We start from the raw sequence: 144,179 nt of genomic DNA on the forward strand, positions 1-144,179 counted from the left end.
TCACTAGAATGCAGGTTGGTTAGTAATGATTAGCCTACTTGTTTTGTAAACGTTACAAGGTTGAAATTATTGATAAGAACCTAATTAATAACTGTATTACTACAGAACTTTGCTTTATAACTTGGAATCAATAATTAATATTAACTACTGAACATTCACTATTGAGTTAATTATCCATCTACGTTTGCAATTCCTTTATGACAAAATGCACTAAGATAGAGCCAGAAGAACGACACTAGTTAAAGGCTCTTTGAAAGGAGTGTGGTTCGGGTTTTTGTAATTAACCTGATAATGTTGAAAATAAAATTACCCTTTAGCTCACATTTTCATAAGCTTTCTCTAGCCAAAGAAATTTTTTTTAATTTCTGCTAAAACATTTCTGAAGCCTTATTTATACAGGCATCTTACAACCATTGGACTCACATCTGGGTTAAACTTTTTAACTTAGTGGTTTTTCTTGTTTAAATGTGGATCCCTGATGGACTCACTGAGTATTACTTTAGTCTGGCTACAACAATGATGAAAAAAGAACCTGGTTAACAGAACCTGGCATGTCCTTTTATCTCTTTATCAGTATCATCTACTGTCCTCTGACCTAACAAGAAAAAAAAGCAGAAGTTTCTCTAATAAAAAGCAAGTTTCAAGTAGTAACAGGTTGAACTGTATTACATATCAGGAAAGAGCTGCTATTTACTGAGCCTGCCCCATGAAATTCAGGGGAAAAAATGACAGGTAAATGCCTCACATGACTTGTACCTCAAGCCAGTCTTTTCTTACCAGACAATTTTAAGCCTGAGACAGACTATTTTCACAGGAAACATGACCTTTTTTAAAAGGTTTGTTTTCCTTTTTAAAAGACTTGTTTTCTGATCACTGTTTATGATATTAAGGAATTATGACAGCCCTTAGCAAATCCCCTTCTTCAAATTGAGATGTTATTTTAAAATTCTCCTTCAAAACACATCTGCTTCGGTAGTTTAGACCCAAACTCAAACTCAGCAGCACTGCTAATACATTCTCAAGATTTTTTTGAAGATTTTATTTTATATTTTCATGATGTTAGTTGCTACTGAACATGAATATCCTCTATATGACAAGAAAATTAGTACAAAAAATCCCTAAACTACACTGTCAATTTCATAAAAATATTTTTAATCAAAATCTGCAGTGCTAGAGGTAAAGTTGCTTGAAACACACAGAATAAAAGCATTCTTAATTTTTAAAATGACAATTTTTACCTAAACCATGTCACATTTGTGACAAGACACAAACTGCTCTTCTCTTTTTGGCAGCTTACTACTTAATGAAGCATATAAGTATCAATAAAAGGCTTATTAAATGAATTTAAGGTGAACTGTATCATTATTTTGTTATTCAAACATTTAAAAACCTGCATAAATCAGAGAAGTAAGTAATATCTGGTTACTTTATAAGTTCCCACTGAAGTTCTGAAAGTATTTTAATATTGTTTTCTCTGCCACAGTATTTGCAGTCATAAACACATCTTAACTCTTTTTCAGTGGAAAAAGAATATTCCTGTTATGAGACCACATAAGCACATGAAGTCTGAAGATTTTCCTGTGTGCTGAAATTCTCTATTATTCATATTTCACACTGCATTTTGATAAAACCTCTACTAGAGATGTGTGCAGAAACAAAGATAAGAAATGAAGGTGAGTGTTACATATAATCATCAAGTCTAGCAAACTCATGTGAAAAGAGATAACTGTGTTTTGGGAGCCCCTTTTGAGTGTATACATCCCCACCTCAGTCTAGAGAAGGAATAGTTTTAAGAGTTTACTTCAGATGAACTGAAGAACCAAATCAATATGTGCTGTGCCCCGAGACAGGTAGGCTGTGATGTCATCCATTTTCTGTAAGATTTTGGAAATTTGGCCCTGTTTAGATTTTCTTGAAGAATCCACCTAGACTGATATTTTGAAGATTTGCTTTCCTGTAGTGCAATGTAATAAAATGTGTGCAGTCCAGTACAATAAATTTCTTTGTGAATAGTCCAGGAAAACTATTTAATAACTTTAAATTCAGTAATACAGGAATGCAGAAATTTATAAATACTCAAATTCCCTCTGCAGAACAATTCTTGAAGTCGTATTCAGGCAGATTGAAAGTCTAACTTTGGATAAAGTCTTGCTTTATGTTTGGAAAGTGCTTTCCATCACTTTCAGAGAAGCTGAACACTACACATAGCCAAAATATTCTAGATCAGAGAATGTCATATTTTCTAATTGAAAGATTATAAAATAAGCCTCCCAACTCTCTGAATTAGGGGAACAAAATTCCCTGAGACTTTCAATTACCACTGGCAAAAATGGGATAGAAGCGCACACCATCTATCTCAAGACCTCAGAACATCAAATTTCTATACTGACTTTTTCAAATGTGGACCGTAGGGTCAGTACTTTTCATATTAGGACTTCCACATTTTCAGATCTGTATGCGCACTAGAACTTCAAAAGCTCTGTTTTGGCCATGGGCTATTGCTCACATTTTAAAAAGGCTTCTCTTGGGCATTGTATGTGTTGTTAGCCCAACAGTCATGGTATTGATCAAGGATGACCTGCAAAGGATACCTGCTCCAGCAGGTTGTATCATATATATATGTTTAGAAATATCTGAAATACCTGAGAACCTTGCATTTTTAATTTTCCAGACTACTGTCTGTGTAAAAGATAAATGATGTGATGTAATTTGACCCTAGAAACTGAAGTATGTTATGGTACAGAGGTTCTGAGAGAAATAAAAGAAAGTACTATGGTAGATGGCTTACCAGCTTTATTATTTAAAATTTAACCCTTGACATATAATCTTAATTTCAAAGTAACTGCTCAATTCTAAAAAGAATTCAGAATCTAAAAAAATCATCATGACATGCTTTTTACTCATTTACTGGTTTTGACTTGCAGAATTTTCTATTACTAATTAATTGCAATTGGAATAAAATCTTATTACATCAACAAATTAAGTGAAGTCTTCATCAAAACATTATCTTTTGCCTGCAGACGCTAATATCAATCCTATGGGGCTCAAAGATTAGACTGAATGTATCAGCATAAATCTAAAATGATGAAATGCAATATTCTGAGACCTTGCCTACTCCTTTTTATTACATTGGAAATTAACTTCTTTGAAAATGGGAATCTGGATATACTTCTGGATATTTAAGTCAAGAGCCTATTTTAATGAATGAAGCATTGATGTAAATATACAGTCTTGAACACATGCAAGAAGCAGAAAGAGAAATGCTTTATACCATTGACTGCCAAAGCTTGTGCCAAATTACATTTGAGTAAAAACAGTAAAACATTCTAGAAGGGCAGTGGAGATCTATGTGCCTGCAAATCTGCTGTTGGCAACAGTGTCAAGAAACTAGCAGGATCATATAGCTCTGTGCAGTGGAGGATGCTGTGACACAAGACCCAGCAACTAGTACTGCTAGGACTGTTGTCCAGAGCTAGGGCCACTCAGAGAGACCAGGTTTACACAGTCAGATTTAATCCAAAAGAACATATGTCCTGATTTCATGCATTTGGAAAATACAGCCCTGTACAGTTTGCTTTGTTTCAAACAATAAAGATTTTCTTAAAGTGTATTATATTTGATAGGACAGGGAGGGGAGGTACAGTAGAGTTAATGAGTTGACTTGAACAAGAAATTGAGTAGAAGTTTGAGCAATGATCATCTGAAATTATCTAGATTGAGTAGATGGACATGATTTTGGTCCATCTACTTGGAAAAATAAGTAATCAAAGACCTAAAATAAGGTTATTTTTTAAAAAATTCACATTGGGAGAGCTATCTCACTAGATAAATTTTAAGGTGACGTACAATTCAGTAGTAAGATTGAAAGTGGCAAGAAGATGAAAGCGCTCTAAAGCTAAATTATCATTGCCTAATATAAAGCTTAGGAACTCAGACTATCTATCCCTGCTTGTTAAATGCTCTAATTGTTGTTTACTCATTTCGTTGCTTAGCTTGTTTGTTTTTATTGATTTTGCTGTTGAGTATTTTGTTGCATTTTGTGCCTATTGTGGTTGAGGTTTATTGTGCATTTTAATGAAAATGTGTTTATAAGAAGTTATTTTGTATTACTGTGAGGTTTTTTTCTGGTTTGCTTTTTTTTCCCTTTAACAACTTTGCATCTCAAACATACCCTGCTGCCAAACGAACCTCTGTATCACACTTGGCTAAGTGACAGGATTGTACTGATTGATGAATGCACTTCAATGCATCTAAATAATCTACCGGTATAGATATATTATGTAAATGGGAATCAGAACAAGTCCTAGGAACATGAACATTAATGTACGTGGATAGTAAGTGTATCACAGACTCAGGAAAGCACCAAGAATAACTCAAAGTAAACTGTAGACACTGACCCTCTGGAATCTTAAATCCTGCTCTTGAAAAGTACTCAGTGATGATAAAACTCTGCATGAATGCAGAATCTGGCAGACTTTATGTATTTGAAAGACAAAGATTCGGGCAATTTAACCTGAATGTCTTTTTGTCTATCACTTAATACCAAACTCTCCTCTTTGCTTGTTTACATCAAGTATCATCTCTCCTTTCAGTCATATTTAATACGGATTTTTTAAAGCACACAAAAGGTTACTCCTTTCTCTGTATGTGGATTCCAAAAGATTAATTTGAATATGTCTATGAAGACATTGCCTTGAAGATGGATAACATATTTTAAAGTCCTTTGGAAACACCTTGTAACAGATATTTTAAAAATAATTGGGAATCTTATTGCTAACATAAAACAAATATACGTTCTGTGGCAGATCTACATATATATATATATCTGCTGAGAGCTATTTGAAATGTGCAATTATCATCCTAAAGCAGATTGCCAATCCACATACAGCCAAATAACCTGTACCCACAGACATTTAAGCCTATCTGGATAATTAGCCATGACCTCCTTGGGGTTTTCCCCAAAAACTAAGTGTTTACCTGTGATCCCAAAATATTACAGCAGAAATATTAACAACACTAGAAGAGCGGTAATGAATTCCACATTGATCTTGGACAGGGAGAAAATGGAACAACAAAAATAACTTTCAAAAATTTAACATTACTGCTTGCTTACTAAATCAGAAAAAAATCAGTTTTTCCTAAAGTTGCACAGAAAGGTAAATGATTTTAACTCTTGCCTTTTCAACGCTTTCCTTGATATTAAAAGGCACAGAAAGGTTGGTCAACTGTAAAGAAATTGCACTTAACACTTTGGACTGAGAAATCAGAATACCCTACAATTTATTTGTACATATTAGACACAACTGGGAAGTTTCATTTTCCAAGCATGTGTTTAAGGAAAAAAAAAAAACACACACATTATTTTTTCTTAACAATCTTGCCAATTCCTGCATAATTTCTTAGGTTTTTAGAATGTAAAATAATTTTGGGCTTCCCTCAGAAGAAGTATGTTCCAGTGATCAGTTAAGGGATGATGTTTACACAACAGAAGATTATGGCTGCTAGCGGCCAGATGAGAACTAGATATTTGGACCAAACCAGTTGCAGGAAACCTTTACTGACCTTTATAACGTTGCTCTGAAAATACTGAACCAAACCTCTAGTTGGAATAAAAGAATCATAGTAGCTCAGCATTAAAAATCTAGCTGCAGTGATCGCCTTCTTTTCTTCCTCTTGCCCTTTCCCTAGGGGGTCAGGTACAGACCATGAACTCGCCTTTTCAGTGAAATGGTTACTTCAGGATGAGAAAGAATTTTTATCACAGGTTCTTACCTAAATTTTAGTGCTGACTCTTGCATTATTGTACCACTGGATTAATGAAACATGCTTCTGCTAGAACCTGGATGCAGTTCACTAACCCATTTATTAAAACCCACTACATGTTAATTGAATCATCAGTGAGAAGGGTGCATACTGTGTACCAAATTCACTGCTGGCATACTTAGGTACAATATGGTAAAAATCAAAGGCACTTTTTAATATAATGACAATAAATCCAGCCCTTATGATTCACTGTTTTGTTTTGTACACTCTGCAATCATTCTTTAAAAGGTATGCTTTAGAGTACTCTCATTTAAATTCTTGCATTAAATACCCAGTATCAACTAAGCAATATTTAGAAATTCTATATACTTTGTAGCAGATTTTAGTATTGAATTCTAGTTCCAAATTACTTTTGCTTGATTAAATTTTCTTCTGCAGCCTGTCTGTCTCTCCCTGATGTGTCTGACTCAGTAACTGGGAAAGAAGTGTCTTCTATCAATCAATGACAGAAAGTGCTGAATCTGAAAATGCTGACTGAGCACCAAGGAGGACAGGCAAGCTGCTGAGAGCAGTCAAGGGAAGTTAAAAAATTTCAATAGGAGTGTTAAATGCCTTTTAAAAAGTTATTCAAAGACTAATGAGAAAGAAAAAATTACGCTTCTCAAACAAAATTGCAATAAAACATTAACCTGAGATTGGCACTTAAAGAACAAAATAAAAGAATTCTATTACCCCACTGAACTTTCTCCAACAACAATGAATAATAAACCAAGAACACAATTCGTGATTGTCTTCTCAATATTGTATGCCAAAACAATTTTAAATATTCTACAGTGAACTAGACAGAGATTAAGTAAACTTGTTACAACAATTTAAGATTTCTTAAACCAGAACGAACATCTACAGCAGTGCACAACTTCAGTAATGACTTGCCGAGATTATAATCTATTTCCATGAAGAACGGCAGCGCTATCCATCGCTGCGAGACAGGGATTATTATTCACTTCATTGCCTATTAGTTTACGTGTAAAATACGTGCAGAATTCAATTTGTAATAAATATATGCATACCTATAGTAACATGTTTAATTTACTGCAGAACTGTACATCCTGTCATAAAAGTATAGAATTATCATTCTAAGAAAAAACTGTAATTGGTCTATTTAGGAAGGGAAAATCACGTCTGTCAACCTCATTATATTCCTGGTCATGAATGAAGTTTTCACTCTTCATATGCAGAAATTAACTATGCAAAATAACAACTGATGCTAGGAAATGCACATGTGAATATTGAACTTGGTATTTATTTTATAATAATGTTTCCTTTATTTTGAGATCCTTGTTTTCAAGCCATATTTCTGAAAATACTGGCTTCTTAATAAAACGTAGGGAGCTCCCCCATCAAAGAAGGATTTGGCAAGGCCAAAATTGCACAGGTAGTGCCAGAAAAGAGCCATGTAGAAGAATAGGAACTGATTTTCTGCAAAGCCAATTGATTTGATAATTGTAGCCCATATTGGCAGACAAATTCAAGATGTCATTTAGCAGTGCTTTGTCAAGGTTAATGAATATGCTTGTCTCTGGCTAGTAAGAACAGCATCACTATGGATCACAATTAGCTTCTCACAATCATCTGTTGTTTACATCGCACAGAGCAATGTGCCATTTCATAGATACAAAACTACCTATTTTATGTTCTGCCCTATACAAGGGAACTTTTGCATACACATAGCAAATGGGCTGCAACGAGCTCTTAACATGAAAATCCAAAGTTTTTAAACAATACTATTCAGGGACTGAAAGGACCACAGGCCAAAAGCTGGTTAAGAGCTCTGAAGCTGAACTTTCAGCCAAGGCATTATTTCCTTGTGTTAGTTTGTGTCCCATTCAGGATACTTGTAGTTTTTATACTGGGATTTTACAGTTCCAATTAAATCATTTTGCATTGGTGGTAATTTAATTCTGTGACTCTCAATGCCAATCACTAGCTTAAAATTTCAGATCTTATATTTTCATTGAATTAGTTACATTCATTCCATCTACACACTGTTCTGATGGAGTTGCTATCAAGACGGACTTTCAAAAACTGAGAAACATTCTTTAATCATATGTATGCAAGTAAGCAAATATCTTCCTTCCATGTTTAAATTAAGCAAAAAAAACATATTCTTTGAACAAGAATATTCAGCTGCTTGTTAAATTTTTGTTGGCATATTTGCTCCCAATTCTCTAACAAATTAATTTCATTCTCATATACACTTACATGAATAATATTTAAAAACAATAAAATTGCACGTGGGAATCAAAGAATTTAACTCCAGCTTTCTGCTAAGTACTTTCTAGCATCTTATTTTATAATTACGAGGGTTTATGACAATAAAATTAAGATCATAAAGAAACAACCTTGCCAACCAGATCTTTTCTTCTAACTGACACTGTATCACAGACTCTTCCTTCATTACTCATGACTATATGGATTCATTATTGCGCTGTTAAGAGATGTTAGAGATCCATAATATTAAATTTATCAAAATGAGTCATCAGATATGACAAAACACAGAACCTGACTTTTTGTCCATGATCAGAAATTAAACTAAATTGTAGTTTATAACAGGAACTTAGACATTAACGTATTTGTCCTGATATTACCAAAGCTTTTAGTGGCTAAGTAAATAAGTTAAAAAAAAAACCTAAACACAATCTCATGAAATGCGTACACTAAAAATGTGGTAATTCACACTGGCTGGAAGTTCCATCAGATTACTGTTTTACAATTTAATGTAGTAAGTAAGTGAGCAAATACAATTAAAAACAGAGTAATGTGTCTTAAAATGCACTTTATTCATTTGTTTGACAAGTATAATTTTGTTATGATAGTACTTCATAGTATACTTGTAAATGTTCAACACCACATTTGGCAAAAGTAATGTAGTCTAAGTAATGCAATATTTCATTAAAATACAGTTACAGCATCTTCATTTGAAATGTTTCTAGTGTACGGATGTATACAGACTAGTAAGTAATGAATTATGAAGAATTTACTTTAGCAAAATAGTAAGAAATATACAATGCCCATGAAAAGAGTATCAAAACTCACGTCATTTTTACCCACCTGTGGGAGATCTTGTTCACTCACTTTTAAGACTAGATGTCTGTGTGTTCCTCACAATATTCTCAATCTTCCCAGCAGAAATGCTGCTAACATAGCTTCTCTTTGCCACGGTGAAATCATTCCTAAAATGAACACAAACACCTGACTATACCTGCACCTGTAAGCACCAAAAGCAGAAGAATGGCTGAAAAATGCTATTTTGGGGGGTTTTGTATAAAAACTTTTTGAATAGCTGAAGGAGAATAGTAATCTACTAAAGTTTTCTCAGGGGAGGTCTGAAAATGTGACTGCTTCTCCCCTTTCTCTCAAAATTTATCATTTCCAAGTGGAAAAGGATAAAAAACAGGGTGGCAGAAAGCAGGCACATATTGGGAAAAAAATTACATTTTTCTACTTTCAAAATGAAATTTTCAAAGGCTAAATGTTGAAAACTTTTTTTTGTTCCAAATGATGCATTGTCATTTATCCAAACGACAGAATCTTCCTAGTGCAGGGATAAGGGATTTTAAGATGAAAGGAAAAACTAACATTTTTAAATATTTTCCCCTTTTTTTTTTTATGTTTGAAAGGTGGCAAAAAAATATTTCTTTAAAAAGTTATGTCAAAGACATTTGATTAACTTTCCCCAAAATCTTTCCTGGGAAGCAAACCTCAGTTGCACCCACCTGGAAAACTCTCATTGTAGATATTTGTAGCAGTACAATTCCAATAAGTGGCCAAGTAACATAAGCAGTTGGATCACTCAATGAGTAGGCCTTATTAATGTAAATGAAATAAGGTAAATAATAGGAGAGGAAATAATTTGATTTTGAGCACTTGTACTGGCCAGTTACACAGAATACTTTATATTTATATTCCAGTGTAGTCTTACTGAAAAGTGAGAATTGCCACATAATCTGGAGGCAAGAGTGAGAATGTGTGTGTTACACATAGTCTTTATGTAAAAATTAAAGTATTCAGTACCTGCATATTGGCAATAAAAGTACTTGGCTGAGAAAACAGTCAAGATCCTCAGTGAAATAACATCACTACCTCTGGCCAAAATATTCTTCAAATTCAGGTGAGAGCACTTGGGTTCCAGTTCTAGAGTCTGGCGTAGCTTTTGCTCAGTGCCTACCGACATTAGGCAGTTTATACTGAACTGCGGTTTGCAGTTCAGATATTGGCCTGAAACCCAATGCCAGCCACAGGTTTTGCTTTAGTTCAGAAATCCCTTCACTGACTTGTTCAAAGCTCAAATACCCAAAAAAGGTATTTCTTAGTTTGCTGTTTGAACTCTTTTGTCAAAGCATGTAGCTATTAAGTCTAGCTTTGTGCCATTTGAAGATTGTAACCAGGAAAAAACAGCTATTTACATTAACACATTCAGCCATTTTTATGCACGGTTTCTTATGCATGGTTTCATTTTTAACTGCATTGATTGCTATCAGGTCTACTAGATTGACTCCTGCTAGTCCAGTTAAGTCCAAAAAATCACCAAGTAGACTTTTGCAGAGGAACAAAACTATTATCATATTTCAATACTGGTTCACCATATCCAGGGATCCTCAAACTACGGCCCACAGGCCAGATACAGCCCCCCAGGGTCCTCAATCCGGCCCCCGGTATTTACAGACACCCCCCACCCCCACCAGGGTTTTTGGGGGGAAACCAAGCAGCTGCAGATGGCTGCCTGCCACTTCATCCGCATGCCGGCCCCCTGTTTAAAAACTTTGAGGACCCCTGACCATATCCATTGCAAGAAGCAAACTGAAGTTTTAGCATGTACTTTAGAAATTACTAGTGTGATAAGAAAAATTACATTACCTACAGCTATCACATGACTGGTGCAAACTGTGCATCTGATCTAATTCCCAATAATATCAATGTTTCCATTGATGTCACTGACACAAGGTCAATTCCTGCAGGGGAAAGCTCTGTCCTGGAATCAGTTGAAAACACAATGCAGTCAGAATATCACACCCTCCTCTAAGGTACTGGTGACTAAAGGAATTTCTTTAAAATATTTTGCAACAGGTTCATGGTTTGGCTTTTCTCCATATAGCATCTCCCTCCTGTCAGTGCCAATACTTTTGAGACAAGGCAAACTTTGAAAGTGAAGGACTGCAATTACATGTCATTATGGTAACCAGGCAAGACCTACAGCAGCTCTGGGCTGCATTCAGAAAGAAAAGTGCCTAATGTGTGTTTTGTCTTTAGGCCAGGAAGAAATGGGAAGAGGATGCTGATACGGAAAAGCATGAGAAAATGGAGACCTTGGTCAATGAAGGGTTAGCAGCATGGAACACAAACATTTACATTTTCAAATTCTGTAAGTTAGGAGTATTGGCTTTCAAAGAGAAACGTGCTAACTTAAACAAGGAATATGTATCCATCTTTAGCATTTAACTCTTCCCAACAAAATCCATAGTTTATCTAGGCATCATATGCATATTTAGTCAAAGCAAAAGGGCTTTCTAAAGGAGTTATGAGAAGCTTCACCTGTCTAAATGGAAAAACTAATATTTTTCCTAAAATAATTTAAAAAAAAATCCGATTTTCTATTTTGTAAAAGAAACAATTTCCTTTGCATTGCAAAGGACCACTGGAGGCCCCTATTCCCCTTTTCTTCCTTTTAGAAGTATGGTAAGAAGAGAATATGGACAGTTAAAATAATTGAAGGATTATTTTCAAATGTTTGTTCCTATGGGCTTAATTTTTTTCTGGGGGGGAGAGAGGGAAGAAAAAAGAATATGCCCTTTCTTATTTTAAAAATATAGTGTGAAAGACTTTTTTTTTTTAAATCATCTAATTTTTTATCTTAATTTCTAGGAATGGGCAAGCAGTAAAATGAGGAAGAAAGAGCAAAACACCCAAACTAAGGAAATGCATAGGTGTAGTTCTATGGATCTCAATTTCCTCTCAGTTTTGTCTTCTGGGAATCTGGTTCATAGAGTCATACCATTCCTGATCATAGCTCATTTAAGCCCACATTTCTATAAATGCAGGCAAGTATTGCTTCCACTGAGAATTGTTACATCCCATGTAGACTTCTCCTGCCAAACATAACGTTCACTTCTTGTTAACTTGCTGCTTCTTCAGAGATTCCAGCAAGGTCTCCATCTCTCACAAAAAAACCAGACATTAATTCATTCACACAAACATTTGTACAGAAAAAGTCTGCTCTACTGAAACTGAAAAGCATGGTGCGTTTTAGTTGCTCTTATTGTGCAGGTCTGATTGGTAAAGCCATTTTGCCAGCACCTGTCATTCTTGTAAAATTTCAGAACTACTCATAAAAGTAGTAATATATAATATGCTTTTCTATCAAACAGTTCTCCAGAGAGTCAATCAAATATGCAGCAAATCAATAAGAACTTCATTTTCAATTGTCTTATGCATTTTAGCTGTTTGGACAAACAGTAAGACATCTGCAGTCATTCAAAGTGCAGCCACATTATCAAATCCAATCTCTTTTCCAACAGTGAAGAAAATATCCTTAAAGGTGAAATCTTCAGCAGCAGTAAATTTGACACCGTTTTTATATAATCCACTAAACAGCACACCAATCAGAGGCCACAGGGAAACCATTTTGTTAATTTATTTTGCAATCCCCCCTCTCCCCACTCACAAGAGGAGGCATGAAGAACCAGTTTGTAACAATGTTCTCAGTTATTTAAGTAGGGTTTCTGAAAGGTTATTCCACTTACATTAAGTACATGTGAAAATGACATGTAAATCTCTCATGGCTCTCTTCCTACATTTAGACCAAATGGCTGAATGGAAGAGAAAACGAAAAATGCTCATACCTGGTGACCTCTTGTTAGTGCCTGACTTCAGTATAGGGTAGAGGTACTACGTTGCATGTTTATAAGTGGAATGTGTAAATGGACTCTTCTATTCAGGAGGTACAATATAGGGACCAATAATAACCTACAAAAAGTTATTCTACTGGGGGCAGGAGGCGGGCATTAAAATAAATAATATAAGTTACAGTGACATCTAGGAATCAAGCTCTGGAAGAATGCCATTCTCTAGTCAGAAAAACCTAGCCCCAAAATTCTTGCTTGTTAGAATGATGCACATTTTGTTAGGTGATCATGAGTCCCAAGAATTAAGATCAAAGGCCAGCCCAAGAGGTGCAATGGTCCAGGCAGAAAGAAAAGAAGGAAAACATGTTAAGAAAATATTCAGTCACTCCAAAGCCTAAATGCAAACTGCAAGGCACCAGCATTAACCTGCAGCAGGAAATAAAACCTCTGAGCACCAGTCAGGCATTGTAACATAACCAGTGGCTGCTGGGCTGGCATATGGAGCTGTCAATATCCCAAAAGTTCATGAAAATGAAAAAATAAGTGGCTGCAGATAGATGGGTTAATAGTAGTAACTAAACAATGCTGGTTGTCACAAACTATTTTCAAGTTTTTCTTATGAGGTATGACAAATAGGGAATTGGCAAGGAAGTTACAAAGGAGAAGGGAGATTTTTGTTAAAGTAGTGGGAAACACAGGAGAAAAAACAAGTACGTTCAAAAAGTTAGGTTGACAAAAGAGATTAGATTCAAGGACTGCATCAACTCCTATTATCACATAAAACATTAATTTTGGTTTAGAAAGAATCAAATGGATTGTGGTTACAGGCTTCAGTGACAGGCAGGACAGCAAATGTTTCCCAGTCATCAGAAAGAAGTGAGAGACAGGAGTAATTAAGGGCTCCACGCTAGTTTCTCTAGGCTTGAGGCATTGTTAGTTAGAAGGAATTGAGAAAGTGACAGGTGCATTTTTATTTTGGATATAGAGTCACAGCTAGTAAACAAAGGCAATTTTTCAGTACCGATACAGAAAGGATAGTTGAATGTATTCTTGGAGGAAAAAAGTAAACTCAGAAGTGAGATGACCCAGACCAGACCTTTCCAAACTGATGCAAATCGGACATGAAATTGATTTCCACCATCTTTGGGGTCACCAGCATCATCAACAATAACAAACATCAATAAATGACATATATTCAACTATCACAAACATTATTGAAACAATGGCTACCTTCCTTGTCAGCTTAAAAAACCCAAATAGAGACTTCTGGAGTTACTCCATGAACCTCTGTAACTTTCTTAGAAAATCCAAGCCACTTCTTCAAAGTCATCTCAATCATTTAAACACTAAGGTTGTCTCCAAGCTGACCTGAGGATTACACTGATCTGAGAAATAAGCATTTCTCAGTTTGAAGAAGTGTTGACGTTTCATTAGTTTTGTTGTGTGTTCCTTTGCTGGGAGAGAGAAAGAGTGGGTGATAGAAATGTAAGCAATAACAGAATCTGATGAAAGCCTGTATTTCCAGCTCAAAGCCATTCTTTTTTTGAAAATTGACTCCAGCTGATGTATTAGCTGATGTTTGTGTGCTATTCATTTACTTCCAGTCAAAAAATAAAAATATCTTTAACTAATTTTCCTCAGACTAAAGCATTGAAATATCCTTTAAGAACAATATAACTCATTGCTGAGAACAAAAGTTACAACACTTCAAACCATATTCTGCAAACTTGGTTTATCTTGAGGAATATCTTGTCATCTGTGAAATGAATACAGAAAGCTGAAGGGTAAGATATATTTTAGCGAGAACACTCTTTTATTACAATTATTTTCTGATTAAGTCATTCATCTTTCCATTTATATCTAAGAGCCATATAGCAGACAACTCTCAAAAAACTTTTCTGCTATTTTCAGTGTTACAGAAATATAGTATTACTGTCCCCTATTATTCTTCCACAAGCTTCTATGGTAAATGAGAATTAGCTGACATGAAGACACCATAATCCCTCTTCATAAATTATACAGAAATGAGCAAGGCTTTTAATGAGATTTATACCTTTAACATTTTCAGCTTAACTCTAGAGACTATAGACTAAGTTTGTACAGTACATCCTGTGATTTTTTTTTGTTTTATATATATAATATTGTGTACAGAAAGCAATGTCTTGTCAAAATGCTGAAACACAGCTAGCAAAGTGTCATGTAAATTTTTTTCTGTAATTTTTATGTTTCCCAATATCTGATTATTAGTTTAACTATACATAATATATACAATCATCCATTGCCTTAGGTGTTTAAGAGAAGAGGAGGAGAACCTTCATCTGTTCCATGCACCAAAAGCCACTGGAAATTATATAGCTGTTTCACCAGCACATAACGCAAGAGGGAAACAAGGGTTTGTTCCCCTCTCCGCTCCAACACACTACAATGCAATGGTGTTCTGCTGGAACAAGGACTGTGGAGAAAGGTGTAACTTTAAAAATAGTTTGTGTTAGAGGACTTAAGGAGGAGCACCACCAAGATTAGAAGCCATTAACTAGACTTTACCAAACCACAAGGCAGTCAGGTCCTCATAGTGCTCGCAGTCTGCACAGACAAATATTTGGTGGTAACAATGGGTCTGGACCCATTAATTTCTCTAAAAGAAAGGCAGCAAAATACAGGCTTTCACAAAAAGAAATATGTGTTTCAGTCCCACATTCACCAGAGAAGCAAATGGTTGGCACAGCTAGAGTAAAACTATTAGTCTGCACAACTCAGCAAATCTGTGGCGTGTGAACTGCCTTTGCCTCAAATCTTTGGAGAAGGGATTCTTGCTACCAGTAGCTTGGCAGAAGATTGCATGACAAATCCTGTGCTATAAAGAGCTGTGTCCCCTTCTGAGAAGCAGAGGAAATTATAATTTGTGGGTACGTCTACTAGAAGACATATGCTTTTTGGAATAGTAAATCCATGCACCCGACTGAGGTCTTTCATGGCACTCTACTTTGGGTCAGTGTGGGAGGCAGGAAAGGGATGGGAATTTAAAAGAAAAAAATGTTTTTAAACTTGACCCCACAATACTCTGCATGCACACTACTGCCAACATAGCCAAATTAAGTAATTTCAAAAAAGTTTGTATACACTATTATTACAATTCGAAATTTTGTATTACAGTTGCATTTACAGTCCTAAAGAGAATACACCTTCCCTTTTTTCTCCTCCCCAGACTCACTTCTCTGTGACTGCTAAGTTCTCTACTCCGACAAAAAAACAACATATCTGAAGGTATTTGAGTCAAATTCTTACTTCTCAACAATTCCTAATTATTTACTTGTATCAGAAAATTAGGGAAAAATATAGCCAAAGAGCAAGCACATCAGAGACTGCTTCACAATTATTTTCATTCTAAATTACGAAAGAGAAAAACCTATTGGAATAGTTGGTAAATATGATAAAAACAGAACTTCCCATTCTTAATTTAGTATCTATTTGTGGGGTACTGGCTGCATTCTGGGAACTACTATAAACCTCCAGTTTGTAGTTGCTAAATGCCACCAAAGCATCCAAAATTTAAGAACAATTAATGTTAATCTAATATTCTATTAATAAGATAAAGTTGGCTTTTATTTTTAAAATACTTCAGACCATGCCAACTCCTTTAGGATTGTATATAAAAGCAGGGACTGGTATGCTGTTATTGGGCAGATGTTTAACTACATGAAGTAATAAATGATACTTTGAGAATATTTTAAAATGTTCATAATTCCTAACTGAAAGAACCAGACTTAAACAAGATTTGGTAGTGCCTTGTAAAACTATAGTAGCTATTTGCCTACAAGCCCCACAAGACCACAAAATCTGGGATGATCTACACTCGAGAAAGCCCAGAAGACAGACAAGCCAGGACATTTTATAGGGAAAAGACACATAGTTTCCTTCTGCATTTCTTATAACTAATTTCTATGTCCCTGGTCACCATACCACACGTAGTGCAACAAATCTTTTGGCAGCATCATAAATTGATTAAGACCTAATCCATAAATTTTCATAACCAGAAGAGGCCAGGCAGATTTCATTTAGTTGTTACTTTTTTAAGACATTGTTTCTAAGATAACATTTGAAAAGACTTACCCTTTCAGAAATTATATTCCCTGACGAGGTAATGTAAATTATATTTTTGAGTATTTTTTTTAAGAGTCCAAAACCCAGGTACCGAGTTCATATTAAAAGCCCTTCCACTTTATCTAGCCAACACAAGTATCTACATGTAGGAAGTTATAGGCGTATGGCACTGCAAATATCATACTAACCTATTCAATATTTAGAAATTTAATTCCTTTTACTTCTGGCTAAGACACAACTAAAACAACACAGGTAGAAGTATTATTCAGTTTAATTTTTTTTCTGAGGCTGTATTAGGTATTTACTTTATTTAAGATTTGTAATTATGAGGATGAAAGGGGAGGTGTGGGGGGGTTGACTCAGAAGTAGGTTCCCAGTCACTGAAGATACCATTGGAGTACACAAGGTACCTCAGTGAGCACTGACATTAAAGCGTTTGTGCCAACTGGAGTATATAAACAAAGCTGAAAGACAGTATCAGCATTTGAGACAAAGAACATAACATCTAAATTATCTTAAATAATTTAAATTATTTTAAAAAATTGATAGCCTTGTTTGAAGTGCCTTGGTTGCAAATTGAATCATAAAACAGAAGGTGTTAGTAGACAGAAAAAGAATGTATAAAAGCAACTTTTGCTTAATCTAGCTTCTAGAATTTGTAAGTAAATGCAGCTATTTAAACTATGTCTCGTGTTATGTTGAATCTCCTCTTTCATAATAAATCCTGCCCCTCAAGGATATCTATATCCAAAGTACCTATCCCGTAATGTAGACTATAATAGCCCTCTGTGTTAAGAGGAACAGGGACAGAAATAGATACTGTATGACTAAATGCTGATTGACAGTTCCTTCACACGCTCAGCTCTTCTTAAACAAAACTGCAATAAAAAGACTTCATATCATACCACTCAAGAGATAGTAAAATAGTGTAAACAGATGTAACCCTGTGGAAGAAAAAAAATCTACTTTATTATTATCATAACACACTGAAACATTATTTTTCAAATACATTAGCCAGAGATCAAATTATTCACTGTCTAATGAGAAAGGAAGTGTTCCTTCTCAATTACCCATTAAAATGCTGTTCCTAACAAAAAAAAAAAATAGCACATGGAAGACTGTTACAATGTAAATACTTAAAGGAAAATATTTTTATGGCATGTGGGAAAGAAACAAGAGGAAAACAGTACAAAGACAGTGACTGAAATGTCTGCCAGGTACATATCCAAGACAGCTTAAAAGCCCTTATGAAATGAAACCTAGCTTTTGAAGCTGTCAGAGTTTGCCACCTTGATACATTATTGTACAAGTCTGAAGAATTCCTTGACAGAAGAACTTTTATAAAGAGCAGCTGAGACACTAGGAAAAGCATGGGGCCTCTCTCACAAAATAATGGTTTATAATCACACACATGATAAAGAAATGTATCATCTTAGTGACTGACAGACACTCGTAAGTGCACAGGCAAGAAAACTGCAGCCACCACAACAACTGGCTCTCAAGCCTGGCAAAAGACCTATCAACATTTCTGTCAGAAATAAGACCATTTACAATTTGGTACCTCAAATTTCTCTCACCCCTGCCCCATTCGCTTCCTGTATTTCATTGTCTTGTGTTAAAGCCCAAGAAATAAGTACTAGGTAGAAACTTCCAGTCCATTAGAGAGCTTTAAGCAAAGTCTGAAAATATCTTAAAAGATTTAGAAAGCAAAAATCATACTATTTTATTGTTTATTTTGTCATCCATAAGTGACAATATATTCAAGCAGATACTTTTCTTAAGGAGTTAAAGGCCCAAGAACAAATAGAGAAAAACAGATAGGTGGAATAACTGGGAATATTGTATAGATGCTTTTTAAAAGCTCAGGAAGATCTTTGTCAGCAACACCACAAGACAGTCTCTGAGGTACAGATAAATAGAAGGGGAACCTTGAAGTGCAAATAGAATGAAACATGTAAGACTGTTCTGAAAAAAAGGTAAGAAAATAGTTATAAAATCTCCTAGAAATGTGCATGCAATTAAATAATGACTGGACAAATAGGTGAAAGAAAACCTTACTAAGGGCTTTATAAAATAAAAAACAACATACAGCTTAGTAAATCCCTATCTCACAGATTACAGAATGCTATTTAGTAGTAGTATGATTCAACTTCTTGCCATGTTCCATGTTTCTTTGTCTTAAATACTGATGGCTGTTTCATTGGTACAAGAAAGCTTTGGTATGACCAGACACAGCCACTTATGATCAGCAGGAGGACCAGGTAAATAAACCTTTAAAGACACTACCAAAAATCCTACAGATGGATTAAGCCTGGCACATAGTCCCAAGAATAGTTACAACAACAACAAAAAAAAGATAATTTCTGCAGCACTTCTATTTGGTTTTCACTAACATTGTGATTGTCTCTACATTTATGATTAGACCTAAAATTTAAATATTTATATCATGATGCTTGTCTTGAGAAACTAATTTTACCGTTACTGTCGTTACTGCAGTAGAAACTATGTTGACCTCCAGGGAGATGAGAATCAGTAGGTAAAGACTCGGGTCTCCTCATTTCACACTCTGAGCCATGATTTATAAATAAATCTGTGGTAATTAGAAATAATTTACTAGATGTGATAGCTCATGCCTCTAATACCAACTACTTATGAAACTGTGACAAGTGGAATATGATCTCACCTTTTCCTGGTCCACCAGCCTCAGTGGAATTTAAGTTTATGAAAGATTCTGGTTAAGTTGTTTGTACACACAGGGAATAGGCAACCCAGAAAGTCTTTTATGGTTATAATGGTGAAAGTGTAAACATGTCTGGAACAAAGAGAATCTAATTATCAATTTTTGTCAATTGTCATTCACTATTTCCTCCTATTTTTCATTGTGTAATCTTTCAAATGATGCTCTCTTGATCAAAGTCGATAACTTATTTCTGTCATCAGATATGCACCCTAGTGCAGCAAATAAAACAATCTAAAAATGAGGAGAAAAAACCCACAAAATTCAGACCAAAACCACCTGTGCTCTCATTTATGACATTATTCAGGTTTTACCTGAATAGTGTAGATGCAAACAAGATTCCTTTGTACAGTCTAATACCCTGACAATATAATCTCACCTAGCCAATCTTAAGCAGCAGTATATGATGCGCTCCAAGCAATCATAACAGAGCTATCACATATGCAGGTTTTCTGAATACATGATTCAAGTCCTCTGAGAATAACCTTCAGCATTATTATTCAGAATTACTGCTCAACATGCAGGTCCAAACATGAGCTGCAGACCCTTAGACTTCTGAAATGCATGAATCTTATAGAAGTGTTCTCGATTGCGCAGCAAAATTATTCAATTTGGCAAGTACCTAACACAGTGCACGCACAGTTGGTATGATGCTTCTGGAACACATCTAACTGTCCCTGTATTTGCCTACACCTCTTTTAGACTAGGCAAATTAGAATCTAAGTTATTCCTGAGCAATTAAGACTTCAGAAACATTATTACAGCTTACCCTACAACAGTTCCAGGATGGGGTGTCTTCAACATGCATAAGAAAATAGGATTCTAATTCTGATCTCCTCAACATTTAACATTGTTACAGCAAGATAAAAGGCATACTTACAAAGGAAGTTAAGGTATTTTCTTTAAAATAAAGATTAACAGTTGGCTACACGTCTGAAAATCATCTGGCCTCACTTCTGCTTTTCCACTCTAAATACCTGAATGCCTCATTCCGCTAGGAAAAATTTGCTTATTTTGAGCACCATCACTTAACAGACATTGGCATTGAAGGAAACATAAGAATTTATTCCACGTGGAATGAGATCAGATATACAGTGGATGGGATAGGTGATAGGACACTGTTGTCAAGTACCAGAAGTAGCCTAGAGATTAAATTTGGGGTAGAAATGTGCAAGGATTAACACAGGGCCAGTTATAAATGCAAGAAATTCCCTTTACTCCACACTCAATCGATACTCAATCTGGAAGTCACCACAGAGGTTCTTTCCAGAGAGGAAAGAATCTGACCAGGGTAGGTATAAATATTATTTTAGAACAGTAAGATAGCAGGGTACTAATTAACCTTGCAACTGTTATCTCAAATTAATTTCTCTGGAAATCACAAAAAACCAAGCATGTTTGCTGAAGATCAATGCATCAAGAAGAACCTCCAATAAAAATCTAAATCCTAAAATTTCTCCAACCATTCAATTTGGTTATGTAGCTCAGGCACTTTTCAGGAATATAGATATTTTCCTGTCTTGGACAGACTGACCAGATCCCAACAACCTGCACTATACCTGTTGATGCAAAGCACATAACAGCTCACAACAACGAGGAAAATCATCCTGTGGTGGCCCAGAACCAATTTAGCACTTTTCTTTCCAAAGCATTTTCAACTATGAGCATGGTGTTGTAGATTATACTAGGTGACTGCTCTGGAAGATGTCTGGTCTAAGGTCAGCACAAAATCTCCTCCTTCAGTTTCATTTTTCACTTGCCTTGTGTAACAAAAGAAGAGCTAGAGTTAGCATTTTAAGGGACTTTTAAAAACATGGTATTGGAAAGCTTGAAGAAACCATTAGCACTGATTCAGTGCTTCTTAAAACTAATCTTTTATATATATATATATATATTTGTTTTGATAATGGTGCTTTCATCCCCTGCCTTGAAACTAAACAAAACCCCAAAACAAAAAAAAAAAAAAAAGCCCAACGCTGATGAGCAATCTTGCAATAATGAATCACTGTGCACACATGAGGGAAAAACAAATGCAGTTGGGAAACAGATTTTGGTGTCAAGTTTTCCTAAGTGTTGTTATAAATATCAGGAAATTAAAAAATGCTCTTAAAATGCATGAACATTATTTAGGTCTTTAATCTGGAAGGGGCATGATTGATTTTGCAGGGTGGAAACTGCCAACTGTACCAGTGCCTGCAGATGGAAGGGGCCGGCACATAGCTGCCAATTTCACTGAAGATATCTCAACTACTCTCTAAAATGGATTGCAAAAGCTTGTCTTCTGCTTGCTTCTCTGGGCTCATGCTGCACTAGACAGCTTAGGGGGAGAATGGCATCAGTCTTTTCCTGAAACAGCTGAAGTCACAGAACATGGCTATTTTAGGAACACCAAAAAATGAAAAACCTGAACCTCTGAGGGCAATGGGGCCACAAGCTGAACTGGAAATAATAGTCAACTCAAAATTAAAGAGTCTTACTATCTACGTAATGGCCGTTTTGCACCAGAGTTAAAGGAAAACTGACCTTTAAAGTCTGAAGTTCACTCTTACATCCTTATAACTGAACAAAAAATTTGACGAAGGAAGAACATTTCCTGGAAACAAAACTACACTGTGTGAAACGTATTGAAGTCCCTCTTGCACCGTAGAAAACAGCAGAATATGACAAAGTAGTAAACTAATTTTTCAAGTAAGACCATCTTTAAACCCAAATGCTCTTAAATCTCAGCTTGCTCATTTTCATAAATATGTATCAGATTTCAGAACCTGACTCCTGATAAATCATTTTGGATGTACAGCTTTAGACTATCAGAGCTGAGCAGCTCCAAGTCACATGTTAACAGCTTCAAAAACTCTTCATACAGCTATTACATGTACACGTACATACAGCTACATACATGTAGAGACTTGCTTGGGGTTTTGTTGGGTTGGTTTTTTTTAAAATATCAGGCTTGGCTTCTTCTGGTTTTTTTGCTTGGGTGGAAATACACACCTCTCCTCAATTTTTATCTTATCTTTTCTCCCATATTGTAAAATTAATTTCCAATGGCAAAAGGAAATTTAGTAGCATAAAGCCATCTTTTTAAGCCATTTTCTATAGCTTTCTTCTTTCAAGGAGTATCTATTCCCTTTCCTTCTACTCTGCTCTGGAAACTGTGCTTATGCTAGCACCTTCTTAAACTGATTGCTGAGTCCTTTCCTCTGGAATTTAGCACCACTACAGCAGGTTAGTAACAGAGGCTGTCTCAAATATCTTGTGTTAAGGACAGATCTGAAAAGGTATCTGCACTGTGGAGTAAAGCCGTTTTGCTGGCATTGAGAATACTAGAATGGATATAAAGTGTCTTCAGGAAAATTGTCTTTAGGACTGCATCACATTAAAGACATCTAAGTGATATTTTGTCCCACTGGTTCCAGCAGAGGCCAAACATCCCTGCTTTAATTCTACCAGTATAATACACACCTACATATGCAACATGAAAAGAACTCATTCTTCTCCTTTTAAGGATTCTTCCTCTCTACTCTTTTTAAATTGTTATTTGCAGACACTTATGCCACTACAGAAATGAAATTGTTGGCCTGAATTCATTGCTACTACACAAGACAAAGCAAGGTGAAAAATAAACCTTTTGCTTTCTCTTTCTTTTTGAAACACTCTTTTCATGCTGCACTGTAGGCTTGTGAGATATACTCTAACATCATTTGTTACATATTTCATACTGTAGTGCCATGCTTGATTACATCAATCTATACAAAACAGAAACTGGCAGCCAGTCTCCCAATTTCTGCCAACTGTAAAGGTTAACATGTACGTTGGCATAATGTGGGTGTGTAAATAAGGGAATTTGTGTAGTCCTTTATTTAGCAATGTAAGAAAACATATTTCAGGTCGGAGATGAATAGTTTTCCTTCCCTCCAGGTGTCTATTTTCTATTTTGGAAATTTCAAGGAAGGCATTAAACATGCACAAGCACTACTTAGCAACAAAACACTAGGGAACCATACTGTGTGTACTATAACTTCATTTCATAAGACTATCATCACAAACTGCCAGTATTTCATCACTGCCAAGATGTCTTCGGAGAGAGACAGGAGAAGTCAAGGAAGTGGCTCTCAAGACACCCCCAATAAGCTCTCTGCCATCACTCAAGCCTCCCATAAGGCAAGTTCACCATCCCCAAGGATAATTAACAAATTTAATTCTAGACCAACAACCTTTAAGAAAAAAAAAAATTGCCCAGTTGAGAAGGTTTATGTTTTCAGTTTTGCACCTTTAGACGTTCTTATTGTTGAAGAAGCAAAGACATAAACCAGCAACTGCCTTATACAAAAACTGGTTTTCAGTATAAAACAAAGCTAGATATATTTCTGTATTTGTAGACTAAATGCTTTTCTAATCTCATGCAGAAATCCAGATTAAATGAGACTAATTGAACTCATATGAATTTTCCTTTGACAATTTATTCTGGAATTCCAGAAAATAATAAAAAAATTTGGCATGAATAAGCAGTTATTTAACAGTGAAGATAAAAAGGAATGATTGATGTACCTGTTCCCTCTTTTTCACAAGCTTGTTTTGAGTAACAATCTGTGGTGATGACTATTGAACAAAAAAATCTAAATAAACATCCACAAATATTTAAGTCACGCTAACAATAGTACCATATTTGCCAGCCTTCTATGTGTATTTCACTGTCTTCCGTTAATTCTAAACTATAGCAATGCATTCCTTTGCTTAAGTACTAGAAAACAAAAAATTACAAGTCATGAAACACAGATGTTAATCAGGAGATGATAATTTTCAAGGATCCTAGTCTTCTGAATCTCCAGGATAAGATGTAAGAACAGAAGGAAAAATTAATAATGTGCAGCACTTATTACAGGTTGTATGAAGGTGATCATGCCTTTAAGCCGACTGTGTGATGGCCTAAACACTGAAGGAGCACTAATCCAAAATAAAGACAGTGACTATATACACAGCAAAGTACCTGCAACAAATGACAGCTTTTATGCATGATCACCTCTGCTTAAATACAGAACATTAATGCAAAGCTCCCTTTACCAAGACTCGAAAGCCTGAAGAACCAGAAAATACCAAATTGAAGTTTTATAGGAAAGTCTTATCTGTATCTATGACTAACTTATGGAAGCAGAAGTAAGCAAAAATAAGTTTTCTGTTTAATAAGCTATGAATCCATTGACATTATTCCTGTGCCTACTTTGCTGTGCAATGTGTAACAAAGGTTGAAAACTGAAATGTATACATTCTTAAAGAAAATGAGACAATGAGCACAAAAGAAACCTGGTATCATCTTAAAATAGATAACCACTGGCTGCATCTCTCTAACAGAAGTGATACAAGCTACAGATATACCGCTACAAAGTGTATTCAAGCTTGTCATATTTGCAATTGTCTTTTGACAAAAATGTGCGAAATTTGTAAAATACAACTATAGAACATAAGAAATAGAGCAACAGTGGAGGTGAAAGACTTCCATTTGAAAAGGTTAGATGAATACTAATGAAGTATTCTCCAAACTAAATGGCCCGTTGGAGACTTTGAAAGGAAAGTATAAATTATATGGTTTATGTACATTGCTGCAAGAGCACAGATCATTTTTCTTATATTCTGAACTGCAATGCCAAAGAAAAAAGATTCCCTGAGGTGACTAGTAAAAGCAGAAGCTGAGGTTCAACAGGAAGATTGTGGTTAGAAAAAGGAAAAAAAGGCATGTGATGAGATTCCTAGAGCAAATTGCTGAAGACACTTGGAAGTCCAGACTTCAGTATTCCAGTATGCATACATGGGGCCAGAGCAGAAAAACATTTAGATTGAAGGATCTGGTGATAAGAAAACATGAGAAAATGCCACTGTCTGATCAACACTTAATTAATTTCAGTAAATATGAAGCTATTTTAATATGTCAAAATATGAGTATACTGTAATTATTTTTGTTCTTCAGGGGAGACTAATTTCTTGAGCAAAAATTATGCTCATCTTTACATGTATTACTGCAAAATAATGAAAAACTACATCAGAGATTAAGCTAGCACACATGAAAGAAATCCTTAAAAGTATTTAAGAACCATTTAATGTAAAATTTTATTTTCAGTTGTGAATGTAAACAGATCAGCTGAACCTTTTAATGCTAGGAAAACCAGTTAACTAAATGGGATTTGTAAAGATCAGCTCAGAAACTGCAAGTACTGCAACTGTATATTTGCACAGTGCATACCAGAGTGGGCCCTAATATCACCTGCAGCCTCTAAACACTACTCTTAATAGTAATAACAACAACATTCATCTTATTGGATATAGCTGTTCCTATTTTTGTATTCACAGTAAAGCTTTAAAAATTTTCAAGGCACTTTGAGGGGTAGTTTTTCTTAAAAATAAAAAAATCCCAAGTGTTTAACCATAATCACTATTGGGAAAATACATTAGTAATGTGCACTTCAAAGCACTTCTGAAAAGCTACACTCCTAATACCAGGTAAATGATATATGTTTTAGAAACACTTATGAATACCTATTCACTTATTAGACTGGCATGACCTCAAAACAGTATTGGCTAAACAATAGTGCTTCTATCATGGTTTTGTATATGGTCAATCAAGTAAACAATATGCATTTTTTTAAAACGTTTGAATGCGTGCTTACACAGCAGTTTATTCAGCTCCATTATGGACATCCAAGTAAATAAATGTTCTAAAGTCCATAACTATATATTCAGTAAATACAGAGCTGCTAGTTTCTATAGAATAAATAATAAGCACTATAACAATACGACAATCACAGGGGTTTATCCAACAATCTACTTCACCACAAAAAAGATTTCACAACTTCTCACTGGCATTTTTTCCCCCCCATCATTTCTTTCTTTTGTTTTTAAAGAAAGGTGTTAAAGGGGAGAACATTATCTTTCAAGAAGCTGTTACTTTGTGGTAATACACAACCATTATGAGAAATAATAACATGGAAGGAATTTTTTTCTTGGGAGTCCTATTTCAATCTCACCACCTTACATTGGTCACCAGCAGACTTAGATGAGTTCTGCACTTTGGAGCCACAGTTCTACATTGGTGGCATTTGTTACACTGAGTAATCGCTCAGCAAACATTCAGGAAGGGTTTTGTTTCTAACTATGAATACCAGAGGAGAGCAAGTTCTTTAATAATCCAATATATACTTATATGTGGGTGAACACTCGCCTTTTCCAGCCATCCTGAAAGCTCATTACCCTTTGTTCTTCATTCATGTTTTAGTAGTGCCAACCTTAAAGATGAAAAAAGTAACTACTACTGATAATAGAATTGCAAATAGATAAAATGGTTAACATTAGGACCTTATATTTGTTTTGTAAGAAAGCAGGAGCCCTTAAAGGAGCATGAAAAACTGATTTTGGCTACAGAAAGACATCTGCCAAAGTGGCAAAATAATCAAAGTTGATTTTTCACAGGCCTTGAAGTGAAGGCCCTCTGTGGATAGAAGGGAGCATAAAAGGAGAGCGCCTAATCAGGAAAGCTTCTCTAGCAGAAGCCCAAGACTCAGCAATCTAGGTCCTCTTGTGTGCACCAGGATACCCCATAGATGTTTAAGGCAGAATTTAAATAGTCCAAATAGACAAAGTAAGACTTTTGCTTTTAAGATGAGCCTTCCACCTGGACTACTAAAATGATGATTTTCCAGCCTCCAAGGCAGACTAGATTTGGAACTACACAAAAATGTCTTAACCTCTCAGAGACAGCAGAGGCTTCTGTATTCCAAGCAGCCTGTAAATTTGCAGCAGTCTGATGTATGTTTGTGACACCCTAGTAAGTATTGAAATTAAATTAAAAATAATGAACTACTTAAAGTCTATTCATGGATATCCCTGGCAGGATCTACGTGGGCTTGGGAGAAAGGAAAATTTGCTAAATTAATAATTCACTTAGGAACAGCTTGTTCAGTGTATGTCCTATTTAAATGTTTTCAAATGTATATTTTTTTTACCAGCTCTACTCTTTTTTTGCCTTCAGCCAGCCATTGAAGTAACTTTCTCAGGGGGTCCAACAAAAGAGCTAAATGAATACAGAAATGACACCCTTGATTTCAGGAAGGCTATGTACTCACCAGTGTACAAAAGCCTGAGCCTAATGACTTCAGTTAGATTTCAGGGATGCTAAGGTAGGAAGGTGTCCTGGTTTCAGCCAGGATAGAGCTAATTTTCTTCTTAGTAGCTGGTTCAGTGCTGTGTTTTGGATTTGATGTGAGAACAATGTTGAAAACATGCCGATATTTTTGCTTGTTGCTGGGTGATGTTTATACTAAGTCAAGGACTTCTCGGTTTCTCAAACCCCACAGCGAGAATACTGGAGGGGCACGGAAAATTGGGAGGGGACACAGCCAGGACAGCTGACCCAAACTAGCCAAAGGGATATTCCATACCATTTGACATAATGTTCAGTATACAAACTGGGGGAAGAAGGAAGGGGGGAAATGTTCTGACTGATGGTGTTTGTCTTCCCAAGTAACTGCTATGTGTGATGGAGCCCGGCTCTCCTGGGGATGGCTGAGCACCTGCCCACCAGTGGGAAGCGGTGAATGAATTCCTCATTTTGCTTTGCTTGCCTGCATGGCTTTTGCTTTACCTATAAGCTGTCTTTATCTCAGCCCATGAGTTGTCTCACATTTACACCCTTCTAATTCAATTCCCCGGTCCCACTGTGCAGGGCGTGAGCAAGCAGCTGCATGGGGCTTGGTCACTGGCTGGGGTTGAACCACGCCAAAAGGATAATAAACCTAGTTGGTTTGTATTACATCAGCATTTTTGTTCATCAATTGCATACTGTTTATTCCTGATGTGCTGTTGGGAAATACAGCACAAAAACTTCTTTCTTGACACTAGATTTTTTAGTATAATCCACACTATAAATAAGGGAGAAGGATATTGAAGAGTGGTTGAAACAATAGGACTATATTCTAGGAAGTTTTCAGACAAAAATAATGCATTAAATCAGTTCATGAATTTATCTTTGATACAGCAAGAAATTTATCTTTGTCTTTTTAATTACTAGATTAATTTTCCCATTTAATTTATTTTGGGTGATCTTATCAATGTATATAAATACCTGACAGAAAGGCACAAAAAAAGACAGAGCAAGGCTCTTTTCAATGGTGCCCTGTAACAAGACAAGAGGCAATGAGGACAAACCAAAGCACAGGAGGGTCCCTCTGAAGATTAGGGAATGCTTTTTTACTGTGAGGATGACAGCACTGGCACAGGTTGCCCAGGAAAGTTTTGGAGTCTTCCTCCTTGGAGACATTTAAAAACCACTGGGACATGGTCCTGGGCAACCAGCTCTCAGTGGCCCTGCTTGAACAGGGCAGTTGGACAAGATGACCTCCAGAGGTCCCTTCCAACCTACACCATTCTGTGATTCTGTAAAAGCTACTTATTCCAACTGATTTGTTTTAAATTGTTCAGTCCTGTCTCAAAGTCATGCAATTTCCACAGAAAATGGTGTCCTGTAACTTTTGATGAATAATGAATGTTTCCATCCACAAAAAAATAAAATAGGCTCAGTTCTTATTTTTCAGTATGTTCTAAAGAGCTAAACTTAATAGCACAGAATTCCCCACTCCTCAAAAAACCTACTGAAGTTACTTTTCTACTGTTTTTTCAAATGCTGAAACTTACATTTGGATTTTTGTAACTATATCAGACAATGAAGGATTGAGATCTACTAGACAACCCTGAAGGTAGATTTTTCATCCTAGATTTAATCCAATAGGAACATTAGTAGTATTTCATTCAGATTAGTGAAAAGTTTTACAATACAAAAATGAAGCAGGAAAAGTTAGTTTTAAACGTAATCATTCCTATACGAATAAAACCAAATTATGTTCTGTTTCCAAATAAGATGGCACATATTTGCCTTTTACAGAATTTAAATAGGTGCTTAATTTTAAATAATTGCTCATGTGCTTTGCCTTACTGGTGTTTTCATAAGTCTTTTGGTTCAATGAAACCACTGAGTTGTGGGTTTTTTTTAAAAAAAAGTAGTTGCATTATCTAATACCATACATGAGAAGTAACATTATAGCTATGTTTTGGCCCATTGCAAAACTGGAGGTGTAATCACTACATCCGGCACTATGTGTTGTATAAGAGAAGATACTACTCCATTAACCTTGTCCAGTGAGCTGGCAGGCACACATTTCTTCTACTTTGCTTTAAGGATTATGCAATTAAAAAAATTAGAGATTAAAAATGAACACATAACTTTTTTTTTGCAACTTCAAACCAATACATTACCTACACCATGATGAAAATTTACAGACAAGGTTCTGATTTCACTATGCAGAGAAATAGAGGAGTTGATTTATAGCAATGATTTCATTACTTGTCTTGCTGGAACTGGCTATGACTACCTTTGACATGAGTTTATCATCCAGCAGAAAAACAGGTCCCCTTCGTAGTAATGATGTAGTTAAAGGAGCCTCCTCAAATGTTTTGTCTCTTTCCCACTACAAAAAAGCAAGGTTTTCTTCAAAGAATAAACCACAGCCAGCAACTTACTTCCTGATAATAACATCCCTCTAGGTCTATCAGAAGGGAACAGACCCTCTTATCCTTCCACAGCTGTTTCTCATCTCTCCTTATACAAAGACACTAGTAAAATGTTAATCAGATACAGCTTAAGCACCCTTTGAGTCATCTGTGCTACATACAGGAAATAATGAGCAAGCTACTGAAAATTAACTAGTCAAGTTTGAAGAAAGTACATTGCTTTTAAAAAACTCCCTTCACTTTTATTAGTTAAAATTGTTGATAAGTATAATACAGGTACTTTTGAAATTAACAAGATCAATTGCTTATACAATTGGCCAAAGAGCAGGCTGGCCTTTGTATTGAATACTAGATTTTGTACTTTTTCAGCCATGTTTAGTAAAAAGGATGTCCAAAGGGAATTTGCTTTAGCATTTAAAGTAATTTGTGCAGATTTTTTTTATTTTACCGTTAGGGTTTGAAAACACTGCTGTCGTCAGATGAACTAAAGTCTGCTTTCACCCCCCCACACATTTAAAACTAGAAATCTAGAAATTGTCTTTTAAGAACTGTAAGAGGCTATACTTGATATATTTAATAACCTTTTAAAATGTTTTCATATAATCTATCTCAAAAGTTTATTCACCAGTTTTTCCACCAGCTTTTTTTTTTTCACCTGTGTTCTTGTCATATGGTAGCTTATTAGTGGTTCAGGAACCATATTTCAAGACTAGTGAGAATACTTCCATTGCAGTCATATTCAAGTTTTTATTAAGTTGTTTGTTTTTTTTTTAATAAATATTTTTTCAACTCCTGAAGTGCTTATTCAAATGGAATTTTAACCAAAGCCACGTGCGGTATCTACTGGTTCAAAAAATACATAAAGTAAAAAACAGAAGAGGAATTACTAGGTGAACATAATGTTGAGGCATGTCATCTATTACTGAAGATACTGAACTATTATCAGCACTAAGCTATGCTATTACAGCTTTAATAGGTGGCTGCAAAGCCACAGTAGAGGAACAAATGCAGAGACCTGAAAGTTCAAAAGATCAATAGATAAGCAGCATGTTACATGATAGTTGAAATGGGATCCTCTAAGAAATTAATCTCGTGCCATAATAAGCAAGTAACCCTATGTGATTTGAGACCAACTTTAAGATTAGACTCAAGACATACAATCTTCAAAATGCTGGTAAACAGCAAATAAAAGTACCTTTCTCAGATTTTGCTGTTGATTTGAGAGATATCTTGCAAAATAACTCCTCTTCCTCCACAGACTTCCTCCCACTGTTAGAGGAAGACAAAGTAAATACAAGAAGTATTTGCTGTTGTGGCATAGAATGTTGCCTGCTCTGGATATCTATCTGTCTTCCCTCAGCTTTTAGTGAGCAGCCAAAAATAAATAAATTTAGAAAATCCTATCTTTTTTTAGAAGTATCCACCAGTACGATACAGGTGCATCACAAACAATTTATGCAGGACTGTAATTTTATCTATTAAATCAATCTCATACAAGAGGCTGGGGAAAAAAAAAAGTCTTAATTTATGCTTTTCAGATGTAATTTATCACACACTTTCTTTTTGTACATTTCTTTAGTATTTCCAGTATTCCACATCTTGCCAAGTTTCCAAGCTGCTCTGGTCAAATTTCAGGTGTCCAAAAAGCAGAGCAAGAGGTCATTGGGCATGCATAATTTTATACTGTTTTGAAGACATGGTAGACCTGATGCACCTCTGATGCAGATTCACTGCACACATCACTGATCCATTTTTGTGTCATAAATCCAGTACACGTTGGACTCACCATACATACAAACACATTCTCTCTGACTTCCCAGAAAAGAGAAATACTGCTTTTGAACAGTGACTATGATGGCTAGGAGAAACTAGGGTCATAACGTGTAATATACAAGCATGTAGATAAGAGTGCCAAACTAAAAGCTAGAAAAGAATCTTCAGAAGTCAATACCTCAGAATATCAAGCTATTAAAGGCAAAGTTAACTGAAACTGATTTTTGGTTTTACTAATCTGAAAATGTGCTCACAGTCAGAATATTCAGCTAAGTAGTCAAAACTTCCCAACCAGCAGCAAAGCAATTTAGAAATAAAAGGAAACTCATTCTGTTAAAAAAAATGATTTTGTCTTTAAAATGTACACCACAATTGAACTTATTTTTCCATTTCAGAATACGAAGAGGTTTTAAGTATTTAAAAGTTGTAAGACAGTTTTGTGCATATCTAGATTTTCATATATTCTTCCTTCCAAACCCTTCCCAAAATCTCCTTGTTTCAACGTTATTGTTTATTTCCTTTCCATTGTCTTAACTATATAGACAGATATTCCTCCTTGCTCCCTTTTTCTATCTTCCCCAAGTGAGGAAGGGCTGTTGGAAAGAAAGGCAAGAAGGGAAAGCTATTAATAGCAGCTGACTTTGCCCTAGTCTTGGCCTTTACATAGATCAGTGCGACATATGGCCTCAGATAAGAGCAATACATTTGAGCAGGAGCTTACTGAGGAGGACACACTAAAGCACTACCTCTAGGTTATACTAGTGAGTGGCCTTGATGCACCCGAGTGCATCCCTGGATTTGTGCTTTGGTCCTTAAAGCATGAGAGCCTTGCATCTTTCAAATTCTTTAAGCCATGCTTGCCAGAACTATAACAGCAAGAGACTTTGGGAGGACAGACGCACAGAAGGGAAGTCCATTCAATTTAGAATCTGCTTGTTGAAATTAGGACAAAACTGGCAAAGATTCACTTGGAAGAAAGGAACAGATCATAGTTGCATTCATCCACTAAGTTGTATATTATCCCACAAAATACAACATGGGAGTCTGTTAGACATGTAAGAGGTAATTCATGACACATTGAATAAGATCCGACTCATGCAAGTAGGCAAAAAACAGGTGTTAAGGTACACCTGCTCTCCTCTTTCCCAGATGTTTGATAGCTACCCCTCTACTGCAATGCCTGTCAATCACACAGTCAGCAAAAAGGAACATATGCTCCTCACTCACCAACTCCTAATCACAGCCTGGCATCTCAATGCAAGGCCAGTCTCAAAAGGTGTTTAAATTAAGGTGCTGGATAGTAAACTGGAGCAGCTGGGACACAGCCACATATTCTCTTTTGTCTTCTATTACAAAGGAGATAACCTTGGATAGAGGGATGAGATAGCCACAGCAAAAAGGTACAGGAAGACAGCAAATATCATCTGCTAGACACCTTAGACCTCCTTTAGGATATTTTTTTCAAAGTGGTTCACAAACTCTTCAGACTTTTAGAACATACTTTTCATTGATGGGAAGATGACTCCTATGCAAGAGCGCAACTACATACAGAATTGCCAAACAGAGTGCTAGCATTCTGAAACCTGCAGACTTCACTATTGTTATCTCTCGGCTGCTGCATTTGGTCTGATCTGTCCACATGCCCTTTTCTTCCATCTGTAGCTTCCACAATAAAGAGCTACAGGAAGCCCTTACATTTAGTGTGAGGAATCATGCAGATATCACCTTTCATCTAGGAATTTACACATAAGGAGATGTATTCTGTATTGTCCCTCAAATAAAGTTCTCACAACTTTTGAATGAGACAGACAGAACCACAAACAAAACCTCAGTGTTTACCAAACACAACCTGGCACTCTCCTACAAAGTACTGCTAGCTCTAAAGACAATTCATTACTAGAACAGCTATAAACAAAATCAAATATCATGTATTTCCCTCTCTTTCTTTCTTTCCTGACAAATTTACTTCTACAATACAAAGAAGCTAAATGAAATCTATTTTTTCCTTTCTATAATGCTGAATCGATTGGACACTGGTAAAATTTCAGCTTCCCGAAGGGTGAAACCATACTAATTTGCATGCTGATTAGTCTGACAGGGCTACATTGACAGTGTATGTATATATTAACACACAAACTCCTGGCATTTCTATTAATTCAATGTGTAACAATATATATTTAGCTGAGACTCAAATTTCGTGTTTATAACTTGACAAATTAGTTCAGTGCTGCTGTGGAGATAGAATCAAACTGCTGTGTTTACACTATGTTGCCCCTTCAACTATGACTATATAAAAACAGCATTTACTAAAGGAAATGGAAATTCACTTTGGTCACAAATGCTCTCCTCAAGTAAAAGTTCTGGAATTTAAGAAGCACTTAGTTGCTGCATTAGGCCATTTAGGATGTTTCAGCATCTCAATTGACTGTAATACCAATCTGCTCAAGTGCCCTGTTAATGACCTTCCATCTCACAGCAAGCTCAGGAATTCAGTGTTTATACTTTTCAGTTTTTTTTAACTATACCATGAACAGACTGAAGGATAGATCCTTCTTTCTTTCTCTACTGTGGCAGAAGGGTGTAAACTTAACATTATTTCAAACAAAAAAATCTAACCCTCATGCCTCTTAATGAAAATTATCATTGTGAATGTTAGAAAAATGGAACCCCTTAAAATTAGGGTGCTAAACATTAAGAACTGTAGACTTAAGTGTTCTCTCTAAACCAACAAAAATATTTGTATACACTAACTCCCATGTTGCAGCATGAAGCGTTCCTAGTTTTGTGTTATGGTTCTAAATTAATACCTGCAACACAGTAATACGAATCCGGACTGAGAAACACCACTACTGTTTCCCAAAACACTCTCCAGAATTTTAAGATAAGTAGTGAGCAATGTAATAAAAACTTGGAGCTCTTCAGCTGATGACACTGAGATAACTTCACTGCAGCCAAACATTTCAGTCATCTTCACAAACTTAATATGTGATCCAGAATATCTGCTTTGTTAACAAACATGAATATTTAATCATCTACCCTTTCATGTCTTCACTTCATCAGCTAGACAAAGAGCACGAGAAAACTTCCTTCAGTGATGTCATTAACACTTGTCTGCATTGTTTACATTCTATTGTGGCAGTCTCTAGTAAAAATCTGAGTTACAGTATTCTGCAAAATTCTAAAGCCAAATTCCGTTTTTTAAATCTTTCTTCACAAGACTCAAAAGAAAACTACTTACAAGTTTTGCACTCTGTTTCCACCAAAAACCAACACGATCCCATGAGATTTCACATCTATATATATTTTCTAAATTATCATGAAAATACAAACTGGAAAGAAAAAAATCTTGTAACACTCTCAAAAGGTTCTAAAAGCTGAACACTAATTATGGAAAGCAATACAGAATTTAGAAGGTAATTGCTCCCCCTCTCCCCCTAGTAGAAATTTGAGAATGTAAAACACTTGGCTTGCTTTTAGAATTTTGGTTTTGTATATCCAGGAGAGTAATCAATGGCTCTGAAAAACACAAATTCTTTTAGAATATCCTTTCTTAAAACCCTCGGTGGACTATAGGAACGGTACCTGTTCTAGGATAACAGCTGCCAGACACTACCTCACAAGCAAGTATGGACATCTTAGGGCCTTTACTATGCAGCAACATGACAATCAGACACGTGTAAGCATACAATTAGAAACCAAAATTGTAGCTGTTAAATGGACTTGGTTCAGTTTAATTTTCATATAATTCATAGCAGACATCCCTTCAGCCAATACGTCTAGTTAAATACCTGGTCCCTTAATGCTAGATAGCAAATACCACTGCTGAAGTTAGTGGGATTTACACGGCTACAGTCAGTCTGTAGACTCCTGTTACTACAGTCTGACTGGAATATGAATTATCATGTCTGTGTATTAATTCTATCAGGAAGAACATAGAACATATACAAAGATTTAGTTAATACTAACATTTAAACCACTCTAGTTAAATAAGTTTTCATTTTTTTAAATGCTATTTTCAGCAAAATAATATTAATTTTTTTTAAATGTTTAATGCAAATGTCTTTAAATGTACTGTGGAGAAAAGTATCTATCAAACACTAATACCTCTTATTTCCCAATAAGGTCGTCAAGCCCCTGATCCTTATTTTTAGCTCATTAACAGACTCCTTAGGAATATTATTCTACAGATTTTCTCATGTTATGTTTATTTCTATCTTGTGGAAACATGTTTCCAAAGTGTAGTAAATTGTTAAATTCTGTGCCTCCAACCACGACCAATCAGAAGGCCTCAAGGCAAGGCAAGAAAATAAGCCATCTGCATTTAAGACACCTAAGTACTGATTTTACAAAGGGAAACTTCATTTCAACAAACACAAAGCACCTGATCAGATACCAGTCAAGCCTGGCTTTAGTATTATGGCCGCACCTACAAATAAGGGGTTCCATTTCAGGCACAGCATACAATGAACAAAACAGACTTACAAACCAGTTGTAACGGCAGCATTTAGCAAACCCGATCAAAAGTAGAAATCTCCATAGAAAAAAATGTTCAAGTAAGTAAAAATCTGTGGACATTTCTGGGAGTACTTCACAAAGGAAACCATTTTCTCAGCAGAGCAGAAGTTAAACCAGCTTTACAACAGCCTAGGAAGTAAGCCACGTACTCTCCAGCACCATCTACTGACATCAGGTATTTTCCTATTTACAGAAATGGCACTCAAAGGTGTATCCAACCGAATCTCCTAAATAGCTCTGAAGCAACAGACAGAACTGACAGATTTGCTTGTACAATTTCTTGGCACGGAGAGCTCACACCTGTAACACATAATCAAGCCTACTGTGCTGCAACAACAAAACCAGTGTCTTATGCAAACCATTGCACTGCTAGATTCATCAGCTAAACAGCTCTTCTAGAAGGAACCATGACTTGTGGGGATTTGTTTTAGTAATCTGCCCCACCAGGTTTTTATGCTTTGAGAAAGAACATGCTGGAGGGGGAGACATTCTAATGGACTGTTTCTAATTTTTTAAGAGAAACTCAAGCAATTGATTGCTTATTTAAAATTTAGATTTTCACTTAAAATACAACTAAAGCTGCAGTAGTAATATAAACGGGTTTTGTTATTAAATTATTAAAACAGAAAAAATGGCATAAAGTCAAACTTGGTCAAATATCAGTTTTTAGGTATACTCAGGGTTGCATTTTTACTAAGTGTTTTATAAGAGCAGAAATTTCATTTAACACTACTTTGAATGGAATAACCATTCTCAGGCTTTTGAACCTCAAGTATGATTAGGTTCTTCTAGTGCCTCACAGCCCTGAATGAAAACTGTCTTAACCAAAAGGCTAAGAAACATTTAGTTGAAACATTAGGAAATTGTGATACAACGCTGTCTTCAGATTTGTCCTGGCACATCTCATTTGTCCTATTCAGTAAATAGTAAGAGACTGATCTCAAAGCTAGTTCACAAGCCTAGATGTTCCCTTACTTGCAAGCCAAACTATGGAGAAAGAAGGGATGGTGGAACTCAGAAATAGATTCAAGCCTGCTGCTTCTCCAGATTTGCAGCTGAGATACAGCTGAGAAAACACCCAGACCTAGGATCACTGTTGCTGAGAAATTCTACACATTTTTTCATTACAAATCAGGAAACAAACATTTTGGCATTTCCCATAGAATAACAATTCTTTCAGTTTAAAATAAATTAAAATGTTTGTGATCAGTTTTTCTGTAAAACAGAAGTTTGCTTTCTCAGCTCCCTAACTCTGCAGAGACAGACCAAAAATCCTTATTACCTCATTTTAAAACATCAGCCTTAGTATTTCAAGACTCCTCTGGAAGAGCAGCGTTTTCTTAGGTTGAATACATCTCCAGGCTTCCAGGGTCCAAAGCACCGAGCCTCATACAGCTGCACAACACACTACCGTTCGTGGACTTAGCTCCACAGCAGAGAGCACGAAGCACAAAGCCTTTAAACCTGAAACAGTCAAATGGATATTATTTCCCCAGATCCTCAAAGCCTTGGTTTAAGCATCTTCTGCTGCTTCTGTTAGCTGGTTTGTGTGGGTGGTTTGGGGTTTAGTTCTTAATGCTCACTGAAAGAGGCCCACACTGTATTCTCCTTCCTTTTCCCCCATTGCTGAATCGGACCTCAGGAAAGCAGCAGACTCGTGGAGCTAAGGGGAACTGGGACAGATAAGCAGGGCGGAGGTTGTCCATCGGCTTGGAAAGCCACCACAGTAGTCTGCCTTCATTTGTAAACCAAAGAATTGTGTTATAGTTTGGAAGTTTTAGGGTTGCACATGATGCTGTGTGGAAGCATTTCTGGTCTGTAGGAAATGAAGTTCTTTTAAGGATATTCACTGGCATCTCTTACAAGACTGTCAATCTTACATTCGCTCCCCGTGTCATCATTCCATTATTCAACGTTGTTTCGACATGATACTCATTTATAATTTCATGCAATACTTGTGTTTCCATAACATTTACAAAACTATCATCCACTCATAAAAGAATCTTCACACAGAAAAACTCATCATGCAAGTAACTAAATTTCTGACCTCTTTCTCTTTGTAGACTATTCAGAGCATAACTAACCTTAAATCCTATTAAATTCACCGAGTAAGCTCATATTTGCTGAACAGAAAAAATTACTAACACTTGCTGGAAGTTAAGCAAGTGGTTGATTGTTTGACTGAATTGACACCTCTATATCAGCTTTTCATGCTCAGTTTAAGTGACTAATTCATTGTCAAACAATTCTAGTACTGCCATTCAAGTATGAAGGCTGGCATTCTTCACTGGTTTTCTATATACAAAACAATTAAGTATACAAAACAATTAAGTTTATACATATAAGTGGCTACTTGAAGTAATTTTTTTCATAGAAAAGAGTTATTTCTCCTTCAAGCAAACAAATAAAAAACTGAGTTGAGAATGCAAATATAAGTTGACACCTCACTATTTTACAGAATTATAGTAGAAAATGTAATTACTAGTGAACTTCAGCGTGATTTTTGCAAGTAATTGACAAGTTGCTGCAATTTGTAGGACAAAAGAAACATTCTATGAGTGGAAGTATTTACAAGTCTTACCGCATATAAAGCATTTATGATGTCTACACCAAATTACAATCATGTCCTCTTTCAAAAAGAAATATGTGCAAGTAATATATATACTGGAAGCTACCTGGCTTTAGAACAACAAACACTTGCTACACAGTAAACTAAAACTATAATACATACGGTATCCACATGACATAAAAGTACCCTACAAGATAATCTTAATTAGCCAAATATTTTTCCCAATTATGCCCCATCAGAATAAAAATAGAACCATAGAAGAAAATCTATATATGAGCATAATGAACACACACTATCTGGCTTTTTATATACAATAATGCCAAATTTTCTGGAAAAAAGCCACTGAAGTAAATGTTTTTCATTAATGTATCAATTATTCAGCTACAAATATTGAAAAAATATTTGCTTGCCACCGTCACTTCCCTCCTCAACATGTTGAAATGCCTTTTGAAATATTTGTTACTTTGAATATGATTTTTTTATATGATCAGTTTTTAAGGACAACTCCAGGCAAGGTATCCAGAAAACGATCAGCCAAAGCGTAAGTTTATTCTGTTTCAAACAAGAAGTCTTTTTTAAATTTTCAAGTTGCCAGACTGAAGAAATCACTCATTTATAAGTATTTGAAGAATTGCAAAACATTAACACCACAGTTAGTATGACCTGCTATTCAAAAAGACAGACCAAAGATGCTCCCCAGCAACTTGCAATTAAACTACCAGGAGGGTCTCTGCAGCAATTGCTGTCTGACCTTTCAGGCTTCAGCAACTGTCCCCTGGGGAACAGTCAAAACTCACTGGACTTCAGTCTCTGTAGGGCACCCATTACATCCACAGACAAAATTTGACTGGATAGACTGTACAGGGAACTTTTTTTTTTCCCTTTCATGCTGTGCACCATAGCAATTATGCTGAAATGGGAGCATCTCGCTGCAGTGAGACAAAGCTCCAGGTGACTCACTCGTTGATAGCCTGAACCAGAATAAAAGTGAGAAAAGGCATTGAAGTGGTCTGATTCACTATGTTGCCTCAAGTACTTAAACTAGGGCAATTAGGACCTAGACTGAAAAATAGACATGGAAAGGGGCTTTTTTTCCCCCCACGGTCATATAAATTAAGAAACAGGTTGTAGGATGCTTGAGGTCCTGAATCCATTTGAAACAGGGGTAATCTGGCTTCTAGGTCCAACTTCATCATGTGCTTTCGAAAAAGGGCACAGCTTCATCAGAAGAGATTCCTCACACTCATACTCCTCCCTCCAAATCTTTTCCCCTGCACATCCAAGTTCTCCTTTAAAAGTGGGAAGCATAATTAAGTAGCCCACTCTATTCGGAGCAGCCAGGGTGAAACACACCAGGCCTGGTGGGGCAGGCTACCCAAGCCATCAGGCCACAGAGGTGTCCTGAATACACACCAAACTTTCCTTTGGGAAGTCACGTAGGCAGGTATTTACTGGACCTGAAATAAGAACCCAAGTCTGCATCACTTTCTAGAGCTACAGCTAGTACCCACTTAGGGGAATTTTATCAGACATTTATCACTTCAGAAACTATATCATTAGTGTGCTACAAAACAAAAGGGAAAGCATCTCTTCCTGTAGTGGAATCAAGCATTTCATTTCCGTAATACTGCAAATGTACCAAAGCATACATTCTGGAAGTCTTAATAAACAAAGTTAGCTTTTCCAAAACACTTTTTTGTGTGTGTGTGAAAGGAAATGTTAATCACATCATTCATTGATTAAAATGTACTTGAATTTGAATTTTGAATGATAACCTGAAAATCAATATTTTGCAAAGTTTGAATATGAACTCCAAAAAAGCATATAGGTATCCACCAAGATCTATTTATTTTTTTAACCAGTATTTTTATATGCCACATTCTTACTGCCCTATTTTTTGCTTTCTTCTCCACAGTAGCTTTATTCTTTCCTAAATTCCAGTATATTTTCACCTAGGATTTCCCTGGTGATTCACAGATAATATATACAAACACTTTACTACCATGAAAATAGCAATGCCACTTTTTCTTTGCTTTTTTTATCATTTAAGAAATTAGCTTTATTATTATGTGGCAAGTATATCACTTTTATGAGAGTAGTATAAAAGGTAAAAAAAAGGTGCTGAAATAAATGACCAAACATCATACCTGTCCAAGAAATGTTAATAGATTGTAGTTTTGAATAAAAAAGGGTTTTGATCAAGCGTGCTAGGTGCACATTTTAAACCATTTGATACATTTTAATTGTCAAGTCTTTGCTGAAACACAGGAAAGCACTATGCTCTCCAGCAACTTCTTTCACTGTCTATATGTCACAGAAGTTTGGGGAGGACCTAAAGTTTCTACATCTTGTATAGGTAGAATCTTTCTAGTTTTATTGTGAGCTGCATTGGTAAGGTTCACCCACTGTTTCCTCTCCCCACTGATGAAAAGCACACACCACCTTTGCAGGTTTCAGAAACTGCTACCTGTATTATAAAATAAGTACATCCTTTACTGCCATTGGAGCAGACCACTTCTCATTTTTGTTTCTGTTGCAGAGACTGGTAACATATCCAGAAACATAAGCCTAGCAGAAAGTAGAAGGACTGAACCTTCAAGTCATTTAAGTACTTTTGAAAGTTGCAAATATGCCTTTTGGGGGAGAGATATGAAATCTTTTCACTAGTCACCCACATTTTCAAACTCCATTTTGATAGCCGTAGTACAACTCCTTTTGTAATTGTCTTGTGTTGACAGCTAAACATTTCCAACACCCCATCAATTAAATTTCAAGATAAAAGATGATAAATCATACGCAGGTCAAGAAGCATGCAAAAAGTAGCTTCCAAACCAAGTCTTACTATGCAGAGTCTAAAATTGCTTTCCTAGGTTCCAAGTGTTACTTGTGTTACACTGATAGCTAGCCAAAGCACAGATGTTTGTTCTTTTAAATTTGTATTTTATCATCATGCTCAGTCTCAGTAAATTTGAAAAGCTCTTGCCATGTATTTCCCTGTGTGTCATACATACACTCATTTTTCACCATGTTACTACTGGAAGACCCCTGTGGCTCAGAATCATTACATCAACCTAAGCCTAAACCAAACTTCATTGTAAAAGAACCAGTTGAATTCAAACCAACTCACTGCAAAAATAATCAATTTATTGGGCTCTGCAAATGCACTGGATACAGGGAAATTAAATATGCGAATTTAAATCTGTACAGATTGTGCATGCCAGAGTGGCAACCAAGTGAACAACTTTAGCTCTGCTTTTATTTTCTGCATACCTGTTCTCATTATGGGTCTTAACTGAACCCAATGCAAATTAATCTATCCCCAGAACATTCACCTTCAATACATCTGTCTCAAGATTAGCAGGAATATTGCCACAAGAATCCTCTAACACCCTCTTGGGGTGTGCTTGGCCTGCTCATTTACTTCAGTGTTTGTTATCAAGGCTATCCTCACTAGCCAGAGTGGTAAGTCCATCTTACAGCAGAGTTATTAGGAGTTTTACCTTTCCAGAATCCCAAGAAAATAACAAATCTAAAGTTAGCACACAATACTTCTATCTTCTAGGGTCAGCATGCTCACAGGTCTGAAAAAAGATCGCTAGTTGCTTCAGGTCAACAGTTAAATCTCACTCACCCATTCTGTAGTGGACTGCAAGCCTGCAAGAGCAGGATTGGATGCTGTGCTGTCAGGATCTTTTTTTACAGAGAAGCTGAGCTTCTCTTAAAGAAGTCAATCATGGACAGTGTGGAAAACTACTCTGTCCCGTAGTAACTTATCTAGGGAAGGATCTGTGTATTGTAATCCATAGCCTTACTACAAATCATCTGAAATCTTATCCACCATTAGAATCACTCATAACAAGTGTTTTATAAACAATTGGCACAGATAAAAAGAAATTCAAGACCACGTTTACTCCATGTGCTATATACACCTGATGCTTTAAGTCGGTCCATTATTACATGATTAGGATGAGTGGCTGAATGTAGATCTGCCAGTCTGTCAAAGAAACAGAACTTGGGAGGCTATATAGCAGAAGATCAGAGGACAAAAAAGTCCTCTGGGAAAAGAAGTTAGGTGCTTTTAGAAGCAAAAGATGTATCTGAGAAAAACTAATACGTAAAGTTTTGTGGATTTATCCCTGGCTTTGTGAGACAAGGTGTGAGCCAGTTGTAACAAGGTGGTTTTCCACAGTTAACAAAAAACAAGCCCACACTGCCTTTGGCATAACCCCCAACAGAACTTGGCCCCACTTGGACCTTTGAATGCAAGCATGAGGCTTTTCTTCATTTATAGTCAAAGAATTCAGTCATAGATGCCTTGACTGAAGAGCAGCCTGTAATCAGATGCTTTAAGTTAGAAAGATAACTCCCTGCTACTGTGCTCTATTTCTACAACCACTTCAACACAGGTGAGACATATGGTTTCACTGGTCACACCTATTTGCAGCTTTTGTTCCTGCTGAAACTCACTGAGGTTTGGGACTCTGGTCACTGGATTTCTTGTAGGTACATATGCATGTGTATACACACATACTTGCAGTAGTAAGCTCAGCTTTACAGATCAATCATACTTCTCTTAAGTGAGCTATTACTACCACACAACTGCCGGCTGGTAATGGAACTGGTCTTACCCACAACAACAGCTTTCATTCCTGCTGCTTGACCTCCTCCTACTAGCTTTCAGTCACAAAAATGAGAGTTTTTCTCACTTGAAACCCCTCAACCTGGCTGGAGAACAATCCAAGTCATAATCAGTTGCCAGAAACCTACACATTAACCGTTCCCTTGAGCCCATAGGCCTGCATGCTTTGCTTTCTTCTTGCTCTGGGGTTCAGCTGCTCCTGATAATTAGCCAACAGAACCACAGAGTGCCGCCTAACAAAGCCGTTCAGGCCAACTGACACACTAAGAGGAAGCCCAGCCACACATTCCCACTACTTCCCTACCATCATCTGACCCCTCCCCAAGTAGGTTAGAAAGCCACCTCAACAAACAAAAGAATGCGGTAATCTCCCCTAGAGTAGCTGGTGGCAGGATTAAATAAGCATTAGTGCCAGGAGGAGCACAAAGCCAGGCTGAGGAGGAAGGAAGCAGGAACATCCCTTTCAGCAGGGGTTAGCCTTTTGATTGGCCTCATCTGCATTGTCACACTGCAGTTGGAGGGGTGTGCTTCGGGAGCAACTGAGCAGACTTAACAGCTTTCTGATGCCAAAAGGAGCAGTCCCATTCTCCTCTCCCTCACGTTCCAGTCCTGGCATGTATCTGACCCCTCAGTAAACTGACTCATTAATCCAGCGGAAAGCTATTTGCTGTTTTGCTTGGGTTAGTTTGCTAGTGGTTTAATGAACTGAATTGGCTCAGAGAGAGGTCAGAGAAGCACCAACCAACAAAGCAGACACAGGGAAAATGCACAGCCAGAAGAGAAGGACACAGAGCTGCCCTTTCAGCAACAGCCAGCAGGCAGGTCACCTCAGGCATCCTATCCTACTGCAATCCCAGCCACCCAGCTGGCAGCTGCCCAGCTCTGGTTTTCCAAGGGAAAATAAGCCAAGGAGGATGTGGTTCTACTTACCCAACTGGCAGCTCTTCCTTTTGGGAATAAGAGCATCCTGAAGCACATTTAGCACCTAGTAGTCATAGCAGGCTAAAATTTATCATCCAGCACACCTTAATGGAGATATAGTCAGTTCAGAGTCACCATATCTGCTAAAACATCACAGCTCAGCTCCAACACCAAGCCTTCTGCTTCAAGACCTGCTTCCTTTCTATAGTCCTCCACCCCTTGCAGCAGCAGGCTCAGAAGCCCTCCCTCATTGAGAGCCACAGGAACCAACACTACCCCCATCCACTCCCCCAGAGTGGCCTTCCCTCCCTTTAACACCTCCCACCCCACCACCCTGCTCCCCTCCCACCCTCCACCTGTAGGCACACCTGGCAGCAGATGCCTGATGCCTCAGGAGAAGGGCCATGGTGCTGCTCCACCAAGGAACCTTCCTCACACATAATGTGTAGAAACTTCAAACACACGTTCCCATAGTTCATTGGATGACTTCAGATTTCCAGACTGAAAACTACTTAGTCCAGTTCAGAATTGATGGACAAGGGGGATAGGAAACAAGTACCCTTAGGTGGTCACCTTTATCAGGTTTGAAAATCTGATGATGCTTCCCTATCAGGTATTTTTTTGTATTAAGTATTAAATATTTTCATTGCGGTATGGAGAAACAATCATGACACTGCGAGTCCTCTCTTCCAGTATTTACAGAAGACATATTAAATACTCATTCTAGATTACATTTCCATCATTCAAACAGCTTAAAAATTGTCATTAAAAGAACATTAAAGAAAACAGAAAAAAAGCAATAAATATGCAGATAAGTAAATGTCAAGCCTGTTATAAATCTTTTCTTAAATGCTTTTAATAGAAAACCCTGAAATGACAGAGAATTAATATTGTGGAAAACAGTTCAAAAAATAAAATCTTTCAGTTCTGCAGTAACTGTAGGAACGTATTACGAAGTTAGGCAGCAATCATATGCATAATTAAAGAAGTGATTATATGTATATTTATACCATCAATGCATAATCCTCAATTTGTTTAACATAAAACAGAACATCAAGGAAACGAGAATTTAAATTCCACTTGTTTAATATGGAACATTAAGTACACCCAAAATTGCTTGTAATTTTAAAGTGTATAACTTCAACAAAATTTCAGGGTGGAAAATATTTGGGAGGAAGTAATGAATGAAAAGAAAAGGAAAATATTAATATTATGCTTAATGAACAGAAACTTCATTTGTAATAATTAAGAAGTGGTATGCTCCCGTTTCAAACACTTAAAAAGAAGGTAATGCCAAGTAACAAGACATCTCTTCCTTTTATACAAACAAGGTAGATGTGAGTTCTTAAGTACTCACACAGAATTTTTGTCTGGCTCTAGCACATCAGGAAACATGCACAATCATCTCCCTTACACCGTGTATGTCTCTAACAACAATCATCTCAGGAACATTTGCTTGTATTCAGGTTAATAACAGGATGTATTCTGTGTTTGTGATGAGAAACTGAGGATTTGTTTACCACACATTCAAGTTGATTAGCACATTTAATGTGATTAGCAAGAAGCCTTCACCTCCTTTGTGCCCTCCCATCCCAAACAGAGAAGTCTGGGAAAACACAGTGGACTCCCTGTGGAAAGGAATGAAAGCCCTGCCTGCTCGAGGAGAGGGGTCTCTGGGAGGTGCTGCTGAGGAGCAGCCAGACCTTCTTGGCAGACCAGAGGAGCCATGGTCAAAGATCTGTAATTCTGGGGAAAGGTGGTCTCTGCTTCCTGCTAAGCACTAAATTTCATGGACCTAAACACAGTGACACCAATTCATTCTTCCTCCAATCTCAGCCAAGAGCTGTGGTAAAGATTATTCCTTCATATTTTTTTTTTCTCACAGTGTAGCGCAAACTCATCTATTTTGATAACACTATTTACAGTGTTTTCTTTTAGTCTCTTTAGAAATGGTACCCAGCTGTCTTGAAGGCAGCCTTTTTTATATTTGATTGGCAGCACTCTCAAGACCAAATATTGAGCTGTTCGAAGAAGGAGTTAAAGAGCTATCATTGTAAATACAATGTTCTGTCTTACCAAGAGTTCTGTGCTTAATTGGATACCGGAAATAGATATTAGCCCATATTATCAGTGTTGTATGGACTTGATAGGATAAGGAGTCAGCTGTCATCAAAATTAAAGGTATTATCAAACTTTCTGCACCCTTAATTCTGTTGCTCAAGGGATTCCAGCTTTCCACTGACCCTTCAGCAATCCTTCTGTGCACAGATACATACTATAAGCTATTAAAGTCATCTGCTCATGAGCAGGGAGGAAATAATGTCGTGTACAGAATGTGTATATTTCCTAGTGAAGGGAAAAATGCAATGATAAGTATTTATCTTTTCATTTCCTTACTTTTCAGAGTTTGTGTTAAAAAAATTACCTATAGTGGTGTTAAATTTACAATACATGAGGGATTGAGAAAACTATGAAATTTTGGTTTATGCAGCATGTTTGGTTTGAAAGTACTGTAACTTAACATTTAACATTATATGTATATTCAATATTATCACATGAATTATTTTACTAATGTTTATTCAAGCCATTATTATTTGTGCCACAATTGCAGAAAAATACATTTAAAAATGTTTGCTAAGACTATCGAAATACCATAATATTTATTATTTATACATATCGAGGAGTTTTAGAACAGCTAATACTACATTACCGCTTTGTATTATCGGAAGAGAGTATTCCTATTAATTGTGTGCTTAGCATTGTATGTTTCTTCTGATTCAGAAGTGTTACTCAAATTAGTCCCTCTGGTTATCATTAGAACTGTGAGAGCCTGAAAACTCAAAGCTGTAGTGCAAGTCAGTATCAGTGACAGCTGCAAAATTGGTAAGTCAATAGAATTAATAGAAGTACTTTTGTGCAAAGAAATGTTATTTTTATGTAAACATGTAAGCAATGTTAACCGAGTTTATAAGTAGAAAAATAGGAAATGCCATTTAGTGATAGGATCTATAGTCTTATAAAGTCAATAAGTCATTAAAAAGAAGTCAAAAGTGTTTTGTCCTCATTTTAAAATATTAATGTTTTAATTATTAAAAAATGTAGAAATAGTGAAATAACTGATGCTTCTGCATTACATGTTTAAAATATTTTCAAAAGAGCTAATGTGGAAATCTTATCAGCGCTCTGTTAATTCATTTATTAAATTGTATTATTGATGCACTCGATGTCCTGTATGTTATCCTATATATCAGATCATTATGGTTTATCCATAAACCACAAGCAGCTCCTAGGTATCTCAAAGTGCACTGTGACGGTATGGACAGAGCAGACAGTGAGACTTCACCTGCAGACTGTATGCCCCTGGAGTGATACTGCATGTTATGATTTACAGATTCTGCTAAGAGTTGAGTTAAAGCTCTGCTGATTCTTTTTGAAGAGGACGCTCACTGCATACCTTTGCTCCTTATATTTTCTTCTTGTTACTGTAGCCTGAAAAAATCTATACAACCACAGTTAAATATTGCTGTGGCTGTTGTGATTTAATCAACTTCTCAAATTTTCCATCATTCAGCCATCTTTCCTCGGAAATGATTTATAATAATTAATAATAATTAAGCATTGTATGATATGAGCTTACCTAGCAAAAATATATGGGACTGTAAAACCAGTTTTCACAGAGAACAACCCTTGAGATGATCTTAGGAACAGGGAACTCAATGTCATGAAATGTTACTAACCCATATGTATTTCTGATGAAGTAGACTGTTACTAGTTCTGATAACTTCTGCAGAGAGGAAAGACATGGTTCTACTTCAGTGCTATTTTAAGGTCTCAAATAAAATTTAAAGATTCTGCCTGTCATCTGCTGGCCCATGTTTTTAGGCTGCATTTCTTTTGAGGAGAAAATGTACAGATTTTTCAAATTAGTAAGTAAATAATTAATTATAATGCATTATAAAATTTTATTTTATTTTGTTGAATAACTATTATTTAATAACATTAATTACACTTTTACAATAATGCTTTTTATATTAGCTATCCTTGTGGTGTATCTTTTAAGGAAAGGGAATCTGAGTAAGAAGAAACCTCATTGTAAGTCTCTTCTATTAAGCCTTTGTTGAGAATTCTTATGTACCAATTATGGAGCATTCAGATTAGCAAAGTATGAACTACCAATGCCTTTACAGCAGTTAGTGAATATTTGTTTGAAATAATAATAAAAAAGAAAAGGATTATATAAAATACTTAAATATATACCAAGATAAAAGTAAAACAAGATTTTTTAATTGTTACAATAGTCTTTTTGGAAAATTAACATGAAGCAACCTGTCCTTTTAATCATACTTATTTTAGAAATATAATTTTGGAAAATCTCAGAATTGACACCTGGATAAATTGTTACCTGATGCTAAAGATGTAAAAGACAATTGATATTCTCAGATTTTTATTCCTAGTAAATGACAGAATTCTTAAAATAATTTAGAAGGAACAAAATGTGTTCAAACTATTGTAAGGTAAAGAAGCAATATTAATTGACATATATTGCAACACTCAATGGAATATAGTGTGAAGAGTTACACTAAGTCTGTGTGAATTTGTTCATCAGTCCTGTCACTTCAGTTTTAAGATGTGTTATCTGGAATGATTTACAGGTACAAGGGACTAAAAAAGAAGACATCACCATTTCACACCAAGGAATGTTCCAATTATACTCTGTTACCTGTATTAGCAATTTATAATTTCAGCTATCTAAAGTATGGGGTCAAGGTTCTGTGTTATTAATTGATATGGAAATGAATGTGGTAACATGCTTTGCAATTTTTTAGGATGTTGTACGTGATAGGACATCAATATTTAGCAACTGTATATATCTGACTAATTTTGAAGATGGAAATGCCTACTCTGAGCACACACAATACTTTTATTTATAGACTCTATACTGTAAACATTTTTCATCAAAATGGTTATATACATCAGACTGGAAGTTTAAAAGATGACAAAATGTCTAGTGAATTGGCAGGCACTGTACTTTCCTGAATATTGCAGTTAGGCCTGTGTTCTATACAGCCATAAATTATTTACCAATGTAGGTTTCATTCAGTTTTGCTTTTGACTACACATATCATTTAAATTCTATAATAAAAGTCAGAATAATATAACTTATTTGGGGAAGTTGTATAAGCATTAAAGACATAAAGACATATCATAGGCCATCACTGAAAAGATTTATTTTCTTATACTAAAGGAAGATGTCACTTCTGTGTTTTCTACATTGAACAATGTAGAAACACTTTAATAAACCAGACCTTTTGAACCATCGAGGTAACTGCTGGGAACCACTGACGACTCCGCCAACTTCTGCTCCTAAGAGGCTTGTATGATCTTACGGGAAGTGTAACACTCAAGCATGGGGTTTTAACAGAGAAGAGCTACCACTGAACTGCTAGAATGTCTTGATCTTGTGAACAGCTTATGTACACATAAACATACATCTAAACTATATGAAGTTTACTTGGTAAATTACTCCTTTAAATGTTTTCTTAAATAATCTACCATCACTCCTCTATGGTTATTGTGCCTCCTTATTACAGTAACTGTATGGATAGAAAGAAGATGTTAGAATACATGTAGACTTTCTTACCTCCACCCAGTGTGATGACAGAGAACGATTCCTTCAGCAGACTTCATACCAGCAAACACCAGGAGGTAAAGAGTCCACAGTCTGAACTGACAGTCCATGTCAGAAGACATTTTCAGAGCACCTCAGTCTAGAAAAATGAGGGCCTGGTGTGTTGCTGGGGCACCCTGCTGCGAGCTAAACACACTCCTACAAAAAATTATACAAACCTGCTAAAAGAATGTGATTTTATGGAAAACAAAACGGATCATTCAATTGCTATTTAGACTGATACATTGCCAACTTTTACTCATTTCCCGTGACAAGTTAAAGAAGCCATTCTCATGTCATAGTACAGGTAAACATTTGTTCAGCAGTAAACTGCAAGGATCTGTTTGAAGGACTGGGCCGCTCCTCAACATGGCGCCCTGCAGAAAGGCATTCTGCTTGCCTTAACCCACCACAGGAAAGTACGCAACATAAGGAAAGTATTTTCCATTTATGAATGGGGGAAAAAAAGTCTGTTTGAAAAATATGGAATGACACAGACATTTCTTGTGTTTCATAGGCCTGTGCTGTGACAACTTTTGCTGAAAGAAAAAAAATAATATAAATCAAATTTAGGAAAAAACTTGACAATACAGCAAATGGACATGCCTTAAATGTCACCTTCCTTTTCTAAGGACCAAATACAGTAAAATATGTATTGTAAATCATTTTCTTTTGGCAAGGAAAAATTTGTTCGATATTCATAAGGCAAAAATTGTCTTTTAACTACCACCAAAGAACTACTGCTCTTTCATTGCTTAGATCCAATAAAACGTGTAAGAACCAAACTCTTTTTGGGTTCCTTCTTAGCTTATTGATATCACAGGAAATTTAGCGCCTGAGCGCTGCATTGGAGTGGCATACGTAGAGCCCTACTTTCACTGCCCTCTGTGTGGTCTCCCAGCATGTTTCCTATTTGTTGTCTATGACACTATGAGGTCTCCAATTACCTTCCTTAACTCATTGTTTGAGGTATATACTCTGATATGATGGTCTAATAATGTACTTTTCAGCCAGCATACCATGCATGACAGTATTCCATTTATTTTTATCTGCTCGTTTGGTCACCATGCTCAGTATTACCTTTCTAGCCCTTTGCCATCTGGGAAACTGCTAGTAAAATGTGTACTGGCCTCACCCTGCAAACAGAGGGAACATTACTATGAAGTCACAGAACCACTCTATGAAACAGTTTCCAAATGAACAGCCATTTATTTATGGACAAATAACATGCTCTGAGGAAAGTAGAGAGGGGTTAGCCCTGTTGAATTCAGAAGTGTATTGTCAGAAATACAGGGCAGTTGCAAGCTGAATTAACTTGCACATAATTTTATTCATACAGCCTTTCTTTAGCATCATAAAGCTGGGGAAAAGCAATTCTCAAAGGTATAATGGAAATGACAGATGACTTAATGTATCTGGAAGCTATAACTGTTATTCAAAGTTTCTTTTCTCATCCCGAGTAAAAGTCTTGTGAAGATCTGTGTCTTGTTTCTAAAAGTTTCCTGTCTTAGCTTCAAAAGAGTCCTGACATGAATAGTTTTTGCATAAAACACTGTTCAACTGAATTAATTCATCCCACTTAATTACTAAATTACCACTAATTCAGTTTAAGACTTGAATGTGACTTCATTAGGGAAAAAGTTGAATATACAGTGTAAAAATTTACAAATGTCTTTTTTACGTTAAGAGTAGTAGACATTCTGTACAACAGAAATTTGTGAACCTTTTGGAGCAACTTGTGTTTCTTGAGGCCCAGTACAACCCATGTCAGCTTTGTGACTGAGGATATTTTGGATATATGAAACAGTTTCAGAGCATTTACTTCACTGATGACTTGTCACCTGAAGATCAAAGACTGTGAACCACCACTCTGCAGAGTTCTATTTATTCAAATGTGATTTCTATTAGTGTAGACTAACCTGCATACATACTTGATAACAAAGGGAACCTGCACTCATCTTTTAGGATCTATGGTCTTGTGTGTATATGTGTTCAAGAGGATAGCCTGTTGTGCTCCTTATGGTGTCAGCTGCAGTAATGCACTGGGTAAGAAAAAGAGCAAACTGTTCTAAGACCTACTATCACATATCTCTGGGGAGAAAAAGAGGGATATTGTTAAGCCTAGGAAACACAAATTTGCAAAAGCAAAGCCACCAGAATATGCTAGGGTAAATGCACAGGCAAAAAGAACAGCGCAGATTAAGAAGCCACAAAGGAAAACGAGACACATCCTGTAGGCAAAATTTCATGGCCCAGGTAGCACCTTCACAGCTGATTGGTGTTTCTCCTCCAAGTGTCTGTGGACACAAAAAGCAAGGTAATAAGCTTGAAAGAATGTGTGGCTTTATATTGGATGTCTAAACTTTGCAGGCTTGGTCTCAAGGGAACTGCTTGTTTGGGGAAAAGTCCTAAGAAGACAGTGCTCTGCCTTACAGTCTGGTCAGATGAATAAAAAGCCTTAAGTTCCTTTGAATGCCCAGCCCTCAGAATTGTCAAAGTCCATTTCAGACGAGCTGCGAGGTATGAGGCATGTTGCAACTGCTTGCTGTCATGCTGTTTCCCAGTCAGTTTTAGAAGTCAGCCAATATGGTGTGCTATCTGAAATGCTATAGTAATTATGTGTTATTTACAGTAACCAGAATTGGCACATGCATGTCTGAAAATGCTGGCTAATAACCAGATTTCTTCAGTGTGCACTGTAGGTCACTTGTGAACACTCAGGGGAGTACAGATAGAAAAAGTTAACAAGGAAATGAGAGGTCTATTTTGCATCCTTCTAGACATGACTTTCTGTAGATATGTGTAGGTATTATCCGCAGACAAATGCAAAAGGCTACAAGGTCACCTGGGATACCTTTGGAAGCCTGTAAGCTAGGCAGGACATGAAATTGCCACACACACATTCTGCCTGAAAAAGCAGAGGTTGAATACGACCACTGAGTCAGCTGATAAGCACCAATATATAGAGAGCACAGACCCAAGTGTGGTCCTTGATTAAGAACAGATCATGAAAGAATTTGAGAGAATACACACAGAGTTGCTGGTGAAGCCATACCTCCAGGAAAGACCAACTAACCTTAAGGTTAATTTGTTTAGTGAAGGTCAGGAATTTTATGTAAGTAAAGGTTATAGTGAAAAAGGAATTTGAGAGATATTGGTGGAAGCAGCAGTTGTCCAGTGGCACTCAGGCCCATGTTGCTGTCAGCCTGATGTACCAATGAAAAAATGTTTTTATGGGGGGGAAGAATAGAGTAGCTACCAGCTGCACTAACCATTGAGCAGTGAGCTGTCTGAAATCAGTTCCAGGTCAAATATTACTGCTTCCTATTGTTTTCTTCTTTCTCCTTATGAGCTCTACATCACCACAAACTCTCCCATCCTGAATGCACTCAGTACAAATACCATAACCAATAATAAATGAAGACAGGTTTTGTTGTGTTTAGGTAGAATATCAGATGATTTCTTTCTCTGACAAAGAAACTCCATTTATTTTTTCTGATGCAATCTATGTTCTGGAACATATGTGTTGCTGTTGCAAGCATGACACCATTTTGGTTGTACTTCAGAGGTGTTCACTTTGCCAGCTCTAATGCAGTTTTTAACAGCTTGTCTTTTTGTGACATATTGCAATTATGCCAAACTATGTAATCACTTATTTCACATCGAAGTTTCAAGTTTTTGTATGATACACAGCCTTGAAACTTAAAATTCCACTACTCACTAAAGCAATTAACTGCCTTCTGGGGTTGAATTTCACAGAAAAAATAATGATTATTCTTGAAAAATAAGTTTAATGAACACAGTTCCAGAGATGTTATCTCCACTTCATTGAAGTAGGTGGGAGTTTTGCAACTGATTTCAACTGAGTCAGGCTTTTGCCTTAGGACAAGATGCTTCTCTAATGAATAATAATGAATGACTAAGAAAGACTAAGCTGTGGACTGTCTTGCTAAAAAAGTCCACTTACAAGATTATTATATACCTTTTCTTTGCAGGTTCTCAAGCTTACATATGCCTAAGTTGCTCCCATGTTTTTTGATGTGGCACCGTGGCCTGTTAAACCCTCAGAACCCATCCTTTTGCTTGGTGAAAGTGGTGTGTGGGATTCATAGATATGATTTTTGTTTAGCCTGAGAAGCTAAAATTTTACAAAATGAAAATAAAAAAACATAAATGACTGTTTCAAACTCCTACTCAAAGATATCCAATTATGAAGTCGTTTGCTGAATTTTCCCAGCACTGAAGTCAAATCCCTTGATAATTTTTTTATACATCAAAAATATCTATGAATCTTCTAGTATTAAGAGAATAAAAATGTTTTCCCCTTAGATGTGGAAGGAATTTAAAACATGAAAGATTAACAAAAATTAGAGAAGTGATTGTATTTCTTGCTAGAATAGTTCAATACAGGTAGAATTTGTTAATTGCCTATCATTCCTTGGGATTTTTAAATTTTTTTAAGGGTATGAAAGAGCTTTAGAAGAGGTACAAAACTGTGGCCCACATCCAACACAGGAGTGGGGTAAAAGTAAGCAGGTTAAGGCACTTGCATCGTATCAAAAGAAGTTTCTAATGATCAGGTTTAGATGGGGATCTAGCTGCCTGCTTGCATGCTTAGTTTTTACTTTTCTTTATTCAGAATTTTAGTGGCTTGAAAACTGAAATGATATAAACTCTCTGTTTTGCATGTGTGGCTTGAAGTACTGTCTTGCCTTAGAGTCTTTCCATTGTAATAAAGGTGGTCATCCTGCCTGACATCTGCATTTAGTCCCTGGGTAGAATTCAGACATAGCCTGCTACATCCTGTTTCAAAGAGCTGTTAGGATAATTAAAATAAAACTGAGGAAAGTAGTTATTTTTAACATGAGACGACCTTAGGGATCAAACTGTTAACAATATTGTTTGAGACAGGCAAGGACTAAATTTTGTACAAAAATACTTACACCGCAGCATTCAATATATACAAGTCTAATCTCTAAATTCTCTTTTAACTACAAAATAGTTTCAGAAGATTAAGCCCAAAATCCACACAATTCATAGAGATTTCTGAAGAACTAGCAAATATGAAACTTTCAACATGAGGTTTTCTTTGCACTTCCGCCCCTCTCCAAGGCATGGTTACCTAATTGAATAAAACAAAAGGACACTTTTCACTCATATGCGTAACATCTTGACCCACTGATAGAACTTGGATAGAAAAGAGCAATGCAACTCTTTGCCATTTAAAATAGGCCAGATAAAATGATGATCCCAACATGTGTTTATATAAATGGCTAACGACTAGAGCTGTACCCACGTAGAACATAGGAGACTGCTCAATTGCTCTTCTTTTTCTAGTATGAGTCAAACTCTCAGTACCAGATGTCTACCTGTATAAAAAAGAAGGAGGCCATAGAGTACAGAATTTTGTAACCCAGTCATTAGGTACTTTCATAGAAAGGTAAATCTTAAAGACTGGTAACCATTACATAGCTTCTGCATTTTAATTATACTGTTCAATAAAAAATAAGAAACCTGGCTTCAGGAATCGAAACACAATGTACCCACTCAGAGACCATGCAACCACATTCTTTCCTCCGTGCTTGCCTTTTCTAGCATTACGAATTTTCCATTTCCTTATAGTGGCACATCTTATCTCTACCCAGTGGCCTAGGTTCATCAAGAAGGGTGTATAATAAGGGGATGTAATGTAAGGGGATAATCTCCTTGCCACCACTTTATATATGGCTGGGAGGTGGAACAAGTTGCTTCTATCAGATGGGTTTTGTGTGAGAGCTTTAACCATGAAACTATTACATAAAACCCTTAGCTCTGCCAGCCACTGTTTTAGAACAGCTATAACAGCATTTTATAGGTTGTCTAAGCCCTTCTTTTAAAATGAGGTGAGTTCAGAGCATTCCTTTACATGCGGCAGTTGTGCACTAGTGTGTATTGTACCTACCACAAGAGGCTAATGCAGCTCACTTGTAAGAATAGCTACATACACATGAAAAAGTCAGGTAAAGGTGCTTCTGCTGGTAGTAGAGATGTCCTACAGCTACATTAGATATATGCCACAAAAAGCTTAAGGACTGGTGATAACTGAAAGCAGCAAATGATTTCTTGGCTGCTACACAGGCAAATTAACTCCCAGCAGAACCTTCTAAGGATCAGTGGGCCATGTCCCTTACAAACAGGCATCACCTACTTAATAAAGAAGCATGTAATGACTGGACCATTATGTCTAATAATATGTGTATATTCAACACACAGGGTGCTGAATCCATAATTGGTGGAGTTCAGGAGAAAGAAGATGACATTTTTAAATTAAATTAGATCCTTTTAGGCATGGAACGGCCATCTCATACAGTTTCTTATAAAGATTAATTTTGGGGTTACCACAAGTCCTAAGAATATTTGCAGCTTACTATGTTGGTGGTTTTTTTCCAAACAGCTACATAGTTTTCCTAGAGACAGAAAGCAAAGGGGTAATAAGTGGAAAAAAAAAAAAAAGTTTAAGTTTCATGGCTTCACAAGCCCTTAGTAAATTTTTTTTCAAAATCCCTGCTGAAGTCTAGCCTTAAATTCCAGACAGTTCAGATTCCCAGCCGGACACAGGGGCCTAAGTCCTCCAGTCTCATTCAAGATACTGATTCAAAAGGTTACTCCTAAGTAAGAATTTCCAGCTACGTGCCCTAGGGTTGCATAATTTTACCTTTATGAAATGTTGACTTTATCTATGTGAAAATGATACCTGTAATGATGGTACAACACAAATCACAGCAAAACTATTCGAGTCTGTTCTCCCTGTGGTAGCTACCAGACTGTTACCCCTCTTTCCCCTCATCACTAATGCAGTTTAGAACCAGATAAAATAGTCTTTGTCTCTGTTGTGGTTTGTGTCAGCATGCTGTAATTTGGTAAAGTATGTGTTTTCTGATAATCCCTATTACTCTCTCAGAATCCTAAACTTAAATTCTCTATTTAGTTTCCCTTTGAGAAACACCAGGAACCTATATTTGAAGCTTAAACGTTATTTTTGGTTACTTGATTATTTTCTTCAGTGTCACTAGTGACAATCTAGTCTATATTACTGTAGTTGTAGTGATTGTTAAAACATCTCTGTGGGCTTTTCCTTGGGGATGTCTTTTTCTTGTCAGTGTGGGACCTTTATGCTCTTGCTCAGCTGACTTCATTATCAGGTTCATTGCAGCTGAAAACACAATAACCTACAATATAGAACCTGTTGTAAAGCTCCTTTCTATCTTTTGCTCGTTTTTGAGTTTAGAGATCTATAATAAATATCATGAAAATTGCTTTATAAGAGTCTCTCACCTGCTGCTGCACTATGTCTGGTACTTTATTTCTTCTTTGGATTCTTATACCAACTTAGGTGGCCCAGTCTGGCTGGCATTGCTATAGCAGAGCACTGTCTCTATTATAGGTAATACTGAGAACTTAGTTCTTTTTACAAGGTTGACTTTTTAACTGCTCTAAAATTCACATGTTATACTGGATTACCTTACAGCCTGGTATCCTCATGTGGTTTCCTATTCAAAATTTGTGAACACATTAATAAAGCAATCTCCTCCCAGCTTGCTCTCCCTCCCCACAACTTTTCACAAGATCAACAGATTATAAATGTTTTTCTGCACAAAATAAAGAATCAGCTATAGCTCTGACCACATCCAAATCCTTTTAGCCAGTCAATTATCATTCTACTGAATGGATCCTGCTCATTGTGCCTTTGTGGAAACAAAATGGAAAATTATATTAAAAACAAGAATTTTGTTCTCAAGACAGACATGAACTTAATACATATGAAAAAGACATTGTGCACCATGGACTGGGTGGCTGAAAGGATATCTAGCTTACAAATGTTGCACAAACTGGGCAGTTCTGAAGGGCATGGTACTGTCCTTGATTCTGAACTAGCATTATGAGTTTATTTATAAAATATATATATAATCATATATAAATATATAATAAAATATATTTATGTATTTACATGTAGAGGGAATTGAAGCTCTTCCCCCCTCACTATACGTTTCTAAGCACCACTTTCTGTTCCTTACAGGAAATGCTCTCCAGGAATTTTTACCACTCTAGGCATTCGGAGTTCATCCTTCTGTCCTTGAAAAGCAGGATGTGTTTCAGATGCAGAAACCTTAAGAAAAATTATCAGGCACAGGGGTACATGTAATCTGATAGACTCTGTCAGGGGAATGGAATGGAAGTAACATGTGGGAGGGAGATACATGGGTGGTGAGGGAACAACTTGTTCCAGTAGCATAATTAGGACAGGATTCAGCAAATATTAACTATTTAGCTCAAGCTATATAACTGATAGAATCTGTGACCATGAGACTGAAGTCTGAGATGCATGAAAAAGCAGAAATTTTTAATGTGTTAATGGCTTTTACAGTCATAGCAGCTTAATGAGTTGGACAGGATGATGTTCTGGTTGCTGTAACCACCATTCAATACAACTGAAAACTCTGGGCTTCTACATGTGGTTTTTTCCACTTATGCTATCTATAGATGGCCATAATGTTACTGAAAAGAGGATGAGAATTTTGCACTCACACAGGAGCCTTCATGTTGCCTTCAGCAGTAACATTCCAACTGAAAACCTATTTGTGATTATATGTACATAAAATATCACTGAATCTTAGGGGGGAGAAATAAAAGCTAAACAGGAAAAAAAATCTGAACTAATTCAGTTGTCAGATAAACAAAAAAATATTCCTAGCGAAATTTTTTGCTTTTTTATGATGTCAGGTTCAGCAACTCAGACCTCTAATTTGCGAGAAGTGAAAGGAAGGCATTTGATAATTATAGTTTTGAAAACTATAATTAAAATACACAGCCATGCATCCTGAATTCTGCCTTCTAAGAGTGATTTTCTTAACTGCCCAGAATATACAGACTCTTCATTTCCCTCTTAACTGTATTCAAATTAAGCTTCATCTTCCCAGAAGTCAAACATGAAAAACTCATCTTGCCATCTTTTTCTCACTTTGTGGTTGATGCCACCTAAAACAGGAGTTGCACTTCCTCACCATTGTATCCCCAGATCATTCTTCTATCTCTCAGGTGACAAACCTCAGGCCAGGAAGAGCCATGTACTCCACTGACTCCAACTGGACACTTTAGTGTGAAATGAGGTATATGGAACCCTTTCTTTTATTCAGTTCCTTTCATCATAAGAACATCTGAGATCATGACATATCCTCAAATACAGCTCTGTAAAGTTGTTTTACTGCTCAGTATAGCTTATCAGGTATACAGTGTGGTGAAATGTCTGGTGGCTTTCACTTTTACAAAAGTATCAGAATGAAGATTGTATCTTTATTTACAAGAATAAATAATCTCTATTTTTAAAAAAATTCAACTCAGTAATGTGGAATAATATACTATACATATATTACCCTTAATCTCATGTAAACATAGATTATTTTATTATTTTTCTTCCCCTAAAAATGTTTTTATCTATCTCCTCTATGTTTTAATAATTTGTTAAATTATGCTACTTTTAAGTTGCAGAGCAATACTGCAGTCTGAAAGTAAAACTACAAGAACTTATTGATAAACTATCTATTGGATGCATCTAAATAACAGATCCTTTGGGCAACAACGAACACACTCACTGTAGCAGGCCAGAAGGAAAATAACTGAAGGAGGAGTCAATAATAAATCAGTACATTTAAAAGGAGCAAGGGGAAAATCAGAGACATCAGGTATATTAGTGGAAGGAAAGGAAAGGAAAGAAGAAAGGAAGGAAAAGAAGGAAGGGAGGGAGAGAGGGAGGAAGGGAGGGAGATTTTTGTACCTAAAGTATCAGATTTCCCTAGCAAGTTCAGAAGACCCTTCAAATCAATAACTTATTCTACTTTGTGTCTTTATACCTAATAAACTAAATAGTCACCTAAAGAGCAATGCCAGGTGGGCTACTGCCTCTGACTATGGCAATGCCAGAGCACAGACTGAACATAATTTTTTGTTAGAGGAATCTCAATGCAGCCTCTGACCTTTTTCTGCTTTATTGTGAAGGGTAAATGGTTCCTGCTGTCTCAAGTAGCTGGACTATACCAAAACTATCTGAGATCTTATTTCAGCCTGAACAAGACCCAGTCTTCTGGAGACTGAATGCTAGCTGTACTATGCAGAGCACCTCAATCTTAATTTATGTCAATGCATGTGTGAATTCATAGAAGATAAAGGGGTTCACTGTTTCACAGGTGGTGCATAAATAATCAGTGCTGAACCTCTGTCTGACTCTCTGTCTTGCAGAAAGATGAAGGATGACATTAGGCATCGACCTACTTGGAGAATTTTCAGACTTAATTCCTTAATACATGCAAAATGTTTGAAAAAAAAATTGATAAGAAGTATGACAGATGTGCAAAGTTTTATAAAATACAATTTGAGGAGGTAAGTGAAACCTGCCAGAACCTCACACGTTTTATATTTTTAAAATGTGAAAGTACCTGCCAATGATTCACTGGAAGTAAATCTTTTTGTTGCCAGGACCATTACATATTGAAAACAAAACATTTTGGGTGTAATGATTTATTTAAAACTATCTTACTGTTTCATCTCAGTCTCATACTACTAGTTATTGAGTCACAGCCTGAAAGCAGCAAATAAGGAAAGATGGACTTGCAAGAGTGGCAAGCAAGGGCTTTCTACAGAGTATCACCAAGTTTTTCTTCTCACTTCAGTCCTTGTTGTGATTAAAGGTTACTGTGTCTTGATAGCTAGATTACAGAAAACCTATTCAAATCACTATTGTAAATATGCTTCTGTATAACCTGCTCCTCAGAATGCTTGACTCCTAATTATGTGCTAAAATAAGACTGAGATGGAATTGCAGAAATTGTATAGAATAAAATGATCCCATCTACCTCACAATAGGCCAAACAGAAGAATTTAAAGTGGTCCCTAAATCATGGCCAAATGCTCACTAAGAATTCTCTTCATAAACAATTTGTTGGGGTTTTTTTTCCTAAGGAGCAGCAAGTCTCAGTTGTTTATACTATTTCTGTTAAGCCACTTTTTTTCTTTTTCAAAAGATACAATGCGAGTTTTAATCCAAAACATCGTGGTTCCTGTAAAAAAACCCAACATTTAGGACTCTGAAAATTTTTGCAGTATACAGATATTTCAAGCTGATCATGAGATTAAGCAAAAGAATTTCCAGTGGTCTTTAATGAAAAGCTGGGGCAACAGAATTGTTTGTATTTCTAGTGTGATGTCTAATTTCTGCCTTTAGTTAGCATTGCTTAGTGAAGCAGTAATTTCATCATCATAAAACTAAATATGGACTTTCCCTCCACCGTACTACATATGGTAACTACACACTGTCAATGTGCACATTCTGGGACAGCAGAATACTCAAAATATTTGTTCGTATTACTTATTTGTTCAAACAAAATGTAATCTTATTCCACATTATTCACAAATGCTTTAGCATCATATTTCAAGAGCATTAAGAACAGTTTGTGCCTAAAGAACTTTGTCATGTTTATTACCTAGCAATAGCACTGATGTAAAGTTGTGTGTAATGTTTTATTTTCATGTGTGCGCACACACACAACTATAAAAATTTTCTAGAAAAATGATAAAGTGGGGAAATCAGACTAATTTTGTACCTAGTTCAGGGAGGGGTTTTGTATCCATTTGCTTTTTTACAAAGGATGAAATAAACATGGAGAGAAAAAATGTGACACCAATTAGGGAAAACACAAGGGAAATACAATGGGAGAGAAAATATTATTTAACACATTTTCCTTGTTTTCTTCCCAATTAATTACACTTTCCCTCACTTAAAGGAAACAAAACTGAAAATTGCTACTTCTGAAATAAAAGTACTATTTTATATGCCTTTGCATTTTAATTCTCTCTCGTATTTTTCCCCAAGAACACAGCATTTTGATTTTTTCAAAAACAATAAAAATTATCTTGTTCTTTTTAAAGCAAAGCCATAAATCAATTTTATTTGAATACTCTTTCAATAAAATTATAATGCTACTCAAGTTGTAATATGGTTCAAACATAAATCTTTAGGTTAGTTTTGATTGAATAAGTTGTATTTTCAGCTCATCTCTGGTGACATTTCAAAAGTTGCATATATTATGGACAAAAAAAATGTTTTGTCTTCCAAGGCACAGTTTCTACCTATGGGCTCCAGTCACACCAGCTAGCAAAATCACGGAAGGTTTTGATGTGTTACAGCCATAATCTCTGGTCACAAACATACTCTGAGCTCTGAATTTTCTCCTTAAGGCAGATAGGATACAGATAAACACCTAACCTACTCTTCATGAAATTATTTTTGTGGTTCTGTATTACAACTTGTTTCTGAAAACACAAGCATTTTAAAATAGTTGCAAATTGTCCAAGTAGCTCCTAGAAGTGGGAGTCATCAGATCCTTTCAATCTGGCAATTTTACGGAGAAGTATTGTTTACCATCAAATTCTTGCCACTCTACTGACTGTTTGCCAGTTTATGATTAAATGTTATTCTCACATTCCCTTCTACAGATTGATCCTTCAAAATAAAAAGGTATTATGAGATAAACTTTTAAAGAACTGCAATCAGGATTTTCAAATACAAATATTCCTATTATTAATAGGTTCATTCCATTTTTAATACATAAAGGGATAACTGTGTCTTCTGAAGGACAATTACCATGACTGAATTTTTTATTTTGATTGTGAGTTTATTTTTCTTATCAATCACATGTAGCTGTATTGTAATGTTGCCACAATTTTGCAGTCACAAAATCTGACAACTAATTCCAAAAAGAGATGTTCAAATGCTTCCAAACCATAAACAAACAAACTTCAGAAAAATTTCTAAACAGTTTATGCCCATAAAAAAAGCTCATTTTCAAGTTCGTGTTTCATGCACTTTACAGGCATCAAGTGCAGAAACAGAGGTAAAACCATGGGGTCAATAGTAAATTTTGCTGTTCAAATTGTAAATATAGTTATGAGACAAACAAAAAACTAAAATTGTTTTATATTGCAAAAAAAAGTACATACTTCAGAAAAAATATTTTCTGTTCATACACACAGAACAAAAAAAATAAGACCCCAATTGCCAGATAAGCTGTTTTTATGAGCTATTCACCCTACACTCTTTCCTACTGTATCCCAAAACGAGCAGCATTTCTTAGGATACAGCATGAAATCTGCCACACAATCCAATAGAAATGTTGTTTCAATTCTTCTTAATATAAATTCAGGAAGTATGTAAATATATTTTAAATGTTAATTCTTCAACAATGTGCATTCATTATCAGAATTTAGCTCAAATCAATTTTTTTGTTACTGAATTTAAAGATATGACAAAACCTCCTGGGTATCTTTCTCACTCCATTTCTGAGCACAGCTTCCATTAAGATTAATGGCTGTTTTGTATCTAATGGGAATATATATCTTAAGAAAGAAGCTGATGTAGAAGCAGAAATTTTAGTGGAAATGATGAACAATAGAGGTCATGATTACAATAATTGTTGAATGAGAAATTTAACAAGGTTCTATGAAGGAAATGTTCCTTTCTTTAAACAAAAAGGCCACATGTTGACACTAATCATATTGAGTAGACCTGCTGAAGCTGATATTCCAAAGATTTCATTGGGGACCATTTTCCAGACTAAGATAGAGATTCCTTCACTTACTCAGCATAGGTTTAGCTGTGTAATTCCCAGTTTTTCAGTAACATTGGGACTCCTCAAGGTTGGATAGCTGAGTAGGCATCGAAATATCCGAGGGCAAAGACCTAAAACAACAGTTTAACATGAAAGATCATTACAGGAATTGGCCAAAAGTTTCATCGCTAGTGTTGGTTCTACAACAAAGGTGATCTCAATGATACAATGAAATAAACCACAAATGTGCTACAATGATATAAAACAGAAATCAGTTTTAGCATTTAATGGTTCTTAAACTATAAGAAAACAAATGTGATCTCTACTATCTGTGCCTATATGTACTTCAGAGTAGTATTTTCTTGGGTTTTGTCGTTGCCATACAAACACTTTAAGGATTTATTTAACTGATTTCTCTTCAAAGTGAAAGCCTGATATGGGGCCATTGGAGTCAGATGGAGTACTGAGCATGAGTACGATCTGATTCAGGCCCTACATGGCTTAATTAATTTTAAAACGTCCAAGGTTAAGAAATAAAAAGTATGTTCTAAAAATTTTCTTTCTTGAAGTTAGAATAACTTTTCCTATTTTCAGCCTTAGTTTTTAATCCTGAAGGCATTTCTTCAGTGTGTATACATTTATGCTAATCATATACTACAGCCATGGGTTCCTCTATCAATATGAAATGTTTTGTACTTGCTGTTTTTGTGCATCTTGTATTGTTATGTGCAATATACAAAATAATGTGTCTAACTATGCCATTTATGCTTTTGAAAGAAAAAGCAAATTACTTACTGAAGAGAATGGCATTTGCATGCATGTGTGTCAGCTTTCAAGCCATTTCCTTCTACAAAATATTGCTTTCTACACTTAGAAAATGCATCCATCCATCAGTTACAAACCATTTCAAAGCACTTTATGAATCTACAGAGCAAAATGTACTTATCTTACATTGGCAGTGTCCCAGCTGTTACAAAATTGCTATTGTCCTAATACTTACAAGGCAATTTTAGCATCAGTTAATAATTTTACAGGATAGATAACTTCTAAAGCATTATAAAATGACAGACATTAAACAATAGCAACTTAGCATTTTTTGAAACAGTTCATGACAGCTTAAAAACTAAAGTGATTTTAATGTATAGTCTACGCAGTTTTAGTTTCTCATTGACAATTCCTTTAGAAGATAAAAATGTGAAAAATCCTTTTAAACAGTGGGTGAAAGAATAAAACAAATTTATCTTTAAAAGATATTCAGTAAAAATCTCAATTAGGAATAATGTCTCAAATCTTCCTGTACAGATAGTAGGTGACAAGAATTAGAATTTATTTAGGCATAAAAAAAATGATGGTATCATTTAATGGTAGGGTACCACAAAATAAAAAAGGCATATCTACTCATTAAATCTAATACAAAAAGGAAAATACAGTGAACAGCATTTTCTATAAATCAGTATGCATTATTTCTTCTCAAAAACTGTTTTCTATCAATCTTAGTTTAAGAGCTTCGGTTAAAGGCAAATTCTAGCAAAATTGTTACCTTTAATCTTGTTTAAATAGCCATCGCAGCCGAATGTTCACTTTTTGGTTAGACATTTATAATTTACCTAATGTACAGTACAATCTGTGATAGCAAAAGACTTGATAATGTGTAAAGTGTAAACTGTTCTAAACAAATTAAATTAATTGATATTTGAGGTTTGACTTTGGTAATAACTCAAAAGAACCTTTTCAGTGCAACTAATGTACATCACAGTGGCCTTTTTCGTCAATGTACTTATTAAGTTAAACCAATTGTACCGCTTGCTGTCATACAGCACAGGTAATTGACCACCTCATCAAACCATAGCAAAAAGAATCCCTTAGTGCCTAATTACCACATTCTTCTGTACTATTGAACACATTTAAGGCAACATTAATGTATTGTGCTATATACATCATTACCCAGTAATATTAGAAGGTCCTTGTACTGGAGAAAGGCGTTCTGATTGCAGTACAGCTATTTTCAGAATTTTGACAATTTAACTTTCAAAACACATAGTATCTTGAAGAACAGTTTAAACAGTTATCCAAAGTGAAAATTTCAATTCATGTTGCAGTTCTGCTTTACCCAAATATCATGAACGTTAGAAATTTAAGAAATCTGCAAAGTGAAGTGCAGAACAGACCTCAGGGCTCACCAACAAATGGCTGAAGTGGTGATCCCAATCAAGCAGCAAATAGGTAATTCCTGACATGCTAATTACTCACTTATCTCCAGATGTTTTACTTAATGGAACATTATTTAAAACTTCTTTCACAGTGATAAAGCCTACAGAAGTCTGTCTGAATGTGATGGGAGAGAGTGAAGTTCTCAGAGAATTCAAGCATGTGCAGCTGCCATACCCACATTAGACAAGGTTTCTTCTCCTTTTGAAGTCACGCTTACATATGTGAGTGAGCATGCCCTTGCTCGTGTCCTCCCACAAATTTGGCCTGCAAGGCCAAATGTGCAACTGAGCGCAGGCAGAAGTACTGAACTGTGCTGAAGTGGGCTGAAGTCAAGGATCTGCAGAAGAGGTGGTGCCTATGAGAGCAACCCTATCTGTGTCCCTGTGAGGGACAGTTTTCTAGTAAGAATCTTTGTGAAAGACTGCTTGTACCATGTCATCACCTGAATTCCTTAGTAGTCCCTTGCTATAAAAGAATCTCTTCCTCTGAAGCAGCCAACTCATGTTATGAATTCTGGCAAGGCAAGATTGCCCTTATGGCTACATCTCATATTTGTAATTGTCAGGATACTAAGACCTCAGAAACTGTAGCCCTGCAAAAAAAGAAGTATGCAATTGCAATCTACCTCCTTCTTTTTCTGTTTCATGCAGAGGTTCTTGAGACCCAGCTGCTACCTTAATGTTAAGTAAAACTTCTAAATCCAACGTTTTTAGGTGGCTACGTATATATATAGATCACCTCATTGTGAAAGAAAACAAGGTGCAGAGACAGATGCCCTAACAATTTCCTTTTTTCCAAATTACCATGGACTGTCTCAACATTCAGTGATACCACACAGTGGTAAATAAAAACAGGTTGTTCACATCCTGGTTTGTATGAGAGGAAAGTAAACTCTGTATTGGCTAAACTTAAAGACAACCAACAACAACAGATAGTTGTACACTACAATGATGATAACCGAAAGTTAACTGATGGAAATTTTTAGAATCACTTTCTGCCCAACCATTCTCCACCAATGTGTAGCTACTAGTATTTTGAGTTACTACCAAAGCCTGTCATTTCTGGACTCATAGCCTATTATCAAAGAACAGGGGACATATGAACCACCAGCAAGTACCTGTGAACTGCCTTCAGCTCCAGCTGCTCTGACACTCCTCAGTCCCTACCGTAGAGTCGGCAGAAAAAAAACTGAGAGTCCACAAGACTTCAAATTGTTCATCCTCTCCAGATTACTTAAAAAGAACAAGAAATCCTTTTGAGGATAAGGTACTTTACAAAAGCCCCCTTCTATGCTCTATCACAGCTTCACCTGGATGGAGCAGCCTCAGCATTGCCTTGGAGAACATCCCTCCTTCAGCTACTTACTTCATTCTGTGCAGTGGGTTTCTAAGAGGGTTCTGGTATGACTGTGCTGAACCCATTCTGACTGTAGAAACCATATTTTAAAATTTTCCTACCTGAAAATACTTTCAAAACAGGTTAGGTAAATTGTATTTTTCCCTAGAGAAGATAACAAGTAAAAAGGTAGACCTCTTCATCTTGCATTGATTTTCTCCCCAGTTTCAACTATTTCTATAACAGATTCTGCATTAATAATTAGCATCTGACTCATGTCTTCAGGTAACATTCAAGATGCATTACTCACAGTAGTCTGGCAATTTCTGCATTTCCATCATAGGATATTTACTCTGTCCTGTATATATGCTATATCTCTACATTTATTCTTGGCAGAAAGCATCAACAGTTAATTGGTCCATACTTAGTATCTCACACAGAAACAGTGACATTTTGAAAAATGTAAATTGTAGAGAAAAGGTGTTGATAAAATATATTCTAGAAATAGCAAACAAATTCATGCATGCTCCAGCCAACCATTTCAAGCTCCTGAAAATCACTGTTTTATAGAAGCTGAGCCTTTGTAGGAATGTCTTCTAATATTCTCTCAAAATGAGAAAGAATGATTCCCTCTTGCAAGATGCACAGAACATATTACATTGTGCCTGTTTTATTGTATTGCCAACATTTCAGGCAAAATACATGTTTACATTAATTATCTCTTCCCTGCAAAAATTAACAACTGCTTGGATGGTAGCATGAGAAATAGCCATTCATGAAGTCACAAGGTGGGCAGGTAAAGGCAAAACACAGAAATTAGAATCAAGTGGCCATCACAGGGGAAATAGAGTAACCTGGGTGAAGCAATATTTTCAGTTCAAAATTCCAAATGAGAAGAGCAATTGAAATATACATGTTAGCCCCTAGGAGCCTCTTGTTACATAGCTTCCATAGTTGCAAAGATCAGAAATCTGATCTTCACGCAAAAATCTTTTTATACGCTATGAAAAAAATAGGAGAACTAATATGCATTCATATATCAATGCATAAATGTATATATTTGAAATTACAAATATATTCTAATATTTAATGTGCCTTAAATGTTTGGATTCTCTTTAGGTTTTTTCAGGGTTTATGTATTTATGTATAAATTAACATTTTCTCTTTATGAAATATTTTATAGTTATCTAGATATTCTAATAGATGTTTTGAATAAGGTGCATAACTTGAAATTCAAAGTAATTGGGATAGAAGAAAAGTTTTTCATTGATAATTTAAAACTTTTAACTCCTTTAAAATGCTTTCCCTTAACAATTAAGGGTATTATAAGGATAAGTTATATGTTAAAAATTCAATTTTCTTCCTAACTGAAATTTTCTCATAAAATACACTACCTCTTTTTCTATAAATAAAAATGTGCCCTGTTGCTTTTTACTGAAGACATTTAATGGCAATGATTTTCACTGAGGTGCTAGTAGTATACCATACAAATAGAGTAACTCCTGGAGCAGAATTGGATTCAAGTAAATAAATCTTAGCCCATTATACTACATTAATTCTGGAAGTGAAGGCACTCTGCATGTTTAAAAACTTGATTCTGGTCATTGGAATTTATGTTATGATGCTACATTTCTTTGTTCAGGTTTTAGTCAGTTTTTCTCTATTGTTATGTTTATGTAAAGGAAACTTGTAACAGACATAATATTCTTTTATTCTGAATATGTTTTATTGTCCTTTATTTTACTTTGCTCTTACCCTACTCCTTTATGCTTTCAGAATAATATTAAAGTGATCTCAGTTTAAGAGTAAAAACTGTAGTGTTCAATGTTAAAAAAAAAAAAAAAAGGCATGTTACTGTCATGTCACAAGACATTGTGGAAGTTCCCGTGTATGTTGCTCATGACTTCCTGATGTGTTTCTCCTTTTTCCAATCATATAAATGCTTTTTGATGCTGTTTCTTAGGAATACCTTACAGGACCTTCTGCTTCTTTGATGTCTTTTCAGTTTTTCCTTCAAGGCCGATGTTGCTGTGAAGCTTTCAGCAGGTAAACTCTATAAGTAAAAATAGACAGAAATTTCCACATCACATTTTCCTAAGACTAAATAGGTAGAAATTCACAAAAAGGTGAAGTTGCACTTACCACAGTTCAAAACCTATTCTGCCAGACCTCTGCTTACCCTGATAGCACCAAAAATGATGGGTTTCTGTTTAATTTTGTTTTAAATTGGGATGTCCAGAAAAAACAGAGAAAACCAAGGTATTTGGTTTCTGTTGTCTCCTGATGATTTGGTTGCCAAAGGTAAATGCCAGCTACATGCAATCTGGATGTTTACACTTATAAAAGAAGGGCAATTTGATAATCATAGAATGGTTTGGGTTGGAAGTAGCCTTAAAGATTGTCTAAGTTCAACCCCCTGCCATGGGCAGGGACACCTTCCACTATACCAGGTTGCTCAGAGCCCCATCCAGCCTGGCCTTGAGCACTTCCAGGGATGGGGCATCCACATGATTCATCAGAACACAGATAAGGTGGAAAAGTATAAATCACACCTACGGTGATTTGGTTTTGGGGTTTGGTTTGTTTGGGTTTTTTTAATTTTCTGCCTATCTTTTTTTAATTGCAACCCTTGATTTAAACTCAGGGAACAAAATTATCTGTAACTGCTAAACTTTTTTCTGCTTGAAGGCATAGTGAACTTCAAATAGAGGACGAATGGTGTATATACCATGTCAGATGGTCAAAAAGAGGCTAATGGCTTGTACTATAGCTACATAGCTTCTGAGACCTGGAAGCCGCTATACGTGGAACAGTTATCAAAAAAACCCTCAGGAGCAAAAAAGGAAAGAAGTTCTGGCAGCACAGAAATAGGGCTCCCAAGCCTGACAGAGAGAAAGGGGAAGATGAAAGGAGGCATGAAGTCCCTACCATTAGAGAACATCTTTAACACCAGTGCCACAGGTCACAGCTACTGTTTTCCACAGCCAAAGTCAATTATTTGGACACTGGAATATTACTACCATGGCATTTTTCCCATTCAGTCAACAACACAAGAACCCTTTTTAAAACATTTTAAAACTCAGTTTTCCAAAACCAGTATTATTTTCTTTACTCATTCACAGACAAAAAAGTGTAAGAGGAGATGAAAATTATAAAAAAAATCTCATTTCACACGAAAAATATTTTTCAACTGAAAATATATAGATTATTTTAAAAAACCAGCCTCCTTATGGTGAACATAGTCATTCTTCAGAAAGGAAGAAGGTTACAAAAATTGATCTGGGTTTTATTCAATGAAGTAAACACTATGGCCTTATCTTGCTTGCCAGCAGAGTGGAAATCTAGGTGAGTGGTTTAAAAGAAAGTATTGGCCTTTGCTGGATGTCTCTAAAGTTCTCTGGAAAGCTGTTTCTTGATTCTTTCCCAAGCTGGATAAAGACCAAACCTTTTACAGACATCTTACCATCAAAGATGAACTATGACTCGTCACCAATACAAACTAGAGGAACTAAAAGTTATGAACCATGTGTGAATTCAGCATTTGAAATATTGGAACTCCCAACAAATCTACATATTCAGTAAATAAAAGCTTTAATATTTTTTTCTTACGCACTTCAAGAAAATACATTGTTCTTTCACTTCAGAACTGAATGAACATCCTTCCCATATTTGCAAGAAGAATGCTTTATGGCAAGTGTCCTGTCCCTGATATTCATCTTCTCCTTTATGAAAGAAAGGCTGCACATTTGTGACATTAACTCATCAGGTGTTGAGGATGGTGCTCCACACAGATGTGCACAACTGAGTAAGGCACTCAGCTGCCTACAGGAAAGAATGAACTAGCTGGATATTTTCTGGCCTGATAGAGGCACGGTAGTGGACAGCACCCCTGAAACAGGATCATTGAGAGGGTGCCTTTAGTCAGGAGCATCTGCAGTGATACAGTTCCAAGAGTCAAACTGCCAAAGATACACCTCCACTTGTGAACTCAAACCTTATTTGCATCCTATGGGTCTTCTTGTGGCCTACTGTAAAAGAATCATATCAATTCACCCCAAAGTGTGGTATGAGTGATAATACCACTAAAGAAATCCTCACAGAAATGTATGTTTCTGAGTTTCTCTCCTCAGGGCATAAAAAAAAAACAAAAACAAAACAAAAACATTCTGCTTAGCTATTATTATAACTGAAACAGATTCAAAACAATAAAACAATGTTCTACAAGTGGTCAAGCAGGCTTTGCAGAGTAATGAATCCCACAGATTTCAGCTTGTAAAAAATGCTGGGAAACATGTAGTCTTAGACCCATGTTTTATGCTGAATGCCCTTTTCTTCTGAGAACAAATTAAAAAAACAACAAACAAGCAAGCGAGAAACACAAGGCATTCATTGAGGCCAACAAAAAGAACTCAACTGCCTGATAATGAACATCAAGAAACATAAAGACATTCAAAAATGTGTCCTGAAAATGCAGTTATTTGTGGGTTTATATGCTTGTAAAGAATCATGTTACTTTATAATTGGCTTTTGTTTTCTTTATTTTATGTTTAAAATAAACTACCAAAAACCCAGAGAAAAAGAAGGGAAAAAACCCTCTGCTAACAGCATTTATTTTCTATATCCACATAATCTCACCTGCCATGTTGACCAACTCAGCCTAACCAAAACCCATTCTTTCCACAGGAAACAGGCTGTACAGAAAGACACTCGTGTTCTCTACAGACAGCATGGAAAACACTGCCGGTCAATACTATGCAATATATAACAGATAATTATGAGCTGAGTGTCCAAATTATAATCAGTTTGACAAATGTCCGCAAGTGTCTTCAGTCTATTTTATATTTTCACTAAGACAAGGCAATCATACAACCAGACAATTCCATCAGGGAAGCTTGTTAGCTGCTTAGTCTGTTAAACCCTGGTTGCCATAGCATCTAGAGTTGAAAAAGCTGCAGATTGGCATGAAAAAGCATGTCGACAATTGCCCTGTCACAGCATGCAAGCCAGGTCTGCTCAAAGGCAGCACACTACAAGTTTTCTTTCCCAGTTTGCACTACCCCATGCTGTTTAATAATATCCATTTACTGGTATTGGGATTGATCTAGTGCAGTGTAAAATCCACATCTACTGAGATTTTACTTTTTCACGTGGGGGAGATTCATTAACAAATAACCACAGAAAAATTAATTTATAAAGGAAACATTGCAAAAATTTTAGGAGGCATGTCTGATTTAACAGAGAAACAATCCAAACTTTTACTGATCAGGTCTTTAGCATGCGAATCGGTTCCACAAAGTTTAAAAAAGAAAAATAAATGCATTGTTCAGAGGTTTTTCAAGTAGTTTTCCTGCTGATAGCTTGTTTCATCAGACATTGCAATATACTGTTTTGCATCTGGATTTTTTGTCATCAGAAAAATTTTAATATTTATTACGGCTATACTTTAATTGTATGTTTTCTATAATTAAGTAAATTATATGTGCTACCAATTAAAGAGCATTCCATTCATAATTCACACATTATAGTCAAATAAAAATTAGTGTAAGTAACTGAATAGCAACAAAATATTTTTTGCAGAATAAACCTGTTGTGCAATTTTAATAGAAGAAGTTAACATTATTGGTAATGTCAAAGGACTTGCTTCTATAAAAAGTATATTTTGGTAGAACATTCATACTTACTCTTGAATGTGGATCACTACATACTAAAAAAGTTCATTGGTCATCTTCATCAAAGTGTTGGAGTTACAAAAATATTTTTTAAAAAGCACATAACTAGTGGGCTTTACACAAGTGTTGCCTATCAAAAGTTTACACTTGGTTTATTCACTTTCCCTTCCATTATCGCCTTCTAATCAGTTCTGTCACTTCATTTTACTTTTCCTTCAATGCCACAACTGAAGAAAATCTTGAAAACTACATACCCAGGAGCACGATTAAACTGGCAAACCCAAGAGGATTCTGACATGGATCTTTTCCCACATTTTCCAATAGTATTGTTTCACTTTTTAAGCTATCAATATCATGTAGACACGTTTTACTACAGCTCTCACTATTAGTTATTTTATCCTAGACATTACAGCTCTGGATACAGAATTAGAGAAAATACAGGAGAAGTTACATCTTTAGGTAAAATTAGCAGTCTATTAAACTGTTCACAAGAAGTAAATCTTTTCAAAGGTAATTTTCTAATGCATGTTTATGATCCCAGTGACAGAAAATATCATGAAAAGTTTTTTTAAGATTTTCAGTTGAAATTGTTACTCAAAGCTGCCATGTGAATTGCGAAAACAAAAAATCTTCAGTTAATGTTACATTTTATTGTAATATTTATTGTGCCATGTATTTTATGTCTATCTTATTTGTATTTTCTTTGAATTTTTGTCATCCTTGTACTTAGTTTGTAACTTAACTGTAGTTGTAAAGATGAAATTTGACTGAATTTTGACACAGGCTGGGTTCAGAGAACACTGTTTTTTATTTGAGATTTGTATCTCTGTGTATTTATAATTTGGGGGGGTTAATATTCAGCATATTTCTGTGTATGTTTACGGGGAATTTTTAAGCATCTTAACAGAGTATTGAATCTACAACTCTCCAGCTGACACCACAGACTACAAGATGTTATCATTCAGAAAAACTAGTTGTAACTTATTAGTTCTTTGATTAATCAAATACTGTTTATTAAAGCAATTATGCATTTACCTGCTGCAAACCAAAACAAAAATCTCCGGTTTTGGTGCAGAACCTCTTAGAAAAAACAAAAGATTTTTTTAAGACTGGCTAAACAATAAAATTATCAGCTAAATAAAGTATGTATTCCATCATAAATAAATCAGCAGCAGAATGCAGCTTAGCGCACTAGTAAAGTTTTTGGCACTTCATTTTCCCCTGTTTTTGTGATGTTTCTGCTAATTAAAGAATTGCAGGATTATGTTGAAAGTATAAAAACATGGTTCTTTTGGAAACCCTCAGGCGAAAGGCAGTATGCATCTGTGAAGAGCAGTGCTTTCCCATCAGAGTTCAGAAGTAAGGCCCAGGTATTTTCTTCTACTGATTTTTGGGTGGCTGAGTATACAAACAAGCATGATTCTGGATAAATGGAGGAGAGGACAGTGAGAGAAAGCCTGAATTCAGCACAGCTTTACACTGCCCTGATGGTGCCTCTCACTGCGGACCCTCTGAGGGGTGCCAGAAGGAGGTGGATTGTGCAAGGAAAAAGTGGGTGCAGTCGATAGGATGGTAGCCCCGATGCCCCACAAACTCTGGGAGTCTCTGCCCATGATGATGCAGAACAGCGGTGTGCCAGTACGTTGAGGGGAATATGACTGAAAGGCTCCAGGCTGCCAGTCAGGAAAATCGAGGAGTAGCTCAGCAATGTTCCTTCACCAGAGTGAACATTTTCTGCAGATGCTCAAGCTGTGTGAAAAAGAGAAATAATCTCCTTTGCTGCCTGAATATCCTTTGCCTCCTTTTTGAGGAGGGAATGAGTCAGGCTCTGTGGGCCATCTCTTCATACGAGCCTTTGAAATCCACTGAAATGGGCATACACTATTTGTAAAAGCTCAAGTCACAGTTGTTAAGTTCCCTCTGGTCGTAATTAATTCTTCATTGGCATCCCTATTTCTATCAGTGGTGACAAATTGGCCCTAACGCTGCAAGTTCATTTTACAGATTCTATTTTTATGTGGCTACTGGTGAGTAGAGTAAACACACATTGCACGGGGTCACATTGTGCTGTGGAGGCACTGCGATGGGTGGTAGAGGGGAAACTTTTCCTGTTCATAAATGAGAACTGTCTACAAATGTGAAGTCCCTGGACCCACTCAGGATCCTTGCTGCATGCTGGTACTGGCCTTTGCCTGTTATTCCCAAGACTGTTCTCCTACTTCCACATCAATTTCATAAATACTTATTCAGTGCTATTAAATGTACACAATAATTTAATGTGCAAAAAACTCCATTTGCCTATTTTTATTGTGAATTTGCTCTATTACTTAAAATGAGTAGTGACAGATTATCACTTTGTTAGACAATACACAATTTACACTAAACATTATCCTTCTTGTTAGGATACTTATTTAGAAACATGCTTATACCTTTTTGTCTTCTAATTAAAGCAAAAGGAAGGTTAAAATAGAAATTATCACAGTTGAAATTCACTGACAGAAAAGAGTGGTTTAAAATAACGGTAAATACAGAGCTTTTACAATAGCTGTGAGTGATACTGCAAGTCAAATAGTTCTTTAAAACTCCCACTGCAAATTTCCCCATGATATAGATTTTCTTTTTCTTAGATATAAACCTTTTCTACTGTTTCTGTGAAGTCAAATAGCAAAATAAAACTTGAATAACAGAACCATTCCTATCGAGTAAAAAACAGCATTGCTCTGTAGTAGCTTATATTTTTTTCTGTTACATTCTGCCTTATTGTGAAATTTTCTTCAACTGGCTGAAAGCACATTAACTGCTAGATAGGCATCACACTGATGTCTCCATGCTGTAGCTTACAGCCGTGAATTTGCTACGATCTGTTTAATCATCAGTGTATTGATTTTCCTCAGCTTTCCTTCATTTTAGCCCCATAGCAGGCTTCTGTAATTTCCTTTGGACAAAGTGTAACCAAACTGTGCTAAGTGATGTTGATTTGCAGGCAAAAGTAAAGGGGTAAATATAAATTAACAAGCTATAAACATTTTACAAGTGGGGAGTCAATAAAAACAGTGTCTGCAGTTCTTTAAAAAAATTATTTGAAGCAGATTGTTAACAAAGGTGTCCAAAGAAACTGACATGAGTCTGAGAATAATTTTTGCGCTTTGTGATTAAGAATTGATCAGTCTAAAAGCCTCTGATGCAACTGAATCACCCATAAGCTGCTGGACTGAAAAGGCTCAGCAGGGGCTGGTATTTGTTTGTTAAACTCCCATGATTCCAAGTAGATAATTGGTCTGTGAAGTTCATGGCAGAATCTGAATTTGCTTTCTTGCTTCCCAGCTGGCTGAGCACTGGTTTATAGACTTCTGTGTACAAATTTAGCCAGCAGCAAACCTCACATCTTTAATGTAAAAGGTGTTTTGTTGTGTTTTTCAGGTGCTGAGTGGAAAGCCCACACTCCAGAAGCTCATTAAAAGGGCCAAGTTACAGTACAGGTTTATTTCTGTCACAGCGTTTCAAAAAAAAAGTGACAGAGATTAATATGTTTCTTTAGTACTGGAAAAAGCCTGATACGATCCCTTGTGAATTTGATCATCTGTTTCGTTGCCTGTATAAGATCCAATCTCCTATTATATCCTGAAGTTACAGCTGTAAAGCAGGGCTGATAAGAATTCAGAAAGCACTGCCAGAGCCTTCGGAGAATTAATTGTTTTATTAAGCAGCATCTTGTTTATTTGTAATTTATTTCATACGTCACTCAGAGGACTGACTCTTCTTTAAAACGATAAAGCACGATAAATCTGCTGTACATTATCGGTGACAGGCACTATATTGTATAAATATGTACAAGTAATGGAGTTTAAAAATCTCTCAAACTGTTACTTCTATTCTGTTGTTGCTTATGAATAGCTATTTTTGAACATTTATGGAATTCCTTCCAAGGCTTTTCATAATTCTGACAGTAAACTCAGATCTACAGATTGCCTAAAAAGTCATCTCTGTCTGAAGATAGAGCCTGACAGTGTAATTGCATGCTCTGGCCTGATTTGGGGAAAGCATCCCTGTGCAAGCGCCCAAGAGATTCACAAAGGCCCCCTCTTCCAGCGGCACAAGTAGCCCTGTTTCTAGAAAGTGCCCTGCGAACAGTGCACTCTCCTGAACGATGGGCGCCAGAAAGGGACACCGGATCCCTTCCAACAGAGATTAATACTCGCGTCAAAGCTTCTTGGGAACCCTGAGCCAATGCGTCTGAGGATAATGGTAGCTTTATCATTGCCACTGATGCCTTTGTGATCAGACCCAGAGACATTACAAAGAATTACAAGATACTATTTTAAATCACAAGCTAGAACAGATGGGCTTCACTGCATATTTATGAACTACCAGTATAATGGGATCATTTCTGGGAGTAGGAGGGAGAAGACTGAAGGTCCACTTCTATTTACTTAGGATTTACGTAGGGAACAAATAACGCTGTCCTTTAAAGAAAGCTCGCTTCGTGTTCAAGCCTAAAGCAGGGCTCACATTTTTCCTTGCTCACATGTAGTAAGAGGTATTCATATGGTTAGTCCCACTGGCTTCATGGGAATATTCACAGGAAAAAACACTTAATCATTGGTACTGCGGGTGGAGTTTGGGGTATTTGTCTTTTTGCTGTGATTAATCATCGTATGTGTGAAAATATGTTTCAACATACCGTAATTCAAAGCCCACACCCTTACACAGGGAAGGATTTAAGGACTGAACATAATCAAACAGATATAAAAGATACACATTTTACTGCATATGTCAGAAATTGGACAATAAGCCCACATTATTCTTAACAGTAGTTCTTATTCCTAATTTCTGAAGTGCCACACCAGCATTTTAACCCATAATTGATTGTATATGATTGTCTGTACAATACATAGCTAAACAGACCCTTGTTTGCAGCTGGCAATTTATTGCCCTCCTGCATTACAACAAAGAAACCCAAAATGGTAGCCAAAGAGAAAACTGCCAGTCAAAACACTCTTGCTCTCTTATTCACACTGTTGCTTTCTACCTCCACACTCCATTTTTCTCTAACAACAAATTTAACTTATGAATGAGAAAGGTTAAAGAAAAAATATTTAGTTGCCAAAAACATGGCAAAAATATTATAAAAAGATCTGTTACTGTTAAACACTGTATGTCCTTAGAAAAATGCTAGGAACCACAAGAGTTACACTTTTATCTAAGAGGTAGCATATGTGCCATATAATACATATGTTGCAATCACAGCAACTTATTTTGCATGAACAGCAGCAAACTCTGAAAAAAAAAATCGTCCAGTGCTCAAATGAAAGCTGTCATCATGCCTTCATTTTAAATATGCATTCAAAGGAAAAGCAGTTTTGTATACTTTCCCTGACAGGTCCTTTTTTCTTTTTTTTTTTTTTTTTTGGACAACAGTACCTGTTAGCATAAAAAGAAAAGAAGCACATTTATATTTTTTCTATTATAAGATGTTTTCAACAGTTCCATAATGTCATCATTTTTATGCAGAATGATATATGTTGAGTTAAAATAATTGTTCTTGTTCACATGCTCTTATTTCATTCTTCCAGTGATCACTTAAAATGAGGGTTCACGTTTGCCTCATAACAGATACTAAACTGGTATTCCTTTAAATATTTGTTATCCAACCATTAACAATTTGTACAATCTCTTCTACAAAAAGGAAATGTTGAAAAATGCTGGTAGATTCTGGAAATCGTAACCTGTGTAGCTAAATATGCAGTACTTCCTATTCTGCATGACCATTAAGTGTCCATTTGTGCCATAATAAAGCTATTTTAACCCTGTCCTCATATCATTTGACCCCTGCCTTCATTATGACTCTATTGTACTAGCACTGTAGATTCATATAACAATACTACCTAGACTGCTGCCCCTCTTGGTAATAAAATTCTTCAAAATGGGGACAGTCTTTCACAAGTTGGAAAAGGGGAGTTCAGAGAGCAACAAACTGTCCAGAGGGCACGGTAATGGAGAAACATCCATAGGCCCTGAAGTCTAGATCACTGTTTTCAAACACAACAACGTGAATTAATCTCAGAAACTTAACACACATTAAAACCAGACAGATTTGTCTCCATATTCCTCATAATAGAAGACTGTATCCGGAGCCTTTACGCTGCCAGCAATGATGGCAGATAGCCCAGCTACCAGCCTTTGCAGGTTACATTTGCTTCAGACCTCATACAGGAATGATTGATACCAGCTTTTCAGGGAGGTCTTCTTCTTCAAAAAGCATAATGGCAGTGATCATAGAGTTTTAAGATTTGATTTATTAAACAGCATATTGATTTGACTTTGTGTACTATAAAAATTGAGTGCAAATGAAACTAGCAAAGACAAACTGTATCTCAAAGCATTAATTTTATGTAACGTTCTTACAAAATAACCCCAAATTATCCTGGACTGCAGGACAAGTGTGTTTTGCTAACTAGACATGTTGGTACAGTTTTAGATATATCACTATTCACTCTTAGTCTTATCACTCTGAACCCAGTGTTCTAGACCCTCAAAAGGCATGGCAGCACTTAATTCCAAAAAAGACTTTGCCCTAAATTCTTTTGATCTGAAATTAGCAGTGTCTTAATAGCTAATTAAAAGCTCATGAAAACTTCTGCATTTTGATTCAAAAGTTAATTTGGCCACCAAGTACTCTTACATAGTCGAAAAGACAATGCAACCCTCTGCTGTCCAGCCTTGAGGACAAAAAAAAAGGGCACTGACAACAACCATGTCATTCTATTTGAAGAAAAAGTATATACAAAAACAGAAATTCTATAGATTTGTTCTTAGGACTGCATTATTAATTACGCTATATTGATTTGGAGCCTTTTGTGGCACCGAAGTGTTGGGTATTTTATTTCTTTTATTTTGAGTTGTTACAGAGAGTAAATACTCCAAAAGCTTCTGAATTGCTACACAATGGTCTTAAAACTCTAGGTTCTCTTTCCTGAGGCTGATTTTTTTTTTCTTTTTTTTCTTTTTTTTTTTTAAAGGACTGGATGACCACAACACAGCAACATGAACACCTTCTCCAAAGATCTGCATCACTTTGTTCTCAGAACTCGGGAGGTGATAAACAAGATTTCTAAAGAAGCAAATCATTCAGGAAAATGTGAAAACATAATACATAGGTAACTACAACACATTTTCAAGGAAAGATAAGAGTATGCTACTTCACAAAGAAAGAGCTTTCAATTGCCTGGAAGATTAAAAAAAAATATTATTTTTTCAAAAAAACTTTCCAAATCATCTCCCTCTCCCAATCTTTTCCCTTTCCAAAAGAATGAACTGACACTCTAATCAAAAGATGTTGCAGTTAAACACACTTTTACTTCTAAGGAATCTACCAGAGCCTGTAACTTCACGTCGTATGATTTTTCTCCTGCCTGTTTGCCCATGCTGCCTTCACAGTCACCACAGACCCTCCATGACACACAGAAGCACACAGCCAGGACAGCGGTGGGGGAAAGTACTCTGTGACATGAGGCCCTACTCCTTGATCCTTTAAAGCTCTCGCAAGCACAAGTGTTACTTCTGGCAAGCAGATGAAGAGTCCTCCACTGACAGGCTACACAGCTGCTCTTTAGCCACATCTTTGTGTGTGAAATACAATCTCCAGAGCTTTCACAGAGCCTAGCTGCTGAGCCCACCTATTCAAACCGGGCACTGGAGTGAGACTGAGGTTTTATTCAGTGCTTAAATATGAAAATGACTATAATATGCGTGATGGACAAGGACTTGGAAGAACAGTAACTCCAATAGATCTGAGTATTTGCACACATACACATTCTATTCAAAGCATCTGTAGGCTATAGAATGTTATCAGAAGACTAATATATCCCAATCAGACAGGATTTATTTATAGAGAACGCTCTTTTCGCAGTGTTAGATGCCTCATTAACTTGATTCAGCTTGCACACAGCAAAAATATTCCCTCCCTCTTCAGATTTTTGATAGGGAATTATAATTTCTTGTTTCATTTGTTAAAATCCTTTCGCTATGAGGACATTTCAGAAATGCTTTATTGCACATGACTTCTTAAAATGCCAGAGTATTCATTTTGACCAAAAGGCTCTCCTTTTGCTGATTTCCTTTTAAGAGAGATACCAGAGAGGATTGTCCTATTTCTTCTTTTCATTTGCCTCTTCCAGAAACCATTAATAGGCAACATTTGATCCTCCTACACAAAAGTTCATGATAGCAAAGTTGAAAGAGTGGGTTATACATCGTGCTATGAACTGATTATATCTTTGGTATGTCACTGCTACTGTCACTATAAAACTGAGGGAAATTATACTGTATGAATTTTATCTAAATATAAGTACAAACTCATTCCTGGAAGATTTAGGGAATCTATGGGTTTAAAAAATCTGGAGATTTTAAACTCAGCATTTCAAGTTAGTGTGAAGGTTTACAGGAGTTATCATCAGAACCTTATCAGGAGAAACTGGCAAAAGATTATTTTTGGTAGTTTACCATTTTTATCCTGGTACCATAAACCAGTAAATTCCAAGTCCGCTTCATCATCGGTTTCACCTCCACAGCCTGCTCTCAGTACTGATTACAATTAGAGAGCAAAAGGAAAATATCCAGAAAAATATATGAACCTACAAACGTATTGAATTCACTGAATTCCAGTCATATGCTTACCCAGCAGACAGGTTCTCTCTAATGACTGGAATGCAACAGGGATTGGGAGCTGGGGATGCTATTTTTAAGAAATGAATAGGCAAAGCATTGTTTAGTAGTTGTAGTTCATTTGCAGCTTGGTTTTAAACTACTGCTAGCAATTTGCTTCGGTGGTTACTAATCAAACCCTTCTATCTTAAAATCTTTTAGATCAATGCAACCTCCTTTTTTAACATCTCTTACAAGAGAAACAATGTTTACACATGTTCTAACCATTCCCACTACAAGCCCTGTTCTCTTCTCTCAACATTCTATTTTTCCAGTATCTGAGTATAGGGAACTGCCCTTTAGGAATGGCTTATCAAATTTCATTTTGAGCACCATATGGGAAAGTGACATGAAAATAATCCATTCCACCAAAGGTAAGTTTGTTGCAATGCTGCTTAAAGGAAGATTCCATTTTCTGAGAACCTGTGAAAAACAACCTTTGTTTTAAAAACATGATAAATATGAAGTCAGTTTTAGTCTCAAGAGTAATCTGAAAGCCAGTTGCCTAAAACAAACAACACAGTGTTGCTGAATGTTGTGATTTTGTTGCAAACTGTCATGATAATTTGGTGATTTATGAAAAACAAGAATGAGAGGTATAAAAGCTGTGAATCTTAAATCTTCGTGATTTTTTTAAAGTTCACCCCCATGTACTATAAAAATAGTTGGGCAAGAGATCTTGAAAGTATGATCTGAATCAATATGAGCGAAAAGAACCATAAATATCTCTGCCTCTATCTCTACCTTTCTTTTTAGTTGTGTCTCCAGTTCTCTTTCTCTCTCTCTTCAGCTGTCACATTTTTAAGGACAATCTCATGATTTATGCACCCACTACATAGCTCTTGAACATTTCAAATATGTGCATAATATTCTGGAATCCAAAGGACTTTGAAACACAAAGAAATTATTACAGAGTATTCAGTTATCAGATGTGCTCTGATCTATGGTAAGCACATGTCTCAGAAATCCCATAGCACACATGATGATGATGGTGAGCAAGTTGGAGTTAGCTTCACAGTAAGCATGAGGGCTCAAACACTTAATCTGGAGCAGCCGAAGCATGACAAATCAATAATTATGCTAATTTTACTGCAAAATTATTTCTGCCCAAGCTTTTTACATTAGACAGAGTAAGAAAGTTATGTGCCCATTGCAAATACTGTTTAGCAACATTTGGACTGCAAAGGAAACTGCTTTGCTGAATACCCTTCAGCTACATTCTTGGTGCCCCATAATCCAGGGTTGACAAGGATTTCTTAGCCTGTAAATGCCCTGGTCCGACACAGAATGACCAGGCCATAAACCAAACACTCTCTAAACAACATGAAAATGTTAGAGATGTCTTTTTTAGCCAAACAAATGTGTTTTATTTCTGTCTCTAAGAATGCTTTTTTCCTATTTTGGCAATACAGCCATACTACATTTCTGCCTGTATTTCCTTCCTTGGTGCATTAATGTTGATGAGCCTGTGCAATTTCCTCAGTGATGAACAAACCTGCCATTAAAAACACTGTTTAACCTAAAACATATAACAAGGATAAAAACAGCAGCAGTTCATAAATGAGCCTGAGTTTCCATGGAGGTACTATAGATCTTGCTTGTGTCTTAATTAGCTTCTCTGCTCTTTAAAAGTGCATTCTGGCTAATCTGATGGCCTACTGACAGTACAAACTGGTTTTATAAGCATGGATCCCTCTTTTTTCCTGTATGTAGTGACTGAGATGATCAAGATGATCAAAAAAGAGAACCTGCAGCCTGCTGATGAAACTACATATAGCACTCATCCAGATATAATCTGCTCAAATACAAGGTCCTAGAAAGTTGGAGTAATTGTTTATTATCATTGTTGTTGTTGTTATTACTATTATATTTTAGAAGAAACTCTTCTCTTTTTTTCTCAAAATTATTAGATTAAGGGATATTAATCGTATTTTCTCAAAATTATTAGATTAAGGGACATTAATCGTATTTTCTTCTCTTAATACCTCCCCAGCTAATGTAATCTTAATTAAAATCTTATCAGTAAGGAATACAAGATGGCTGCAATCAGCTGTTGAAATTAATAAAGGAGACTATATAAATTAATCATTAAATCTTTCCACTAAGATATATTTATAGTAAATTTGTAATAAAATCTAGATAATTATGACATAAAGGCCAGCTATAAAAGACAGATTCTCCAGGAAGCTCATGAGTTTCAGCAGCCCAAGTGTAATTTCCCTTTTATCCCCTGTTTTCATCTGTTTACCTCCTAACAAATCGTTCCAATAGCATGAGACCCTCCCAGCCATATTTCCCAGCTTCTTCATGTACCTGTATATACCTTCTTCCATGGCTCACAAGAATTATATACAGCATGGCCCAACCTTTTCAGAGCATCACCAGCAGGGCTGGTAATTTACCAGAGTACTAGAGATTGTTCTGATACCTGCTCAGCTCCTGTACAAGGGAAGGTTCCACTAGGCTTTTAGTATATGAATACTATACACATGCTTTTTAAATACTACTCAGCCTCCTCCCAGCCAAGAACTCCAGTTATCCTCAGTTTGCAAACAGTACTTTCTCGTTTCTCTCTTGATCTCAATCTACTTCCTTATTAACCTGTTTCAGCTTCAAGTTCTGTTTTGTCTCGTCATGTATGGCCAGACTTTGTAAAGTTTTGCAAGCAGCCCAGAATGCCCCAGGTCTGGATAGATTCTCTCCTAGTGATTTCTCTTCAGAATAGAATTAGACAATGTTTATCAAAAAATGTATCCATCCCCCTGTCTTCTCTGGAGCAATGACATATCATTCTATATTGCAACTACAGTAAGTCAGGCTTAGTTTCTTCCATGCTATAGAATACTACAACAGCCAGAAAATGTTCCAAGGTGTTCTGGGTGTGACAAACTGGTGTTGTTGCTGGGGGAACTAACCTTCATTTAAGGTATTTCACTTTTTCTCTGATCACTAATCTAGGATCCTTGCGTATATTGTTGTCTTCAGAGTTTCCAGGGAGTTTCTCCATTAGCAGTGCTCCCATTGCCAGAATTTCAGGCCTTAGATTCATATGAGCGTATATTCTCTTTTGATCCAACATGGATTTTCATCATGATAAATTTATTCCGCTGCAAATTCCAAAATAACACTTGAAATAAGTCAGATAGCATCTGACAGGTAACTACTAGAGGCCAGCTACCTCTTTTAATCACCACTAGATTCAATGGCAACAATATTTGTGTTAACTGCAGTTATTTTAAAGACAGGTTCAGATAACACAAACTAAAAAGTGTTTCCTTGTTAGGTGTGTTAGGCTACTGTGAAATTATTCCTCCTGCCACTATAGAGAAATCTGAAGAAGTAAATAAGTGCCAAGAGGTTTGAACAACACACATCAGAGGCGCTCAGATACTCAAGTAACAATGTGGGAGTTCAGATAGACAGATAGATGGACCTCAAAGAATCTTGTATTGATGTGGTGGTATTCATGAACTAAAAGAGCAGCCCCCACACAGCCTGAAGTGAGTCAGGCTGATTATAAAATGCAAGGGATGCAGCCTCCCACATCTGACTACAAATTCCCATTCGTTCTGCTAAAAAAAATTCTTCATTTGCTCAATCTACAGATCGTTAAGCACTTCTGTGGCCAGTGTGAGCCATAATAAAGCATCCTCAAGCCTTTAGACAATCCTGCTTACTGGATTAGGTAGGAAAAGAATTTTTTTCAGCCATCACAGTGGGAATTAATTTTAAAAGAAAGACATGAATCAATTTGTCTAAGTAGCAGAAGCAAACTATAGAGACAGAGAGACTCTATGAGGAAAACTGCAAAGAATTGGTCACATAGAAAACCCAGGAGGAGGAATGTTTTGGGAACACTTGGTTGGAGAAAGGCAAAAAGCTACTCAGATCTGGAGGGAACACAAAAGAAAAACTTGGGGTGCTCTGGTTCATGAACTGAGTGGAAATATCATTTACATGAATGGCTTCCCTATATGTTTTGTCAGGTTGCCATTAGAATTTTTCAGTAACCGTTCTTCAAACTGGAAAAAATTAACGTATTTCAAGGCATATTAAATCCAGACTGAACAGCAAGATTAAATCACGCTGCACTTCAAGGAATGATGTTTGAGAGCAAAAGTACTTTATTCCCTCCAACTCACACTGCTAAGAAAGTGAAAGAACATCACAAGCATGATGCCAGAATACGTTAAGTACTAGTAAGGCAAAAACAAAATAATCTTTTGCTTACCTTCCATCCCCTATGTCCAGTCCAATGACTCCTGAGTTGGATCCTTTTAAAACAGGGGTCAAGAAATCACAGTCAGCTCCACAACTTCCACTGCCACATGCACTCCTCCCTCATAGAGGCTCTTGCTGCTTCACTCATAGCCAGTCTCACCTATATGCATGCAGGGACTGTGATTTGGAGAAAACGTACTGTAAAAGGCAGTGCAGGATTAAAGGCTGTATGGTATTAAAGGCAGCAATGGCTGAAAAAGTAACCAGCAAAACTGAGATATGCACTTCTGTAGTTCTTAGTCAAATCTTATTTCAGATTCTGTTTTGTCTCATTTCCATTTAATTATGATTTTGGATTGTATCTCTCTAAATCTGTACTTCATTATTACCACAGCATATCTGGGCTTTTTTGAATGGCACTAATTGGCATCCTTGCTGGCAGTCTCAACAAAGAGGCCAAAGACTGAATGTGCATGGAGAACGAATTGTCACCTTCTTTGAAACTGTCCTTAAACTGGACAGAGACATGCTGGAGAAACAGGGTTTGTGATCGCTGTTGGTGCCAAGCCCACTCCCTGGAGGCAGGCTGGGGATGTTGCTGTGGATGGACCTCTTCCCACCAGCAGCCCATCAGCCAAACTCCACCCCAAGGTCCTGGCACACAGCAGTTTGCAGGACTGGAGTGCAGAGGCACCGTGGACTTCACCCTCTGAGGGCTGTTAATCTTGTTATTTTTAAAAGTGGTGAAACTCAAACATACGATTAAAATATAAATGTCCAAATACCTGCTACTTTCAGTTTCTGCTGCAGTATAAATTGGATGAAGTCCCATTCATATTGAAATGTAAATGCAAAACATAATTCTAAAAGGTAAAAAAAAAAAAAAATGGCCAGCTTGGAAAAAGATAACGTTTTTCATCTGTGTAGAAGATAATGATACAATATTCAAGTTTTCCACTCTAAAGGTAATATTTTTTGTCTAAGTCAACATACTTTACCATTTTTAAACTTTTCTCATCATATTTTTGACAGCAGGTTTTCCAATTTTGACAGCTTTTAAAAAGTAATTTTAACAGACGAGTGATTTCTCCTCTCAGCAAAGTCAGATTATGTGAAATGTCAATGTAAAAACTATATACTGTGACACATAATCATTTTTCATTGAATTTACTTATTAATTTTACTTGCTATTGCTAATAGAATGTAAGTGCTTAGCTAATTGTATTGCTTATTTAAATTTTTTAAAGGAATGTATTTTAAAATTGCATTTTTTCTGACTACAAAATTTCTCAGAGGCAGCTATAATTTGTCACCCTTCCAATTTATTTAAAGAAGAAGAATTACTATCACAATTGATATTCCCAGCTGAGCGGCCAAAGAATGAATCAGCAGGGAGAGGTTAAACCAGCCTTTCATCCATAAGGGTGGGCTCTTTGATTTAAGGGCTGGAGCATATCTGCAGAATTTTACTAGAAAGTGTTTCTAGACATGGTGCAGGTACTCCATAGGGAAGTTGCAGGCTTTTGTTACCTACTGTCAGTTGGGCATCTTCAGTAAGGGTGAACTCAGCAAAGAGTGGGGGGAAAATCAGGAGGGAAATGGACAGCTCGAAGGTTTCACTTCTAAACCAAACTCAGGTCAAGCGAGGCATAAATGAGTTGGACCAGCTGCTACTTCTAAAGGAACACAGTAGTTCTAAACCTAAGTTTTCCATTTCTGTGCAGTGAGATTTATTTGTAATTTTGTGCACCAGAAATCCAAAAGGATTATCTATTTCTACTCCATAAGTCTAAATGGGGAGGGGGAACCAAACACCTCACGCTCTCAAGATCAGTACTATAAGTAGAGCATATCTTTACTGTCAGGGTGTAAGCCCAAAGTCATGGATTCGCTGCAGTTTCATGCACCCATAGCGAAGACTGGAATGCAACCCCAGCATAAAGCTCTTTCATTACTTGTCTCACTTGATCCAGGAAAATACTTTAGTGCCTGAAAGTACCCAGATAGGAGAAAATTAAGAAGAAATAAAGATTTTTCCTCTTTATTAGCCCTTAAACTATCAAATAATCTTACGAAGTAAGGAGTATGTCTCATAGGAGGAAAAATACTCAGTGTCAGTCCCTGTATTTAAAGTATTTCTATATCAGCTCAACTTAAGTGTCATTACAATCTATTTTGTATTCCATTTTGATCCATCCACTTCATATGTCGCTGAGCCAAAAGTGTGCTTGTGTTTGAAACCGCTGACAAACTTACCATGATGTAGGCTGCTCCTTCACAGCATTAACGTAAAACAGTTCTAAATTGAGCAATGTTCAATTATCCCTGAAAGTACAGATGACTTAGTTCTTCGTTAACTTAATTGTTTTCCAGTAAAAGTGAAATGTGCTGTATGCAAATTAAATAATACCAAGTGTCAGCACTTAAAAGAAACGCTCATTTAGCTTCAGTATAGTTTTTCTGTTGCAAATTTTGTTCATTTATTTTATAAGAAATTATGTTTGTCTTAATTTGTTCCAAGTACAATAGGATTGTGGGACACAGTGCCTGCTGGCAAAGTTGGAATTGCTGTCTGCAGGAAATGTCAAACTAATAATAAATGGTGGTAAAATATTTATGTTATAGTTTACTGGGAAAATGAATGCTGTTTTCTATTTCATTCCTTCTTGAGACAGTACACAATAACATAGCTGTTTTCAAAATAAGTGGATAGGATTCTAAATGCTGTGGTGGCTTATCTTGCAACCATCAGCTGGGGAAAAAAAAAAGAATTTATAAAAATAGAGCCTTTTACTAGCTCAAATTTAAGAAATTTTAACTGGGAGTATGTAGCACAGTAATTAGCAGCATCTCACATTCAATGTCATTGGACACTAGTCTGATAGATCAAACGCTCGTGTATGTGGCCTACTTACTTAGTTGCTCACTCATAATTTTCAATAACAGCGCTGTTCTCATAAGGGAGGGGTGGTCCAGAGCCACTAGAGCACTCTGCAGGATAGTGATGTTCAAGTACAACACTGTGTTTATGTACTCCCCAAAGTGTATCAAAGCTCAGATCCACAGAAATAAAAGAAAAGTCAAACAAAACAAGCATTAGACTGCGTAAAATAAGGTATGGACAAGGCAAACAGGTGAGGCATTGTTTAGGTGGCTAAGGTAGATCAATATCTGTGCTTGCAAGCCAGGAATTCTGCCTGCTTTCCTCTGGCACTATGCAGATCATCTTACGGCTTGCAGACAGACTGTCGCCTGAACCCCACTGACAGACAACCTATTTCACCCTTGCAAAAATCATACCCATCTTCATTCTTGCGGCTCACAAGGGAAAAATAAAAGCCCTCATGCCCATGCAAAGTCACGCTGAAGCATAGGCACAAAACAACCTCACAGCTAACTTTTTTTTTTATTTTATGATGCTAATTACATGATGAAAGCAGTTAAGTTTTCTATTTCTTCAGTTACCAACGCCAAGTCCGTGCACCTTGCCTAGGCTGACTTATCAAAGCACACTGCAGTAGTCTTTCAGGGTTTGAAAAAGATTCATATGACAGGTTGATACTGTTCCCTCCTTTCTCTTTGAATGATCTGTTTTATTATCTGAGATGGTTTGTGATTTGAGACAGGGAGGCATCAAGAAGCTCTGACTGCACATCCCGATAACAAAGATCGGCTAAAGCCCTTTCCCCTTCAAAAATATGTTATAATTTCAACCTTAAACTAACATATGGTCAGTTAAAGAACTACTGGACTCCTTCAATAAAAACTTGGACCACCAGACAGATAACCTGGACCACAATTACCAGAAGCAGAACCAGGATTTTGTAGGAAACCATGAAGTACTTCATCTCCAGCACCAGAACTTCCTATGGGGAGGGAATCCCCTATGGGAGAGGGGATAAGCTTCAAATCATGCCAGTTTCAGTACAGGAGAGACCATTCCTACAGCCTGTGTCTTTTAGGGCTTAGACAAACAGTGTCACAATTTGAGGTTCGGGAAGGAAGTGAAAATAAGACAAACTTTTTTAGACCCATTGTTCTTGCTTTTATTAAAGATGTTAGTACAGCTACTACATTCTGTTCACTTTTTAAATTGAAAATCTCACACTTTTTCTCTCATCTCTGAACTAATTAGCTATTAAAATAGAGTTACAATTTTGAAATAATGTCTATTTCCCTATTTTAAGGAGGTAAAATGTTCAACTTTAATCTCCAGAGTCTAAAAGGTCACCTTTGTAGACTGATGTATATCATATCTCCAAGTAATGAGAACAAGTGTGCTTTTCCTCAGTGCAACAACCTTAGTTACTCTTATATTGCAACCATTTTCCTGCCTTACCTTTCTTTATGGTAGAGGAAATGTAATTTACTTGTCAGATTGAAATGTTTGATATAAATCTTTAGCCTTTCTTTCAAACAAGTATTTCTGAAACATTATATTATAAACAACTGGCATGTTTAATTAAACAACTGCTTTATTTTCAGCAGAAGAAGAAGGTATGATTATATTAATTGAATAGTAGGACCTGTGACCAAATTTAAAGAAAACATTTTCAGCTCAACAAGGAGGTATGATTATCTTAATTTCAAAGCAAGACACGTGACTAGAATTGAAACAAAATATTTAAGTCTCTGTCTTTACAATGACTAAAAAATATTTTCATTGTAAAAAAAGTGAATAAATGCAATTTACAAAGTGTACCTTCACATGATAATTCTAGCTTCAAATCACAAGCTGGCTAACAAATTCAAATCAGTTAAATAAAAGTCCTAGACCAATTTATTTCTATGATGAAAAGTGTTCTAACTGTTTTAGAATGTTTGCTGGTACTTTTGAAATAAAATACTGTTTCTACAAATGCATGATAGCAAATCTCCATAAGTTATTTTTGTAGCAAGACAGGGAACCAATGCTTATGCTCACATGGCTTGCTTACATAAGAAGGCCATTTAATATAAGTGATTTCACCAGTGTGAGTAAAAGAGCAAAATTTCACCTACATTGAATAACAAACATTATTTTTAAAATATCAGTAATATCAATTTTGTTGCTGGGTTTTATCCTCTTGTCTTGAAAACAGTTTCTGTCATTTCCCACATGTATGTCATGAATAAATTTAAATGACCATGATTTCCTATGAAGAGGAAAATGTTGCAAGGTGTTAACAAGAAAAGGGATGAGACACAAAAGAATATTTTTTTACAGAAAATCTTCTTTTGCTTGTTTGAAATAAAGAAAAGCAAGATGTGCATAATTTAAATGCTTATGACCAAATAAAATTATCAATTAAAAAGGAAAAGCTGTTGAAGGAGACATGCATTGAGTTACAATCCTAATTACCCATGTTTAAATATGTTTATTTAGGTAAACAGGTGAAATATTTTTGATCCAGATGTGACAATTTCCATGCTGTCATTTACCTTGCAGAGATCATACAATTTTTGCTTTTATCACATTCCCCCGAGTACTTTCATGTTTTCGTTAAAAAGCGGTAGTTGAGAAAACATGTCAGATGCTAAGCACAAAATCCACAATGCAGCAACATGGAAAAAATGTAACAACTGTTTTGGAATAAATGTCTTTAAGTCAACCTACATACAATCTTAAATCACTTGCCAATGAATATTAATTAGCTTTAAAGTTACACCATGACACAACTTCAAGTGCTAAAGAAAACACTTGCTGATATAGATGGTGTATGACCAAAGAACAAAAATTAACAGATACAGTTTTTGACAAATAACTACAGGTGAAGTTGTATTGGTATTGGGGATGGTTACTTCAACGCGAGCTAGAAATTAAGCCAAGGCTAAGTAATGCCCACAGGCAAGTTGTGAGCATTAAAGGTGTGAGTTTTTTCTTAACTGGCTTAAACTGAAGTTTATACTGAAGTGCACAAATGTCACTACCTGAGACTCGAGTGTTTCTCTTATAAAAAAACTTCATGTTTTGCTCCTGCTGTAGCTAATGAGACTCCTCGGGGATTTGAGTGTATTATACTAGTGTATTGTATTATTTTCCAACATATCTAACAGTTTTGTAGGATGCTCATTAAGAGTATTTCCACTCACAATTAACTTGAACATGAGCGTTGTTTAAGTAACCTTAAAAAGATCAGTAAGTGTCAAAAGTGTTACGTAATGATTTTGTATAGCAATGTTGTTTTGTCACATCTGGACAGTAGACTAGTTCCCTCTAATTTATTTACCTTTATACGAGCAAGTACAATATAAAAGGACAAGTCTTCTCATCTTCTCACGCAGAAATTGCTTAGATGTCAGTGGAATTATTCATGGAGGAAGTTAATGAAGTTTAGCACAAGATTTTGAATTGTTAATTTACTTGAAGGGAAAATGTATATGGGTTAACAAAGATGAATTTTTCATTTTCCTGATAATAGGAGATTTCCTTAGAGTCTTCCATGACATATCTCATCAAGATTCATCATTCTGCAAAGGAAATAAAGAAATCAAAAGCAAGCATTCACATTTACTAATATATCCTGTGAAGCCTGTTGAAGAGAAAGGAGAGCAGCCTTTATTGTTGTTTCTGTACAAGGCTGAGCAGACAGTCCACACTAAACAGAAAAATGAAAACAACTGGTTTGCAGGAAATGAAAGAGACAACAAAACTAACAGCCAAACTCTTCACGGTAACCTTCTAATATTTCTCTGCAATACATCTTTCTAGTTAGAAAGTCCTTCTACTGCACCTGTAAAATGCTTCGCTGATTCAAGCTACACATTAAACTAATGACTCTGCTCCTGCTGCTATCATTTCAGCCCTTTACTTCATCCCTCCTCTTTGGTTCAGCCCTTCCCTCCCTCTCAGTGTGTATCCTCAGCTGAATTTTGCAGTTGTTCCTGAATCGAGCTCTACCTCCTCTTTTGAGAAAGGAAACCACTTCTATTAACACCTGTGATCCCCAGCCTACATGCGGTGTTGACAAGAAAAGAAAAGTCAGCCACTGGCCTCTGCCCTTCTGTTTAAACTGTGATACTGAAAACCACTGATCTTCATGGGGCAATATGAATTCACTTTGGTCATTCCTTCAATTCAAGAAATTGTGGCTGCTCTTTCTACCTTTTGAAGAAGTTTAATAGCAATTTAATCTGCTTTTTGCTGCAAACTGTGTCCCGTTTTTCCCCTGATGGTCAAAGTGACTAATCCTCTCATTTTGTACTGAAGTGAACCTTAAGTAGCGCACATTCCCTTTTACACACCATGTATCTTGGATAATTGGATGGCCTCCAGTCTCCTGTCCCTGAGCTCCATAATTTGGCAAGGTAAATAAGAATGGCTGATACTGAGCTGATCTTCCATACTACGCATGTGTCCACCACAGGAGTTTCCTCAGAGTTTTAGGACACCACCAGCAAATTTTACTCTTTTTCTAACCTACTTTCTCAGTCTGACTTATAAGAGTTTCAGGGAAGTCACCATATCTTCTTGTCATTTTATATTGCCTAAGCCAACATCCATGCTCATCAGTAGTATCCAAGGAATCTTATAAGCAGCAGCAGTACAATGCAAAGAAAATGGTATATTTTCTATTTCTCTGTTGCACCTCAAAGGACTGCTCTCATCCTGCACTCAACCAACAAAGCCACTTTTGGTTTTCATTCTTGTCCCTCTTTCTCCCTGCAAATCAATAGTTGCTTAATCCTAGGAATCCTCTTGCCTTGCCTTTTTCTCCCCACCACCACAGTTAGAAACACGTTAGTATCTCCATTGTCTTTCATTGCACTGATTATTACCTAATTTGTCCAGATTCCTATTCCGTCTTTTTCACCATCTGTTGGTAAAGTTTGCTCTCCTTGCATTCCTTCAGTCTGACTTTCCATGTAAGATTAGTTTCTTTGAGACTTTTCCTAATAATACCCTACCTGTAACTACAACCCCATACCATGACTCTCGGGTCACATTCCTTGCTGGATCTGTTACGTCACATTTTTTTGACACTGCTGCTTCTGCCTACAACTTGGTATCTGTCCCATGGTGCCAGCATCCTTTTTGGACCCATTTTTCAAAGATTGCCTTGCCAGCTTCACAAGCATATACCCTCATTGCTTATCCTTTGCAAATATCCTTGAAAAAGACCCCACTATTAGGCTTTTGGCTACTTTTTTTGCCACTTTTATGGCTTTTGTCTTGCCCAGCTACTTAAACCCAAGCAACCTTGGGACAATAAACCAAAACATGTGGCTTCAAGGTAGAAGCCAGATGTTAGTTTACATCTGAGCAAATGTGCTTTCCAAGAAACATGATAAATTCTGTGTCTGATGCAACTTTAAAATCTAATAACTTTTTTTCTATTAAAATACCTGTAGATAATGTTGATACTTAATGTTCATGGACATCACTTTTGGTAGTCTGCAACACTCACAAATGTAAATAAGCTGTCCTTCAAACCCCTGTGCTGATTCATCCTGTATCTGAAGAACAAGCAGGCAAATGAGCTTAAAAATGTAGAATAAATTCTTAACTCTCCTAAATACAGGATAACTGCAGAGTCAGATCTGTGGAGAAACATTAGAACTTTAGCTTTGATTCAGTGGTCAGTTTTCTGCTTGAGTTCTAATGTTTTATGCTATCCCTTAGAAATCTTGGTTTCTAAAAGAAAATAAGATCATTCTGAAACTACAACAATTGAATATGAGGAAGTGTCATTAACTTAAGAGTCCATTCATATTAGTAGAACATGCTCTCCTAAAGGCAGGGTTTGGTTTTGATCTCTAATTGCAAAGAAGGGAAGGTGTTCTCTACTGGAATTATAAGGTTTTCTTGCTATGGGTCAGCATTATCCTTTATTTTGCACAGACTTCTAGTGCCAAAAAAATGGCTTATTTTAGAAAGACACTGGATTTCCCAATAATTTCTTATTCCTGCATTAGCCATTTTCTGTATCCCACATTTGCAACTAAGCAAATGGAAAACTAACTGAAAACATTCTGCATTGATGTCTGAAGATAATGATGTGTATAGCAATCCTGTGGCCATTAAACAATCCTACTGGCCATATTGCAATCTGGTCAATGGTAGAAGCTAAGCCCTGTCAAACAATAACTGGAGCAGGGCTAAAAGAAAAAATGCACTATTTTCCATCTTTTTGAAACAGAGAGCTAACTCTAGGCTTAGCTATATGAAGAAGAACAAAAAGAAAAAAAAAAAAAAAAAGCAGTAACTGATAGCTAAAGAAAGGAAAGCATCAATGAGGACTGTGAAGGAATTCCACCCTTCTTAGTAAACATAAACAACATTTAACCATAATACCGTGAATCAATAGCAGAGACTGCATGGATAAGAGAGTACACTGGAAACCTTCACATCTTGCCATTTCCCATGGAGTCCAAACCTTTCTTACTGCAACGGAAGACATTTGTCTTCCAACAGCTTTGGTTGTTGGGTAGCAAGCTGTTGGCATTAGTCAGGTCTATTCAAATGATTTGGTCTGAAGAATCTCTAGAAAAAATATCATGTAAATATTAGTTCAAATTTGAATATGAATATCAGTTTGACTGCATTTGTAACCAGTTATACTTTATTTGACTTTTTTTTTCTCATCTAAATATGTCTTTCCATGGAAGCCAAAATGTTTCATAAAGATATGTCAGTTTTAATGAAGTTTTCAATGGGAATGTTCTAAATATTCTGGCTTGTCTATTTAGTCATTTCCTAATGAAAGAGTGAAACAAAGAAAGGGTTGGAAAGAGAAATACACACACAAAAAAAAATCTGTCTTTTTTTGGCCCCAAAACAGATATATGCAATTTTATGACAAAAAAATGTTCAAGAGTTTTGTTTTATTTCCAGTGTGGGACAAAAAGACATCTCGAACCATACATGTTTTCACAGACTGGGAAACAACGTGTTGCCCTTAGGTTATCTCTAGGTGTGATATTTTGTGTTTGCTTCCTGCAAACAATACAGTAGGTCTGTAACAAGGAATACTTATGAAAATATTTTTCAGTTTGAATTCTTTAGTAGTAACAAAGGCAAATTCCAACTGACTGTAATTTTTATATCTACAATTTTTTACATATGTTGTCTTGACCTATATAAATCAGCTCTTTAGAGAAAAGAAGCAGTACTTATTAACATAACAAACCAGTACCGTATACACAGATGATACTGAGGATTATGCTCAATTACATTTCAAATAATGTGTCAGTTATATTGACTGTATGTATATGAGGTATCAGTTATATTGCATGCAAATATATTTTAATTTCACTTTTATACTGGCTTCTACAAATGTCTTTGATGTAAGTAGTAAAAAAATCAAGGTTGGCTTTTCCATTGTTGGATAAGAAGATGCAACTGAAAAGATCCAGAAGGCTGCCTCTTTAAACACAGTTAGTCATTAAATAGATGCAAGGCTGGTATGAATTTGCCTTGGTCAGCCCCAGTTCCCTGAAATTCAGGAAATTATGGCACCTCTTCCTGCCTCTAAGGAACTGCAGTGGGAACAGGTGTTTGCTGCAAACTGTGTCCATGGTTCTTCACAGTGGTCAGAGACAGTAAAGGTCCTAGGAACCTATGCACTCTGCCAAGGGTATGTCAAAAACCACTTCCCAAAAATTTAAGATTGACTTGATTTAGGATTTATACTAGTAGGTCAAAAGCTAGAATTAAGATGTGTCGGAGGTTGAGAACAAATGTCACAGGTTCCTGTAGTAGTAATTGTAATATGTTAAATAAAACTCCCAGATAATCCATGGAATACAAGCATATTCCTCATTACAAAAGGAAACAAACTTTTCAGTGGTCTCCCTAGTCAAATCTGGGGGAAAACAATTTTCTCAGTTGAAATTTGGCAACTGGTTTTAACTCAAAACCATGATCATGACATGTTGCAACTTTTGAAAAAGAATCAATACAGCATGCTTTTATGTCGTTACTCAGATTTTCAGTTGAGGTAAGCTAGCATACTGTAGACCTATCCATCCTGAAAATGAGAGCACAAACAGATTCACATAGCTTACTGAATTAACTAATACAATTTAAATTGCAAATTGCCAAAATTCACAACAAACAGGGGGGGTCTATAGATTGAGGATTACCCACTGAACTGATTTACAAATAATTTTAAAGAGTAAAAATAGTAGAGAATTTTGTAGCCTGTTTGCAGACAATTGGAGAACAGGGGAAAAAAAGCAACATTTGGCACATCGATTATTAATTCTACATTGATCAGTTCACTTTAGCTGATACTATAGTAGAGGCATTTTCTAGAAGGTTTTCATACTGCAGTGATACCAGGCACGCAAGCAGCATAGGAATGAAAGAAGGCCATTTGTTGGCCTCATCTTTTTTTTTTTTTTCACTCACAATCATGTAGAGATTCTTTGGACTACCCCCACTGTTTACAAGGTGGTACATGCATCACCTATAAAACATCTGCAAAGCACAATATCTGCTAAATGTTAGTCAAGGATCGCTTCCTTTCAAAGTGATTATTGATCCACTCTTAAAACAGCTTAGAAAAACAACCATTTGGGAAAAGACTTACAACTTTCCACTGCTATGCTATTACACATTTTAAAGTTATTTTTAGAGGAAATTTCAATATTGCCAAGTAATTTTTGATCTAATTACAAATGCCTATGAAATATAGGAATAAAACAGTATTGGTGGTTTTTTGTATTTCTATAGAAAGGAAAGATAATGTCCAGGACTGGCTTTTAAAACTATTAATGAGCCCTGGCAACGTGAAAAAGAGATGGATTAGGTAGATGTAATGAGATATGATTAAAGGGTGTAGGCACTGAAGGGTGTTGGAGAAATTCTTTTCAGAAGGAGTATAATTAGTGTCTGATAAAAGTACTTAGTAGATGAGATTTTTGAAGAAGAAAGGTTAAGATAAACACATACCATATGACAAACCTGTTTAATTTTTTTCCTCTGGTTCTTTGCGTACTCAATAATCTGTTGAAGTTTTATACATAAATAACATTTGTTGAATACTTGATGAAACTTCACTAGACAATTAAAGGGGTTTTAATTGCAAAACATAGAAAGCAAAGAAAATGTCAAAATGTCCTATTGCATTTCTGTTATGCATTTCTCTTTTGATTTATGGAACTTAGATAATAATATGCAACCTTTTCCTGAAATTAAACAAACAAATGAACTTCTTAAAAAGCAAGCTTTCTAGAAGTTGCTTAGCAACTTTCAAAGCACTTTTTATTAAATTGGAAGCTACTTTTTTAGTTTAGGCTTTAAAATATGCAGCAGCCTAAACCAGATCATCCCAGCCACCTTTATATAAGCCCTGGACAGAGATGGCTTTTTGTTCATTTGGCTAATAATATTTTGTACAATTTGAAATATTTGTTATTCTGAGATATCAGGCCTTTGGTGGTCCACTTTTAAGCATGAACCTTCAGTCCACAACTGGAGATTGAAATATGCCAAGTATTAGTCCAGTTAGAGCACTCATAGATGAATGGCAGGTGAATATATTAAATACTTGGGGATCCAGAAGACAGGTTCACCATCAAGGGTCTTTCCAAGTATACATAGAGTCATGCACCTGTGTAAGGAATTTACCATGTGAAACATGAAAAACTGAAATAACAGCAAGTGCTACTCCCTGTTCATTTGGGGACTTCTCACGGAAGGAGACCTACCATGTCATGATCTCCAGTTTCTATTTTCAAGATCAGCAATGATGGATTCCCCTCTTGTTTCCTTGCCCTTACAGCACACTATCTTTTCTACACAGCCGTTCATTGCAACAGAAGATTATTTAGAATTTGCAGTTTTTCAGTAAGCGCTTTCCTACCCATGTCCTCACAAGGAGAATTAGTAAAGCTCAGCATTGGAAGCTTTAGCCTGACACATAGCTTCTGAAGTATCTCCTCTGAAAGCTACTTCAGATCTGTGTGCCGAGAAAATCTGCCTCAACATGTCTGCTCCTCCACATTCGGTCACTGAGCAAAGGAACGTACTTAACAATAGCAGAGCAGAAAAGCAAAACAGCAAGCCTGAGACCAACCTTTGCATGGAAGCCACATGCTGACACCACTAGCCTTGTTTCAGTGCAAAGGCATAAATATGTTCATCTTTCTCATCCTCAGAGACGTATCACCTTAAAGGACCACCACACATCAGGAGCAGCTTTTCTTCCCCTGTCCGCATGCAAGAGTGACGATTGTTTCTTATGTCAGGCTTCCTACTGCACACCGCACATGTGATACGCAAGTCCTTACATGGCATGGAGGACAGCCCTGCTGACTGAAAAACGCGCAGTTATACAAAGTGGTCTCTAAAGCATTGGCCAAGTTATTCAAGCATACTTCTTGTTCAGTACATAAAACCAGTTCCCACTAGACACCTAATCTATCCAGAGAATACCTGAAATCCCCACAAAGTGCTGAGTTCAAATGTCTTGCAGAAACTGCCCCAAAAGACTTCCTGTTACCAATGAACAACTAAAAGAAACAAATGATGCAATCAGCAAAGAGCTCCTGTCCCTAATAAGCAAAAACCAAGTACATACACCCAGACTTGAGGATTATTTTTGTGAAGCTAGATATGGGCAAAGGGAGCAGTGCTTTTGTGCTATTTCAGTATTAGATCAAAATCGTTAAAATAAATGGAATAGATCATTTGCCTCATGACTTCAGCAGTTTGCACAGATCCTACCAGCCCATTTCTAATTAATTAACTAATTACGAGATTTGTAGCTCCTCCAAACATCAAGCAGACTTTTAAATAAAAGTGAATGCAGGGTCCTGTTCTAGGTGCCAGAAAGAGGCTTCAAAGTCATTCCTAATCAACAGCCCTAAAAGAAGATTGAAAAACTGCATTTCTTGGCCGTAATATGTTACTTCTGAAGTGTAATGATAAGACTCTGTAAGTCAGCATTGTTCATTGCTCCTTCTTTTTCAGCTTCAGCTAAATACAGAGTCCCAAAAAAATCCAAAATAACTGATTTTTTTAATTATCCCAAGCTAATATGCTAATTTGGCTTATGGTTTTGTGAAGGTATGAATACTAAAAATGTACAGATGAGAGAAACTCTTAGACCAGCTATTCCCTGTCAGTGAAAGGAAGTTCCTCAGACTCCATTATTCTCTAGATTTTTTGCAAACATGGCATCAAGTGGTTAGATTCAAGGGGCTTCCAGCACTTACTTGAAAAATCTTTTCCACCACATTCCATCAATCCATCAGTCAGGAATATTTCAAGAACATTCAGACCTAATTTTGGTGGGGTTTTTAGTGCTACTCTGTTTCTCCCAAGAATAATCCAGGACTATCAAAGAGGCAAAGATTTAATGGACTCCAGAGGATCAGGAAAGGAAATGGAAGTGCCGGGAGCTCTATTGTGTTGCTGGAGGAGAAGGTGAGGAAGTTCTTTGGAGAGGATAAGGCAGCCAGGCCACTTACTTCTCACACAGGTCTGGTATGCACCCACTCACACACCTCCTCAGAGAAGTCCTTCTGCCCACTTTTCTTCCTGTGAACCAAGGACACTGTATTTCATAGCTTCAATTAGAGGTCATGGTGGAGATGTGCAGAGAAAGTCAGAACATCTTTAGGTTTCACATGAAAACAAGGCAGCAAACACTTTTCTGCTTTGTAAGGGCATGGAGATGTCAGAAAATTCTTAGAGACACTGACAGAGGTGGCTTCATGTGCTGCAAAACAGACAGTGCTCAGACACCCGGAGACAAGCACTATTTTCTCCTGTACCTGTCTGGGTACTACAGGCTGCAGTCTGCTCCATCTTTGCGGTAGGAATTACATAGGCTGGAAATCAGGAGTACCAACCTGCTCTGTAAAACACTTCTACTTGCTTGCCTTCACTGCTGTTAGCATTTCTTTCCTCTTCATTGTCTCTTTTTTTCTTGATACAGTCTTAGCATTGCTGTTGCTGATGCTACTGTTCTGCTTGAATTGGGAACAAAAAATATGCAACTTTTCCTAGCTTTCCACTTTTTTGCAGTTTCTGCATCCCTCAGACTGATGGCACAGCCTGCATAGCAACAACTCTGGGCCTTTCCTTGGCAAGTCTTGAAAATGCAGTACGAACACACCGCAAAGAGAAAGAATGGAGTTTGCCCGTAGGTGCTCTGCACTTTTCACCAAGCTCATTTTATGCTGACAGAAACTGGCTGCAGTGTTTGGGTGACAGAATTTACCTATCCAAAATGGAAGCCAGTGCAGACGAGAGGAGCATCAGAAACACAATGAAAATCTTAAGTAAAAATGTGGGGGCACACCCTCTTTGGAAGGAAAGGCGCGGATGAAGCCCTGTTGGCCTTAAGTGATTTAGGTGTTTCTGCAAACAGAGAACTGAAATCCATCATTGATTTGATTATTTTTTACACAGGGAGATTATGTCTAATATTTTCTGCTATAGAATTGTCAATGTGTGTGGTTTAGTGCTCCCTCCAATTGTTATACATTGGTTCTTGATGTTCTTTAAATACAAACTCTCTTCTGTCATGTTCTCATTTGCTTTTGCTTTTTTTTTCCCTGACTACACTTTAAAAGGTTCTACTTCTAGATGAGGGGAGTATTTCCCCCCTCCTCTCTCCCCAAAATAAAAAGTGGCTCTTCTGAGTATCACTCTCCTTCAGGAAGGTTTCTGCAATCTGTTGAAGATTAGGGACACATTGTATGCAGGAAGAAAGTTGTCAGGGACTAGATCAAGCTGGGAGGGGGGGTGGGGGTGGGCAGGGGGGGATCACCAAGCTGATCTGAGAGACTGCAAAGCATCCAGCTCCTTCTGTGTCAGGGGAAACACGTATCTTTTCCCCACTACTTTCAAGGAGTTGAAATAGCTATTTGAAAAAGGAAAATCGCTCCTCACCTCAGGCTTAAAACAATAATGAGATTTAGGCACCCATCATACTGAGATGAAGCTTTAGGAAAATATTGGGCCCCTTTTCACCTCTCAGACTGTCAGAAAATTCTTTGCATGTTCTGTTTTAGAAAGCCCCACAAATAATGGATAGTTCCTTTCAGAAATTGCTGGTAACACCCCATTCTTCCCAGGTTTTCAGAGCTCACAGTAGTGGCTGCATAGATGAGGCCATCACGAGCCAGAGACATCATCAGCACAGAACACTCTGCTATTTATTTAGACTCTGAAAAAAAAGCCTTCTTGCTTATTTTCCTAAAATAATTAAAATGCATCACTTAAGTTCCGATTTGCTAAAAAAAAAAAAAAAAAAAAAGGCGTGGGAGCATAAATGTTTTGGCTCTGAGCTGACAGTAAATATATCTTCATATCATGTTTTTATTTTACCATTTTTAATGCATCTCTCCTTCCTAGCCCCTTCCCCTCCCCCATTAATTCCTGAAGTGTCTGAACGAGCCCTGGAGCTCACAGTAGTCTCTCCCCCCGCTTCGCAGCTGAAGATGAGATGTGTGGCTCTCCCCGCGGCACGCCGGACGGCGGGGCAGCAGTCCTGCCTCAGCCCAGACCTGCGGGCCCGCGGGCCAGTGGCCCACGGGGCGAGCGCGGCGGCAGCCCCCGCTGCGCCAAGCCGGGGAGGCCACCGCTCGCCGGGGCACACGGCAGGGGCGGGGGGCGAGCGCGGGGCCGGCGGGGCCACTGCCGCCCGTGCGGAGCGGTGCGCAGCTCCTCGCGGCGGGGCCGTGCGGCCCGGGACCGTGCCTGCCCGCGGTGGGTGCCGAGTTTCGTTTGGGGTCCTAGCGGTGGCCAGGTTTGGTTTGGGGCGCTGGCGGTGGCCGGGGTTGGTGGCTCGTTCGCTGATGGTGTTTTAACCCGCAAAACAAGTCGTGGGGGCGTCACCCCGAATTCCTGCACTGCGCGCTGGCTGCGCCGGGAAAGGAGCTTCTTGGATGAACTAGGGGAAGATATACGTGTATATATTAATTTAAATCTTCTTTCCCCTCGAAAGCTAGGAAATGTCTGCTACTTGCACTTTGTGCGGAGAAGCCAGCTCGATATTAATTTAAGAAGGGTGACTCCAGCCCTGCTGGTGATGTTCATTTGCAATTCCTACACACTGGCTATTATGTGCGGTGAACTAATCCTGCCTTGCCTTGGAAACAGAGCTTCCACTTAGCTCGCCGCGCTCCTCAGATTTCCTTTATAAGAGAGCCGTTGTTTTGCTGGGATTTTATGATTATTAATAATATCACATAGAAATGTGAATGCTCCCAACACGTGTGTAGAGCTTTCCTTCTTCTTCTCTTTTTCTGGCCTTTTCTCTCCTGAGCTTTCGGGGTCCTGCCGTGCTCCCCTTGCCGTAGGATGGGGAAGCTGGCAGCACCCACCTTGCGTCCTTAGCCCCCGTTGCAGCTGCCGGGGGCGAATACCGGACCAGAGGCACTGCACAATGGGCAACCCTCCCACACCCTGTATCGGTGTCCGGCCGCAGAGGACCGCAGAGGTTTAATTGCATCCATCTGCTGGCATTTAATGGAAGGATGAGCGATATGGGCCATGCCTCACACCAGGGAATTCGTCCCTGGGAGAGCTGCTTCTCCTCGCAGGCAGCCACTATGTCGGGCAAAATCCTGGCAGGGGTGTCTCCAGCTGCTGAACTTCAAGTCCTGAAATCCTGACCCCGCTGAAACGAAGCGACCCCTTGCCTCTGCGGCCCCTTGCAAGCCAAGACTGGCCCCTCCAAGGAAAGCAAGCCCAGCGGCCGATGCAAACAGGCCCCCACCCCCCGCCCATCCATCCACATTTTCCCAGAGTACCAAGTGCACTCGAAGGCAGGGAGCGACCCCGCAGCCCCGGGCCGGGACAGAGCTCGTTTACCGCGGGCCCCAGAGGCCGGAGCATCTCCTGGCCGCTAGTAAGACGCGTTTAAAGCGTTTATTGGCATTATGGCAGTACAGCGCGAGGTCAAAAACGATGCGAAAAGTTACAGGCTCGGTCACCAGCAGCCTTCCTCGTCAAGCCCGAGGAAGATGCGCGGGATCTGCATGAAGTTACCCAAGGAATTAAATGATGTTTGCAATTGCAGTGGGGTTTGGCTTATATCATGCCGTCTGTCCCACTTGCCCCCCCTCCCACTCAGTTCCCCCCACCCCTATCCGATCCCCTGCCCCGGGGCAGAGCTCGTTCCCTGCGATTGTTCGGCAGTTATCTAAGAGCCTGGTATAACCTCGGACATCTGCCTGGGAGATTTCGGGACCGGTTACTTTGTAAAGTACTGTCCTTCGGGTCGTCTTGGATGCAGATTTCAAGGCGGCATCTCCGAGCGGTCCGGTGGCGCCTCTCCCTCTCCTCTGGGCTCTAGCGCGTTTGACAAACGCAGCCTCCCCTTCTCCCGAGGAGATGATGGACTCGTGTTTACACTCCAGACAGCCACTAACTTCTCCGATCTCTCCTTCCCAACCCCCACTGCCTCCTCCCCCCCCTCCATTTTTCTTTTGGGTTCTAGCGAACAAAAACAACCGGCATTTGGTGCCAGCGCACTGTCCCGTTCTGCTTTTGCATCATGACCACGCAGACCTCATTCATCACGGAGCCTTCTCCTGGACAGTTCCCCACTTTGGCTGTCAGGCGGTTCTCGTCACGTCACCTTCTTCCTCCGCAGATACCTAATCAGGGAGAGAGCACACCCCAGGCACAGCCGCAGGCAGAAAAGCCCGCCCCCACACCCCCCGCCGTGCTCCCTGCGACCGCCCTTCAGGCCCCATGGCTGGGTTTCCCCAGGGCTCAAGAAACACTGGAACAGAGAGAAGGGCCCACCTCTGCAGGACCTGCTGCGAGCGCAGCTTCCCCGCTCCCAGGCTTATGGGTACCGAGCTGGTGATGAATTTCCCCAACCGTGACACCACAGCCCCAGACACCTTTCTGGCTGGGCTGTTCACATCAGCCCCTGCCAAAATACTTGCAATGCTGGAGAACGATGCTGCTGAGAGAGAAAAAGGCACCTGAAGGTGCAGGCTAGGAAACACTGAGCGGCTGCTTAGCGGAGAGTGGAAAAGGAGACGCCAAGGCCAGTTGTTCAGGAGCTCCTAATAAAGCCCCAGTAGATAGTCACTTTTCTTAGAAGAAAGGTAGAGGTATGAGGGCATCTTGTTTAACCCTTTTTTTAGTCTTTTAAAAAGCAGGGAATAAGGTAGTCTTTAAATGATGGCTCATGACTCACACCATTGGTAGCTTTTCAACTACCGACTACTGCAGGATGTGCATGTAGCATTTTAAAAAACAAACACACACCAAAAAAAAACCAAAACAAAAAAAACCCAAACAACAACAAAAAAGGAACTCCAGGCCCAAAGTCCCGTGAGTCACAGTGTTTAATAACTAACTGGGTTCAACTCTGCGTGCCTATGCGTGTTTGTGTTTCCATTGTCAAGGAATAAGGGTGTATGTTCTTCACATGTTAGATTTGCAATTTCGTGTTGATTTCGACATTCCCTAACGACCCATCCCACAGAGGTGTCTAAAAGCACCTACAGATTATCTCCCATCTCTCTACTACTCTAATGTGACACACCTACCTACATTTTAGGGGTTCATCATTTGAGACAGATTTACAGTTCAACCCTCTAAGCAGACAGGAGGAGAGATCTGCGTGGAATATAAATTCAAGAATGTAATTCTTTCTCAAACAAATAATCTGCTCCCTTTCAAATATAATTAATGTTTTGATAGTGCATTTCTTGTGAGAGAGAGATACAAAAACAGAGGCAACCTCTTGGATCTCTGTTTGTATATTTGCAACAGGAATTTACAGTACCTATCTTGTGGATGTGACAGATAGAGTGTTTTAAACATTTAGAAGTTTATTTATTAGCAGAACTACAGCAGGAAACTGATTGGTCTTTACTATCCACCGAGCCCATTTTACGCACGTTTTTGTTGCAAAGGAAATTGCAGTTGCAGGAGGGGGGCATTAGTCTTTCATTGGGATGAGAAATGTTTCCCAGCTCTCAGGATGCAGCCTTCTCTGTCCTGTTGTGCTTGGGAGGCACATGTCCTTGCACTTTGTCTTTCATTCTCCTCTGTCTTTCCTCCGTGGGGCTGAGCCTACATCCCTTTTTTCACTCACAGGGAATGAAGGACAACAGTGGGAACAACATTTCGGTTTTGACAGTCTTCAGCGTTCAGACTGGTCCGGGCAACGACGTGTTTCGAGTCATATAGTCTGAACAAAGCCATGTTTGAAAATGCCCAGAACATTTGTCAGATGCTTGCTAAATACTGTTATATGATCGTATAGCTCATTAGTTATAGATCCGCTACCAAATCCAGCCGGGCTGAGTTATCTTTTTTTTCTTCTCCCCCTCTCTCCCTCTCCTTTCTTCTTGCTCACTTTGCTTTCTAACATCGGTTTCAGAGGAAGGCATGCAAAGGCGATTCTGCCGCGCTTAGGGACACGAAACTCAACGATATTTATTCTCAGTGCCTACATCGTTTCTCAAGCACAACACAAAATCGTCTTGGTGGGAAAAAAATCTATGTTTTACCTCCAAATGCTACAAACGATGAAGATCGGCTTGAGACCAAAGCCATCTGGATAGTTCTATCTAGTTCACGAATGGCCAGATTCGACTTCTACCAGTATCAAAAGTAAATTTTCCATTCGTACCACTGGAAACTGCATTGGGTCCCCATTATGTCTGTAGCCTAGCAATACATTTTGGCATGTCGTTTAATTTCCAATGTCGTATTATTTTTAAAAATTCAAGTATTAAAGGGAACAGTGGAGAAATTGTAAGAAGCACTGGTTTCCAGCTGCGGTTGCCTTGCCTTGCTTTGCTCAAACCAGTATTTTCAAAGAAAAGGAGGACACATCTGAAAATTACTTTTCACCAGGAGAACCAGACCTGTAGTCGGTCAGGAAGGCTTTAGCAACAATAAACATTTGTAATATGCATCATTACTAACCCTAAAAAAAACTATCAGTGGGCTTAAAGGAGTGGGGTTTGCATTTCCCGGATAGTGCAAGGCCCTCTAGTCGCAAAGGAAACAGACCTGGCTATTCTGATGGCAGGCTTCATTTTAAAAAATATATAAATAATAAATCTGAAAAAACACAAACCTCCCAAATGTTTCTCCTGAATTTATAGTCTCTGGATAGATTGTTATAGATTCACAGAGTGTTACCTCCCTACACAGGAGTAAAATAACTTGCATTTGGAGTATACAATATCGTAACCCCTTTTTAATTTTATCATATGTGTTCTCTGAATTTATCTTTTCTGGAAGCACCTGAAATGTCTTGTAAACACCTGGACATTATGACAGAGATAACCTTCGTTCAGTACAAAGTTACCAACCTCAGTCACTGAGATCCAATTAATTCGATGTTTGCCTCTAGTGATCTGTGAAAAAAACATACGGGACGGACACACACACACACACACACAAAAGGAAAATATTTACCGCATTGGTCTGACAATATCTGGGAAAATGTCAAATACACACTTTTAAACTAATATCTTTAAAAAATAAAAAAGAATAGAAAGAAGTTCGGTACCTCTGGGGTATACCACTGGTCTCTGTCTTTTTTTTTTTGTCTTTTTTTTTTTTTTTTTTTTGGTCAAAGCTAACATTAGGGACGATCGCACTTACGTTCAGAAAATATTGTTATTTTTCTTAATGGGGAAAATTGGACTCCCGCGACTTAGATCTGTGGTTTTTAGAACTGGGATGGAAATTGGACTGACACCACTTTGCACTTTAACAATCGGATTTCGTCAGGGTACAAGTTGTTTGTTTAACCCGACAGCTCCGTGCACCCCGTCGCACGCTTTTACACACTCATTAAAACGATTATTCACGACCTGTCGAGTGTTTTCTCGTTCATTCACAGGAAAGACTTAGCGCTCTAAGATTCAAGCGCATACGGTTAGCTATACCACGGGCCGAGGGGAGAGATTACTTATCTCTGTGATCATCTGATGCGAGGCCGTCTTATCTCTACAGGTTGTAAAGCAGCAATTGCTGGAGGTAAAAGAAGGAGAAAGAAAAAAAAAATAATAATCCTGCCTCCCCTCCCCGACAAAACTTGCCGAAAGCAAAAGACAGGGCAGGAAGGAAGAGCGCGAAGAAGTCGCGAAGAAGGGCTTGACACTCGCTCGGCACCGCACGCCGCTCCCGCTCCCGCGCGCCAGCCTGCGGCCGGGGCTCCCGCGGCGCGAGCGGCGGGGCGCGGGGCAGCGCGGGCGGCGGGGCCGGGGGCGCCATGGGGCGGCGGCCCCCCCGCCCTGTGCCCCGCCACCCACCCGGCCCGGGCCGCCCAGGTGCCTGTGCCCGCACGGCCCCAGCGACGGAAGGAAAGTGCGGATAACTCAGAGCCCTCCCCGCAACGGCCGCGAAAGAAGATGCCCGGCGAGGAGGGGGGGGGGGGGGGGGGGGGGGGAGCTGGGGGGAAGCGTGTTAAAAAATATATCATCATGTCAGCCTTCTGCGGTCTGGGGAGGGATGGCTGGAACCCAGACTATGCAGCAGAAAGGCCGGGGCGATTCCTTTTGATCTGATGAAAATCACTAAGCCAAAAAGCAACTTAAAATACCGCCTGCTTTGGAGCACTCCAACATTCGGATGCCGATCCTTCTATCATGGTTTGGGTTTTTTTTTCTTTTCATATATCGATTCCTGATTTCTATATCCAGATTACCTCCGATTCTCAAATTCCATCTAAGGAGGAAATCCCAGGGGCCACTCTATTGCTAGGAAGGTGTTTTACACTCACAAAGGCAACCAAGGGCCCGGAAGGCGAAGCGCACATCGAGTCCTGCTCAGCCTCTGCGCATCCAGAAAATAATTTCTCCTTTGGAAAATATCTAAACAGAATATCCCTTTATTTAAATGAACCGACCCCGAATGCAACAAGGGATTTTAATCTTAAACGGTTTCCTAATTGCTCGAAAGGCAAGCACGTATAAGTAATTTGTTAAACTTATTGGATTGCAATAATCCACTATCAGGTTAGCTAAGAATGGATCTGTCAAGTGTGTTTCCCAGTCTAAGCTCTTTCTTTCAAACCAATCTGGTATAATAATTAGCAGACAAAGAACCCGAAATATGTAAGCAAATACCGAAAGTTCTGCATAAATAAACATACTAATCAATAGCAAGCTACTCAACACTTGTCTTATTGATGAAGAGACAATCGATTTTGCTGTTCCAACCTGCAATCAGAGCTCTGTATTTAATTATTAGTACTTTTACCTTCACTGATTTAATAATAAAAATAGAGCTAATAAGTCCTACCCTTCCGTCTAAATGCAAATGATAGTGATGACACAACTAAAGGCAACTTACGCTTCCCAGAAAAACAAACAACTTTGCTCAAACAGAATAAACAAGCAAGCAAGAAAAGGAACATGCAGTGCTGCCTTTTCTGATGAATGTTAGAGGACACTTTCACATTCAGAAGACATCAGGCAAATATATACGTGCATGTATACACACATGTGTATATATACACGTGTATACATATATCTAGCTACAGAGATATAGATATACTAGGGAAAGTTCATTGATAAAACAACAGTACGATTCTTATTCGCATGATTCTCATCTGTTTTCTCATAGACCCATATGAGTGTGTGCATACTATAAGCTAATAAAAATACCCTTGCTATTCTGTACCACCGTGCTTCTCTCCTCCAGATGCACTCCCTGTCAGAAGTGCAGTATGGAAACCTAAGAGGAGATTTACTTATCGCTAGCGTGTTTTAAAGTTACCTGTGAGCCTTGGTATGATAAATATACAAGTGATTATGTGATGCGCTTAACCGTATCCCTACACAGACCGCTTAATAATCTGTCCCAGCTTTGTTTCGTTCGGGCTCCAGTGAAAAGTCTTTGTCGGAGCCGTCATCCCCATTTGGAAATACACTGATGTGGGGATGCGAGCGTGTTTGGGTGTGCAAGGAGCATAAAAAGGGGGGGAACACAAGTTCTAGTATAGCCTCACTGAGATTTTTGCTTCGAAAGAACAGTCTCGTAACCGGTGAATATTACCTGTGTTCAATTCTCGAAAGTATTGCAGCCCTTTGGGACATGCAGTGCTTCACAAGGAGGTTTTGCTTATTTTTATGAGAATGCAACTCTTTTTTTGTTGTTCTTTCTGTTTTTTAAAACTGTCTTCCAAGGCTGAGGAATAATTACTTTCTTTTTTTTTTTTTTCTTTTTTTTACTCTACAGCCAGACTTCATCCAGATTTTTTAGCCTGCTCTTGGGCCTGATTAATTTCACAGACTACCTGATATTAAATACTCGCGATCAGATAATTTCTGGGTGGAAACCAGGTGAAGGGAGTGGTGGGGCGGAGAGGGGGCTGCGAGATCTTTTCCTTCCGCTAACGACCAGCGCTGGGCGCAGAGATAACTCGGAGGGCCTCCAAGTCCAAGGGGCGCTGGACGAGGCACCCCTGCAGCCCGGCCGCTGCAGCCCCGGTCCCTCCGCCACCGTCACGGCCGAGCTCCCGTGCGCGCCGCCGGCCCCGGTGCCGACTCCCGCCGCCGCGGGCCGGGAGCACCCCGGAGGGGGAGGCCGCTTTTGACGTCTTCCCACCTCCCTGTAAAACATGCCCTTGCGAAATCAGTTCTAAAGCGCTCTGAATTCGTCTTCGTGGTGGAGGGAAAAAACCAACCAAACCACCAAGCCAACGCCACCCCGCCACCCCAAGAAAGCCCGGGCTCCGTGCCGCCTTTGTGGCTCGAAATTCAGGCTCCCTGGCCAGGCGGCTCCGGGCGAGGAGAGTTTTCACCTCTCGGTCTTAGGTTAAGCAGCTCTTTGCGGCTAACTTTACAGGGATGCTTTACTCACCTTAGGGTAGGGTGACAATGGCAGGCTTTTCTCAGACTGCCTCTCGTTTAGTCTTTCCTCTCAAATCACGGATAACCCCAAATACACTTGGAGGACTCCCTAGAGATAATTCTTTGAAACGGACTTTGCATTCATTTCCCCGACAGAGAACAGCAAATTCCCTCTCTTGAAGTCTAATTCACTAGCCTGATGTTCTATTCTGTTACACGATATTAAGAAGGGGGTGGGGGGTGAAGTTACTGGTTACTTGCTTTGATTATTTATTTCGGCGGTTTGTTTTATTTCCTTTGGGTTTGCTTTTCAAGTTTCCGCCGGTTAATTTTGCCCTGGTGGAGGGGGGTGGGGAGTGCGATACTGTTCCTGGATGGCAGCATCCTGGACCAGCTCGCAGGAGGACTTTCAGCGCATTTCCCTGCGGCGGCATGTGTCCCTTGGTGGCTACCTCAGCCGGCGCGGAGAAGGACACCTGAAATTTTCCCTCCTTCCCGAAGCGGGGGCAGGAGGCACGGGCCCAGGCCGTCCCAGCACAAATGCCTGTCGCCTGCAACTCGCAGTTTTACCGGCCGGAGGGGGCAGCCGGCGCGCGCAAGGGGCCCCGCGCACGCAGCTGCGCTGCGGTGGGCGGCCGGGCCGGCGCGGCCTCTCCCCGCGGCGGCAGAGGGCGGCTCTCCCGCGGGGCAAGAGCGCCCCCAGCCCGCGGGACGCGCAGCGCCACCGCCGCCGCCGCCGGGCCCTGCCCGGCCCGGCCCCCCCTCGGCCCGCGGACACGCGTGTCCGAGCGCGGGGTCGGCTCCGCGCGGGTCGTGGGGCCGCGCGTGCCTGGCAGCGGCCGTCCCCGCGCCGTAGCGGAGGAGCGCGGGGGCGGGTCTCCCAGCGCGGGGCGTGCGGGGCGCCACCCGTGACCCGCAGGGCGTCCCCGGGCAGGGCTGAGCCGGGCAGGCAGCGCCGGCGGCTCCGCCACAAGCGAGCGGCGGCGTGGGCGAGCGCACGCTGGCCCCCTGCGCCGGTGCCGTTTCCCACGGCGCGACTGAGCCCGCCGCTCGGCACCGCTGCCCCTGCGCTGCGCTGCCGCCACTCGCGGCACAGCGGAAAACTTCCTTTGCTGTATATCAGAAAATTAATTATTCTCATGAGGTGGCAAATGGCAGGAGCAAGGGGGTTATAGTTACCCACCAGGTGGGACGCGAGCCGTTGCTCTTTCCGTCTGCCACGTCGGGACAGCAGAACCAGAACCAGGTCGGTCCACAGAGGGCCCCCGCCGGGGTCCTGCCCACGCCCCCGCCCGGCAGCCCCAGCTGAGCGCACCAGGGGCTCAGGCTGCCAGCCCCTAGCCCGAGATTTCAGCTCGCGGCACGTAAGTCTCCATCTCCCCAGAACGCGGGCACTGAATTTGGGGAGCGGGAAGACAAAGGGAGCTCCCGGCCCTCTCCCGTGGACGTGAACGTTGCCCGTGATCGGGTCGGCGGTTTTAAGGGCGTATTTGCTGCGCTGGAGCACCCGGAGCAAAACCCAGCTCAGTTCTAGACGTACGGCTTGTTACAAGGTCTCTCTCCTTGCTCCCCCAGAATTTTCGTCGTTTAGTCGCTTCCCTGGGAATTTAGGGATATTAGCACTCTTTACACAACCCCCGAAAGGTGCGAAAAGCCCGTAGCTTTTTCTCAAACGTCAAGCTCAGATTTTTTAGAAATAATTAATTACGGAATCCGCCTATACTTGCCATACTAAAATCGTCTTTCACACAGCAGAGATGGAACAAGGAGCACATTTCATCGCGGAATGAGTGGTGGCGGGGAATTTTGCCTAGCCCCCATAATATTTCTAAAGCTCAGCCGTGACCAAAAAGGCAGGGCACGCTCAGGGCTCTGCGGGAACCGCGCTCCCTCCCATCCTAGTACCGAGGCACACAAATCGCGAGTGTAGCTACTTGATTCCTGAGTGTAAGAGAGGAGTAAAATCTGCACTCACCCAATGCCGCCGGAGGACTCCCATACCCAAGTGCCGTCGTGCGCCTTGCTTGCAGGTAGAGGCAGTTTCTCCTGGCACCTTAAAAAAGGCAAACACAACATTGCACCAGTGTGACTTTCTCTGGCGTTAGTGGCAAACAAGCAAACAAAGAGCACGATAACAAAACGAGCTAAAAAAATTCTACAGCTAAACCATGAGAACTGCTAAACCGGCGAAGAAACTTCCAACTTACCGATTGCAACGAAAGAACCCGAGGGGGAGGGGGGAGGCCGGGGGAGGAAACACTTTGAGGAAGAGACCAAAAAAAAAAAAAAAAAAGAGAGAGGAAAAAGAAAAATCCTAACATTAGGCACACGCAGTTTTGGTGTAACTGGTGCTTTGAAACTGTGCTTCGGTTGCACGGGCGATCTGCTTATCAGGGGGCACGGGGAAACAGTACGTTTAGACAGGAGTCTGTCATCTCTATTCATTCGTATCACATGGATCTGCCTGTTGGGAGAAGAGGTAGGGAAGGTTTTCTTGAAGTGCACCTACCCTTCTGGCGGGAAGGCTTGCTGGGATTGCTGGGCAGGTTTCTTCTGGAGGGTCCCATCTCTCTGGAGTAGCTGCAGTAGAGTTGAGGGCAGGTTCTCCGGTGAGGTAGGAATGTGCAGGAACTCCGCCCTCTGGGCACAGTCACACAAACCCAGCAAAACAGCCACAGCCAGCCCTAAAACCTCTAATGATCTTCACCTTCACCCCTTTCTAATCCAGTTCTCCACCACTTTTTGACCCATTTACCCAGGCACCTTCACCACGGGGCGGGTGTGTGTGTGTGTCTGTATTCAGAACGAGCATTACAGTGCACAAAACTGCGGAGAAGCTACTACAGGCACTAGTGCATGGATACACACCTCTGTAGGGTTGTGTGTGTGTCTATAGGTATGTATACATATTTATTGACATTCGTTGGATTTGTAGGTGTGTGATATGTATGAGCAGATACTTTCCTTCTTGGGCAGGTGTATTATTCGCGATTATACAATTAACTACCTAGCAGTGACTAGCTACAGTCAGACCTTTTTTTTTTCCCTGTCCTAAGGGAAAAATACGAACAATTAAATAATATAGTTCACTAATAAAACAGTGAGTCTTGCTCAACGTTATTGCCTAAACAAAACTGCTGTGGTTCAGTCAGAACGTAACCGGAGTTCAGTGGGAGTTTTGCTTGAGTGAATAGTGAAGACGTGGTGATTGAGACCTCGTATTAACACAAGTGGTGAGGGGGTGTGTACCTGAATCATGATTTCTGACATAAATCTTAATAATCATCCGGAAAAGTTGGAAAGAGCAAAATGACCTCCCGATTAAACTATTTTTTTCAAGTACCGGATTAAAAAAATTATCACTCCTTCAAACAGTAGTTTTATGCCATTTAAGACAAAATATATTATTGTTCACTTTCTTTTAAACCTTTTCGTAAGAATACATTCCACATAATGGACGCTATTTTACTGGAACAAAAGAAGAATATTTAAAATATGTAAAAAATCGGTTAGCCAAGTATCGCATTGTGGCTTCCAGTTACAGTTTATTATCCCTCAAACACGTTTGCGAAGGCAATCTTAAAATCGTAATTGGAGGTTTCTTGATGAGCAGATTTCTTCTCCTACCATCTATGCAGCAAAGTTAATCACCTCAAACATCAACTAGGAATATAACAATAGCTCCTTAATTCCATAAAGACCACCCGTCCCCCATAAACACTCTAAATTAGGAAACGCTAAAGAAACGATGCTAAGACACGGCAACGTTCTAGAAATGTGCATATTAAACAAAACAAAACAAAAAAAATCCTAAAAGCTTAGCTTGAGGATTTGATATATAAACCACCATGGAAACAAGTATCAGATAACAGAACTATTGCCTGCCTAAAAAATAAAATAAAAATAAAAAAAAAAAAAAAAAAAAAAAAACAAGGAAAAAACAACAAAATCCACCACCTCACATTCAGTACTGAAGGAGCCTGTGCAAAGATTATTCTAAAAGACATCTTCAGCGAACAAAAGGGCTTCTCTGGCTGGGGAGCAGGCGAAGGTGAAAGCATATTTGGGGCCTTGGCAGTCCTGCTACAATCCGTGACAACTTTAAGCGGGGGGGTGGGGGGGGTGGGGGTTTGTTTTTTGGTTTGTTTTATTTGCTGTACAAAGACAGTCCCATTGCTGGTAATATGTGTATGGAAACGTGAATAATTTACCAGCTCAAAACCCACCCCTTCCCCCAGCCCTAAGAGGAAGAGGGAAAAGTCTGTGGCACCTGAACTGCTTAGGCAGCACTTTGCTACACTGAACCTAAAGGAGAGCACTGAGAGCCAGTGCTTGCCTAAGCGAAGTTTGGAGAGACATACATCAGGGCTAGCCCTTTCAGGAATTATTATGCATCACGCTTATCTAATTAATGCTTATTAGCCAACCCCAAACTCTGACATGGTGAGATTGTGCTTTCCTCCAACCTGACTTGTCTTTTTCCTCCTTTTAGTCCACTGTCAGTGGATATTTTTACATTGGGTACTAACTAATACTTTAAGTATGTGCTATTGGATTTCCTACAGTATACAACCAATTGCAAGTGGTAAATAATAAATCATTTCCTTTCTCAGCTGCAGCAGATGCCATTCTTTTAATTTGCTTAGGCACAAGTATACAGAGTGGGGTCTCGAGGCTTCAAGAGTTTAAATCACACCTATTTCATTTTATTATTTCCGATAAGTTTGTTGCAAAAGAGTTTTGGTTTTTAGGTCTTTTGCGATCACTTCTTTTAATGCCTACAGAGTGAAGAATATGGGGGAGGGTAGGCGCTTCCAAGTGGTGGTATCATCTTTTCACCCCCAAACAAAGCAACCTTTTTCTCATAGTGATGATTAATTTTGAATTGCAGAAGTGAGAGTGAAAGCCAAGAATATCAGAGATTTCTCTCCTTCTCCCCCACATAGTGCAGAGCTGGGTGTCCCATCTCTCATCCGTAACCTTTCACTCCTCTCTCTTCCCTGCAGATCTGCTTGCATCTGTTTATTTATTACTTATTTTCGGAAGATTTCCCCTCCCTCCCCTCATTCTTTCAGCGTGACAAATATTCTCTTTACCAGAATTCAGATTTTCTATTGCTTCCTTATTCACACACACACACCCTGGCATTTTCCCCTTCATTTTCTTTTTCCTCCTCTTTTCTGTCTTTCTAAGATCAGCTCTTTAAAGTGCGTGCGATAACATCTCCGACCTAGAGATTATTTTTCATCGGGCCTATTGTGAGCAGCCGCCAGCTTATTGCGCTGCTGCAGAGCCCGGTTCAGGCGACACAAACGTAACAAATGAACAACTTGTCCTCTGCGGACTCACCGCGGGATCCAATTAGTTCCTAAACCTTTTGCACAAGTTTTCTAATTATTTTCAAGAGTCGCGGCTTTTACAGGCTTCCCTAAACTCATCAAGAAACCAATTCTTTTTAGGATTAAATGCTTCTTAAAATTAGTCGTAACGTTGCTCCCTTAAAACTCATGGATGGATTCTCCGGGAGCGTGCTCACGGAGGCTGGCGTGGGTTAGTGGGCTCCAGTGAGCACCACCAGCGCCAGGCAGGGAGCGGAGCACAGCTCCAGCGCAAAACTTTAAACGTAAGTGCATCCACACAGGTTTGGGGGTTTTGGGTTTGGGTTTTTTGAGCTCCCCCCACACCCACCCCCACCAAAAAAACAACAACAACAACAACAAAAAAAAAAAACAACCAAAAAACACCACAAAACCCCCACACGTTTACACATCGGTATGCGAGCCCGGCCGTCACGTGACCCCGCAGCCCTCCGCCTCAGCGCGATGCGCTGCGACTTCACCTCGCGCTGCGCGGCTCCTTCCCCGCCCGGGGGGCGAGGGGGGCACGGCGAGGCTCCGGCCGAGCAGCGATCGCCACTTTCACAACACATCAAGCCAAAGTGTTTGCAGCATTAGAAGTATATAAACGCATATAGCTATAGATACTTCCGGACCGGTGGTCTTTTACGAGAATTGTATTATATACACATGGGTACCACAGCTTGCTAAATTTGATCAAATGGTTATATGAAAGGTAACGTGTGTGTGCATATCCACACACATATGCACTCATAGTTCATGTATCTCCAGTTATCACCAAGCCGAATTTAATTTCTTTCAGAAGAATTCCTTGACTGCGTATCAGAGCTTGCAAGAACAACACGTATCTATGTAACAACGCACCTTGATTTTTCCCTAATGTGTGCATATATACTCCCATTTTATACGTATGTATATATATATATATGTATATACATACACGTATGCAATTTTAAGCATGGTCAGCGTAAGGCAGCATTTTTAGCAAGACCCCCTACCTCATACTAACAATTTTTAAGCAGACCTGATAAGAGTTCTGCCCCAAAACAGACATCACAATAGTGGCCGTGGTGCTCAATTAAATGCCCTGATCCTTTACGTTTGAAAATACTGCTGTTAAAGGCAATACGATCAGAGGGGGGAGCGGAGTGGGGGGTGAGGGGGGGGGGGTGTGAGAGGAGCCTGTGAAAGATGGTGGACTGCTGTAATAAGCAGCGCCCTGATCTCCCTGTAACTTTACAGCCTCTGGCATATTAATTTTAGTTAATAAAAGAGACAAAAAAACTATCAAGTATATATGAATTTAGCCTATTTTTTTATTTCTGTGTGTTCATAGTAAACATTTTTGTAAGTGACAAACACGGGCATATGACCACAGTATCACAATCAAGAAATTTTAAGACGACATTAACAATCACTCAAATTTATGCGGCATCTGCGCAACACAGGTTACATATTTGCAAGGTTTACCTATAAGTACAATAGGTATTAACATTTTACTACATTTAGAAAAAAAATAAAGGTGACCTGTTAGTGACCACATACATCAAAATATACACAACACAAACTGAAGGCAATCATTAATTTTGTCCCCTTCTGATTCATTTGAACGGGCAGTGCTGCAAACTGAAATAATGTTGCTGTTTTTTAAATTACTCCATACACTGAGTGCATTTTCTAAAACCCAATCTTTGGTCTAAAAGTAAACAAACGAACAAACAAAACAAAAAAAAAAAAAAAAAAAAAAAAAAGAACCCAAAAAAGCAGTTCGGTAAAGAAAAGGATAAAATAGTAAATGGCCAAAATATAGTTCTTGGGCGTCTTTCAGTATTAATTCTGCTTAAATACAAATTACGTTTAAAGTTTTTTCTATTTTTCGTAAATTTAGTGGTGGTTTGGTTTTGGTTTTGCTTTTTCTTTTTTTTTCCCAAGGTCTGCACCCACCGACATATCCATGATAACTTATAATACTGCAAACATGGAGAATCTGGCGGCTTTTAGTGATAGACTTCTCATATTTGAATAAAAAATCGCAAAAGCAGTCACTATTTAGATACACATTCTACTATAATTTTGTCTTCCAAACTTCATAGTCTACAATGTAATCTCCCCACATTGCACCTTGCTGACACTCCTCACCTTAGTGGAATAATAAACAACCCTAAAGACTGAACAAACGTACAGAAAATGGGGGACTTAATAAAAAATACCTGGACTTTTTTGTTTTGCTTTTTTTTTTCTCCTTTTAATTATCATTTACAATGCAAATGTGTGTAAAATGTTCACTTACAGTCTGATCCCATGGATGTTAATGTATTAAAGGGTTTGAAGAAGACCCCTGATTTTGATGTGTGAAATAATCAGAAAGTCCTCCGGAAAGTCCCGTTGTAAAACTTGGCAAAGAAGGTCTTAAGGACTCACAGGGGAGAGTGGAGGGCGCCTGTGGCGACGTGGAGGAGGCGGCTGCCCTGGCCGTCATTGAAGTGCTGCTTTGAGAAGTCATTGAAGGGTGAGGAACATGGGGAAAAAAGTAACTCGTCTGTCCTGCTAGGAGGTTTACAGAGCAGGGGTTTAGGGAATAGGTGCCGGAGCAGGGAACTGACAAGCCACACGGCACTGAGGCGGCCAGAGCTGCTGCTGTGAGGTGATGAGTGGCATAAGGTATCTCTCCATTGACTAGTCTATCAACACTTAACCCATTAGACGTGGAAAAGGAGTGGTTGTTTCCCAAGGAGTTTTGAGTCAACACTGAGCTGTAGGGCATGGGGTGGCTGGGGTAGGCGGACGTGGTCCCATTGTAACTCAAAGTGCTGCTGGCCCGGGGGTGGTGCAGGGAGAGGAAGGGGGACATAGGCCAGTACAAGGATCCTGCCCTATCCATGAATGTCAGTCCGGTGGAGGTGAGCCGGGCGCCCCGCTTGAAGGCCAGCTTGGCCCGCGAGGTGGTGGAGCGCCGGCGGAGCTTGCCGGTGGTACCCCCGATGAAGACGTCGTCGCTGGAGGGGTCCAGCATCCAGTAGTTCCCTTTGCCCGGGTCGTCGTAGTGGCGGGGCACCTTGACGAAGCACTTATTGAGCGAGAGGTTGTGACGGATGGAGTTCTGCCAGCCCTGCTTGTTCTCCCGGTAGTAGGGGAAGTTCTTCATGATGAACTCGTAGATGCCGTTGAGCGTGAGGCGCTTCTCGGGGCTCTGCCGGATGGCCATCATGATAAGCGCGTTGTAGCTGAACGGCGGCTTCTCGTACTTGCCGTTCTTCTTCTCCCCCTCCTTCCCGCTCTCCCCGTCCTTGGCCCCCTCCACCGCCCCCTTCTTCTCCTCCGCCGCCTTCTCCTTCTCCTCCAGCTCCGCCGCCGCCGCCGCCGCCGCGCCCGCGTCGCCTTTGCCCGCCAGCATGTCCGCCTTGGCCACCTCCAGGGCGCCGGAGGCGGCGGCGGCGGCGGGGGGCGGCAGGAGGAGCTGGCCCTTCTCCTCGTCCTCCTCCTCGGCCGCGGCCGCTCGCTGGGGCTGCTGCGGCGGCGGGTGGTGGTGGTGGTGGTGGTGGTGGTGATGGTGGTGGGGGTGGTGGCTGTTGTGGTGGCTGTGGCTGCTGTGGTTGTTGTCGCTCTGGACGGCTTCGGGCACCAGGCTGTTTATGCTAAAGGAGGATTTCGGCAGCATTTTCACTTCCTTCCTATCTCCCATGTCCAACATCACACACTAGTCTGAGGGGGAAAGTTGCAGCGGCCGAGGGAGCAGCGCGCGGGGCGGCGGCGGAGGCGGCGGCGGCGGCGGCACCACCGGCGGCGGCGGCAGCGCAGTTGGACCGCAGTCTCAAGCGCTGGCAAGTCATGTAGCAAGGACAGGAACCGCCGGGGAGGGAAAAAAATAATAGTAATAATAATCACCAATCAGATAAAATCAAACCGAGTCAGAGCGGAGGAAAAAAAAAAAAAAAAAGAGAGAAAAAAAGGGGAAAAAAACCCTCTGAAAACCCAACAACAACAACAAAAAAAAAAACCAACACACAAACACACACAAAAAAAAAACCAACAAAAAAAAAAAAAAACAACTACTTCATGGTGCCTGGTTCCCCCAGCAAGGCAGAGCAGGGGGGAGGAAGGAGCAGCCGCAGCCGCGGGTCGGCGAGGAGCGAGCGGAGACGGGCTATACAGACCGCCCTGGCCGCAATTAATTTCAGAGCTGCAGACACGCACCGGGGCTGTAAAAAATTTTTTGGTTTAACCTTTCCCACCGGCCGCCCAATCAGCGACGCCGGCGTGCCCGCGCGTCTGCCCGCCCGCCGGCCAATGGCGGCCCGCCGCCCCGCCCCTCCCCGCGCCCGCCCGCCGTCGCCCCGCCCCGCGCCGCCGCCGCGGCTCCCGCGGCGCAGGGATACTGGCGCAGGGGCGCATCACCGCGGCGGTTTGCGCGCCCCCCCCCACACCCCTGCCCCCCCGAGCGCCGCTCCGAGCACAAATCCCCTCACGCCAAACAAACGGCGTCCGTCCCACGGCGGCGGGCCTGGCCGGTTTTCCTACTTCGTAGTTTCTCCGGTGGAAGAAAGTTGCCCCGTCCCTCTTTGCCCCCTCCTCTGGCGGCGGAGGAGGCGGGGTGGGAAGCCGGGTGGGTGAGGAGGCCGCGGCGCACCGGCGGCGGAGGTACTACTTTGCGGATCTCGCCGAAGTCACTCGGCGAGTTTATTTTTTCTAGGCCCCGGTGCGGTTATTTCTGTTTATTGTTTTACCAAGAGACCGAGAAAAAAATAACCAGCTGGAGGGGACGCAGGCGGCGGGGCGGGCCTCCGCCGCCAGGGGCCCGGTAGCGGCCCGGGGCCGGGCGGGGGGAGGCCGCGCTGCCCGCGGCCTGCCGGGGAAGACGGCCCGTTCCGGCCCGCTGGGCCCGTGCCTGCCGCGCTGCGGAATGTGAGTTGGAAGGCACAGACGGAAGCGACCGAACCCCTCCTCCCTCCTCTTCTCCGCTCGCTCCGCGCCTCCGGCGGCCGGGCCCAGCGCCAGGCCGTCCGTCCACGCTTCCCTGCCCGCCGCTCTCACCCCTGCTCCGCGCAGCTCCCGCTCGCCCGCCGCCGCCCCTGCGCGGCCGCCGGAGCAAGGCGCGGGCCGTCGGGCTCCTTCCTTCTCCTCCTCTGCGCTGCCGGGTGGTTTCGGCCAGAAACGCGCAGGCCGCGTGTCAGGTGTAAAAAACCGAAATAAATTATATTAATAACCCATTAAATATATATATGGCGATTTTTTGCCGCCCTCCCCCGCCGGCCCGGCCCGGCCCGGCCCGCGGCGCCTGGCCACGGGGTTTCGGTTCCGCGGGGTTTAGCCTTGCGGGGGCAGGGGAGAGGGCGGGGGGCAGCGGCGCGGCCGCTCCCGGGGCAGATGGAAGGGTCTGGAGCCGCCGCCGTCTGCCTGGCGTCCCTCATATACACAGGGAGGCAGGGGCACGGGCTCGGGGCTACAGTTTCCCGGGACTAAGGAATTGGGTCTTAATTGTTCACATCGCATCGTGTCTTAGTGTGAGCGTAGGGGGGGGGGGAGGATCAGCCCTGAAACAAAGCGAAATAAATCGCGCAGCTTCCTTACTCGGGAAGTACAAGGGGACATGTAACGGAGAGAGAGCCTGCTGAACATTCAGAGGAAAGCTGTAGGCAAAGGCAACGTACAGCGCCGCGTTAAGCTACCTAAAGTTTACGTTTGTGCTGTAGGAAAAGATGTTCCGTAGAAATAACACGTGCGGCTCAACCCCGGCTAAAACAATTTATCCCGGGGAAATTCCGGTTAGAGCTCAGCGCGGCAAACGTGGTTGTGTGTAGACGTGCGTTTTATATATATGTTTGTGTATGTGATGTGTGTGTGTGAGGGAGGGAGAGCGACTGTGTGAGAGAGAGTAAATAACGAGGACAATTACAGTGGACTGGTAATAAACAATTGCAATTGGGAATGGCATGAACTCTGTGCATTGGATTAACCTCGAATGACCTTACCACAATTGTATTTATTTATCCAATTTCATAACAGGTTGCTACTGAAAAAAAAAAAAAAAAACCAGATAAAAGTCAATGATCAACCACGCTTTTTTCTTTTTTCTTTTTTTTTTCTTTTTTTAAGAAATGCGGGTTAAAAAAAATCATGTCAATTTCTAATTATTTCATTGCTCAACACTGAAGTCAATGTATGGGAATTCTCGAGGAAAAGTGCGATGTGGAGGATATGACTTGACTCTACCATGGCAAGGGGTAAGAGGAAAGGTAAGATCCCTGCATATTATTATGATTATGATGATCATTAACTAATATGTGTCATTATGGTGCAGTAGGATCCCATTAGGGTGGCTGGGCCCAGTGCATTTTCCTACTCGGTCTAGCATGTAATGATTCGGTGTAACCGGATTCTTGAGAAAGGACAGGTTACGTAAACATTTACTGATGTGGAGTAACTATACTATTTGTACTCTGATATGCAGGAAGGAAAGTGTTGATTAACACAGAAGAAAAAAAAAGCGAAATTAGCTGATTGCATGCTCATAAGTGCAAGCTGTCATTGAACTGCTTTTAAAATAGACACAGCTGGGTGTTTGTGTTGAAAAATTTCTTGTGTTTTTGCTAATACTGAAATAAGCATGATTTTGTATACCAAACATTTTCAGATCATTAAAATTTGTAATCTGTGCTGGTTTTAAACACAAAGAAAAGAAACAGATTCATTTCGCTGTAAAATTTGCTGATATTATATTAACTCAATCAGGTCTGTACAAATGGTGTATTGTGCCTTATCAAATCTCTTTGATCCATTTAATACACAAAGTGCCAAACGTGTGTATTGTTTGTTAACATTGAACGTTTTATTCAAATCCCAGTTCTGCAGCGAACTGGAGGAGTTCTCGTTTAATGTAACACTGACATTGCCTGTTGAAATTTTAATGCATTGAGGTGTTTCTTAGGTCAAAGCTGAGTTTACTTCGCGCCGTGATCAGGCATGAAAATGTAGCGGGGAAGAAAATAAACTTTTTATCTTTTACATTTCTAAGCAAAGGGCTAACACCAAAAGAAGCATGCTTTTAAAAACGTTCGATGGTCTAGATTTAACATGCAGTCCTTTGTCATGGGTGCAGAATAAAGCTCTATGCACAAACTTAGGATTTATATTATTTTTTTTTAATGCCCTGGATATACAGTTCTACCAAAAAAGGAAATGTCGTGTCCAATATGTAGTACATATCTTTCTAAGCCCATGAAGATTAATGCACTGTTTACAGACAGAAAAGGATATGTAAGAGAAGCCACATCAATTATTATTTCTCCTGGACTTTAACTTTGAAGTCCCTCTTTTTTTTTTTTTTTTTTCTTCCGCAGAAAATTCTCGGTTTATAAAACTGGAGATACTTACTTTGGGAATGCAGGAGTCTTGCTCTAATGCCAGTTCTTCCCTGAGCTCTGCCCTGGCCACGACTCACATTCACTTCAGTGGCAGCTTTGTGCGTCGTCGCCCTGTGTGAGCGGCTGGTTTGACCCCTCAACTCTGGCTAAATGCAAATTCTTATAAGAAGATCCCTCACGGCACCACTTTCTAACAGGGAAGTTTTTGTGGGGTGTCTGAAGAAGAAGCTTGTGCGTGGAACAGAAGCGCACGGCCCCAACCCTGCGAAACAGGGGTGGGTGTGCAGAGGGGACCCGGGTCTGCGGAGCGTGGATGCTCCCTCACCTGCGCGCTCGCCTGCGGTGCGGGCCCGCCGCACTGTGCTGAGGGGATGGGCTGAGAGTGTCCGACTCCGGGTCAGCACGGGGGTGAATAGCTGAGCTGAAACGTCCTGCTTGTAGTGCCATTCAACAGCGATCTCCGAGCATTTTCTTGGGTATAACTCGTAGAGATAGTGTTTCAACCGCATACTTCCCCCTCCCCCCGCTTTTTTTTAAGTTTGTTTTTTTTTTTTTTTTTTTTTTTCATAAAAGGCCAAAGGAAAAAAAGACCCTCTCCACTGTAAGCTCAATGGATATAGCATACCCCCCGCCACTCCCCAGCTCCAGCCTTCAATCCCCCTTCACACGGGTATAGCGGCTCTGTACTCGCAGGCTCTTTCAAAGGGTTAAGCTGCTAAAATGTACTGACAGCTTAAGAAATGAATGAGGTTTTTTTTCAGCCCTGAAGAAAGGGTATTTAATAACCACGCTTCGATGGCATCATGCTTCCATGAAACGAGTTGGGACACTTTGGTCTAACAGTCAGTAATATCACATTCGGTACAGTAAATGCCTGGGTGTACGCATATATAATTCTATTCCCCCTTGACTCTAAGATTGCCTTATTTATTCCAGGTTACCTGGGCAATTAAGGTAAGGGCTGCTCAGCAGACACTGATACCCTGCTGCTAAGGCATGGCGAATGGGGACAGAGCGGTGCGCTAACAAAGAGAAAGAGGTAGTCAAACATTTTGAAGAGGGGTGAATGGCACTGAAGTTGGAGGGGAGGATGAATGGAGGCAAAGAGAGAGAGAAGAAGCATTTAACAGTCCACCCTTCTATCCGCATTTGTAGATTTAAGTTTGGGTGTCCGTCTCAAGCCAATTTACAGTTAATCCTCAACAGCTGGTACCGGTGCTAACGTTTAGTGATTAGAAGTTAGTCTGTTTAGCATGCTGTATCCTTCTTCCTTGGGTTTTGGTTACAGGTTATACGATTAGGATTGCGAGAACAGTAGTGAACTAAACTTCCCAGTAAGAGGTCTTCACACCAGGGAAGTGTTACTTTGCTGCAGCAGCCCTGCCTCGTCAGTCATTAGGAAGCTGCAGGTTGTCAGAGGCTTCTCTTGCGCGCACACACGCGCAGACACACACACGCACACACACAAAACCACAGCACTAAAACTAAATTAAGAAGCCGATGATTAAGACAAGCGTCTACGAGGCCTGTCATTTCAGCATCCTTCCATCATAACATTGTGGCACCGAGAAATTTGGTTGAAAACCCTGGAAAAAATGTCTATGGGAGAGCCTCGTGTTTGAGATAGCATAAATGTTAACATAAAATATAGACTGGGGACTGCCTCGGATGCAAGAGAGTATTCCGCTGAGGAAAGGAGCACTGCAGAGACCTGGGGCTATCCGCTCGCTCGCGAAACTCTGGTAAGTATCTCTCCCTTCTATTGCAGCAGGTACGCAGGCAGTGTGTGACTGGAACTGGACCGGGTTTGAAATCCGCAGCTCTGTTCCCTTCGCAGACTTCGGGGAACTCCCCCTAAAGATAGATCTGTAATGAAAAGTCCCTACTGGATGACTAATGGTTATTGGCACTCGGTGCCCCTTTAAGGAGAGCAGCACATATTGTGCCGAAGACCTTGCAAGCACCCTTTAAATACAAACATTTTAAGTCCCCCTCCCATGCATCCCCACCCGTTGTTTTCGGGCTAGTTGTGCTGCATCTCCTCTCCCCCCCCCCCCCCCCCCCCCCCTTTAAGCTCTCTAGTCTTCCCTCCCCCCACCCCCATTCAGAACTAATTGCTCAGTTGCTTAAATGTTTCAAGAAGAGCGAAATTTCTCCATCCGATGATCTTTTGAGAAGCTGCACTGTACCATAAAGAACAGCCAGCGGGGCACTGTCTACCTTTGAGAAGCCTGCGCAGCTAGGGGAGAGGTAGGGTTCAAACAACGACGTTAACCAACTAGGTGCAAAGAATTCCCCTCCTGTTGAACTTTAGGAAGTTTCTTGGACGGGCAAAGGTTGGACGGAGAACGTGGAAAGGGGGAAACATGGCTGTAGGGGCCAGAAAGCTTTGCGGATGTAGTGAGCCTAAGACAAGATAGAACAGTGACAGAAAGAGATCCCAGTAAACATTGGAGTATACATTTCCCACGGCGGCTGCGCTGGGTGGAGAGGTCTGAATTAAATCGCCTTAATTAAAAGCTGAAGATTTTATTTATTTGTTCCTGTAGCTGTAGGATATCATCCACAGAAAGCCTATCTGGAAAGTGTAGAGCATCCGCTAGGTTTGGTGTGTTGAGCTGCCACTGCCAGAGTTTCTCAGAACGGGGTATTGTTACACTCGCTGCCAACTCGAACATTAAGACGTGCGGTGGTTTAGGTCCTAAATGTGGATATTATTTTATATGCCAACCTGCGTAAGAAAGCCATCACACCTGCCTAGGTAATAGGTGTCCCTGTGTCACAAAAGCTCTCCCTAATTCAGGAATGAAACAGAAAATTAAAATATCCCTAAAGAATTATCCACAGAATTATGCAGACGACGGTAAAAAAGTGCAGGGGGTGGGATGGACAAGTTGAAAACTTTGTACTGTTCTCAGGGTTTAAATACATGATTTTATTTTCTTCTGTGTTTACTGTTAAAACATTCTTGGCCAACAGAGTGCTTTTGCCTGAATTATCAGATTGAATTGAAGAATCGTGAAATAAAATACAGGGAAAGAGAAAGACGGGTGTGTGTGTGTGGGGAGGGGGTGGTGGTGGAAACAAACACCACCAAAACCCACAACAACCATCATCAACAACAACAAAAAACACAAAAAAACCCCACCCCAAACCAAGTAGTGCTTGAAGACAACTTCTAGCTGATCGTTGGCTCATAAGAAACTGTTGCTGGAATATTTTCATGGTGGTGTTCTAAAGCTCTTTAGCCTCTTACAAACGTAATCTTTGGCAAATGACACGTATATCTGGTTTTGCAGTTTTTCGGTAACTCAACAGAAAAGACGCCCCCTCCCGCCCCCCCCCCCCCCCCCCCCTTCTCCCCTTCCCCAGCACAGGGGCAGACGCAGTCTCTCTCCCGGTGCTGTCTCGCCCCGGCGCTCCGCAGAAGGCAGCGGGGCCCGGGGTGCTCGTCGGTCCGCCCGCCCGCCCGCCCTACCTGCCCGCGCCCGCCCGCCGCAGCCCTTTCCCCGCACCGCACCTCCACCGCACCCCTCGGCTCAGCGCAATCTGGGGCTCGGAGAGATCAGCTGCGGATCCAATTTTTAGGGCCTACAAAAAGCGCAATATCTCCCCCCTCCCCCCCCTCCCCGCCCGGGCCCCCCTTGTAACCATAGCAAAATGCCCGCTGCAGCACAAAAGCCATAAACAACTATACACCCCTCTAGCAGAAGGCGCTCGGCGAGCCGAGGAGCAAAGCCGATTTTAACTTTCTCCGTGCCTGGGGCTCAGGCAGGAGGAGGAGGAGGAGGATGTGCCTGAGCTCGTTCCGGCCGCCGCACGGCAGCGGGGGGACCCGCACTTTGCGGGTGGTGAGGCGGCGGGGCTTGCTTTGCCTTCGAGGAGGCTGGCCGGGTAGCAGACCTTGCTCTCTCCTTGGTCTTCTCGCATGACTAGGGCTCTCAGGAGTTGCCTCTTTTATGTAGGTTGTTCTGAACACTTTTTATATCGGGCAGGGTGGTCTCCATGTTTTCTTTCTTTCTTAGCGGAGGGAGGGGGGAGTGATGGTAAGGGGCTTGTTGGATGATTATAACCGCTACCACTTATAAATAAGTTTCTTGGGGAAGGGCTGATATCGTACCCTTGATATCAGTGGGTGTGTTCATGTATTATTTTAATATGATATGTCTTTTATACAGAGCTTATTTTCCTCCTCCCTCCCTCCCCAGCTCCCCCCCTCCTCCCCCCCCCCCCCCCCCCCCGCTTTGTTTCTGGAATTTGTTTCGCTTTTAAAGCACCAGCACAAACAAACAAACACACAAAAATGACTGGCAACAAGTTAAATCCCATTTGTGTCCCTCCCACCGAGCACGGACGGTGCCTCGCTAAAGCCTGGGGTTTGTAGTTTTGCCTCGACAATAATTTGACCAAGAAAGAGGAGCGGCTGCAGGCAGGCTTTCCGTGCACTGACAATGCGGGAGGAAAAACGGTGAAAGAAAGAGTCCTCCCGGGATGCATCTCCTTTGTGTGTTTTCTCCTCTCCATCTTTTAGATGGGGCTCTCACATAGGCTTACACACACACACACACACGCACAGAGGGGCTGGTTATGTTTCCTAGGGAGTTTTTAGGCAACAATGTTTATTATAATAGAGCTAGAAACTCCACCGAAATCATGAAACCATGCCGTAGCTCCGGAAACTCCAACAAATAAATAATTTCCATTTGCCTCCTAGCAGAATACTAGCAGAAGATGGCATTACACTGTATCTTCACATTCCTTTAAAAAAATCAAGGGAAGGGTAAAGAAAAGACTCACAAGTCCTTGTACACGCTGGAGTTAATAAAACGATAGTAGTAGATGACATTTTTTTTCCTTCCGAGGCGACCACAAGCTTATTTCTACGGTCATATTAAATAGTGAATGGGCAAAAGCAGAAGCCGTGTTCTACTGAGGGCTGGGACCATGTCCCGCTGAGGCTCCACGACAGGCTTTCCCAGGGAGCCTCCCGGATCCCCGCGCCTTCCCTTCGTTTTACCTTGCAGAACCGCGGAAAAAACATTCGCGCTTGACTGTGCTAAATGCACCTAAAAGATACCTTCTCACGCAATCGCACGGTTTGCAAACGATAGTTTAACTTTATCTGTTGTGCTGGGCACGTGTTTTGTCATATGAAATTAACTTGTGAAAGCCTTTGTATCATTTTTTGATTTGTGTTTGGCGACACCGCAGATCATATCTCATTGCGTTGATGGTTCATACAATTGCTAAATTAAAGGCATGTTTTCGGCTTTGAAAAACAACAACAAAAAAGCAACCCTCTGAGAGCTCATCCTCAGCAAAGCAACCCGAGAAGCAGCATAATAACGCAGCGCAGTATTTTCCGTGCGTGTGCGGTATCTCCATAATTCTGTATCATTTAGCGTCTCTGTTGTCTGTACCTAAAGGTCACTCCTGGGCTTCTTACCTATAATCGCCACCTAAAAGAACGTACGGGCAGGGTACAGATAATGGCTCTAATTGCTTGGAGGATTGCAATTGGCGTTGTATTTTTCCCCCCTCGTGTCTTTACCTATTCTCCTGTGGTAAATATTAGCAACTGAACTGCTTGTCTTGACGTGTTGGTGTGTTTGAGCCCCACGAAGCTCACTGGATCACTGCAATGAAGTGATCAGGCCGTCCTATGCACGTCGCAATTTACTTTTCTCTCCTCATGTTCTGCTTCTCCTCTCAAAGGAGGACACCGCATTGAACCAAGTGTTCTGGTTTGGGCGGTCCTCCGGACTTTCGGATTTTATGTCTAAAGCTTTCAGTATGTTGGGGCTGAAATTATGATTTTCCACATTTCAAAAGGGATGAGGCTCTATTTATAAATGTTACAGAAGGTTTCGTTACTTCAGGAACAACAAAACAGGAATAGAGCTGCAATTTTCAAGAAAATAGGATTTCAAAATATAGAAATAAAAAAAAAGTAGCGGAGACGATGTATAATTCAATCAAATTACAGAAAATTGCTTTAAAATTCAGAACAGTAGCGATCCATTATGTCTCTGTTTTATTAGTGACAAGTACAATTACTCTAAAATAAAGAACACTGGTGAATATATAATTGGCTGTAATCATGTTAGTGTTTGAATAAAAATGACGGGGACATTTAACACTTTGACAACAAAATGTTCAGAAACAACTTATTTATTCAAACAGTTTTTATTTGCATCCACGTGAAGGAGAAACATACTTTTGCTTACGATAAATCAAGACTTTTTCACGTTCAACAAATATATGTGTGTATATATATATATAAAGATTATTAATTATTTTATTATCCAAGGCTTAATAAAGTCTCCTGAGTGCGACTGTATTATTATTGATTACTCAGTACCCAAAGGACGCCATCTACAGGAAAAGGTCTTTAGACTTAACACAAACCTAATCACTGTTGATTTAAAAAAAAAAATTAAAAAAATCAGAGTTAATATTCCTCTATAAACCCAGCTCCGATTTTACCCACAACACCGATCACAATATTTGCTTTGTAATTGCTTCTTGAGATTCAGTTTGTTATAATTTGACACGATCTAGGAATCTGTTACAAGGGGCCTTTACTCTGAAATACAGCATTTAAAAAAATACATTGAACTCCAGAAGAAGCACTTTTTCTCCTTCTAAACCGACTCTTTTCCCTCAGGATTGACTTGATCGTCCCTGAAAATGCAGAACAGCCCATGAGATCTCTGCCTTCAAACCAAGCCCGTGGAAGATGCTTGCAAAAGAGCCCTGAAAAAAACCTAACTTGATTGAAGGCAGTTTGTGCAACAATTGTGTCATGGAATACCTAACATTTCTTTAACTTATTTCCTTTTGGATAATGTCAATAAATATCAGCTATGCCAAATGTACTCACATCTATCCTACAACACAGCCTTTGCCCCATAGCTTGGTACTTAAAGATGCCATTTAGCCGCGTTGCTCGTTTCTGAGCCCTTGCTGGGAAACACATCGAAGTAGAGTGTGGCCCTTAATATTTTGATCATACAAATACAGACCCGCGGAGATGGCATATGCCCTCCGTGGTGTGATTCCAACACCCCAGTTCAAACTACAGAATATAGGAGGAGAGCTAAAGGAAGCTTTCAGGACCATTCCTTCTGCGGGCTTCTGTTTTTTCTTTTATTTTCTTTTACTTTTCTTTCTTTCTTTCATTTTTTTTTCGGTTTTAATCCCGAACGAAATTTTCTTTTCTTATTTTTATTTCTTATTTATCTTCCCTTTTCGGCAAGTCTCCAAATTTCTGCCTCTGTTGCGTGTGTAGTTGTGTGCTCATAAGGGGGTGGACCCTACCCTGACCGATCCCGACTCCCCTGCGGCGGGGCGCAGCGCAGCCCGGCTACGCCTTCACGGCCGGCTCCCAGTGCGTCCCCTACCCCGGCGCGTTTCGCCAGCCCGTGCGGCTCTTGGCTATTAAAGTAGCTCTGGCTTCTTTCTAACTCAGGCCAGAGAGCTGGATGAGCTTGGAAAAATTCAGGGGTGGATTAAACTGGGCAGCGAGTAGTCAAAAGCAGAGGTGCGTTGACACAAAGGCTGAGAAAAATGACTCACGGCGGACCCTCGATTTTGGACCCTCGGTTTTTGCGTTATTTCGGAAACCGGGGACAAAAGCCTGGAAACTATTATTATTTGCGCTCCCACTGAAGTCAAGCTCAAAGTTTATACCAAAGGTCTCCCTCTGCCTTCTCACTTCTGGGCATTGACGGTGAATGTCCCAAATGGAGAGGCTGTGTCGCATCCCTGCTTTTAAACTTGAGGGGACCTCAGGAGAGGAGGTTTCCTTCCCTCGGGCCAGCGGCTGCCGCAGGCGCAGCCGGGGCGCGGGAGGTCCCTCCCCGCCGGGAGCCGGGGCGGGGGCGCCCCTCTGCACCCGGAGGTCTGTCATTTCTCGGGTGCCTCGTACCAAACCGCAGATGTCAGCCTTTCCCTACGTGTTCGGGCTGCTAATGCGGGCACTTCACACAACAGAAATGCTCATCTCTGGAGCCTTTCCCAAGGCCCGCAGCCGACTGCGTGCGTCGCCTCTGTGGCAGGCGGCCCCGGGGCCCCGGGCCGGGGAGCTCGGGGTGCCCAGCACTCGGTGCCCAGGGGACCCTGATCCCCTCGGAGCCCAGCACCCCGCAAACTCCCCGGAATCCCCCGGACGCTGCAAACCAGCCGAAGCGCAAACTCCGCGCATCCCCGCGGGGACACGCCGTCGGGGCTCCTAGCGCGACAGCTCCCGTGTGTCTGCCGCAGAGACCCGCTTTTTCGGTGTCATTCACACCAAAAGGTCCCTCACCCGGTAGCCCCCCTCCCCTCCCACCGTCGCCAACCGAGGGGAGCCCCGGCGGGGGCCGCAGAAAGCCTTGCCGCCCCTGCCACCCTCGGGGCTCCCCACCCCCCGGCACGCCGTGCCCAGCAGAGGGCGAGGGGCCCCCTCGGGGCCGTGCTGTGCCGACCTGTGCCCGGTGGCCGCCCCGGGCCGGGCGCGGAGGGGTGCGGCGGCGGCGGCGGCGGCGGCGCTCGGCGCCTTCCCGCGGGGCGGGAGCCCGATGCGAACAGCGACGGCGACATCTAGCGGCCAAGGGCCGCCAGCGCCGGCCACGCCGCTGTCCCGCCGAGCGGCGGGAGAGGCCAGCCCGGGGAGGGAGCGCTCCCGGCCCGGCCCAGCCCGGCCCCCGGCCCGGCCCTGGGGACGCATCTCGCACTCCCCCGCCCCGCGGCACGCCGTTTCCCGCTGATTTTCTAAGGATCAGACACCGTTGTATGCCCCCCCTCCCCCCTCGGCCCCAAACGCCCCGAAGTTGTCGGTGCAGCGTTGGCGTCGTCAGCACAAACGCGTGCTCCCTCTTCGGGGTGTCCTTTCTGCGTGTTTACTCACACGGGACACTGAGAGAGAAAAAAATAATCTAAACGCTTTTCGCCTTCCCCCCGCCCCAAGGACCTCCATGCAAACGAAGCAGGAAGGCAGGGGTGGCCGTCCCGTCCATCCTCCCCCTGCCAGGCGTCCCCACGGGCCGGCACTGTCCCTGCGTGCACTGCCCCAGCCTGGCGTGGGCACTTCCCCGAGCTGTGAAGAAGGAAAAAAAAAAAAAAGCGATATTGTTGACACTGCTGGGGAAACGAGCTCTTACTATTTAAATCTTAGTGTCAGCTCTCATTAACAGCTCAAGTCATCTTTTCCCTCGGGCAGACCTTGTCTGGTCTATCGACTTAATGGAAAACAAAACACATGTTTGTATTCCATTATTACGACCTCGTTCCTTGCCTTGCGGAGAGCAGGGCCAGGCTTCGTTTGCATGGTCAGGGGATTCCCGAAGCTATAACGCTTTCCCTTCGTTCCTCCCTCCTGCCCTTCCAGGAAAAGTTACGGATTCCGGCGTCCGTCTCCTGCCCTCCCTCATGAATAGGGGCTGCAGCGGCGCCCACCAGCAAAGGCTTTCACTGAAGCCGCGGAGGCTAAAACGAGCCCAAGGAAAATAGTTACTGGTACGTTCAGCCAAACTTAGCCAAGCACGGCAGCCCCTGCGGGGAGCCCTGCGGGTGGTTGTGCACAGGTGAGGGGTTCCGCGGCCGGGCGCAGCCGGCCCTCCGCGGGCGCGCACCCTGGGCAATAGCAGGCGACAGGCTGAGAGCTCCGAGCCAACACAAAACAAACAAGCTCCCCCGACTCTCCCGCCGGGAAGGGGGCTTTGATAAGGAAGCAGGGAAAGTTTTGAGGAGCTGCAGACGCTTTTGCAAATGTATTTTGACTCGCCTGTACAGAGCAAGTTGGTGGTTTTTTTGTTTTGTTTTGTTGGGTCCCCCCCCTAGAGACAATGGAAGGGGGAGGGTGAGAGTAAGAGCTTTATAAAAGGAAGGAATACGTTTTTCAGCCGGCGAAAGCAAGGAGAGGTCCGTAGGAGTGGCGACCTGACCTGAACAAGGGAGAGGATTCTGGTGCAGGGAGAAGGAATGATTCACTGCGCCCCGTGCTCAGCGCCCTCGCCGTTCCAACCGCACGACACTTGAACCTGACAAAACTAACCGATCGAAACGAGCTGCCTTAACGCTCGCCTCTTTGCTCTGCTGAGTAAGACTTTTCCAGCCACCTCCAGCTGTCCCCCCTGCTCCCCGGCCGCTGCGGGACGCGCAGATCTCAGCGGGGAAGTTGCGAACCGCGCCTGGGCGCTCCCTGCGCGGCTGCGGAGCCGGGCTGCCTCGCCCGGCGCGGCAGGGGGGACCCGGCCCGGGTTCCTCTCCTGCCGGGGGTCCCTCTTTAGCCGGGGGGAGCCTGTCGCCTCGGGCACAGTGAGTAGGGCCCGCAACTTTCCCGCTTTTGAAGCGGCGTTTGCTCTGGAGTGCTTGGCTGTCAATAGACGCTACAGCAGTGACAACAGAGCGTCCTGCAGTCAGAGCGGAGGCTGCCTCTGCACCTTTCCTCTGCAACACACGCCGTCAGCGTTTTAATTCCAGCTCCAAAGGGAACCTGCAATTATGAGTCCCCCTCGTCCCCTCCCGCTCACATTCTCTTGTTTGAAACATTCACTGAGGAAGGTTATTTGGATTGCGAGTGAAATCAAACAGGGAGGGGAGGAAGAAAAAAAACAACAAACCAACCAACAGCCCGTAAACCCTACAACCCAGCAAACCCTTCCATTTGCTATTTACAAAACTCATTGTAATGCTTCACTCGGGCTGTCTGCCTAGCTTAGGGAAATAAATGTGACTGAACCAGAGACAAAGCCGATGCAGCTGTATTTGAATTTCTCAAACACTGTCAAACGTGCTCTTGTCTCATAATTCTCGGGGTTGTTGTTATTATTATGATCATGATACCTAATGTGAACGTAGTCGAAAGAGAGGTGCTTGGCGGCACAGAGACCTCATTCCGATCGGGAACGTACAGACATTCCTTCAGCAAAAAAGCCAAAGACTCCTTTTCCTTCCTGCTGGAAGCCTTGGCAGATAAACTGAGGAAAACTTGAGACCTGTAATTTCCCTGTTTTTTCTTTTCCTTTTCTCCTTTTTTTTTAAATATTTTTTTTATTCGTTGTTTTTGACGTTCCTCGTGTTTCTCCGATTCCCGCAGAGGTGGTGGGCTTGGCTGCCTGGTTCCCCAGATGACAACCCGCTCCGGTAACCCAGCGCTGCCGTCGCGGAGAGCAGGAGAAGACTCCTGGTCTCTGGCAAGGGGAAAGATGTCCGCTGGATGTCACATCCTCGGCGTCATGTCAGCTTCCCCCTCTGGAGGGTTGTTAGGAGCCTGCCGGTGTGTTTGGTTTTACCAGGACTATTACGAAGCAGATCCCTGCCCTCGACTCCTTTGGAGAGGAGGGGGCTCAGGCACACCGGGGCCTCCACAGGAGGTGTCCCTAAGGGGATACCTTGGCGCATTCCCATATATCTCGCCTTAGCTGCCCGGCTTCTGGCGAGGACGGGCCAGCCCTGCCGGCCCCTCCCCAGGCCCCGCCGCGGCTGCGGGGAGCGACCCTCGACGTGGTGGGCGCCGGCCGGCCCAGGCCGGGAGGGACCCCCCGGCTCAGCTCTCGGGGCTTCTCCTACCGCACCTGCCCCGGCCCCCACCGCCGCCCCGGTGCCGCTCCCTCGGCAAAGCGCCGCCTGTACCCTGGGCTCTGGGGGAAAAATGGGGTGCTGGAGGTGCGGGCTCAGACCTCGCGGGCAGCCTGGGCAGCGTCCCCTCGGCCCGCCTTCTGGCTAACCAGCTTCTCCGTTGGCACACTTCTCAGACACCCCTCCCGGGCTTCCCCGTGGGGAAGAGGTCAGGCATCACCCGTGCCCGGCAGGGCATCGCCCCTGCGCGGGGCCACCCCTGCCCCGGAGCCCGCCGCGCTCCTCCGGCGCCCTCGGCGGTTTTCGTTGCGCGGTGTCCTTCAGTCAATAGAAGTAGGGAAATGAAAAGTAATGTGATCAATTATTATTTTTATGCTATATTTATGGACGGGTAGAAGTAATAACAGTTATTTACTTGGTCGAAGCGTTTATTTCACACTTGGTATATTTCCTTATAATCGGAGAACCAACGTGGGAAAAATAAGCACAAATAAAGTGTACGAAAATACGTTTTTAGCAAAAAGCGATCCTTCTCCTGTCTAATTTTCCCGGGTGTGTTTCTTCCTCCTGACATTAATTCAAACCAACGAAAGGGCTAAAAAGGTTAGTCTGTAGCCCCCGAGTCAAGCAAGAAGCAAAATAACAATTTAATTGTCTGATCCCTTCGTAAAAAAATACTTCTCCCCACCCCCCCACCCCCTTTCCTTCAAGTGAGGGGTAAAGAAGAATCAAAGAGCCAAGCAGCCAGGAGGGCAGGAACCCGGGCGAGTCTCTCGGGGATACAGACCTGGTACCCCTGACCCCCTCCCCGCTCCCTCCCAGGTCCTGCCGTCCCGTCCCTCCCTTCCCGCCCGGCTGCTGGGTATCGTCTCCCCCTCTCGGAGGGCTGCGGGCTGCTGTAACCCCCCCTGCCCTCCTTTGTCCCTTTAGAGGCTTGTAAGCTTCTCTAATTTGTTAGCAGCACTTCGGCTGCCTCTCCCCAGCCCCCAGTGCAGGGCGTATGTGTGTGTGTGTGTGTGTGTGTGTCTAGGGAAATGATGCCAGGGCCAGGGAAATACACACCGCTCTGGGGTTTCACAGCTGTGGCAATAGCGCTTTCATATGCTCATATCACATAGATCGCATAGATCGCATACATCAGGGTGACCTTAGAGAGGGGAACAAGGGAGGGTGGGGGAGAGGAAAATTAAAAAAGGTACAGTTCTTCCCTGTGTCAAGGATTTCAAATAGAATAGTGCTCGATACCAAGGTAACGCTTCCCTATTGCCGGCTCTTGCTTTTCCTTGAATTGCTTCATTTCCCATATTCCAGCTATTTATTTTGTCGCTGGCAACTGTGTGCAACATTGTCCCAGGTTGGATGAGCTGTGGTAGCAACGAGAAAAGATGACTCTTGGCACAGCCAAGGTGGCCAGCAAACGCTCTACAGAGTTGTATGGCAGCTCAGTTTGTCCCGATGACACGGATCAGCTGGCATCTCCGGCACCTCCGGCCATGGGCCGCTGCACTGAGCTGGCCAGGCTGAGCCAGGGCCATGGCTGTGGCTGTGGCCAGGGATCTGCTGTGGGCTGAGAGTGGGGCTGGGAGCATTCTGGCCAACAAGCCACACTTGTTCACTCCTCTTTCTTCACTCATGCCTGCTCCCTCTAGTTGCCCCTCAGGTAAAGCTGACACTTCATATGGACGAAGGCATCTTGCTGCAGGATCTGCCAGGGCAAGAGCAAAAAATCCTGGCGAGGACAGGGCAGCCCATCAATCCCCCACAGCTATTATTTTTGGAAACATGCTTTTTTGTATCAGCCTATAAACCCTCTGCGAAACATGCTGTCTCCAGTCTGTTTTGTGTTTTGGGGACAGCAACGTGCTGCCCTTTTCCCTGGCTACCTAGTCTTTGTTCAGTGACTGTGAACAATAAATTGGACAGCATTAGCTGGATTCAGAGCCTTCAGCATCTTCCTCCCTGTTCTGCATTTGGGGCTATGCCTCAGATAAGGTCCCACCAGCACCGAGAGATACCTGCTGTCAGTGGACTTCAGGGCCCTAGCCTTGTGCCCTGTCCCTGAAGGACAGGGGAAAGGGACAAAGATGAAACTCAGCACTCATCTGGGCCACCATCCCAGCCCTGCAGATCCCACAGCACAGCCCTCCCTCCCTTCTGCAGCACAGCCTGCTCAGGACTTGAGCATCAGGCATCCCCCAGGGAACCTGTAGGGCTGATGTTGCACAGGCTCTCAGTTTCTCACCCTGCCCTTCCGTCCACCTTTCCACAGTCCAGCAGAGCCAACTGGTCTGGCTGGGCTGTGTGTCCTCTGTTCTCTCAAGGAAGACAGGCTGTAAGAGGAATGTGGTAGCTGGAGGTCTGAGATTATCAGCCCTATCTTCTAGACAAAGTAAGGCAGACAAGTTATACCTCTACAAAGTTTATAACCACAAATTACTTTTTTTTTTTTCCTCAAGTGAACTATTTTAGTTGAGTTAGATTACTTTGGATAATAATAAATGATCTGAAAGCTACTGGGAAGTTTCTGATGTATAAAAAATGGCAATCTTATTTAAACTCTGGGAAAGATAATTGTTTGCCCTTGCTGTATGTTTTGCATTCTTGAAGTATATCTTTTAAGGCATAATATACATTTTGAGGTGCCACATATGCATCTTTACAATAGTAATGCCTTTCCACAAGCTCTGTGGGAGGTGGCATTTCAGCAAGATACTTCCCCTTGACTTTGTTTATTCCAGCAGTTTAAATTCTACCTCTGGTGATAGCTGTTAACTTGGCAATGTGAAAAGTGCTACATGATGTGTACTGTGCTCAGTCAGCTCATCAGAAGCTTACCAATTATGACTGTGGAGCCCATTCTTCCTGCCGCAGCACGCCACCCACCATGCATACCCGGGACAGCTGATCTTCACATATGCATAAAATCTGAAAGTATGCACACATTTACACAGAGCCCGTACAAAGCAGGCACAATAAGTCTGGTGCTTCTTAGAAGCCTTTTTGTTTCCTGCAATAGCTCATACACAGGCAGATAATTTCTTGCTCCCTGCCTGTCTTGGAAATGTAAAAAAGGGTAGCTTTGAACCCCAGCCTGCAAGAAGTTGAGCTTTGTACCTGTCTGGCAGTCAGGATGCTTGTGTTTTGGGCAGAGGACCAAATTGTCAGGATGACTCTGAAATAGGAGGTTGCAGCTACTAGGATTATCTATCTCACTTGTGGTTTGGTCTCCATCCTCATCTCTGAGGCCCTTGGGAAAGGAGGTAGCTGGAAGCAGATCATGGACTCAATTAAGTAATTTAAATATGCCAGAACGGCCCATGAGTTGGGCACTCTGAAATAAAGAACTTTGTTAACAAAAGCCTTTGCAAGCCTGTTTCCCCATGATGAAATCTGATCTCTGTTTAAGGTCTCCTAATGACATCAGTGAGGCAAGATTTAATTTTAGACAGATGCTATTTGTCAAGCACCTAGGGAGTGTTCGAGCTTCAAAAATAATGCTACATTTGAGCATTCACTTTTGTTTGGAATATCCAACTGAACATACAAAATCCAGATTGGGCTTTTTGTTAAACTGTGATTTGCACTTTTCTAAAGATATTATTTTTCTTTATTTTGAAGCAACTACTTACAAAGTGATTTAGTGCCAGACTCTGTCACCTTTGACTGCAGTTTCTTTTGCATCAGCTAAAATAGAAGTAACTCTGTTCAAGTAAGCAGAGTAACACTAGTGAAAAACCAGAATAAATAATCAGAGAATCAAGCCCTTTGAATAGCAAATGACTCCATAAATAGTCCCATTGATTTCAGTGGTATTTCATGGCATAAGCAGCTACATTAATGGAAACAGCACACAAGACCCTTAGTGCTTGGACAGAGAAATAAAGCAACAACTTATAATTATTTTTAAAAAATAAAATTCCATGGTGTATTAGTCAGTTGATATGTTTCTACCTTACTGTATGACTTACCAAAGACAGAATCAAGTGAGTTGATGAGAAAGACTCCTCTGTTAGCTGCTGTGACAATTCAACCCACCTGTGACACGAAAGCTGTGTCCCTTATTTAAAAAACCAGAAAGCAAATAAAGTCATGACAATGAAATGATTTCCATTACCCTTAAACAAGCACTTCTTTAAGTGAGAAAGATCAACATTTTAGGGAATGGAGTTGCCCCCTTTTTGGGAAGTTTATGGACAGTATCAAAATAAGAGAATGTCATAATGTGGTCTCCCCTGGCTCTATTGCTTTGGATGACTTGGAAAAATTCTTTTGCTTCCTTTTCCTTGAAATCTAGTAAAGAACTAAGTGAGGTCCAAACATGATTTCTTAATTATGTGTCTTTGGCTGAATGCATTTTTTAAAAATAAGAGAAGTGTTCTCTGGAAATGTTTTTCAGCATCTTTAAGCCTGAATATGAAAACTGAGTCTGGATCCAGAGAGCAGTAAAACACCTACCCAACTTTAAGTCTTCTGGAGCCAACAAAACTGTTGTTGTGATCTAATTGCTTTGCTGTGGACCCGTTTCTGACTTTGGGTGGTTTGACTCCACTTAGGGAGTTGGAACACGATGTGCAAGAGCAAGGGGAGAAACCGTGATGATCGGGGAGAATCACAGCCTGACTAGCAATGGCCTCAGGTCCCCACACCTTCCTGCTGGTACCGAACTGGCTGTCAGTGTTCGCAGGGGTGCAGGTGATATATTTCAAACATTCAATAAAGAACTGTGCACCCATGTACACAGTACTGCCGAAAACTTTTGTAATTACAGTAACTGTGATGAAACCACATCAGTTCTGTCCTTGCCTTCCTTTCATTGATCTCCTTTGTGTTCTCTTCTTGTCGTATCACACAGTAACTGTAAAAAATGTTTTGTCCAAAACACAAACTCCCTGTTCTGAATGCTGCTTTGCTATCAGCAGGAACAGTATTTCAAATAGGCTGCTGGGCATTTGCCTCTATGAATAGCTTCTTATTTGCTCATGCTAGACTGTAAAAAGCTCATATGTATCTTTTGAGTGCACATTTTTTCATTAAGACCCTACAGAGCACAAAAGGAAAGGGTCACGAAAGGCTAAAAAAAAGAGGTTTTTTGCTTTATCACAAACAGTTCTCTGCTGTGTTTTCTAAGTTTTGACAAAGCTGTAACTATTTTCTACTGACCATGGAGCATTCTTACTCCCGGGAAGTTTTTAAGGGAAGTACCTTGAATAAGGTTGTACAGTGCTGACTTTTCATTACTATCCAAAACTAGTCTTCCATTTCTTCTCTTTCCGTATAACAGTGAAGTGACAGAAAATGAACAAAACATATTGGCTCTACCAGGTAGGGACAAGTCTGTGTACCAGCCTGTACCTATGTCACCCATGTTGTTACCCCATGGCTGGAGGGGAGAAGGGTCTGCCTAGACCCCCAGTTTTGGGGAAAAGGCACTGTTTAGTGCTCACAATGCTCATCGCAACAGTGGTTGGAGGAGGTTGGTCCCCTACAGCCAACTTTCATAAACTTATGGATTAGGAATAACATCTTGCTGTTGTAGGTGCCTACCAAATTATCGATACCCTGGGAACAGAGAGGACAAGGGGAAGCTGATGAGATATTTGTGAACCAAAACAGCAGCGAAAGATTCCCAAGAATGGATTTCTCACAGCCTCACCACAAGCCTGAGGGATTTGGCTGGCTGCAATTCTGGTTCCTAGTCTCATAAAGACCATCTCCCTGGTCTTTGCAAAGTAGGACTCTAATGTTAAAAAAATAAGGAATTTTCTAGTTTACTAGAAAAAAGGTTTCCCAAACTCCCAGAAAACATAAAAGAAGATTCAAATTATGCTGTTTTCTGAAAATCACTTGTTTCTAAGCAATTTCATGACATTTAGGGGGAAGAGGGATGATGCTCGATTTATCATTTTTTGGTATTTGGATAATTTTTCCCATACTTATCCAAAATAAATGAAAAAGTTTTGAAAAGGCTCTTTCAAAATATTTTCTTGACTAAGTGATTATATTATGTCTTACTATATTAAAAAAGGCCAACATCGTGTAGTATGAACTCCTGGATGTTTTTAAGGGGTCTTATTTCTAAAACTTTTAAGTTTTCCTTTTTTTATTTTCTGGACTGAAACAAACTTATTTCCCTCTCCCTCTCCCTCTCCCTCTCCCTCTCAATTTCCTTTACCCTTTCCTTTTCCTTTTCCCTTTCGTTTCCTTCCCTCCTTTTTTCTTTTTTCCTCTTATTTTTTCCTTTTTCCTTTTCCCTTTTTCCTTTTTCCTTCTTTCAAGTCAGTCAACCAAACACGTAGCCAAACCAATTTTTTTTTTTCTGCTTTGAGATAAATTTACCCCCCAAGATAGTACCAGTCAGGAGCCCAGCAGCCCAATGTTCTCTAATTACTCAGAGACCTACCTCTGCAGTATCAGTGCAACTCGATCTGGCTGCATCAGTAACATAGCATCCGGGTGTACAAGCTTAACAGTGGTGGCATAAGAAGGAGTGAAAATTGACAGCAAGTTGACAGAATACTGCTGGGACTACTCTGGTCCATCACACAGTCATCTTATCCCTATGCCACTAAAAACCTAACAAATTTGTCACCAGAATAACTGTTATACAGAAATGACTTAACAGTCGTGGTTTTTCTTTAGGGGTTTGCTGTGAATGAGGTTTTCTTCCTCAGACCCTGGAATTATCCTTGTGTATACAAGGAGGAGATATAAAGGAAGATGGGTGAAAACAAAGTCACATGGGAAGTGGAAAATATTTGTTTTCTCCATGTGCACACATTGTGCTGAGTGCAGCAGGGTGCTGAGATGGACTCCTCAGATGCTATCACACTAACTGCAATATCATGTAGCTATGCATCTCCTTCAAGCTCCTCTGCAAAATTCCATAGTGTGATCCCTTAGTTGGCTGTGCTCAGTCTACACAATCTAAAAAGGGAATTAATTTTCTTGTAGATACTGAGCTTATTTTCTGTTCCTGTTGGTGTTCCAAATTAATTTTCTATGAGTGTAATAAGGAGTAATTTTCTTGTCATGGTTCCTTGGTTGCATTTTGGTTTCTGTTGTCTTAATAAAAATAATAAAACAAATTGTTCTGAGAACAGCAGAGCTAATGAAGTGAATTTTTCAGGGTTTGTATTTGGTACTTTTACATCCCTTCCTTTGCCCCGATGCAGCGGCTTTGTCCATTTACACTGAGCTTTATGCTCAGCTCCGTTAGACCTCCCTTTCCAGTTGCCTCAGCTGTCTTTCACATCTGCAGATGTCAGCTGTGCAGAAGAGACATTAGATGCTCTCAGCAGTTCAGAGCTACTTTTGCACTAACATGCTGGCAGAATACCTGCTGACTGGATAGCAAGAGGTCCATCAAAAAAGATAACTGCTGAGCTGTGACTGATGCTTTATTCTTACTGGGACATCAGTCTGGCTCTGCGTCTTCTACCCAGCCAACAAATTCAATGAAACTTGTGAAATTTCTCTTTAAGGCTTTGACCTCATTCATATCTTTGGCTGAAATTAGCCAACAGCTTTGGAAGTGATGAGGACTAGGGGGGATGACAGACAATGAATCAGGTGGATCAAAAATGCAGTACATACAAGGGCTAATTTAAAACAACAAAAAGTAAATATACAAAACAAATTTCCCTCAGAAACAAAATGGATTTTAATGGAAGATTAATGGAACCTGTATTCCTAATTCATGTAAGTACTATGAAAATTCCACTAAGAAAGATTTTTGATAGAGTTGGAGTGAGAGAAAAACACATCTTTTGAAGGCATGATAACAAAATATGCTAGTTATGAGTCCGTCTTGGCTGAGAAAAGAACATTTGAATCATGGCACTGACACTGAAATGCTTACTTTATTTTAAATTTGCATCTGGCTCAGAACCTTGCATGCTAGCTGCGTGATTTTGACTATCTGTTAGCGCATTCAAGCTGTATCATAAATAGCAGTATTGAAAACATATGCCACAGGGGAAAGAAATCTGTAATAATACCAGCTGCCATTATATGATAACAAATTTCAGTCACTACTAACCTGGATAAGTGTTTTTCATAGGGAAACAAGTGGCAAATTTACCAAAGAAAAAACTGTGTAAAACTTTCAAGCTTTTAAGCCAGCTCTAGAAGAGATAATCCACTTTGATCAATGGGAAAAATCACCTAGGACTAATTTTAAAGCTGAATACATCTAGTTTGATTAAACAGTGAGTAAGAGCAATATGGTAACAGTTTTCACATATGTAGAAGGGAAATCCTTTTAAGGCAGCAGTATTAGTGTACGTATTCATAAGAAAAAAGAAATATCAGGAAAATTTCAACTGTTTCAAACACTTCTAAAGGCTAGAATCTATTAGCCAGCACAGTTCCTTGAGAAACATCAGTAAAGGTTTTATTATCTGGGAAATATGAAAAAGTTTGCATTATCAAATCTGTGTGTTGAGAACTAATCTAGCTTTGGAGTGAGAAAGCCTAGATGGTCTCATTATTCATTCACAGTTTTAATTTCTATGATTCTGTGACTGAATCTCATGATGAGGTGGCTTTCCTCTTCTGGAGCAAGCTAGCAGATTAAATAACTATGTGTGTTATGGCAAATACGCAGTCAAGTGAGGGCATCTAATGGGCACTACGTATTTTGCTATTAGGACAACAGTCTGTGTATTCCTTTCAAGTTCTCTATGTAAAGTAAGTTGTATTCCAGTTGGTGACTGTTATGACCTGAGGTGGTGCAACTATCTCCAGGGGAAATCTGCAAAAACACAACTGCTTCAGGAATCTTTCGTTAAGGACAAAGTCCATACACCTCCCCCTGCACTCCCTCCCCCCCCCCCCCCCCCCCTTGTGTATGTATAGGTATCTCTATTAATGTAGAATTATAGATCATATTTTAGCATAACTGAAAGTAAATAATTTCTCCTTGGAAGGTTACAAGGTCAGTTGCTGAATGTAGGAACAAACACAACCAAAATAAAGCTGCAGGATTCTAAATGTGCAATATATTAAATATTAGCAAGTGGCTAAACTTGCTTGATTCAGAGGTGTTTTCAAGATGCATGAAGTGAAGGAGAGTGTCAGTTCATAACAGGAAGAACAAGACTTTTGAATCAGATGTAGTTTAACTCAGTAAGAGTAAGTGAGTAAGCTTGCAAAGTCTTACTGAGCTTTTCAAGGCGAAAATAATGTATTTGCACTGTTAGAGGTTTCACTCAAAAATAGGCTCATGTAAACAGGTAGGATGCAAATGTAACTTTCAGCTGG

General features: G+C 39.9%; 1 protein-coding gene across 7 annotated transcripts; it reads right to left on the reverse strand.

The window, feature by feature from the left end:
- Positions 1-8,191: 8,191 nt before the first annotated feature.
- On the reverse strand, positions 8,192-120,432 carry FOXG1 (forkhead box G1). Of its 7 annotated transcripts, XM_080396294.1 has the most exons (7): positions 113,148-120,432; positions 112,614-112,691; positions 107,147-107,191; positions 98,917-105,434; positions 85,926-92,365; positions 63,807-69,375; positions 8,192-8,996 (listed from the first exon to the last, which is right to left on the reverse strand). In XM_080396294.1, the coding sequence occupies exon 1, from the start codon at positions 119,684-119,686 to the stop codon at positions 118,304-118,306; it is 1,383 nt and encodes a 460-aa protein (XP_080252420.1). In that variant the 5' UTR covers positions 119,687-120,432; the 3' UTR covers positions 8,192-8,996; positions 63,807-69,375; positions 85,926-92,365; positions 98,917-105,434; positions 107,147-107,191; positions 112,614-112,691; positions 113,148-118,303. The 7 variants fall into 7 exon arrangements, with proteins under 7 accessions (XP_080252420.1, XP_080252426.1, XP_080252424.1 ...); XM_080396298.1 differs by lacking the exons at positions 8,192-8,996; positions 63,807-69,375; positions 85,926-92,365 and having other exon boundaries at positions 101,383-104,175; positions 104,367-104,455; positions 105,365-105,434; XM_080396295.1 differs by lacking the exons at positions 8,192-8,996; positions 63,807-69,375; positions 85,926-92,365 and having other exon boundaries at positions 101,383-104,455; positions 105,365-105,434.
- Positions 120,433-144,179: the final 23,747 nt, after the last annotated feature.

Source organism: Falco punctatus (genome assembly GCF_963210335.1).
Source record: "Falco punctatus genome assembly, chromosome: 7".
NCBI lineage: Eukaryota > Metazoa > Chordata > Aves > Falconiformes > Falconidae > Falco > Falco punctatus.

Coding starts and splice junctions, on each gene's coding strand:
- FOXG1 (XM_080396294.1), bottom strand. CDS start 119,686: ATGTTGGACATGGGAGATAGGAAGGAAGTGAAAATGCTGCCGAAATCC.